The sequence below is a fragment of the Gobio gobio genome (genome assembly GCF_949357685.1).
Source record: "Gobio gobio genome assembly, chromosome: 3".
NCBI lineage: Eukaryota > Metazoa > Chordata > Actinopteri > Cypriniformes > Gobionidae > Gobio > Gobio gobio.
In genome coordinates this window covers 52,675,861-52,789,158 of record NC_137099.1, presented here as the reverse complement: position 1 = coordinate 52,789,158, position 113,298 = coordinate 52,675,861, and the positions used below count along the sequence as shown (strand labels likewise).

Genomic DNA, 113,298 nt, shown 5'->3' with positions numbered 1-113,298 from the left:
GAATTTGAGTCTGAAACTGCTCCGTTGGGCTGTGATTATGGGGCGTGTTTCAACCGAACCAGGAAAGACCTCAATTGGATAGACCTACAACCAATCAGAGCAACGGAGCGACGCATAACGTTAGTTGTCAAATGTCAACAGAACTCAACTGCACAGTGTTGCCAAGTCCGCGGGTTGAAGCGAACCCAATTATGTGATTATACAGACCCAGGAATGCGATTTTAGCAGGCATCCCTGCCAAAATAACATATTTTACCCCCCAAATGCCTTTTTTTCCCGGAGAACCCCCCTGGAAAGCTATTGGGCTTGTTTTTGGCTAGTTTTGAGGAACGTTAGCAATTGGGCGGGTTTTGTTGTAAAAACTTGGCAACCCTGTACCTGCACGCACGCTGGAAAAAGATGAGTGTAAACGATCTTTGCCGGTGTTGTAAAAAAAGAATTTAAGGATACACAGAGTACTTACCAACACGATCATCATTTCTGAGAGAAATAGTAAAGGTGAATGCATATACGAACAAGTTCTCCGTTTAGGATTAGAACAAATTCAACCCAAGCGCCTTTAATGACGTGGATGATTACGTTACTGTTGATCATCTGTCCATCATCGTCTAAAGCCCGCCCTGATGATTTCATTGGTCCGAACAGTTTCTGTTCGGGCATAATTACTTTTCTACCGATCAAGTCCAGACCGAACTGCCCGAGTAAAAATGTTGTGGGCGGGGCTAAGTTCGGCTGGCAGAATGTCATCTAAAATGAATGCCATCAGAATGCCAGGCTAAAAAATGCCATCAAATCATCTCAAAATACAAAATTAAAAAGAAAAAATACTATTGAAGAAAAATAAATTGCATTGGTTTTACTGGGGTGGAGGAAGTTTAATTTTAAGGTGTCCGGTCACTTATGACCGGGAAGACAACCAATGCAACCCCTAAAGGAAGTGCATCAGAGGGTTAAGGCAAGTCATTTCACTCGGTGGCCATCTTTGAGACATCAAATTCTCGAAAGCTGTTCACCAAGCTTACGATTAAATTTCATATTTGAAACAACTGTCTCATAAATTTTGTTTCTAAACTCATATCAAACTGCAATGTGCATGTGCAGTCATAAGCATGCAACTGGAGCGTCTAAAGGGAGCTGCAGTGAAGCAATGACTTCACCAATTGGTGATTGGCTCTTGTATTTTGAAGGCAGGACTATATGGAGTGCAATTGTTGGGTTCCAGAAGGAAAAACTCTTTCTCCATAGGGAAATTGATTTTGAACTGTAACTTCTAAACCTTTAAAGACAGACCTTGAGCTACGGGGTTGTTTATCAATGGTATTTGCTTCTGCTGAAGCCGTCAGGCCACATTTTTTTTTATAACAGTGTTTAACAGCAGAATTTCTGGTGGAAAACTACATGATGCTGTACAGAAAATGACACCAATCAGAGTCGGAAGAAGCGCCAAAAGATCTTGTTTGCTCCACCCACTCCCATGAAGCACAGTGAATGATGTCATCCGAGTCGATCTCCCTACGGTCCCTGCGCAAGTACTGAAATGTGTGTATATATGCATATTTTGCAATAAACTTCAAATATATTGCTTTTATACATATAATCAACATTCGTAAATTAGTAGTTTTATATTTCTCCATTGTTTTTTTTTTCCATTTGACTATGCGGTTCTTTCCCCTCACTAAAATCTTACCTCATTTTTTGTAAAAGTCGTATAGGGTCACTAATGACCCGAGGTGTGTAACAGTGTAAGCAGGGTTGCCAACTCTCACGCATTTGGCATGATACACCATGCTTCCAGGCTCTGAAAACCTATTGAATTTGAAAATCAAGGTAAATTGTACTTAATTTGTCTTACGGGAAACATGCAAGTATCTTCTGTTGCTTCTGAAGGGCAGTACTAAATGTAAAAAAATATATATTTAAACAAAATAAGAAAAATTTGGACATCTTCATCCTGTTCAAAAGTTTTCACCCCCCGGCCCTTAATGCATTGTGTTTCCTTCTGGAGCATCAGGGAATGTTTGAACAGGGTTTTTCGTGCAATTTTTGTCCCGACAAAGCCTAATTTGATGAGTTATTGTGATTTATGAGTGATGTAGAATAGATGCTGCGCTTGTGACTGAGTGACAGAGAGAACGATCAGAGCTCCAGCCCCGCGCACACTCTCTGGGTCTTCAAAATAATCACTGTGTTAGCGGTTAGCTCTCTCATATTTCACATATTAATCCACATCAAAAGGTCGGAAGACCGAAGCCATGTTTCACGTGGCACATTCGGACAATTTTTTCCTAGAATTACCGCTGGGTGTGAACATAGATATCCATAATAAAGGCTAGATGTCTTACGGCGGAGTCTCTAACGTCATCACCGGCGGCCATCTTGTCACAGGCAGGGCTCTTTGGTACCTAATGATCTGCATGAACACAAATACTCTTATCTCACTGAAATCTGGATGGATTTACAAATCATTTGGTTTCTTACAAACGTTTTTAACGTGGCTATAATTATGGATGCTTGAACAAATTATGAATAATTTTTCATTAGTATGCATTGTCATAACTACATCTGACGTTTATAACAAACCAAACAGTTTGAAAATCGGTACAAAAATTGAGCAAGTTATGGTTATTTAAAAAGCGCAAGCACCCATGAAAACAATGTTACAAGTGAGCGAGCTGACTGTGACAAGATGGCCGCCAGGTGCGGACGAGACATCTAGCCTTTATTATGGATATCTATGGGTGTGAATTGGGCTCAAAAAACGTCGACTCTTCTCTGACCAGCTGACATAAACCATACTTTCAATAAACGGGAAAAAAAAAAATATACAGTTATGAAGTGTTTTCTGTGTGTTGACATCCTTCGCGATGTTCTAACAGACGGGATTCGCACACAACACGTCTGCTAATGTCCGATTCGCGACCTAATGACTCTTTTGAACCGAATCATTTTAACGACTGGTTAGAACAACTGAACTGTCCAACACTGCACTCACGAATCAGTTTATTCATTTACTCAGAACGCATCTGAAATGAGAACACAAGTGTGCTTACCCAATTTAGCAAGAGTGGGTAGTAAGAATTATTTTTAATTATCAACAGTATTTCAGCTTATTTCTGTTGTGTAGTAAAATAAATAGCCTACAATCATTTAGACTGGAGTGAGGTGAAACCAGAACAAAGTTGTTATTAGCTAGCTGATAATTTTTATTAAATTGCATATGGCAGAAAATTAGGCTATTTGTTCATTTTTAATATTGATATGATTATATACCAAAACAATTATCTGTAATAGTGTAAAAAATGAGGAACAAAAGAAACAAACATCGATGTAGGAGATCATACATAATATGAGATATCAAAATAAGATGATCAAAATTACTAGCATTTTTTAAATGTATTGTCAGTATTGCGCTCGCAGTTCACGTGGGTTAGGGTGTGTGTCAACCACCACCGAAGACCATTTTTTACCCTGGAAAAACCCTGTTGAACCTTTTTTAGTAGTTGTGTTTGAGTCCCTCAATTGTCCTCAGTGTGAAAAGATGGATCTTAAAATCATACAGTAACTGCCGGAGAGGGTTCAAATGTGCAAAAGATGCTGGACAACTGAAGAACGTGCAGGACCTGGAGGATTTTTCTGAAGAACATTGGTCAGTTTAACTGCTCAGGACAAACAAGAGACTCAAGAACAACCATCACAAAACACACACACAGCCGTGGATCATCCAGAGAACGACACACAGCACAGAATCAATGGTTAATAAACTTTTTATCAGTGTTATTTTAATAAATTCAGCAATTTTTTTTGTCTTGTGGACTATATGTAAAAAAAAATTATGTCAAATATCTTACTCAGGACAGTACTAAATAAAAAATAACATGCATTTTGTATGATCCCTCTTATTCAGTTAAAATTATTCCCATTTTCACAGATTCAGCAAGCGGTTCACATACTTTTTCATGCCACTGTATATAAAACTGACATTTAATTATTTGACTCAACAGTGACAAAATGTTTTCTGCACACATAGGCATACTGAGTGTCAGGATCCCAAAATGTACCCATTCTTCCTGCTGATGCTTCACGTCTTATTGCTTGTATCCACTTTTGTCTCCTTAAACGCTTCGACAGCTTATAAAAACTTATTTCTGTGTTTTGTTTAGCTTGTTTGCTGTTCACCCTGTCACATTGCAGCTTTCAGACATTGCTCTGTTTTTTGTTATAAGTCAGAAATGACAAGGAGGCCGCTTCACTCAATACAGAGTCAATGTAGAGCGATGGATTGTGGCCTAAATGTGCTCTTTCTCCAATTCATAGTATTATGAGTGCACCGTCTTTCTATATCTAAAGCCTCATATTCATAAACAGAGAGACGCTTGAATACAGAGACCAACACATCTGAACTATTCACCACGAATGTTTTAATTACAGTAGCTTCCTATAATCACAATGATTTCATCTTTGACACAAACACAATACATCTTACAACGGTTATACTGTTAATTTTACCTAATGAGAAAATGCGTACAAAAACAAGAAAAAGTACAGATTATTTCCTGTATCAGAAGGCGCACAGCACTCTCTTTACAGTAAAACATGAACAATGCTCTCAGGGTTTATCAAATGACAAGAACTTCATGTTTTCGGTCTTTTTATCCCACAGATTTCACAGTTGTTTTGTGCAGTTTTATACGGACTACGCCACAAACGTAAATGCAGTAAACACAGATGAAGAATTGGAAAGTACACAAATGTAGTGTAGCGATCTAGGTCTTGGTGAATTATAATTTTGCCGTATTTTGGAGAATAAGCAGTATGGACTATGAAAGTTTAGAGATACATTGTAAGGTTGAGATGATTTATGCGGCTACATGTTCACATTGCATAGCAGAGCAAGTGCAAAAGCACTTCCTACCACAGTGATGTCAGAATATTTGCATACAGTGTGGCTGATATGCTTCAAAGAAATGAATATGGCTGCTACTTAAAGTATGAATCCATTTGATGATAACAAAGCTCATAAAAAGTGAAATTCAAATATATTTATATCCTGTAATTCATACAGGAAATAACCAAGAAATGACGAATTAACATTAGTCCTGAAAAATGTATTTCTCTCTCAATTTCATTATTGTAAAAATGTTCTGCTTGGAGGAATCAATGGCTTCATTCGGACTGATTTTGATATTTAAATCATTCGCTTGGTTCTCATAACCACTGACATCAAGCATCGACTCTTTATTCAAGCAAATTAGCCTGAAGATGAACAGTCATTTCATGTTTGCAAATATAATCCTAAAAATACCACAGTAAACCACACGATTAATACACTGAGACCAAAAAAAGAGGTCAAATTATGACATTTTTTTGAATAATGAAAGAAAAGAAAAAAAGATGACTTTAGTGGCATGTATAATTAAATCACATTATCTTTCATAAACCATCATTGAAATGTTTAGGGAACCCACACTGAAAAACCACATGTAAAGCTTAAATAAAAATGGAAAAAGAATAAAATCAAAGCAATAGCTTACTGGAAAAATGCAGCCCTCCGTTCTGACTGACACCAGCGATCAGAGGGAAGAAGGCAGCAGAGGTTCAGTCACATAGCAGTTCAGTGCACCTGCGTGCTTTAAAACCCAGTGGAGTGGACGCTCGGGACGGGGTAGAACTTTGAGATTCGGCTCTGGGTGGAGGGGTTAAGGCATGCAGACTCCCCGGTCATTTTGAAGAACACTTCCTGCTCCTGTAGCTTACGGGCGAACTCTTCCTCAAGGGCCTGTACAGAGGGATTTCATGTTCTTAGTAAACGCACTCATCAAACGTGATGAAGTGTTCAATCTTAAAGGTGCATTCAGTAATGTTTTGCTGGACTTATACTGACACCTAGTGGTGTGGATGAAGCATCATCACAAAAGCTTTTCATAGCCATGATTAATTAGCCTGACGTCGTCCTACTCAGATTCTAGTCAGAATATGAGTCTGATGCTGCTCCATTGGGCTGTGGTTATGAGGCGTGTTTCAACCGAACCAGGAAAGAAAATGCATCTGCACTCAATTGGATAGACCTACAACCAATCAGAGCAATGGAGCGACGCATAGTTGTCAACAGAACTCAACTGCACGCACGCTGGAAGAAGTAGAAGAAGAAGAAGAGTGTAATTTTACAATTACGATTACACAGAGTACTTACCAACACGATCATCATTTTTGAGAGAAATAGAAAAGGTGAAGTGATGATTAGGTTACTGTTGATCATCAGTCCATCATCGTATAAACCCGCCCTGACAATTTGATTGCTCCCGAACAGCTCTGGTTTGAGCATAGTTGCTCCACAACGGATCAAGTCCAGAACGAATTTCCTGACCTCAAATGTTCTGGCTAAGTTCGGCTGGCATCTAGGTTAATGATCAATTAATTCTGTGTGAGAAAGTCCTGTAATATGGGGTTTGCCCAAGCGGCAACCACCCCCAGTTTCTCTTGAAGTCAATACGGAAGTGACTTAAACTGCAATTCATCGACTGGCCACTAGAGACAGGCTCCAGAAGGGAGCAGAGCTCGATGTTAAAATGCCCAACTTTACAGCAGAAAAAAAACATGTTTACAGTCTGGTACAAATTGTGGTTTTGGTCTATACGGCTAATTTTGCCCTTCATAACAACTGTGAGGGGGGGTGATTTTTTTTATAACTCATTCATTTACATTATATAATGACTGAAAGTTCTGCATAATCTAGGGCGTGGCCACTTTGAGTGACAGGTGGATTGTCGTTTGTCTGCTGTCTGTTAGTCATCGCATCACCTCAGCTCCGCCCACGTCCCGCCTCTTTGTCCATTTTCTGTTATCTGGGAGTGACGCGCTGACAAGATGGCAACGCCCGACCTTGAGGCTTCAAAACTGCTCTTCAGAACCCTATGGGTGACGTCACGGACACTACGTCCATTTTTTTTTTACAGTCCATGGGTTTGCCAGTGTAAATTTGCCTGGTTATGTGATCTCAACAAAGCATCTTTAATAAGGGAAAAAATAATGAGTGCAGCTTTGTTTAGTGTGATGTTTTCGATGTGATTGCGCAAATCACTGGCGAGCCGCAGAGCACCGCAAGAGCAATTTAGGTTAAAAAGTGTATTCATTTCTCTGAAGCCCTTCGAAAGGCATTCATTTGGACCTTCAACATTTTGGTTGTCATGGAAGTCTATGACGGGGAGAACAATCCTGGAATGTTTTCCTCAAAAAAACGTATATTCTTTTCGACTGAAGAAAGAAAGACATGAACGTGAACGGGAGTGTGTAAAATATCAAGAAATGTTCATTTTGAAGTGAACGAATCCTTTAAGTAAGGTAACAAAGTATTTGTACTTCATTACTCGACACCTCTGTGTGCATGTGATTGGGTCCTTTAGAACTATGGTTCAGTGTCGTACCTTCTTGCGGGGTCTGAGTTTCTCTCTCCAGTCCTTGAGCTCTGCGCTGTGCTCCTCATCCAGCTCCTTCAGCTTCTGAGTCTCATGCTCGATCAACAGATGGCACTTCTCATTCTACAATACACACAAGGCACGTTAACACTTTGTTTCTATGACTCAGTTACCTTTTCATAGAAAAATAAAACACATGCTGTATTGTTCCTGTGGTACTGAATGCTTCAGTGTACCTGCAGCTGCTGGAGTTCTCTGGCGTTGGCATCGCACTGCGTCTGCAGGTCTCTCATCTGATTCTCATGTTTCTGGAGTTGATGGAGACGCTCGTTCTTTTGTCTCTTCTCCTCCTGTGCTGCAAACTGTGCATCGGCCACACAAATATACAAGAATTACTACACAAACACTTAACTACAAGAAGCAAATTTTCTGTGCAATAAGTTTAAATATTTAGGGATGCAGAATATATCTGTACCGTATTGGTTTTCAGCTAATATTGAGAGATTTTAATCAGTATCTGGCGGTATCGGATATACACTCACCTAAAGGATTATTAGGAACACCATACTAATACTGTGTTTGACCCCCTTTCGCCTTCAGAACTGCCTTAATTCTACGTGGCATTGATTCAACAAGGTGCTGAAAGCATTCTTTAGAAATGTTGGCCCATATTGATAGGATAGCATCTTGCAGTTGATGGAGATTTGTGGGATGCACATCCAGGGAACGAAGCTCCAGTTCCACCACATCCCAAAGATGCTCTATTGGGTTGAGATCTGGTGACTGTGGGGGCCATTTTAGTACAGTGAACTCATTGTCATGTTCAAGAAACCAATTTGAAATGATTCGAGCTTTGTGACATGGTGCATTATCCTGCTGGAAGTAGCCATCAGAGGATGGGTACATGGTGGTCATAAAGGGATAGACATGGTCAGAAACAATGCTCAGGTAGGCCGTGGCATTTAAACAATGCCCAATTGACACTAAGGGGCCTAAAGTGTGCCAAGAAAACAACCCCCACACCATTACACCACCACCACCAGCCTGCACAGTGATAACAAGGCATGATGGATCCATGTTCTCATTCTGTTTACGCCAAATTCTGACTCTACCATCAGAATATCTCAACAGAAATCGAGACTCATCAGACCAGGCAACATTTTTCCAGTCTTCAACTGTCCAATTTTGGTGAGCTCGTGCAAATTGTAGCCTCTTTTTCCTATTTGTAGTGGAGATGAGTGGTACCCGGTGGGGTCTTCTGCTGTTGTAGCCCATCCGCCTCAAGGTTGTGCGTGTTGTGGCTTCACAAATGCTTTGCTGCATACCTCGGTTGTAACGAGTGGTTATTTCAGTCAAAGTTGCTCTTCTATCAGCTTGAATCAGTCGGCCCATTCTCCTCTGACCTCTAGCATCAACAAGGCATTTTCGCCCACAGGACTGCCGCATACTGGATGATTTTCCCTTTTCACACCATTCTTAGTAAACCCTAGAAATGGTTGTGCATGAAAATCCCAGTAACTGAGCAGATTGTGAAATACTCAGACTGGCACGTCTGGCACCAACAACCATGCCACACTCAAAATTGCTTAAATCACCTTTCTTTCCCATTCTGACATTCAGTTTGGAGTTCAGGAGATTGTCTTGACCAGGACCACACCCCTAAATGCATTGAAGCAACTGCCATGTGATTGGTTGATAAGATAATTGCATTAATGAGAAATTGAACAGGTGTTCCTAATAATCCTTTAGGTGAGTGTATAGATCTTTCAATGTTGGCTTATATGCGTCTAATACAGATACCAATTAATTAAAATATCTAATATCAGTCAATAACCAATATGACATGGATAAAGTGCATGTATGAGATTTTCATTCATTGGTATCCATCGATATTAGATATGATATTTGGGTTTTTAATTGAGTATGTTAATTTCCCCTATTTTTTATATAGATTATATAGAATTTAATAACACTGAGATTTGCTAAAATAATAATTTAACAATTTAAATATATCATTATACATAAACTATATTGCCAAAAGTTTTGGGACACCTGCCTTTACACAGACATGAACTTTAAATGACATCCCATTCTTAATCCGTAGGGTTTAATATGGGGTTGGCCCACCCTTTGCAGCTATAACAGCTTCAACTCTTCTGCGAAGGCTTTCCACAAGGTTTAGGAGTGTGTTTATGGGAATTTCTGACCATTCTTCTAGAAGCGCATTTGTGAGGTCAGGCACTAATGTTGGACGAGAAGGGCTGGCTCACAGTCTCCGCTCTAATTCATCTCAAAGGTGTTCTATCGGGTTGAGGTCAGGATTCTGTGCAGGCCAGCCAAGTTCCTCCACACCAAACTTGCTCATCCATGTCTTTATAGACCTTGCACTGGTCATCCCCGAACTGTTCCCACAAAGTTGGGACCATGAAATTGTCCAAAATGTCTTGGTATGCTGAAGCATTTAGAGTTCCTTTCACTGGAACTAAGGGGCCAAGACCTACCCCTGAAAAACAACCCCCACACCATAATCCCCCCCTCCACCAAACTTTACACTTGACACAATGCAGTCAGGCAAGAACCGTTGTCCAGGCAACCGCCAAACCCAGACTCGTCCATCAGATTGCCAGACAGAAAAGTGTGATTGGTCACTCCAGAGAACACGTCTCCACTGCTCTAGAGTCCAGTGGCGCCGTGCTTTACACTTTGCATTGCACTTGGTGATGTTAGGCTTTGATGAGCTGCTGGGCCACGGAAACCCATTCCATGAAGCTCTACACACTGTTCTTGAGCTAATCTGAAGGCCAAACAAAGTTTGGAGTCTGTAGTTATTGACTCTGTTTGTGACTTCTGCACACTGTGATCTTCAGCATGCGCTGACCCCGCTCTGAGATTTTATGTGGCCTACCACTTCATGGCTGAGTTGCTGTTGTTCCCAATTGCTTCCATTTTGTTATAATACCACTAACAGTTGAGCGTGGAATATTTAGTAGTGAGGAAAATTCACGAATGGACTTATTGCACAGATGGCAACCTATCAGGGCACCACGCTTGAGTTCGCTGAGCTCCTCAGAGCGACCCATTCTTTCACTAATGTTTGTAGAAGCGTCTGCATGCCCAGTGCTTGATTTTATACACCTGTGGCCATAGAAGTGATTGGAAAACTGAATTCAATGATGATGTGTGTCCCGATACTTTTGGCAATATAGTGTATATTCACACACACATAAACATATACACACAGACGCACATTATATAATAAATAAATATACATCATATAATAAATATAAAATAAATCAGTTCAGTTTTTTAAAAGTGTTTTAGACAAAATATTGTAGTTTTAAGTTTGCCAAAACATGGAAGTAATTAGAGGCAAGAAATGTAACATTGCTGCATAATTCTGCAGAAACAGTTAACTAACTTTGTAAATTCATGTAGACTAGAACAAATTATTTAATTAAAGGTGCAGTAAGGGATTTCTGAGAAACATTGTTGATATTTGAAATCAAGCCTTAATTTCTCCCCCCTGAAATGCACGAACACACAATGCAAGAGTGGATGTCTCTTTATCATAGTAGAAGCAAAGCAAAATAATGCTTCCAATTATTGCTTGCATATGGAGCAGAAACAAAGCAACATCATGTTTTCAGGCCTTCACGCTTCGGCCTCTCCAACGCTGGAATGCTTTTCTGATATTAACAAGCGTCCTAAAGCTCTAGCCTGATCATAACGCTTCTTTTTCCTGTGATATTCCTCTAAACTTTTCTCTTGTAAAGTTCTCTCTTTCAACAGTCTTTCTTCAAATCTCACCGGACATGCTCCCTACAACTATGCTGTGGTGCTCGGTCCAATCCACTTTCAACAACCTTAATCAGAAATCGTTTACTGCACCTTTAAGCCTGAACCTGATATGACCTCTGACCTGTTTGATCCTCTCACGTTCCAGTTCCGGCGTGACCCCTGTGGTTGTGATGCGCAGACTCTTTTTGAACATGGCCATGCGGGTCTTAGCATCACTGCGCTGGATCTTAGGCAGTCTGGTTCTCTCTTGCGTCTGTTTGCTCTTCATCTCCTCCATCAGACGCTGGTTATACCTGTGCATCTGCTCCATTTCCTGTAGAAAAACACACTCCGAGTTAAAAATCCCAAAAACAGCAAGCAGAAGAGCACATATTAGACTGATGTGGGAACTGAAGTAACCTTCTCGTGTCTTTTGAGCAGCTGGTGCCTTTGCATGAAGTACTGATCTTTCAGCTGCTGCTTGTACAGCTGGTGTTTTTCCTGTAGGTGGCGCTCTTCCAGCTCCCACATGGCGGCTTCTCGGGCTGCGAGAATCAGGAAGAACCAAGTTAAATCAACTTTGTTTCCTAATTTCAAAGGGCACCCTGTGGGACAAAAGCTAGCACAGTACCAGAGCACATGGTAAGGTAACTATAGCTATGTTTCTATCCGAAGAAGTGGAATATCGCATAAAACATTTGCGTTCCATGTGTTCAAGAGAACAAAATAATTCCTGGGAAATTGTTGCAAAATATCTGTAATAAAAATGGAAGGGAGAAAATGTGGCTCTTTTTTGCAGATGTTATCTTGTGTTCGGATGCTGGTGTTTGGGAATGCAATCATGTGTGAGGCTTCTGGGAGGGAGGGAATTATATCGAAATCATTCTGATTGGCTCAGGCATTTAAGAATGACCTACACGACATCTAAGATGCTGTGGGATGAAATCGGTCCGCTGGTTGGTCCAATCACATCCTCTTTTAAGGAAAAGTCACGTGTTGTTGTATGTAGTTTATGCTTGTCTTCTTATCAAATAAAAATATATATCTCCCTCAACTGGATGGAAATATACATCTCCTACAATAAGTGGATGGAAATGTAGCTTTTGCCAAGTTGGCATGTGTCAATATTAAAACTATTTTCAACGAGAACTGCAAGCAGTTGTACGGGGCCAAGCCCCAGAAGGGGCTGTAGCGCAATGCAGAGCCAATTTTATAAAGTTGTCCCCCACTTGACTCGAACCCCCTGTCTCTGGTTCAGGTGCCGGTCTCTCATCTTGTTGCGCCACTGGGCACGCATGTGTTCGAACGTCTGCCGAAATTCCATAGTTCTAGAGAGAATCGACTCAAAATGAAGATTTTTTTTAAATGAATGCACAGCATTTAATATTCAAAAAGTTCAGTTTATATCAATCTCAGAATGACTCAATATCTGAAACAGAAGCACATTTTGCAATCAACCAATTGGCATGCTAAGCTTACTAGCATAAAGACACAAACACAGGCAAGGTCAACTTCAGAGACACATTTCTCAGGAACGGTAGCGGATATCACAAATCCGTTCAGTCATTTCTGTGTGGCTCAGTCCAAAGATCATCTGAGCCAATTTTGGACAAAATTGGACAATATTTTAATTTTATTTTTATTTTTATTTTAATTGTGTAATGTTGCTGTTAGGGCATATATAATACCTGTAAAATTATAAAGCTCAAAGTTCAATGCCAAGCGAGATATTTTATTTAACAGAAGTTCCCTTTCAAATCCTACAGCGAACGGCCGGTTGGGACTACATCCTGGTATTTCCTGCTTTAATGACGTCAGTAGAACAGTTTGTCGACTAACCTCCGCCCACAAGAATACGCGAAAAAGGGGGCGTGGTCTTATTGCTCCCGCGTGGATAAGAGGAAGTGTTGCGTTCGGTTGCGTTTGTATAGTTTGTTTGTCGCCATTTCGTCGAGACGCTGTTATTTTCATCCCGGAGTCAAATCACCTTTGTTTGGCTTTCCCAGGGACGCTGTACTTAGAGATCATTGAGCGCATGCATCCCCGTTATGGTGAGAGGCGTGACCTTTCCGGTAACGTGCGCTCTGCGTGCGCTAAGCTGCTGTCGAATCACAACACGGGAACCGCTGGCACAATCAGAACTCGTTACGTGTTTCTGAAGGAGGGACTTTATAGAACGAGGAAATCTTTCAAGCCGTTTTGAGGACAGTGAAAACAGCAGTATACAGATAAGTAAATTGTGTGAAAAATACTGTGTTTTTTTACACGCGAAACATGAACACAAGTTATATTGCACACTGTAAACACAATCAAAGCTTCAAAAAAACACGAAAAACAGGACCTTTAAGGAAGAGTAGCAAAAAAACAATGTTTCACTTGTTTCAATATGGCGGACAGTCACATGTTTGGAAAATGACAAATGAGATATCATCGGAATCGGCATAAGCCAGGGAACAAAATGACACAACATTTGGACAATGTTTTCAAAAGTTATAAACGTTTTGGCCAAAAAAACGATATCTCTAGAAAACTAGCTGGCGCTGTTTTGAAACTTCTCAGGTACGTTCAGGCGATGCTGTCAATCATGCATACCAAATTATGTGCAGATGTGTCAAATATTTTAAAAAATATAGCAATTTATGACAAAATTCAAAATGGTGGTTTGTCCGATTCTGGCGAAATTGATAAATATTACATTTAAAAGTGTTATTAAATAAACTTTAATATTAACATGAAGTGATATGATGGCAAAAGTTAAAAAACATGGGAATGCACCATTAAATATGCCCAATATCAGATGATATCTATAAATTACAAGAGAAATCTCTAATACTGTCTGATAACCAATATTGAGACATTCACTAAAAGTTTGGGGTTGGTGAGATATTTTAATGTTTTTGAAAGAAGTCTCTTTTGCTCTCTTTGTTAGCGTCATTATTTCAGTCTTCAGTGTCACATGATCCTTCAGAAATCTTTCTAATATGATGATTTGCTGCTCAACAAACATTTATGATTATTATCAATGTTGAAAACACTTGTGCTGCTTAACATTCTTGTTGAAACCGTAATAAAAAAATTTTCTCTGAATATGTCTATGAATAGAAAGTTCAAAAGAACGGCATTTACTAGAAAAAGAAATCTTTTGTAACATCATAAATGTCTTTACTGTCGCTTTTGATCAATTTAATTCCTTGCTGAATAAAAGTGTTCATTTCTTTCTAAATGAATTAAAAAGAAAACTCTGACCCCAAACTTTTAAACAGTAGTGTGCAGTGTATTATGTCTCTAATAATGTGGGATGTTGCTGCTGACCACACAAACAGCTGACTAGAGCCCGTCTGAACTGCTAACACAGCAAAAGCTGTGAACGCTCCATTGGGGAGGATGAGAATGACACTTCTAAAGCTAATATTGAGCGGGAATGTCAGTCTGACCTCTCAGGAGCTGCTGCTTGCTGTTGAGACAGTCTCTCTCGATCGTGGCCAGCTCATGCTTGTGCTGCTGAATGATCTTCTTCAGAGCGCTGTCCAGATCCTGCTGCTGCTTCTGAAGAAACTCCTGCTCCTTTAAACACACACAAACACAGCATTAACAACTATCATTGAAACAGTATACATTCATTTTCACTTTCGACAGTGTGTCCCAAACAGAAAAACTCAAGGCTCAAGTTCATTTGGATGAATGAAAGACTCCTGACCTCAACTGTTAATCACTAATCATTCCTCTAAATGGGCCTATATTTAAAGTCAACGTGAATAGAGCTCAGTCGGTCATTACATCAATTCATAGACCATCCCTGAGGGCTAATTCTGCATAGGAATTTGTAATGGGTTTTTAGAATAGCATTTTATTATTATTTATTAGGGGGAAAACGTGTGGTAAACGCTACATTAATCACATTCATTAAAAATCACCATGGAATCTAAATAAATTGATCTTTCTTATTTTTTATGGAATATTGCAGTATTTATTATACATGAATTATCCCTGCACAATTTTTTTTTAAATTCATGTGCCCTCATAATCTTTAATCAAAACAATTGCCCTCCCTTTTGCAGCTCATCTCTTCTCTGATGATGTGTTTACTGGCGTGAGGGCGGAGCAACCTGTCACTCACATGAGATCCACCAATAGCAAACCACAACCATCCAATCAAATCCCCATGGACAAAATCAAGTCCCGCCCTACATTTCTTCTTGTTCGAGAAGCCGTTTCACTTTGATGAACGTCAAAATAGGACTGAAAAGACTATCGTAACTTCCATTCCATGTTGACATTACTGAAATGACAGTTCTGTTGAAAAGAACTGCTTGAACCATGCGTATGGTTTAATACTGGCCAAACTCCTGCAGTTGAGACTAGGGATGTCACAAGTACCGGTACTTTGGTACCAAGTCGGTACTGAAATTATAAAAATGTGACGATACCAGCATTTCTGTAGCACCGGTAGTACCGACTCCCGAGTATATTCGGTACCCACAGCTGCATTCAGGCGCTTTTGTGTTGCGCAGGGCTCCAGACTGTGAATATTAAACTGCAAAATACTATTTAAATATTACTCCTGCATGTTCTGCGTCTCTGTACACGGGCGGGCGCGCTGTAGTCTCTGCCGTGTGTCGCTTTATGAGGACACGAACGCATGAACCGTCACTTTATGAGAATTTACTGTTTCATTTGAGAAAACTGTCATATGTAGAACACAGACACTCAAAGGTCTTCACGGCAACCCGTCAAAATAAAAGTTCTGTTTGTATGTTCAAATGTAATTGACAGAATATATTAGGCTACTGTTGTACAGTAGGTTTAGCTAAGTCTCTATGTAATAATAATATGTCTCTACTAATAATAATAATTATGCCTAGATGGTTGATTATTTTTCACGTGATCTTTTACTTTTAAACAGCATAGAGCCTGTAAATGTTTATGTATTATTTACTTATAATGATTATCATCATAAATAATAAACTTAATACATTTAATACATTTTTTAAAAATAGTTAAATAAATAAAAAAATTATAACAAACATTCAGTGTTGGACCCAAAATTGGTACAGAGTACAGTAAAATTTGTATGGTATCGGTACCGACTACTATAATTTTGGTACCTTGACATCCCTAGTTGAGACCAAACACTGGCAGTAAAAAGGAAAGAAAGTAAAGGAAAGCAGATTTCATGTTTCACAGCACACAGTCAACAGACATGCCGCTTACGTCCTGCAGGGCGGCGCTGGTGAGACTGTCATCACATGAGCAACATCCTGTAACAGTCAGTTAGATCACAAAACCCAGATGGCCAAAATCTCCAGAAATCAAATCACGTTATTTTTCCCAGATATTGATATACATGTATATACACACACACACTGCCCAACCCAAAAAAGTCGCTGTTTGGATTTAAATTCCAAAGTCTATGATTGGATCATTATTGCAGTGATTATTATGTACCCAAAAATGATGCACCTATTGATGGAAATAAATATTGTGATGTTATTTCCATCAAGAGGTGCATCAGTTTTTGGTCAAGATCTTGTATTGCAAGAGTCCAGCTCTCTGTAAAGTCTCCTCCAGCACATCCCAAAGACTTTCAATGAATTTAAGGTCTGGACAGGAGCCAGTTCATGTGTGAAGATGATCCTTCATGCTCCCTCCCAACCATTCTTTCACACTTTGAGCTGATGAATCTTGACATTGTCATCCTGGAATATGGCCATGATGTGTCTTCCATGGATGTTTAAGTAATTAAAAGCTACACACTCCATCAAATAGGGTTAGAAGAACTGATGCCAAACATGTAACATACTAGAAACATAATAATCACTGCAATAATGATCCAATCATAGACTCTTAAGCATTTGCTTATTTAAATTCAAACCTTTTTTTGGCATCATATTCTCGTCCATACCTCTTTCTTGCGGTTCTTGAGCATGTTCTGAAACTTGGAGAGCTCTTTGTCCTGCTCAGCTTTAATGCGTTTGGCTTCGTCTCGGAGACGATCGGTGTGTTCCTGCTCCAGACGCTCGATGGTCTGTTTCTGCTGCCGTTCCATATTCTCCACCTCCGTATCATAATGACGCTTCTTACTCTAGTGAGACAAGAAAACACGGAAATTATAAAGCAGATCTACAAGAATCGCCATTAAAAACACTGAATATATAGAAATAGACATGCAAAACAAATATATATTACTCCAAAATGTTGCATTAGAAAAGACAAATATTTGAGAACATGAGAATCTAGAGATCTTTGCCTGAAGACAACCAAAATTTAGTAAAAAGTTAATTTAGTTTAAAAAAAATGAACAGGAAAATGAATGTTGACCAGGTCATCTGGCACAGGTGGCTTAAAATACTGACCTCCCCTTAATAGTCAGGCACAGATTACACACTCCAAAAATAATGAAGCTGTTAAGCATGTGATGTAATTCAGTGATTCCTGCCAGTGTTTCTGGGACTGGTATCACCACTTGTCTCAGGAGAGCAATCAACTAACTAACTATCTAAGGCTATTAATGTAAAAACAAAAACCTTTAAAATCATAAATCACATCAGAAGAGTTTCTTGGCAGGCTTTGGTTGACTGTGGTTTCAAGGTGCCATTTTAAAGTGAAGAGTTGTCTTGTATTATTTTTGTCCTGGAAATCAGGAAGTATTTCAGTATAGAAGGAGGCACTTTTCTTCTGTATCCTTGATTTGATTGCTATTGGATCCTTGATATGATCCAGTTTCATCAATGAAACATCGATTCCTATCCTATTGTCTTTGTTTGTTCTGGCTCACCGTGACTTCCTGTTCGAAGCGTCTGTAGATCTGCTCTCTCTGCTGCTGGAGTTTGTTGCTGAGCTGAGTTTGTGCTCTATGCTCCTCTTTCTGCAGAAATCTCAGTTCCCTCAGCTCCTGACGCCTGAAACACACACGTTTAACAACCATTTTACACTGATCCAACAACAGACCCACCTATGGTGTTTAACCTGTTCACTGTTTAACCCCTTCTGTCACCATTTGCTCAACCTCAAGTTGTTTCAAACCTGTAGGAATGTCTTTCTTCTGCTGAACACAAAAGAAAATATTTTTTAAGCATGTCCAAATAGTTGATGGGCACCATTGACTTCAATAGTATTTCAATGGGGCCCATCAACTGTTTGGTTTCCCATAATCTTCTAAATATCTTCTTCTAACAGGATCATTTGTGTTCCAAAGATGAACAAAAGTTATGGGTTTGGATATGAGGGTGAGTATTTAACGACAGATTTTTTTTGGTTTTTGTGGATGAACTAACCCTTTAAATCCATAAATTCAACAGCAAAAGCCAATTTAGAAACATCACTGAGTAAAAAGGCATTTTATTACTTATTCCAGTCAACATTAAACCGCATTCACAACCCATTTTACTTCTGAAATGTGACAAGTATAAACTGGAACCATTGCAGAGGATCATGCATTAAAGGGATAGTTCACCCAAAAATGAAAATTAGCCCATGATTTACTCACCCAAGCCATCCTAGGTGTGTATGACATTCTTCTTTCAGACGAATAAAATCTGTGTTATATTAAAAAATGTCCTGGCTAATCCAAGCTTCATAATAGCAGTGAATGGGAGCTCAAAATTTGAAGCCCAAAAAAGTGCATCCATCCATTATAAAAGTAATTCAACCTACAAAGAAAGTGTAACGCCTCTCATAGTTCAAAACGCCCGCGCTATGTCTGACGTTATACGTCACGCCAGTTACGTTTTTTACGTAAATATATGGAATATGGAAGGCCGTTCACCGGAAGCTAGGTATTCTATTTTATAACGTGTTAAATATGGATATTTTCTTACAAAAACCCATCAATTCCCTTCAGAAGGCCTTTATAAGCCCCCCAGAGCCGTGTGGAGCACTTTTATAATGGATGGATGCACTTTTTTGGGCTTCAAATTTTGGGCTGCCATTCACTGCCATTATAAAGCTTGGATTAGCCTGGACATTTTTAATATAACTCAAGATTGTATTCGTCTGAAAGAAGAATGTCATATACACCTAGGATGGCTTGAGGGTGAGTAAATAATGGGCTAATTTTCATTTTTGGGTGAACTATCCCTTTAAGTAGGTAAAGATTGTATTTATATCACGACTTTAAAGACTATGACTGTATTTTTATTGTTTTCTTAGTCCCATACTTTTCTTATAATGACAATAATTTTAGGATAACCAAATAATAATAGTAATTATAATCTATAAATTGTTTAAGATTGATTCTAGACGTAAAAAAATAGTGGACAAACTATTCTGGAAATGACACTATCCAGTCTAACAGGAAGCGCTCCCAGGCAGGAACAGGATGTATCACTCAGCTTGTTTTATGTAAAACATACTAATAAACACTGCACAGGAAACTTTTTGTCACTTTGCGGTATGAAAACAGCCCAACACCTCTTTTATATCACCCAGCCGTGAAAGATGAGTGGACACTTAAACCCACTACCAGACTGTGTGCATTTACCAACACAGGAGAATGAGAAGAGAGGCAGAAATTTCTGTTACAACATGAAATAAGCAAACCCAAAGTTTTATCAATGAATGCAAATATGACGCAAACAGAGCCGTTAAACAGCTGATGGCTCACCGGAGGAATCTCATCTCCTCGCTTTTGGTGTCATTGTCTGTGATGATCTTTGATGTCGTCACGCTGACTTCCACACCATCCACGATGAACTTGCGAGTCTTTTTCAGAGTTTTTTTCTGCCTCTTGTTGTCCTAGAACAACAACAAAACATACTGTTTAATACTGTTTGGAAATACTGAATAAAAAAACAATTCCTGATGTTTTTCAGCCTTTTGAATATACGATACTTTGTGGATTAAATAGCCTTAATTTATTTGTTCTTCAGTAAAAATCAAGTAAAACAACATATTGTTTTGACCAAACAGCCTTGTAGCCTAAAGATTCAAAATGTTTAAATGTTAAAACTTAAACCCAGTAAAATAAATAAATAAAATGCATGTCATTTTGTTACACAGACTTTTGTTAAATAAATAATTCACAATATATATATATTTTTTAATAATTTAATTAATTTTTATTTTAGCCTATAGATGTATGAATCCATGATGAAACTTAAACTCAGTATAAATTAATTAATTAATAAATCCAAAATAATGAAGACATGGCTTTTTGCACTAAATTTCCACTAATAATTTCACAAAATATATATTTTTTACACTATATTTAAATGTTTTGGCTATGGAAATGTTCACTGAATTAATAATTCACACCTTTTTAATCTATTTCATTTAAAATATTTAAACATATTAATCGCTTAATCAGTAAATCAATCAGTCTCTTTCCCTCATGCTTCCTCTCTCTCTAATAACAGCATAAGTCAACATAAGTCAGCATATCTAAAATGACGTTTCGGAATAAGCAACGCTCTGTGGATGAGAGGCGTAAGAAATTAGTCCTACACACAAGAGTGTTTTAGGCCGCGTTCACAATTGTAGTTCAGTTCGCTTGGTCCAAAACCAAAAAAAGTACTGGTCCACTTAGCGCTCAGCCACTCGCATTGGCATTTTAACACTGAACCTAATGGCATAGGGATACATGTTCACAACCTGATTGGTCATCGTTTATTACATATATTTCTCGATGAAACTTGTCGAACATCCAAAACAATGCGGTGTTCTGGGATAAATGTGCTCGTTGTATGTGCGTAGCGTAGTACTTTGACCAGCTGAGAACTCGTGAAGAGCTTATCAAATGTGTAAAGGAGTCAAAACAGCGTCAGGAATCCCTCCGTCACACACACAAACCAAGATCTGCTGGGATGGGCAACATCACAACTATGATCAGGGACAAAAACCTGACGAATGTCTTGAAAAACAACATTTCTTGAGGCGTGGTAATCGCGGAATAATTGACTGAGGGTCACTGAAATATTAGAAAAATGCACTTCACGTCGTGGCCGCATTACCACCTCGGTTATGCATTATTATTTGAATAATTCTAAAGGCACGTTGTTGATTATTCCTTACTTTAACACCTGAAATTTAAATCAGAGAGTATACTGACTACACTAATCTTGCGATGTTTCCTTGTCTGATGACTAGCGAGTATAAAGTAATGACAGAATTCAGAAGGTCACCTGTTGAGAGATGGATCCTGGCTCCTTGGACTTGCTAATAAAGCTGGAGATGGATAAGTTCAGGTCTATGCTGCTGTTGTCAGCTGTCGAACTTATTCCCGAGTCGGAGTCCTGCTTCTTCACATATCTGGGCTTCACTGGGCTTTGATTCTCCACCAGTGCAGGTTTCTCCATTTCCTCAACCTTCTCTACTTCTTTCACTGGAGATGTTGGGCTGGGCTCATCAGGCTCAGCTTGTTTAGTGGGCTCTGTTGGAGTCTCCAGTGAAGCAATGTCTGAAGCAGGCACTTCCTTTATGAGCTCACCGTTGCCCACCACCTCCTTATTCTCTTCCAGTTTCTCTAAATCAGGTTTGGCTGGTTGCTCTGTGTCAGCAGGAGACTCTGGAAGAACAACCTCTGCTTCTACAGCCTTTTCTTCAGCTTTAGGTTCTTGAGACACTTCCAGAGCTTGTTCCTTGGATCCAGGTACCGTTACATCCTGGATGTGGTTCTCGTCCACCTTCAGAGGTTCTTCTTCCTTCTTTACTCCAGCTATAAGATTATCATCTGGTAGCTTGGGTGTAGCGACTTCCTCTATCTTTTCAGGAACAGGCTCCAAGGTGGATGGCGACTGCGGGAGCTTCTCGTCTTCAGAGCTTCCGATGCTAGCGTCAGATGGTGCGCGCTTGTGTCCGCGAACCTGAGGGAAAGGTCGTTTTGAACAAGTCAGTGGATGTGCAGCAAAGATGTACAACTAAGACAAGCATCACTGCTACTGTTGCTCATACATTTTGTAAGGAATCAAAACAAAGCCCAAACATTAAACTTTATCACGCAACTCTTTCCTGCTTATAACGAAGCAATCAGGCTTACAGATTTAATTTAAATATTCAAATGTGCAATATTGAAGAAGGAAAAAAAATAAACATGCAGCTGTGAAATGAATTCCAACTCTACCTCAGGACATTCAACTGACCAACATTCATCCAGACTTTGTTTAATCTTGCTATGAAAAGTGTTTTAAATGTGTTGGCAGTCTTTATAATCTCTTACCAGGTTTCCTTCATGATCTTCTTCCTCCTCTTCCTCCTTCAGCTCCTCTAACTCCTCTGTGACCTCCGCCTTGGCCTCAGCGATGAGCTCGCGCAGGGGTCTGTTGTCAGTTACACTAGTCACAAACGGGTGCTGCACAGATGAAGGGAACTACTATTACTACAACACACATATAATATTTTCATGTGTAATTTTTAATAAGATACTATTAATTTTAACATTTAAAAAAAGCAGTCAGATTACTCTGTTCCAGACAAATTCTTGAAAATTGTGGAATTTTATCATTTCTCTGATGTTATTTGCAATTTTAAGAAAATAATACATTTATTTAAAAATGTATTATATTAATACAAAAAATTATTAGTTTTTTTTTTAAGTGTCTGCTTTATGTTAATGTCCCTCCCCCTAATATATTTTGAATGAGGAATATAAAAAATCTGGCCAAAACCAATAAGACAATAATTATTTCGATGTTATGGCCAATAATCCAAATATGTTTGCTATTAAAATTGTACTAAAATTGCACTATATTAACTAAATATAAATGTAATATGAAACATAAATTATATCAAACACTGTAAATGTCAGAAGTAAAATAACATTGTACAATGTGAAAAAAAAGCATAAAAATTTGAGATTTGCTTGTAAGATTAAATTTAACAGTATTATAAGTTTTCAAAGATATTGAGAAAAAAAATTAGTCAAGTGTGTAGAATAAAACAAAACAATGAGAAATATATAAATACATTTTTGAAGGAATTAAGAAAACAGTCTAAAAAGTAAATATATAATGTAATATAGTATAATATAATATAATACCATATTTACACAAATTTATTTGACATAAATCATTAAATTTTGAAGCCTGTTAGAAAACAGATGGCTAAGTAAAATTAAAATAAATTAAAATAAATTAAAATAAATAACAGTGCCATTCAATTATTAGTTTTCAATTATTAACTTTAAGTGAGCATTAAATGAAGGTAAAATCGAAATGTAAAAATAAGTAGAAATGAGCCTTCAAAATTAGATTTCCAATAAAATAATACAAAAATTAAAACTCTAATATTGACTGATTATCTGATATAATGTGCATCACTATTTGGCTTAGAAAAAATGAAGCCTAATTTAGTGCCTTTAAGATTTATTGCATTGTAAACAAGAATTGCTGCAACCCAACTACCCGACAGACAAGAGGAAATCGTCCCATGAGGATCCCAGTCTCCAGCTCTTACCTTTCTTAGCTTTGACACCTCCTGCAGACAGTCAATAGCTGGTAAGAGAATGTGCAGCTTCTTTGATACAATCAACTTAATTGGAGGAAAACCTGAGTTCTGTATTTTCAAGCCCATGTTGCCTCTTCAGAGAGCAGAATCTCCCCTGAAGTGTTGAGCACTTGTGAATGTGCGTGTGCGCAGTCAGTGCTAGGCTGACCTACTTAAAGCTTCAGAAACAAAATCTCCTTTGCTGACGTCAACTCTAAAGGATGAAGGCTGGTGCAGAAAGTGCCTGACACAGACAAATAAATGAACAGCTGCTGATTCATGTGGCGAGAAAGGCACCTGGGCCAGCAGGTGGCCGAGCAGCAGGGTGACGACGGCGAACGAGGGGCTGCTGCAATACTGGCTCAGGTTAGGGCAAGCTCGAGTGGATATGGCCTTAGATTATAAGTGTTGAAATAAAGGTGGGAAAAGTCAATTCACCTGAAGAAGTTGTGCTGTGTTCCACCTGTTGTCCACGTTCTTATCCAGCGCGTGTTTCAGGAAGTCACTGAACTGAGGAGACCTGCAGATGGATGAAGAGAAAGCCATTAAAAGTAAACCTAATGGAAGTGTGGGTGTAATATTGTGACAAAAAGGCTATAAGTAAGCAAGTAAGTAAGTAAGTAAATAAATAAAAATTACATAATTATATTTGTCTACAAATCTAATTTCAGGGTTTTAAGATCATGAGAAAACACACACACACACACACACACACACACACACACACACACACACACACTAATGAATTAATTAATTATATACGATTTTAAAATTAATATTAAAATTAATCTGTACCATCTCAGTTAAAAAAAAAATTTGAATATTTTTTTTTATTCATTGTATATTTAATTGTGAATCTTTCCCCTATTTTTACATTTAGATTATTTTTGCCACCATTTAACGCTCTCTTAAAGTTATTCTTTGAAAACACTAATAATTTAATATTACATTTTAATATCATTTTAAAGGAGATTTTCTTTAGGATTGGTTATGGGTCAATATTAGAGTTTTTTTTATTTATATTTATTGTATACTTAATTGTGGAGGCTCGTTTCCCCTATTTTTACATATAGATTATATTTTATGTTTTGCTGCTCAAGAAACATGTATTATTATTATTATTATTATTAATGTTGAAATAAAAATAAATCATCATATCAGAATGATTTCTGAAGGATCATGTGACACTGAAGACTGGAGTAATGATGCTGAAAATTCAGCTTTGATCACAGGAATAAATTACATTTTAAAATATATTAAAATAGTTATAAAATCCTTATTAATAGCTGTAAAATCAGTTATTTTACATTATAAAACATTTCACAATATCACTGTTTTTACTGTATTTGTAATCAAATAAATGCAGCCTTGGTGAGCAGAAGAGACTTCTTTTAAAAACATGAAAAAAATCCTACCGGTCAAAACCTTTTGAACGGTAGTGTATACACATACACAACAAATCACATGGTTTTGTACCATTTTGAAGGCTGCTGGAGAGTAGGAGGGTCAGCTTTGGCGATCTTGAGCAGAACTCTCATTGGGTTCATCTCGTGGTTGGGCGGTTCGACCTGGGCCAGCTCGATCAGAGTGACTCCCAGAGACCAAATGTCAGCCTTATAGTCATACGGCCTGTCCTTAGACGTCTCGCACATCACAACCTCTGGAGCCATCCTGAATGAAAGAGAGTGATATCAAAGTGCCAGCAATGCCAATGTGCGCAAGTACAAGTGGTTTCATTTTATGAAACTCTAACTTGCCAGTAAGGGGTTCCAATGAAAGAGTCTCTACGCTGGATCGTCTTTGTGTTCTTGGCTGACACTCCAAAGTCCGCTGAAAGGTACAGAAAATATGCTTTTTGGGAAACGTTCTGCGTAAAATTTCTTCATAATAAATGCTGCTTTCTTTGATAGTTTGTGATCTAATGCCATGACATTCAGTGGTTTAAGTGTCCATTTAGGTAGGTTTTGTACACCAACATCACAGAATAATTTACATCTGGTCAATGACGTAATGTTTACACAAGCTGCGGTTTAGCCTGACATGTAAATGACCCTCTTCAGTTCCTCTCTGTATCTTTTTGTGTCTCTTTGTCATGTTATTACGTAAATGTGAAGCTGCTCATTTTCGGATTCTATACAACTGCGACAAAAACTAAAAACACTCCACCATTACTCTAATAAAGTTCAAGATCACACCTAACCTGTACTCAGCAGGGTCCCCACAGTTCCATTTAAGGCCATAAAAAGTCTTGTTATGAGAAATGTGTTAAACGTGTTGCTGTTGCGTGTTCTACGTGCTCGCAGTTTCAAAGCAGTTCACGCTGAAGTAATAGCGCACATTTATACCATTTATATTAAATATATATATATATATATTTTTTTTTTTTTGTAAAACGACATAGCTACAAATGCTGTTGAATGAGTTTAACTTCAAGTTATTATCTTTAAAAATATATATATATATGTAACGATGTTTGTTCGTGTGGGAAGAAGGAGGCGGGAACCGGCGAACAATAAACAATAAACTTTAATCAAATAAACAAACAAAGTGAAAGTAAAAGCGGCAGCCCCTCACGGACGACTGCCGCACACATACATAAACAAAACCATAAATAAAAATACAAATCATAGTCCAGGCCTGGTCCTCTCTCGTCCTTCACTGTCGTCGCTCCTCCTTTATACTCCCGTCACTCCTCCGCGTCATCATAATAATGAGCGCGGCCTCGTCCCGCTCTCACGGTCCCTCAGCCTCGCTGCCCGCCACAATATACATTTTGTTTCAATACTACATCCATATTCTTGCACAACAGCGTTTCACTTTTTCCACATTTTATGTTACAGCCTTATCCCAAAATGGATTAAATTCATTATTTTCCTCAAAATTCTACAAACAATACCCCATAATGACAATGTGAAAGAAGTTTGTTTGAAATCTTTGCAAATTTATTAAAAATAAAAAACGAACAAAAATCACGTGTACATAAGTATTCACAGCCTTTGCCACGACACTCAAAATTCAGCTCCGGTGTATCGTATCCGGTTTCCACTGACCATCCTTGAGATGTTTCAAAAACTTGATTGGAGTCACCTGTGGTGAATTCAGTTGATTGGACGTGATTTGGAAAGGCACACACCTGTCTATATGAGGTCCCACAGTTAACAGTGCATGTCAGAGCACAAACCAAGCCAGGAAGTCCAAGGAATTGTCTGTAGACCTCAGAGACAGGATTGTATCGAGTCACAGATCTGGGGAAGGGTAGAGAAAAATTTCTGCAGCTTTGAAGGTCCCAATGAGCCTCCATCATCCGTAAATGGAAGCAGTTTGGAACCACCAGGACTCTTCCTAGAGCTGGCCGCCCGGCCAAACTGAGCCATCGGGGGAGAAGGGCCTTAGTCAGGGAGGTGACCAAGAACCCGATGGTCACTCTGACAGAGCTCCAGCATTTCTCTGTGGAGAGAGGAGAACCTTCCAGAAGAACAACCATCTCTGCAGCACTCCACCAATCAGGCCTGTATGGTCGAGTGGCCAGATGGAAGCCACTCCTCAGTAAAAGGCACGTGACAGCCCGCCTGGAGTTTGCCAAAAGGCACCTGAAGAAACAAAATCCTCTGGTCTGATGAAACAAAGATTGAACTCTTTGGCCTGAATGGCAAGCATCATGTCTGGAGGAAACCAGGCACTGCTCATCACCTGGCCAATACCATCCCTACAGTGAAGCATGGTGGTGGCAGCATCATGCTGTGGGGTGTTTTTTAGCGGTAGGAGCTGGGAAAATAGTCAAGATTGAGGGAAAGATAAATGCAGCAATGCACAGAGACATCCTTGATGAAAACCTGCTCCAGAGCGCTCCGGACCTCAGACTGGGGCGAAAGTTCATCTTCCAACAGGACAACAACCCTAAGCATACAGCCAAGATAAAGGAGTGGCTACAGAATTTTGAGGAAAATAATTAATTTAATCATGAATCATGTTTTTTATTGCAGAAGGCAATGATAACATCAGCATAGAAAAAAAACAAAGGGCAAATATGATAAAAGAAAGATGCAAATGAAATAGACTTTCCAGGTACAGTGGGTATACATAAAAACAGCATTCAAGTAAGAAATGGAATAATCAAATACAAAAATAAAACTGCATATATTCTTCACTGTATGAATAAAACTTACACTGATTCTTTTATCAGGCTGCTGTCACTTTAAGAACTACAGTAATGCACAGATCCAATAAACTGATACACATACATGATTTCTTCCAGACGTTTACATTTACTTAAGACAAAAACTGTTTATGTGAACCTTGTGTGTTTTTGACACTTTAAACGCAATAAGACGGTACAGAGACTTTAGTTTAGAACACACGCTGTGACAGCTGTTTCTGTGCATGCGCTTTAGGTATGTGTGCTAAACATTTTTAAACTAGCAAAGCGTGCAGCACACACACATCATACATACATGTATATATACACACATATTAACACAACATTTAATTAATGTATATTTCATGTATAAATCTGACTCATTGTTTTTCTTTAAAAATGGTTTCAACACTAAAATGTGTGGTTTATCTTTTTTTTTTTTACTTTGTTTTTGTCAAAAGCTGTATTATTTGAACTGCAAAGTTGTCTAAATCAATGTTTTTATAGTCATTCTACAATTTAGGATGTTACCATAAACATTGCTCTAGACACGCTTTACTTGGGGAAGCACAACTTGACCATGTTTTTGGTAATTACGAGCAAATATGCCTGCAAACTTAGTCTATCCTCTCCATATGGTATTCATTTTATTTGAGCAGGTCTTAAAAAAAAAGGTCATAAAAAGCCTCTAAACTAGGGATGGGCATTTCAAGCAAAAATTATATTCGAAGATCGCTGGGAATTATTCGATTTTTATTCGAAAATCGCAACTCCTCCCCCGCATGCATGCATGTATAGGCTACACACATAAACAGAGAGAGAGAGAGAGAGAGAGGGAGAGAGACCATTCACACTCTCAATCTGTATGATAACAAACTGTTTAATTCATTAGGGAATAGGCTATATCAACTCAAGCCATATTACTGTAACATGCTGAAACATATGACTGTAATGTGACATCGCCCCAAGTTACCTGATAAATGCCACAAGTCTACAGCGTGCGTGTGAGACGATGTGTTATTCTTCTGTTGTCTCAGGGCGTTTTTACTCTGGCATTTTAGTTCGGAATGGGGCACGGTTAGCATGGAAAATTGCTAATGTGAAAGCTTACCTACAGAGCTTGGTGTGCACTGAGGTACCGACCCCGAGAACACACAACCGGAGTTCGGTTGCTCTCGGAGCTGAGCCGTGATTCACGTGAATGTGCAAACAACACTCGGGTGCGCACTTGTTCTGGAAGAAAGTAACCAGCGCATGCGTTTTAGCCGATTACAATGTCATTAGTTCAATAACATACACGTAAGAGATGATAGTGTTGATGATTTAGCGGAGATACGATCGCGAGAGCGAGCCTGCAGTGTATTCGCGCATAGAGTGCAATCAGGGCAGCAAATTAATGGCAATTCAGTCTCCTCAAAAGAGTCTGTTTGCAAGCAGCAAAGCCGCCTTCAAGCGACACACATACGGTAAACCCAAGTGTCATTTACTCAGCTGCACATAATAGCACCAAATTAATTGAAAAAAGCCCAATATATTGACCCGCGTTCTGTTTTCTATCACGCCCGTGCAAGTTTGTGATGACGCAAGATGAACGCAAATGCACCAGGGTTCAAGTTGAGTGTGAAACCAGACCAACACTGATGAGGCGGAGGGAACAATCAGACTCGGACCGCAGCAAACGTGTCCAGTATAAAACACCCTGAGAGCTGACTGGCAGCTTTTAGGTGTGTTATTGGCAGCGCCTCTGATTACATGAATGCGTCAGCACCACATCAGCACCGACAACATGGGGATTTTTTTTGGACGATAATCGCACATACTATTCGATATTCTATAATTAAATAACTAATCGAATATTCGAAAATCGCGACCCATCCCTACTCTAAACCCTCTTGCACATCCACTCACCCAGTTTGACGTCTCCATCTAGTGTGAGCAGGATGTTTCCAGCCTTCAGGTCTCTGTGGATGACCTTGTTGTCATGCAGATAAACCAGCGCATCCAGAGTCTGTTTACAAACCACCCTGATCTGCGGCTCCGTCAGAGGCCTTTCCAACTCTACACACATATGGACATACACAAACACACTCATGTCATTTATAGATAACCAGCTAATATTACCCATTACAATAACCTCTCCTGTTTTCTAACATCTTAGTTTTGAGTTGTGTAAAATTAGTGGTTGATTCTCAAACTAATTTCTCACATGAGCAGGTTCTTGCAACAAATTTAAAAGTTACCATTTAAAATGATGTGTCCTACACTGAATGAACTCACCGAATCAGTCAGAGTGGTTAGTGAATCAACATATGACTCAATTACTGAACTACAACTTCTTTTCAAGTTGGTTTCAGTCAAAATGAAGCAAATTTTCTGTGCTGGAGGTTCGTGAAAGTTACATAATTATCATTTTTGACTGGTTTTGTGATCCTCCGCTAAGCCCTGCTGTCATATTTTCCTACCTGTGCTAAACATGGAGCAAGAAGCAATCACATTGAGTGAACTGCCACAGGAATTACTATATAATATCTGGATTAAACGTGCATTTATATTGAGTAATTTTATATAGTGGCCAAAAAGGTTTTTTGTTTAACTTTCTTGAAATGCAACTAAAATGAGAAAAACTTCATTGTTTTGTACTGAAAATATCTGCTGGTGAGAAAATATAATGTTTATAGCTGTAAAAAAATATATATATTTCAATGTGATATGGTCTACTACTTAAACTTGACATATTAAGGGCCATTATATTTTTTGTAGTTTTTAAATGGCGTTTCAATAAAATGTGCATATTGTGATATACTGTACAAGCATTATCAACAAACACTTGAAAGATTATTGACGTTAATTTCGGCTTACATTACTATTCAGCAGTTTGGTGTAAGGTTTAAACAGTTAAAAAGAAGTCTCACCAATGCTGCATTTATTTGATCACAAATACAGTAAAAAACAGTACTATTGTGAAATATCTTTACAGTTTTAAAGGGGTGGTAAAACACGATTTCACTTTTCTAACTTTAGCTAGTGTGTAATGTTGCTGTTTGAGCATAAACAACATTTGCAAAGTTGCAACGTTCAAAGTTTAAAGCAAAGGGAGTTGCTTTTAAAGAAATCAATTTCTAAGGACTACAGCAAACGGCCGGTAGGGACTACTAGACATTCCTCCAGGGTCTCTGACATCACCAGCCCCAATATTTACATAAACCCCTCCTCCGAGAATATGAAATAAGGGGGGCGAGGCCATTTTTTATTGCTGTGGGGAAGAGTTGTTGCGGTATATTTAGTAGGCTGGAATGTTGTTGCCGCAATGCCGACGAAACGCTGTTATTTTCATCCGGATAGCCGGTCCACTTTGTTCAGCCTTCCTAGGGACGGGGGGGTTAGGGATCAATGGTTAAAATTTATTTTTAACTCGGTTCCTCATAATTATTACCCAAATCTCGCTCTCTGTGCTGCACATTTCACGGAGGAAAGCTTCCACAATCTTCGCGAGTTCAATGCAGGATTCGCACAACGGCTTGTCCTGAAAGATGGATTTAAAAACAGAAGCTTTTTACGGGCCACAACCTGTAAGTACGATTTATTTCTCGTCGACGTGTTTTCCTGTAATAGTTCGTATTGTGCGTTGTAGCAAGGAAGTAAACAGATGACAACGCTGTTTGGCTCAGCAAACCAGTTTGTTAAATGCTCATTCATACTTAACGTTATACGATAAACACCTAATGTTACAAACTTTTTTTAAATCTCAACAGCGAACTTGGCATTAGTGTAAATGATTCTTTGATTAGAGCTTTTATGTATTGTTTATCTACAGGCATGCTAAACATGGTTCTGTGTGTGATTTGGCTACTAGTAAAGCCAATTTTTAGTGTTCGTTTTGGGTTAATAGTTCTTGCGACAGATATTTGGCTATAATAGTTCTAAAAATACAAAAGTAACAGTGCCATTCAGTAGCGATCACTATAGATCCGCAGTCTTTACTCTTGAGGACTGAACAGGTTCTGCTCGATCATCTTCACTAAAATTGTCTGGGTCCGATTCGGGCTCAGATTGGTATGGTTTTATTGACGCCATAGTTTCTAATACTACCAAAGCACAGTCTGCCGGTAAAGGGAAGGGGCGTGACGTTTCCGACAAACGTGCACTAGGCGGTTAGCGAATCACAACACACTGGGCCAGCTAAACAATCTGAGCCCATTGCGTATTTTTGAGGGACTGGCTTCATACAACCCGGAAACCATCAGATTGTTTTTACAAGGAGGGACAGAGCAGTGTAGAATAAAGGTAAAATATATGAAAAATAATGCAATTTTTAAAAAACTAAGCATGATCACATGTTCCAGTGCACCCCACAAACACAATCAAGCCTTCGAAAGAATGTGTTTTACCACCCCTTTAAATAACTCTTTTCTATTTGAATATATTTTCAAATATAATTTATTCCCGTGATCAAAGCTGAATTTTCAGCATCATTACTCCAGTCTTTAGAATCACATGATCCTTCAGAAATTACTCTAATATGATGATTTGATGCTCAAGAAATATTTTTCTTATTATTGAGTTGAAAACAGTTGTGCTGCTTAAAATTTTTATGTAAACTGATATTTTTTTTTCCAGGATTCTTCGATTAATCGAAAGTTCAAAACAACATTTACATATTACATTTATTCATTTAGCAGACGCTTTTATCCAAACTGACTTACAACTGAGAAATACAGGAAGCGATCCTACATAAAGAAAAATCACAAAACGTGCTTGAAATACTAAGCTTTGGACATTGCTTAGAGTAGCATAAGCTGGTAGAGTTTAGACTCTCTGCCCAAGCCCAAAATAATATATATATTTTAGCAAAGTAAGAACTAATACTACATCTAAGAAACAAATGTGTACTAAGTTGCACAAGTCAGGATTAGTCTAAAAATGCATGTTAAACTCACAGCACATGCAGTGATGAAGCGCAGCATTCTGAACAGAACCGCTCTGAGACGCCAGTCATGAGCGGCTCGCGTGAACAGTGCGCTTTGCTAAACTATTTCTTTTTGTTTCGAAGCTAGACATTTCAAGCTTTCTATACACATATTTCTCATGTCTGTGAGGCGAGTAGCTGCTGAGTTTGGGTGTATTTATGAAATATGTTCAAGAGCAATCGTGATCGCTCCGGCGCCTCCATGTCACGATTATTGTCTGCTATCGCCTATTTGCTTCTTATTTATTAAATTCAGGCAATTGGCTGATGAAACATTTATTCAAATTAAGATACAATTTATACAAAAACGAAATTCACTTTAAAGAAAGGCTTTCTACAAAACAAAACTTAATGAAGTGGTCAAAATAATTTCTGACCCACTCGCATCTTTGCACTTTTCATAATCAGATGAAATTTAAAAATAACACTATAATATTTAAACATAAATATGAAACAAAATACATTGTTTAATGGCTACAACAAGTATAGTAGGCTACAGTAGCCTACAGATAAAAGCCATGCCTGCTCTGGCATAGAGCGGGTTATTGAGCTGAGCGTCACACCGGTCCGCTTCCCTGATTACAGGCTCGTTCTCGTCAGAACACCCACGTATTAAAAAATGGTCCGGTTTAAACCGGGCTCGGTTAATGTGTCGGGCCGGATCGGGCTCGGTCACAACGTGCATGGTCTAATCTAAGCTATATAAACTAAATAGGAAGGGAATAGAGGAAAATGTAGTTTTTTTTTTTTTTAAGATGAGATTAAGTGCTCATAGAAGAGATGAGTTTTCAGCTGTCATTTGAAATAAAAATATTTTGTAGCATAAGTGTCTTTACTGTCAATTTCGATCAATTTAATGCATCTTTGCTGAAAAAAAAAGTTAATTTCTTAAAAAATTAAGAAAAAAAACATTTCCCACTCATACGGTCTCACACACACACACACACACACACACACACACGTATATATGTATATATTAATATATATAATATATTAATAGATTTATAATATACACGTTTTCCTGTGTAAATTCTGCTGCATATTATGTCTGATTTATTTGTTTTGTATAATTTTTTTGTCATTCACCCTTCTGTGTAACTGACCAGTCTACCGTACTTATTATTTTTATATATTTATTTATTTTGTTTGTTGCTGTTGATTTGATGTCCACTTACTGTTGCATGGCTGATTGATTGTCTACGTCATTTTGTATGTCAAAAAGAAGAGAAATTAACCAAAAATTTGATTACTGGCCCTAAACTTTTGAACACCAACACTGTGTAAATAAAGACTCAACAGATATAATGCTACAAAACACCTTGTTTAAAAGACACTGAATAATCGATATATTGTCGCTCATAATTTGAACAGAATTGATTCCCTGTGGGAATAATCAAAGCACAGTTAAAGTTCATCTTCCCCCTTAAAAAAAAATGAAATGTGTTGTTGAGTAATGGAAAGCAACTGGCCGACGAAAGTGACCTTTTTCCTAATGCAGCCTTGCATGTCAAATGCTTTGTGTGAACTCACCGAGCATGACCGCATCGACGGCCCCACCGGCGCAGAACTCTATCAGGATCTGTACACAGAAACATGGTGGACATGAAACTGGAGACTTTACACAAACACAATCACACTGTTTTACAAAAGCAACCATATTGTGTTTCATCAGGCAGACAGAGATTGGCATTCTGCATTTATTTTTCAATGTTCAGCCGGGCACAATGGCAGCATTATGCTTTTGTAGACGAATCTGTTTATCCTATTGTCGTGAACACACCTACATGAACCTGCAGGCGCTGGTTTAAAAAACAGACTAAGTGCACTCATTCATAAAACCATTGTTCATTCAACTCACTCGAAAATCTAGAACACACTTCAGTTTTAGTGCAGAACTCCACAAACAGCAGAATATGCTGCACATCGGTGGATAAAACCAGAATTACAGTATCCAACGTCCAACAACAGGACATACTGCCCACATTATTAGCCTTACAAAACAATTCACGCAGGGCCGTGATTAGTCAATAGTGGTGCATTGCAGGGCCATGATTGGCCAAATAAGCTACTGAGTCTTGAAGGCTTTTCTTGCTCCTCCTCAATATGGTGAATGACATAAGAGGATCGAGCAAGAGAGGCCTGCGTGAGCACGAGGAAGGATGAAGGCTTTCTACACATTAGCACAGTGCCGGAAATTGAGTCATTTCTGTCCTAATAGGATTAGAGTTTCTGTTAACACCACGGCTGGGGCTAGTCATCTGGAGAGGGTGGACAGGTATTGGAAGAGACCGTTTACATAGTCAATACTGAACGACAACAGTGTTTCCTGTATCGCAAGTCTGGAGTGGTACTACAAATACTATATTATATTCTAGGCGAGAGAACTTGAGAGACAAAAGAGGTGCTGAAATACACTGTTTGGCCAAAAAAAGTCGCTGTTTGGATTTAAAAAGGCAAATGATTGGAGTCTATGATTGGATCATTATTGCAGTGATTATTATGTCTCAAGCATGTTATATGTTTGGCAGCAGTTCTTCTAACCCTAAATGATGGAGTGTGTAGGTTTTAATTTCTTAAACAACTATGTAGGAAAACACATCATGGCCATATTCCAGGATGAAAATCGCTGGAACGTCCCAATTCGCATACTATCCATCCAAAATAGTATTCGAAAATAGAATTAGTACATCCCAAATCGTAGTAAGTTGAAAAGAGTATTCCAAAGATTCCCGGATGGTCTACTATTTCCGGTCAGAATTCGAAGTGCAGATTGACGCACACTCTAACGGCTGATATTGCCCACAACCCATTGCGAGTTAAACGATGATTCGATTAGAACTACAAAAAACAACAAACCTGACGGATGTGCGAGTCCGACGGTTAAGTAGAGGTTTAGATAAAGGGGCTTGAGTGATCAATTATCAGTATTTAACCTGTCTAAAATATATTTATTCAATGTTATCCACATTATATTTCACCTGCAGCAGCATTGTGAACTTTTCTAATGATACGTTTGGCCATTAACTTTTAAATGCATCATTATATTCAAATTGAAAACACATGAGGAGAATCTCTGCATTAAAGACTTGCGAATGGCAGATCAACGTGCAACTGCATTTCTCTCCGATACAGTAGGAAATTAAATTGAATGTGGAGGATTTGAACTGTGACAAGATTGACAGGGCAGTTTAAACGGTGACGGGATGCACGTAACTAAGTCCATTTAAGATGAACAAGTAGTATGTCCCAAAGCTTGCTTACTCTTCTGCTACACACTCAAAAGTATGTACTTTTTCTTCACAAAAAGAGTACATACTTTAGGTCATAGTATAAGTAGGCTAATTAGGACGCAGCAAATCAAGATTCATCATGCTCTTGTCTTGACCAAACAACAAGATAAAAAAATGTATGCGCCTCTTGATAACAAAATATTTCCATCAAGAGGTGCATACATTTTTGGTCAAGATCTTTTATTGTCAATGCAAGAGTCCCTCACTCTGTAAAGTCTCCTCCAGCATATGCCAAAGACTTTCAGTGAATTTAAGGTCTGGACTTTTTGAGCTGATGAATCTTGACATTGTCATCCTGGAATATGGCCATAATGCGTCTTCACAGCAGTAATGATCCAATCATAAACTCTTAAGCATTTGCCAATTTATATCCAAACAGTGACTTTTTTTGGCTGAGCAGTGTATAATACACGACTGTTCAAAGGTTACATATTGTGGCTTTAAATGCTCAAGATCTTAAAGCAGGATTGATTAAAATCTAATGATTTTTAGAACTACATCTTTATCATTATCGTCCTTGTGTGAACAGGCCTATGCTACTGTGTACATACAGATTCAGCGCTGAGAACAGTCACTGTTATTCATGCTCTTGAACGCCGTTCTACTGTGGGTGAGATGTTGGTTTTGACCGGTGGCTATGATAACACAATAGCCCACACAGTGCTGTCATTCAGTCCGAGAACTACAATGGTCATACTCGACACACAAGATGAGGCTTCCTTTCCAACTCTAAAGTGTAGGATTCGGTTTATTTGATCCCATTGATCCCACTGTCTGGATAACTAACTGGACTAACTAACTAAGTGGCATCTGAAATTGATGTTATATTTTCTACTAATGCATATGAAGAGGAAACTTCTTCACACGGACTACTGAATGGTATTACTGATACCAATGTGTTATTTATCCTGTTCGAGCAGCAAATGGCTGATGAATAATCCAGTTCAAACATTCCGTGAATCACAGCCAAATCAAGGCACTCCTACATCTACATAAGGAAATGGGTGAGGCCAATATCAGTCCTGTGCGGCAGGATCCGAGTAAAATATGCACATCTCTTCCACAATGTTCAGTACCCAATGAGGCTGAAGGAAATAACAGGAGAGGTAAAATAACACTGTTCTTTCTGTGAGAAAACACAACATTATTCTGACATGTGAATCTAAGTCTTCCTTTTCTGGAAAATCTCACAAAATCTTTCAAGAACATGTTGCTAACTCCCCAACTTCTTAACTTCTTAACTCCCCAACTCCTCAACTCCTCAACTTCTTAACTCCCCAACTCCTCAACTCCTCAACTCCCCAACTCCCCAACTCCCCAACTCCCCAACTCCTCAACTCCTCAACTCCTCAACTCCCCAACTCCCCAACTCCCCAACTCCCCAACTCCCCAACTCCCCAACTCCCCAACTCCCCAACTCCCCAACTCCTCAACTCCCCAACTCCTCAACTCCCCAACTCCTCAACTCCTCAACTCCCCAACTCCCCAACTCCCCAACTCCTCAACTCCTCAACTCCCCAACTCCTCAACTCCTCAACTCCCCAACTCCCCAACTCCTCAACTCCTCAACTCCTCAACTCCCCAACTCCCCAACTCCCCAACTCCCCAACTCCCCAACTCCCCAACTCCCCAACTCCTCAACTCCCCAACCACTCCCCAACTTCTTAACTCCCCAACTCCCCAACTCCTCAACTCCCCAACTCCTCAACTCCCCAACTCCTCAACTCCTCAACTCCCCAACTCCTCAACTCCCCAACTCCTCAACTCCCCAACTCCCCAACTCCCCAACTCCCCAACTCCCCAACTCCCCAACTCCCCAACTCCTCAACTCCCCAACTCCTCAACTCCCCAACTCCCCAACTCCCCAACTCCCCAACTCCCCAACTCCCCAACTCCTCAACTCCTCAACTCCCCAACTCCTCAACTCCCCAACCACTCCCCAACTTCTTAACTCCCCAACTCCCCAACTTCTTAACTCCCCAACTCCTCAACTCCCCAACTCCCCAACTCCCCAACTCCTCAACTCCCCAACTCCCCAACTCCCCAACTCCCCAACTCCTCAACTCCTCAACTAAACTCCTAACTCACTTTCAGCACCACAATGTGGAACCAACTGTACAGGAAGAATAAATAAAATAATAAATATTAACTGTATGTCCAGGTCATATTCACTCCAAAATCAAGGGAATAATGAACCATATTTTGCTTAAAATATATTTTGCTTTGCAGAATGACACTGACATTTAAGTGCTAGAAAAATAATTTGATAGTTTAAGTACACTATTGAGATTTGAGGTCAGTAAAAAAAAACGTTAAAATTTAAAAAAATTAAGCAGGGATGTATTAAATTGATCAAGTGACAGTAAAGACATTTATATTGCTATAAAAATATGTTTTTTTATATATATATATATAAATACTGTTATTTTGAACTTTCAATTACTGTATTTTTGATGAAAAAAAAATAGCATAAGAGACAATAAAAAAATAATACATTTAAAAAAATCTTACCAACCCCAAACTTTTGAATGGAAGTGTACATCAAGGTTGTATTTTTGCTTAAATTTTAAATAAAACCATTGTACTAAAGCATTTATAATAATACAATAAAAAATATAGTAAGGAGAACCACCATTAAAAATAAGTAGGAATGAATCCCCTTTCTAATGTCCATACTGAAGTACAGCTGGACTGAAGTGACCTGGAAGCCGAGTCCACTTCCACTGCACAGGAAGGAAATGGTCAACGCAATGAAAAATACATTGTGGAGCAAAGAGGGCACTGACAAAACGGCAACAGACAAAGCAAAGCAGGCTACTTTTGGTATGAAACAAAGTCTCAGCTTTCAAATGTTGTCATTTAAAAAAAAATTAAATAAACAATAAACATTTTGTGACTCTTTAATGTGTCATGACAGATTGCTGTGGTGCGGCACGTGAACCAATCATCTCTTCCTATTAGTTATAGCATGAAATAAACAAGAATGAACATCAGAAAGTATGTTTCAACAGCGGAAATACGTCAATACACACCATTTAACAATTCCACCGCCGTTAATCTACTAACTCTCCTGTCTGGTTTGTATGTCGGACAAAATGGCGGATTCGGTGTTATGATTAGTCAGATCGCCTGTCAATCAAACTCCTGAGGCATATTAACATAATTAAACAAGATGGATCAAAATAATTCAACAAAATGGAGTCAGATTCCAAACGTATGCAGTGGAAAAGAGAATAGGAATAAATAAAAGCACGAAAAATAAACAAAATCCACTCACCCACAGTTTGCTCTCATAGTAAAATGCGTCAAGCAGCTTGACGATATTGGGATGATCACATGATGCCAAGATGTCGATCTCCACCATGTAGTCCTCCAGCTCATCTTCAGTTTTGGTGTCAATCACTTTTGCAGCAGCACAAATGCCTGTCTGCTTGTTCTGAGCCTGAATAAATATGAAATTAATGTTAAAAAATGGCATTTACACATAATAAAATCACCAATTTTAGTGCGCGTATGCTATAACTTTAAACAAAAGCAAAATTGGTTGGCAGACACTTTGGCTAACATTTTGTTAGCGATAGAAAGAATGAAAAGTGATTAAAAAATAAGGTTATTCTTTACTATACACATTCTGATGTTAAACTACTACGACTCAGACTATGTGCACATTTGCAGACTACGTATGATTCAACACATAATCTTTTAACAACCAGTAAATAGAGGTAAAAAGTATTAATTAGACTCATGCAGCCAGCGTGATCCAGTCCGGCATTCAACAGAGATCACATTCAGTGTCATTCATACTGAGGCTTTCTGCAGTGCAGAGCTTTGAAGGTCACAGAACAAGTCTACCCAACAGACGGCTTTTGTAAACGGGTGTAATTACGGCATTTAGAATGCAGCGTTTTTCAGTAGTGAAAAATTAACCAGGTCAAAGACTGCTGGTTTATTGCAGGACGATTTGAAAAGATAAAATCTGCAGTGGTTTTATTGTATCTGGTCACGAAGTATGATGCATTTGACATTATATGTTAGAATTCAAACTTTTGGCAACAAAAAAAAAACTTAGATTTAACCCCTTAACTATCACCTCGCTTTTTGAGCATAGGCATGAAAATACACTTTCCAAACCTAAATGGTTGTAACTTAAAAAAAATGCTTTGGTCTTGTTTTAAAGACACTCAGCAGACTATGCTTTAAAAAAAAAAAACGAAAGTATGAAAAAGTAATGAGAGTTTACATTCATGTAAACCAAATGTACTGTACTAAACATTTTTACTTTATATAAAATATATACTTTGGCAAATATTTTTTTAACTCTAAATTACTATAAAATCAAAGCAATGTCTAAAGTAGTGTTCCAAATTTGCAACTCTCCGTTGGCGTGCAAGCTGGAAAAACCAAACTCTGGTCAGGCCAACCACATCGTGTATAGAGTCGGTGGGCGGGCTTAACATAATGACGGCAGAGTTGTTATTAAAGAAAAATTTAAATTAAAGAAGCTGGCGAACAGCGGTCTTTCGAATCGACTCTGGAAGACTTGGAGTTAAAGGGTTAGTTCACCCAAAAATGAAAATTCTGTCATTAATTACTTACCCTCATGTCGTTCGACACCCGTAAGACCTCCGTTCATCTTCGGAACACAAATGAAGATATTTTAGTTGAAATCTGATGGCTCTGAAAGGCCTCCATTGGCTCAATGGTACTCTACACTGTCAAGACCCTTAAAAGGTACTAAAGACGTTGTTACAAAGTCCATCTCACTACAGTGGTTCTAAAATAACTTTATGAATAGGCGACAATAGTTTTTGTGCGCAAAAAAACCCTAAATAACGACTTACATAGTGATGACGATTTCAAAACAAAGCATCATGAAGCTTCGAAGCGTTTGGACATTGTAACGACGTCTTTAGTACCTTTTAAGGGTCTTGAGAGTGTAAAGTACCATTGTGCCAATGGAGGACTTTCAGAGCAATCAGATTTCAATTAAAATATCTTAATTTCTGTTCTGAAGATGAACGGAGGTCTGACGGGTGTCGAACGACATGAGGGTAAGTAATTAATGACAGAATTTTCATTTTTGGGTGAACTAACCCTTTAAGCTTTTCTTTGAGAAAAGAACAAAGAACGGCACTGAAGTCATTCTTTAGAAAGGAAGATGTGTTCAGAGTTTTGCTGACCGGATATGGCGAAAGTTTAATCTATCATCTAGCTCCACTTCACCTTCTTCATTGCTCTGGTTGGTTGTAGCGCTATCCTATTGCGTGCAGAGGCAATTTGAAAGGCAACCGTTAATCCCGCCCCTCGGATTGAGCCCTGCCAATGGTGTGTTCCCAGACCCAACATGGTAAATGGTAAATGGAATGCATTTATATAGAGCTTTTAACAGACCTACAGCCATCCAAAGCGCTTTACATTTTGCCTCACAATCACCCATTCACACACTCATTCATACACCGACATCAACATCTTGATGTGGGTCTGGATTGTCAGGCAAAAAAATAGCCATTCCATTTTTAAAATTTTGATGCACTCTTCTGTAACAAATTTATAAATTTCTATCCAAATTTCACTTCTATCACAAAACATATGGAACCGTGAGACCCTTTCCGACAATATGTTGTTTTTTTGTGTCAATATTAGAAAAGGTTTTGATTATAAAGTAGTTAAAACTATTTTCACAACATGAAACATGACAGGGGGAGGAGCCCGCAAAAAGGTTTTAGAGTACAGTTTCCATGGTAACGCAATGTTTAAACAGGATGATTTTTGAGTTAAGCTTTCGAATGATACCTCATCTAAGACGATTACTAAAATGTGTGTCATGAAAAAAGACCTGATATATATTTTGCGTCCTGCTAGTGGGACGGTGACAGTTAACGAGGAAATAAAATGATTACAAATAAAACATTTGAATACAATTTGAATTAATTCAACAACACAAAAATAGCATTAAAAAAGTATTATGACAAAAAAAAAAAAGTCAGAGAGCCTAGTTTTTAAGAGTCCTAAAACGATTTCACCCACAGGAAACATGCTTGAAAACAGTCATTATTTGTGTTAATCTGTTCACAGTAGCTCCCAAAAGAACAACAGCCACACTGAGAAGAAAAGCAACAAACACCAATGTCCAGAAAACCCTCAATCCAGCAGATCATTAGACCCTTTACAAACCATCAAACTTGATGAAACCATGGGGAAGTATGTCATTGTTTTGACTGTATACACTAGAGGAAATGGCCTTAAAAATAATATCCAAATCACCCCCATCCCACTAACAAACTAAGCAACAATCAAGCAGACTGGACACTACAGGCTGAGGTCATGTGAATGACAATGACAGGGCAATGAATGTGCATACTAACCCTATATTCTATTCACAAGAAAAGTACTAGGGTCCAAAATAACAAACTTTTGCAGCAAGAAAAAATGAAACAATTCAATGTGTGTTTGTTTTACCTTGAACACCTTTCCAAAGGCTCCATCCCCCAGTTCCCCCACAATCTCCCATATTTCCTCCGGATTTGTGTCCCTGTGCACGTGATCATATTGTTTTTTCTTCTTCTCTGCGCCCAATTTAAAGATCTTTCTGAAATTAAAGAAGGACATAGCCAGATCTCCCACAGGTTGGATGACAAAGAAGGGTTTCTTTCAACAAACGTCTTAATAGGCGTAAAGCAATGCAATTGTTATTGCATCCCCATTGTTCAATCTCTTGTCTAATCAGGAAATAGTCTTGAGTGTTGACATGTTTGTCTTTGCACGGTGCAATTGGAGAACTTGATGTGTTAAACGAGCAGTCATATAGGGATAACAATCATGTCACTGCAATAATGCTCAGACAAAGGAAAACTGATTGATTCTTCTAGCTATTCTTGACTCTGAAATCAGAGGTCAAGTGAATCATATTTTCAAAATAAAAAATAAAGCAATAGTGAGAAGGCGATCTTGAGTGATAAATCCGGCGTCTAGCTCTTTCAGGATCAATCATGAGGTTGTTGTTCTTCGGAGTTTCATCTAATCCGTAAAAAACGTCCAGTTTTTCCTCTTTCTCTTTAAACAAAGTCTGTCAGGAGGCTGACGAAATGTTTATATATCCGCTACTATAGGTCGTACATCCTCCGGTCCTGGATTAAAAGCGAAACTGCGCCAAACGCATGATAAAAAAGGCACAATAGTTTTTGTTTGGAGAAACTATGCACCTCCTGCGTGTGCGTGATACGCGCGGCTCCTCTAATCAAGCGGATTTGTTGTCGCTGTGCGCGTTCACGAGGAGAGGCGGGTTCTTCGCTGGGGTTCGGTCACACGCGCCTGCGCTTTGCTGTCGCCTGCCGTCGTGGATGTTATCACTAGATTGCAAATACATGTTATTATCTTCTCCACAAAATATACCCTGCTAAACATTATTAAATTAAATAAAAAAAAGATATAGATGTAAGCGGTAGCTTTTGCAAGCAGAGGCCGGAGACAGCTGTTCATTTATTTTGGCACTGCCCTTATGTGTCTTTTTTTTTGGCCAAATGGGTAACACTTTACAATAAGGTTATTAGTTAACATTAGTTAATGCTTTAGTTAACATGAACTAACCATGAACTAATAAATCCTCTGTTCAGCATTAGTTAATCTTTGTTTACGTTGGTTCATAAAAATACAGATGTTCATGGTTTGTTCATGTTAGTTCACAGTGCATTTACTAATGTTAACAATATTTTAATAATGTATTAGTAAATGTTGAAATTACCATTAACAAAATAAATAAATGCTTTATAAGTGCAGTTCATTATTAGTTCATGTTAACTAATGTAGTTAATGAACCTTATTGTAAAGTGTTACCACTAAATGTACTTGACTTTATTGATGAAATGTAGATGGACATTTTATTTTACAGTGGAAAGATGTTCTTTTAGGCATTATTGTAAACTCCAAAGATAAACAGACTTGCACTTATTTGATTAATTTTTTATTTTAATGGCCAAATTTCATATCCACAAATGTACATTTTCAGGTAAAAAAAAAAACGTTTTATAGCATTTAAAAATGAAGTGAAATATTATATTGAATCTATATTACCCTCGAAGAAACAAAAAGCTATTCGAATTTTGCAAGCATGTCGGCTATTCCTATAACTGTGTTTATTTTCCCTCTAGCATTTCAAATGTCTGTATTGTTATTGAAACTTCTGGATTGTGTTTCTCTGTTATTGTTTCTCTGTTCAATAATAATGGGAAAAAAATCCATGTAAGTTAATAATAATATTCACGTTATATGCCGAGTTTATCATTTTTGAACACAATTCACAGAATACTAATGCAATATATATATATATATATACATATAATTATTTAGTATACGTTTTGTATACGTTTTTGTTCCTGAACCATTTGAAACATCATATTTATATTTTCCCTCAATATATTTCTGTTTTATTTAATATTATATCCATTTTGCCTGGTTCCGCTTCATTGCTTCCTCCGAACTTCAAAACTACTAAACGTTAGCGTTCACAACTTGTAGTCAAGGCAACGGACGCAAACGGAGGCAGATCTAGTGTTCTGATTGGTTGTCGCTTCTCTGTTATCTTGACTGACAGTTTAATGCGGCGTCGTGATTGGTCAGTGTGGCTATTTATCCTCTCGGGGTAAAGAGCTTTAACGTGTTGAGATTTATTTTAACTCACTCGTTTTCATTTGCCCAGAACCACTACAAGAGGTAACACAAGCTAACTTACACAACCGATACGCTGTCTTCTGCTTTGTCTGTATTGAAAGCAGAATCTATTTGAAGGTTTTATCGTGCGAGTTTCATATGTACGGTAACTTTTACGTGTGAATGATTTATGTGCCAGTCGGTGTCAATGCAAAACATACTACTTTTGGTGCATGTTGTGGTTTGCAACTATTATCACTAAATATTAAAATGCTACAATTCACCATTTGTTACACCGTTCATGTTTTATTGTTGCACGAGACACATTTTCAGTGACGTTCAGACGTAGTATCTCAGTTGCCATGCCAACCTCGTTGTGGTTTCATTTTATCAATTTTGCTTGAGAAAACTTTAGTAAGTCAGAATAAGATGATTTGGTATAATTAAACAAGTCGATTTAGAGATGCTCTATAGCTCTCAATATCCACCGAGAGGTTTGTTTTTCGTATTAAGTAAATAAAATGTCGAATGACTGGTATAAACATAAACGAATGACTGGTAAAAACATTCAATTTACTCAAAAATCATTAGTGAGATAAAGAGGGCTATTTTAATTTGTTGTATTGGAATTTGAATGTATTTATTTATAGGTTGTAGTAACATGGTAGTTCCAGCAGGTGGCGTCAAAACTGTATCAGAGAGACTGAACTAAGAACATGAGGTTGAGATGTTGCTTTATGCCAGAAATGCAAGACTAATGTTTTAAATGAATGATCTCCAAATGTACCTCTCCTGTTCCTCACATTTACTTGAACGGCTGGAAGATTATTTCTTTATTCCTCAACATATTCTGATCCAGATAAGGAGGCCGAGGCACTGAGAAGGATGCTGAGGGCCCGCCGTCGCTCTACCAGCCCCGCCAAAGGGGCATCTACCCATCGCAGCCCCACCAGACACTCACCTGTTAAAGTACTAATAAGCCATCATTGCAGTAATATTAGTGAGATCAGTTTTGTTTAATGCTAAAAGAAACTCTCTCTCTCTCTCTCTCTAGGGTGGCACTTATGATTCAGAGCTAATGAGGGTGTTACGGGAAAGAGATGAACTGCAAAACATGTTGGAGAAACACGAGCGGCATCTCTCAGAGATCCAGGCCAATGTTAAAGTGCTCACGGCCGAACGGGACAAGACCAGAATGCACTACCAGCAGGTAGACAGTACCGATTTTTGAATCAGGTTGGATGTGTTCAAACTGGACATGTCACACAGAGTATAAAACACAAAAACCACATAGTTCATTCTTAGTGGCTGGTGTTTAACTTGCAGTTTTATGTCGGGGAGGTATAGACAATAAAGGATTTTACAGAATGGATTTTTTAATTATTCAAATATTATGATGTCATCACATTTGTTTTTGTCAAATTATGATATATATTCATATATTTATTTATTATATATTTATTAGTCTATATTTATTATTAGTATTATAACATTTTAATAATGTTTTGGCTCCTCTACAATGACAATATACAGCTAAAACAATTATTTAAATTTATATTGATTAAAATATTACATTAAGTAATAAATCAATATTCATATTTTAGTGCAATACTTTGTGTATATATATATATATATATATATATATATATATATATATATAGTTTGACTACAGTGACAATTTACAGTAAAACAATTATTTAATCTTATATTGATTAAAATATTAAATTAATTAAACAATATTATTATAATTAACATTATATACTTTTTAGTACATGCATCAAATGTGTTATTTTATTAGATTTAAAATTATATATATATATATATATATATATATATATATATATATATATATATATATATATATATATATATATATATATATATATATATATATATATATATATATTTGCGAGATACTATTTTGATAATTTATTTTGGCTTCACTACAATGCCAATATACTGTACAATCAATAATTACAATTTATATTATTATTGTATTAAACTAATAAAACAATATTAATTTAATATTTTAGAGCAAATATTTTTAGCACATACATCACATTTAGTTTGATTAAATCATTATCTAAATGTTTATATTTTATATAAATATATAATATAAATACACATCATATACAGTAGTTGTAATATTGGTGTATATATATATATATATATATATATATATATATATATATATATATATATATATATATATATATATATATATATATATATATATATATATATATATATATATAATATTTTAATAATTTGTTTTGACTTTACCACAATGACAATATACAGCAAAAACTAATATTTCATTTTGGGAACAACATATTTACACTCATAATTTTTTTTTCAAACACAGAAAGACAGCATTCCCCAATTATATATAGTATTTCAATAAACAGTGTGCCCTAACTCCCTCTGCAGGCTCAGGAGGAGATAGCAGATCTACGGCGGGAGGTGATGAGGTCAAAGGCAGCGCGAGGGCCCAAGAGCAGTGTGACCGCTCAGAGCATCCTGAAGCGAGTGGAGGGCGAACGGGACGAGGCCACAGCAGACCTCAACCGCATGACCACAGAGAGAGACAGCCTGAGAGAGAGACTCAAGGTACGATCTCCAGCAGCCTGACTGGCATATGTGCTGTATCACATTCATGTTCGCTTGTACATCCCTCTTATGAAGATGTTATTTAGGAGCACTAAAGGAAAATCACTTACGTACTAGAGTACAGTAATAAATTGAGTCATCTCACTGGGGATAATACCAGGAGAGAGGTGTGCTTTTTTTAGCCCGCTGAGTGTATGTGTGTTCCCTTTGAACTGCACGTCGCCTCAGATCTCTCAGGAGACAGCCATCAGCGAGAGAGCTCACCTGGAGCAGAGGGTGGAGGACCTGCAGGCTGCTGTACTCACAGTAAGAGCTCTGCATTAATGGACCAGTGACGACAGCTGTACATTGAACACAATACACTTACTAGAGTTCAGAGGAAAGCGAAATCACCAATGAGATCTCAATTGTTTCTTTTAGACAACAATAAGATTAAATTGAGAACAAATGGAGTCCTATTTAAGTCTAGTGAGACCTGTTTTCCAACTGAACTCAGATGTGAACTCATCATTTTCATCAAATTCTTCCAAAACCAAACTATATGTCTGAACTGCTATCCACATTTGTTTATGGCTCTTTATTCGTTCTGTTGTAACATTTGCAATACAATTCCATTTGTTTATATTAGATAACTGCATTAATTAACATGAACTAACAATGACAAATACTTCTAATCTTAGTTCATGATCATTTCTACATTTATTAATACATAATTAAAGTATCTGTTACTAATGGTAACACTTTACAATAAGGTCTCATTGGGTGATGTTAATAATGCATAAACTAACAATGAACAATTCATTCATACAACTTTTGATTTTACTAAAGTATTAGTAAATTAAAAATAAATTGAAACATAAAAATAAATGCTTTAGAAGTGTTTTCATTGTTAGTTCATGTTAACTAGTGCAGTTAGCTAATGTTGACAGATTGAACCTTATTGTAAAGTGTTACCATATTATTTAATGGACCTGAGCTAACATGAATTAACAATGAACAGTTGTATTTTTATTAACTTTTATCAAAGATAAATTCTGTAACAAATGTATCCACAAATTACCCTTTCTGTAAGTCAACAATTGTCTCATTTGTTTGTTTTTATTTCTTTATTTCTAAGACATTTTAGGAGTAATACAGAGTCAAAATGGATATTTGAATTGAAACCTAAGTGTATTATGTGCATTATGAAAGCTCTTAAGCAATATAATTTCCCTATTGGCTATATTATACTATACCATACTATACTTTACTATACTATTCCATACCATACCATACCATGCTATATTATACTATACCATACCATGCTATACACACCATACTATACATACCATGCTATATTATACTATACCATACTATACTTTACTATACTATACCATGCTATACATACCATACCATACTATACATACCATACTATGCTATATTATACGGTATGCTGGGGTATGTCAGCAGAGACATACCATACCTCACCATACCATGCTATATTATACTATACCATACCATACATACCATGCTATACTATACCATACTATACATAGCATACCATACCATGCTATATTATACTATACCATACTTTACTATACATACCATGCTATACTATACTATACTATACTATACCATACTATGCATACCATGCTAAATTATACGGTGTGCTATGGTATGTCAGCAGAGACATACCATACCACAACATACCATGCTATATTATACTAAACCATACCATACATACCATGCTATACTATACATCCCACACCATACCATGCTATATTATACTATACCATACTATACATACCATGCTATACTATTCTATACTATACTATTCCATACCATGCTATACCATACCATACTATACATACCATACCATGCTAAATTATACGGTATGCTATGGTATGTCAGCAGAGACATACCATACCACAACATACCATGCTATATTATACTATACTATACTATACATACCATACCATGCTATATTATACTATACTATACATACCATACCATACTATGCTATATTATACTATACTAGGGGTGCTCCGATTGATCGGCAACCGATCTCTATCGGTCGATAATCGCTTTGGGATGATTGATCGGCGGTCTCCAAAAAGGCCGATCTCATGAACCGATCGCATGCTGACGACACATAAAACCCGCGCCTGCCGTGAGAGCTAGGGCATGATATGCAGCGACACCGTCTCATTCTCTTTCCAGCGCGGGTAAAATAATTATAATGCTGAAGGTGAGGTACAATTCATATTTCTATATTAAATAACTTACGCAGTGAAAACTTTCGGTGGGACGTAAATTCACAAACAGCGCGCGTGAATCACCGCGTGCGCGCTCTCTCTCTCTCCCTTTTGAAAATGCTCAAATGGCTTCACATCAGCGCATCGCATGTGCACTAAAATCGAGCTGCACAGTTGACACAGGATTTGCCACTTTGCACAATCGAGGCAGTGTCGCATCGTCACTAAAGTTTATCATTTGCATTTATTTTTGAGTCTTGCCTGTGTTCAAACCGCTCAGCACTCGCGCGCACGGTCTGGAGAGACGAGTGAACGTTTGTGCAACTACATGTATCCGTGTTCGCTCTTAAAGTGACAGCTGTCGAATAAACTGCTGCTTGATGAACCTTTATGACACTCACTGCTCTTGAATGACTAACGTTTGCAACCTTAAGTGTAAGGATTAATCTAATTTAATTTATTCAGGGAAGACCAATATTAATTTACATTTGATTTCTTATTAAATGTCTTAAGTATTTCTTACCTCAATACTGTTAGACCTACCTGAAAAATTGTTAAAACAAAAATGCACTGCATGATCAAATATTTAGGTGAGATAATTATATACATTTATTATATACATGTATTTGGGTAAGATGGCCTACAGTCGCCATAAGTTATCTCATTTTCTAAAATTAACACTTTGTGGTTCTTCAAGATCTTGACTCTGTTAATTTAGAGTTAGTTTCATTTCTACAAATGGTGCAAACTCTGCAAGATTATAGATAAAAGATTGCCATTCTGTGATCGGCAGTGATCGGCAATCGGCAGATCATGATCTTGGTGATCGGCCCCAAAAATGCTGATCGGAGCATCTCTATACTATACCATACTATACTATACATACCATCCATCCATCCATCCATCCATCCATCCATCCATCCATCCATCCATCCATCCATCCATCCATCATCTTCCGCTTATCCGGGGCCGGGTCGCGGGGGCAACAGTCTAAGTAGAGACGCCCAGACTTCCCTCTCCCTAGCCACTTCCTCCAGCTCTTCCAGGGGAAACCCGTGGCGTTCCCAGGCCAGCCGGGAGACATAATTCCTCCAGCGTGTCCTAGGTCTTCCCCGGGGCCTCCTCTCGGTGGGACGTGCCTGGAACACCTCCCTGGGAAGGCGTCCAGGAGGCATCCAAAATAGATGCCCGAGCCACCACAGCTGGCTCCTCTCGTGTGGAGGAGCAACAGCTCTACTCTGAGCTCCTCCCGAGTGACCGAGCTTCTCACCCTATCTCTAAGGGAGCGCCCAGCCACCCTATGGAGAAAGCTCATTTCGGCCGCCTGTATCCGGGATCTTGTCCTTTCTGTCATGACCCACAGCTCATGACCATAGGTGAGAGTAGGAACGTAGATCGACCGGTAAATCGAGAGCTTTGCCTTACAGCTCAGCTCCTTCTTTACCACGACAGACCGGTATATCGACTGCATTACTGCAGAAGCTGCACCGATCCGTCTGTCAATGTCCCGTTCCATCCTTGAACAAGACCCCAAGATACCTGAACTCCTCCACTTGAGGCAGGAACTCTCCACCAACCTGAAGTGGGCAATCCACCCTTTTCCGACTGAAAACCATGGACTCGGACTTGGAGGTGCTGATTCTCATCCCAGCTGCTTCACACTCGGCTGCAAACCGCCCCAATGTACGCTGAAGGTCCTGGTCTGAGGAGGCCAACACGACAACATCATCCGCAAAAATCAGCGACGAAATCGTATGGTTTCTTGGCTGTGCCTAGAAATTCTGTCCATAAAAATTATGAACAGAACCGGTGACAAAGGGCAGCCCTGCCGGAGTCCAACATGCACCGGGAACAGGTCTGACTTACTGCCGGCAATGCAAACCAAGCTCTTGCTCCGGTCGTACAGGGACCAAACAGCCCTAAGCAGGGGGCCGCCGACCCCATACTCCCAGAGCACCCTCCACAGGATGCCACGAGGAACACGGTCGAATGCCTTCTCCAAATCCACAAAACACATGTGGACTGGTTGGGCAAACTCCCATGAACCCTCCAGCACCCTGAAAAGGGTATAGAGCTGGTCCAGTGTTCCACGACCGGGACAAAAAACACACTGTTCCTCCTGAATCCGAGGTTCCACTATCGGCCGAATTCTCCTCTCCAGTACCCTGGCATAGACTTTCCCGGGGAGGCTGAGAAGTGTGATCCCCCTATAGTTGGAACACACTCTCCGGTCCCCCTTCTTGAAAAGAGGGACCACCACCCCGGTCTGCCAGTCCAGAGGTACTGTCTCCAACCGCCATGCGATGTTGCAGAGGCGTGTCAGCCAAGACAGCCCCACAACATCCAGAGACTTGAGGTATTCAGAGCGGATCTCATCCACCCCCGGTGCCTTGCCACAGAGGAGCTTTTTAACCACCTCGATGACTTCAGCCCGGGTGATGGACGAGTCCACCTCCAAGTCCCCAGCCACTGCTTCCTCAATGGATGACATGTCGGTGGGATTGAGGAGATCCTCAAAGTATTCCTTCCACCGCTCGATGATATCCCCAGTTGAGGTCAACAGGTGCCCATCTCCACTGTAAACAGTGTTGGTAGGGCATTGCTTCCCCCTCCTGAGGTGTCGAACAGTTCACCGAACTCCTCCCAGGCCCGATTTTTTGCCTCCTCGACTACCCGGGCTGCAGTCCGCTTGGCCTGCCGGTACCTGTCAGATGCCTCCGGAGTCCCACAAGCCAGCCAGGCCCGATAGGACTCCTTCTTCAGCTTGACGGCATCCCTTACTTCCGGTGTCCACCACCGGGTTCGGGGATTGCCGCCTCGACAGGCACCGGAGACCTTACGGCCACAGCTCCGATCGGCCGCATCGACAATGGAGGTGGAGAACATGGTCCACTCGGACTCCCTCGGGATCCGGTCGAAGCTCCGCCGGAGGTGGGAGTTGAAGATCTCTCTGACAGGGGGCTCGGCCAAACGTTCCCAACAGACCCTCACAGTACGTTTGGGTCTGCCGAGTCTGTCCAGCTTCCTCCCCCGCCATCGGATCCAACTTACCACCAGGTGGTGATCAGTTGACAGCTCTGCCCCCCTCTCTTCACCCGAGTGTCCAAGACATATGGCCGAAGGTCTGATGACACGACCACAAAGTCGATCATCGACCTCCGGTCTAGGGTGTCCTGGTGCCACGTGCACTGATGGACACCCTTATGCTTGAACAATGTGTCAGTTATGGACAGAAATCCAATAACAGAACGACCCTCTCGTTCACCGGGGTGAACTCCAACACATGACGGTTGAGCTGGGGGGCTATAAGCAAACCCACTCCAGCTCTCCGCCTCTCACCATGGGCAACTCCAGAGTGGTAGAGAGTCTAGCCTCTCTCAAGAAGTGTGGTTCCAGAGCCCAAGCTGAGCGTGGAGGTGAGGCCGACTATCTCTAGTCGGTACCTCTCGACCTCCCGCACAAGCTCCGGCTCCTTCCCCGCCAACGAGGTGACATTCCACGTCCCTAAAGCCAGAATCCGTGTCCAGAGATCGGGTCATCGGGGGCCTCGCCTTCGACTGTCGCCCGATCCACTATGCACCGGCCCCTTACGCTCCCTCCTGCAGGTGGTGAGCCCACAGGAGGGCGGCCCCACGTCACTCCTTCGGGCTGAGCCCGGCCGGGCCCCATGGAGGGAGGCCCGGCCACCAGGCGCTCGCATATGAGCTCCAACCCCAGGCCTGGCTCCAGGGTGGGGTCCCGGCTGCGCCATGCCGGGCGACGTCTCGGTCCTTGATGTCATTGTAGTCATAAAGGGTTTGTGAACCGTTCTTAGACTGGCCCGTCACCAAGGACCTGTTTGTCTTGGGAGACCCCACCAGGGGCATATAGCCCCAGACAACATAGCTCCCAGGATCATTCGGGTACTCAAACCTCTCCACCACGATAAGGTGACAGTTCAAGGAGAGGGTATGGACAAACCATACCATACCATACCATACTATATTATACTATACCATACTATACTACAGTATACATACCATACCATACTATACTATACTATACTATACTATACTATACTATACTATACTATACTACACCATACTACACTATACCATACTATACATACCATACCATGCTATATTATACTATACCATACTATACTATACATACCATACCATGCTATATTATACTATACTATACATACCATACCATGCTATATTATACTATACCATACTATACTATACATAACATGCTACATTATACTATGCTATATATACCATACCATGCTATATTATATTATACTATACCATACTATACCATGCTATATTATTCTATACCATACCATGCCATACTATACTATACCATACCATACATGCTATACTGTACTATACTATACTATAAACTACAGTTATTGTTAAGGACAAGTGTCATTGTTTTGTGTGTGTCCCAGCTGGAGCAGGAGCGGGGGGAACAGAGAAGCAGGCAAGCTCAGATGAGGGACAACATGATGGGTCTGGAGGAGGAAGTTCACACACTTGGTCGCAAACTCAATGACAGTGAGGAAGAACTCAGTCACTTCAGAAATGAGTGCAGCAGCCTCAGGTACAATCAAAAACAACTACTGTAGATGTGTCCATATTTTAGTGCTGAAAGTATGTTTAGAGGTTTTGTTAGCTTAGTACTTTGAATATTAATTCTGTGTGTGTGTGTGTGTGTGTGTGTGTGTGTGTGTGTGTGTGTGTGTACCAGACTGGAAAATACTCAGATGGAAAGTTCTCTGAGCGAGAATCAGCGGAGACTGACCAGCAGGATTGGAGATCTTCAAAACACTCAGGAGAGAAATAAAATACTGGACGAGAAGAACAGTGAGAAAACCAGAAAATACATTTAATCTGTGCTGTTCCTCACAACTATTTTCCTTTTTAGAAAGAAATGGTATCTGCAAGGATTTCCAGTCAGGATTTAGACCGTATCATAGTACTGAGAATGCTCTCATTAGAGTCACAAATGATTTGCCCTCATTATCCGACCATGGTTGCATCTCTCTATTAGTGTTACTCGATCTTAGCACTGCATTTGATATTATCGACCACAATTATCGACTCGAAAATTATGTTGGCATTAGTGGAATTGCATTGGCATGGTTCCAATCATACTTATCTGACCATTATCAGTTTGTAACAGTAAACAAAGAGGTGTCATATCGATCACAAGTTCAGTATGGTGTACCTCAAGGCTCAGTACTAGGACCTTTGCTTTTCACCCTACACATGCTAACCATAAATATATACTGTATACTACTGTTCAAAAGTTTGGGGTCAGTACACATTTTTTTAAACAAAATTAATACTTTTATTCAGTAAGGTTGAAATAAATTTATCAAAAGTGACATTTATAATGTTACAAAATATTTCTGTTTCAAATAAATGCTGTTAGATTGAACTTTCTATTCATCAGAGAATCCTGAAAAGAAATGATTATCAATTTGTAAAAAAAAATTATGCAGCAAAACTTTTTTAACATTGATACAGTTATAATAAATGTTTATTGAGCATCAAATCATCATATTAGAATGATTTTTGAAGGATCATGTGACACTGAAGACTGGAGTAATGATGCTGAAAATACTGCTTTGATCACAGGAATAAGTTACATTTTCAAATATATTCACATAGAAAACAGTTATTTTAAGCGGTAATAATATTTCACAATATTACAGTTGTTGCTGTATTTTTAATGAAAGAAATGCAGCATTGGTGAGCAGAAGAGACTTCTTTCAAAAACATTAAGAAATCTTACTGACTCCAAACCTTTGAATCGTAGTGTATCAGGTTTTTGGATGAATGTTTTGAATGTATCCATTGGATAGTTGCAATAATGTTAGTGTTTAAAGAGTGTATGTGTGTCACTGCATCTTTTTCCTTTTCCTGTGTGTTTCAGACTCTCTCCTGAGGCAGGTGACGGTTCTGCGAGAGGAGGTGAGCACAATGAGAGGTACAATCTCAGAGCTGGACCAGCACAGAGACACGCTGCAGGAACAGCTGGAGAGAAAGACAGATCTGCTCAGCACAGCAAATGACCAGCTAGATGAGAAGGTAGGTACCAACCTACAGTACGTACACATAATTAAACGGATAAACTCATATTTTTGATTGTGTTTTAGGTTACTTGCTTTCCAGTTAGTTAGTACATTTGTTGATATCGTTATTTATTTGCAGGAGAAAACCATTAGGAGTTTGAAGCTGAGAACCGAGGATCTTGAGACAACTCTAATGTAAGATCATTTTCACTGATTAGTAGACAGTCATGTGCATTGTAATTGAAACCGTAATTATTAAAATTATATCAGGTCTGTATAACGAATAGCTTACTGTATTATTTTCTTTTCATTGCACAGTGTGTTATGTTCACCATCCAGGTATAAGCTTAATGCTAATGTTGATGTATCATAATTAGACATAATTAGTATCATACTTAGTCTATAGCCATAGTTGTTCTTGACTGTTGCTCATGCTTGTTAGCTCTCTGGAATACTTGAGTGGGTACTGGTGCTAAATATTTGACATACCATTGTCTATGGCAACATACCAATGCTACTTTAATGTCATTAAATCTCATTAAATTCTTTAATGTCATTAAAGGATTAGTTCACCCAAAAATGAAAATTAGCCCATGATTTATTCACCCTTAAGCCATCCTAGGTGTGTATGACATTCTTCTTTCAGACGAATACAATCAGAGTTATATTAAAAAGTCCTGGCTCTTCCAAGCTTTATAATGGCAGTGAATTGTTGTTTCGTTTTTTTCAAATCCATAAAAGTGCATCTATCCATCATATAACTGCTCCACACGGTTCCGGTGGGTTAATAAAGGCCTTCTGAAGCGAAGTGCCGCATTTGTGTAAGAGAAATATTCATATTTAAAACTTTAAATATAACTCCAGATCGGAAAAAAAACGTAACTGGTGTGCAATGTCGTCAGACGTATGGTAAGGCCCTACACTTTTTCCGTAAGTTGAATATGGAAGGCGATCTGGTGGAAGTTAGATATTTTACTTTATAAAGTTTTAAATATGGATATTTTTCTTACACAAACACGCCACTTTGCTTCAGAAGGCCTTTATTAACCCCCTGGAGCCGTGTGGAGCAGTTATATTATGGATAGATGCACTTTTATGGACTTATGGAAAAACAAAACAACAATTCACTGCCATCATAAAGCTTGGAAGAGCCAGGACTTTTTAAATATAAATCTGATTGTTTTTGTCTGAAAGAAGAATGTCATATACACCTAGGATGACTTGAGGGTGAGTAAATCATGGGCTAATAACCTAACTAACCCTTTACATTATAAAACCAGACCAGCTGGCTGTACATTATCCCTTACAGAGTCACAAAATTTATAATTTCCTAGAATGATTTTGTGTAGTTTCTCCTTTATATACACTATCATTCAAATGTTTGGGGTTGGTAAGATAAAAAAAAAAAGTTTTTTTGAAATAAATCTCTTATGCTCACCAAGCCTTTGTTTATTTGATGAAAAATACAGTAAAAACAGAAATATTGTGAAATATTATTACAATTAAAAAAACGGTTTGCCATTTTAATATATTTTCAAATGTAATGCGATTTAAAGTTGAATTCTCAGCATAATTACTCCAGTCTTCAGTGTCACATGATCCTATTTCCTTTCTTTTTATTATCAATGTTGAAAACAGTGCTGCTTAATATTTTCAGGATTCAACAGACTTTATTTAAAATATAAATATTTTGTAAAATTATAAATGTCTTTGTTGAAAATTGAATGCATACTATACAATGTCTTATACATTTCTTCCTTTAAAAAAAAAAATATATATTACAGACCCCAAACTTTTGAACAGTAGTGTTCAAGTAGTGATCCTCTGTGGATATAAAACTATAAACCAGAATTTGAACACATGAGTGTATGAATATGTAATATGTGAATATGAGGATTCATTAAGACTGATACACCCTAAAATGTAAATTGAATTTCCTCAAAAGATTTATGATTATGATGATATATGAATGACTATGAAAAATTAGGATAATGATGTGACTTCCTATCCGCAGAGCTTTAAAGGAGACTGTAGCTGGCAGAGAAAGAGAGATGGATGTTCTGAGGAGGAAGTTGTCAGACTCTGGAAAAGAAATGGGCGCAGTGATGAAAATCAAAGAAGCCACGTTGCAAGAGAACGGTCAGCTGAAGGATGACCTTGAAAAAACACGCCTGGAAAATCAGGTACCAAACTTTTATTTAAGGGCATTCCAATAGATAAGGGAACAAGGCGTCAAACTTTCTTTCTTTCTTTCTTTCTTTCTTTCTTTCTTTCTTTCTTTCTTTCTTTCTTTCTTTCTTTCAGACTCTACAGCTCAAGCTGGATGAAGCTAATGAGGAATTAGAAGACTTGCAGAGAAAAGTACAAGATCACGTTTCTGACATTTCACGCACTGAAGATCTTTTGTCGGCTAAGGTAAAGTCACTTAAACTAAAAAGCTAAATGGATCATGTTCCATGACTAAAGGTGAATTGGAGTATCTATAGATTTATAGTATTTATAGGTATTTTAACTATGCCAGTCGTCATTGTTTTCTGCCCTTTAGGAGCGTGAGTGCAGGGAACTCCAAGAGTCTCGGAGAAAAGCGTCTCTTCAGGTGGAAAGCTGGGAGGAACAGGCCAGGCATGCTGAAACCACTGTCATCGAACTCCGTCTTGAGCTTCACAACTCTAACTTAGAGATACTTCGACTCAAAGAAAGAGCAGACAGCCTGGAGTGCAGCCTGCAACAGGTCACTTCTTCCCGTCATTCATCACTTCAACCTGTCGTCATAACTCACCCTCAAGTTGTTCCAAACCTGTATGAGTTTCTTTCTTCTGCTGAACAGAAATGAAGATATTTTGAAGAATGTCGGTAACAAATGTCTTTACGGTTGGGTTGACAGCCCAACAACTGTTTGGAGACAGACATTCTTCAAAATATCTTCTTCAGCAGAAGAAAGAAATTCATACAGGAACAACTTGCGGGTGAGTAAATGATGACAGAATTTTCATTTTAGGGTGAACTGTTCCTTTTAATATGCAGGAGATTGCCAATTCAACCCAAATGCTCACTTCAAGACTGAAGTCTCAGATCATAGCGAACCTGTCTGTCGCTAATGCTCTTCAGTCTGGTAGTGTGCACTTGCCCTCAGTTAACTCACTCTCTCATAAATAATGTTTTATAAACATAGTTCGGGAGGAGCACGTTCAGATAATTGACACAGGTGGAGAGCACTCAGCTAATCAACAGTAAGAGGTATATATACACGCAGCAGTCTTACCTCCATTCATTGACAGTTTTCTAGCATCCCTCCACCACCCCTTCTCCACACTTTTATTTTATCAGCCACTTACATATACGGGGGGTACTCTGGGTTCGGGCCAAATTCCGAGCTCGAAGCCCTCCCCCCGGACAGCACGCCAAATACGCAGTTAAATTACTCTCCATAAATGATATGTAAGTGTGAACTCGTGAAACTGTGGTTTGTTGCTGTGTCCAGGCATTGAGTGCAGAGCGAAGCTGTAACAATCAGCTGTCTCAGCTGAACCGAAAGGTGATTCACATGGAGGAAGATCTGCGTCAGGCCCAGACCGAGCGCACACAGTTGCAGACTGACCTGGAAAAAACACGAGAGCTCTGCGTCAAACTGGATGCAGGCAAAGAGGCTGTGAGTGCTCAGATTGGTTTATATCAGTCTGCCAGTAAAACAACACTACCTACTTGATGTCAGGCCAACAACTGTAACACAAGCAGGATTAGAACAAACGTTATTCAGCATCTTAAGCCGCTTTTCCATCGTCGTGCCGAGCGGTTCTAAGAACGGTAAGGAAAGGTTACAGTTATATTTCAGCTTGAGCTTGGTTCGGCACTGCACGATTACAAACCGTTCTCGGCCTGGTAGAATGCAAAGAGCTCTGTTATCAGCCCCACAGTGGAAAATGAAACCATTTCGGGACCGACTGGAACAGTTCTGCACGGAATGGAACTGTTAAGCAACGAGAACGGCTTGGCCTGACGGTGGAAAAATGGCTGTAGACTGAGGTTTCTATCCAGTTGAACTATCCACAGATCTATTAACGCCCCATTTTTATATTAGCCCTTGCCTGAATTTCGTTTTACTGAAATACAGAGTGTTATGGCAAAAATGTATTCATTGACATCACTAATAAGAGACAAACCTCAATCCAATTGTCTTTATAAAGATTTATTTTTCTTGCAAGAAAGAGCCCACAGTCAACACAGTCATACAAGCCTGTCTCGAGTGTGAACTGATAAAACAAAAGATTGCCCAAGCTCTTATACTCCTCAATGACCCCATAGTTTTCCACACAGGGTAAAAGTAAGAAACACAACACACAAATGGTCTCCCTCTGTCTTAGAACTTATTTAAATTAAAAGCAAGAAACACAATGGTCCTCTTTCTGTCTTAGAACTAATTTAAATTATCCGACACCTTTGGTACGGGAAAGTCCTCAATTTAGGTGTCCTGCCACTACCCCCCCTCTGGTTTTCAACACACACTGTGAGGTGTCAGCATGGCCGAAACAGATTCCTGTGTTGACTCCTGTGTGAACTCAAAACATAAATCTTCTTCTGTGATTCAATTTTTCCCCAACAAGAGTTATGTATTTTTTTTTTTTTACAGTCCCAACTTAAAGTTACCGCTTCAAATATGACCCAGGTGGGACTCGAACCCACAATCCCCAGCTCTGGAAGCTGATGCCTTATCTACTAGGCCACTGGGTATCTTGAAAGTGCTACAATATAATTATTTTGTTTTGTTAAGGCTACTTCCATGTTACGTTTCCGACTTGAATGCGTGACATTTTATACTAACGAATGCCCGAATCAGAGGTACAAGTGTCCCAGGTGCACTTATATTTGATGTTGTAAGGTCTTGCTTCAAACAAATTAACATTGAACCCACAATGGCCACCATCACAGACTGGAGCAGGTTTGGACACCCTTAGGCTTTTTGTAGAAACACTGAGCCCATTCTGAGATGGACTGAACAAATTACTTCAGAATCTTTGCAACACCACAAACACAACCCAGGTGGGACTCGAACCAACAATCCCCAACTCCAGAGGTTGATGCCTTACCCATTAGGCCACTGGGTGCGCCTCATGCACGTGCCACTTGGGTGCATTGTTAACAATATAATTATTTCGTTTCACTTGACGTTGTAATAACGAATGCCCGAATCAGAGTTACAATTTCCCAGGTGCACTTGAAGCTGTATTTGGTGTTTTAAGGTCTTGCTTCGAACAAATTAACCTTGAACCCACTACAGAATCTTTGCAGCACAACAAACATGACACTCATTCCCACAATCCCCAGCTCCGGAGGTTAATGCCTTATCTATTAAGTCACTAGGTCTCTTGCACATGACAGCTTGGGTAATCTCAACCTTAGATTTCCCATACAGTTTAGACCAGGGGTGTCCAATCCTGCTCCTGGAGTGCCACTGACCCGCAGAGTTCAGCTCCAACCCCAATGAAACACACCTGAACCAGCTAATCAAGGTCTTACTAGGCATACTAGAGACTTCCAGGCAGGTGAGTTGAGATTGCAGGACATTGTCCCTTCAGGACCGAGTTGGAACATCCCTGATTTAGACGGTCATCCCACAGATGCTTCTATACCTAGACTATTGATTGTGATGTTCCTGATGTTTGTTTGCGTTGACTAAAAACATCTGCTAGATTACATCTGCTAGTCTTAAATTCTGAGCGATTTCTGTGCGGAACTTAACTTACCGTAAACTAGATATTTAATTTTTTTTTAAATGTTTTCTGGGTTTATGTATTTATGTATTGTGTAAATGGTGACAACCAAATTGCCTTGGGAAAAAACAGGGACAAACTGAAATTGAACTGAAACGTAAATGTGCTCATACATACAGGTGCAGCGTGAGCTGGAATCATGCCGCTCTGAGGTGGAGCTGTTGCAGAAGCAGCTGACCAGTGAACGTCTGTCTGTTCAGACTTTGGAGAGCCTGCTGGTGTCCTCACGTGAAAAGGAACTACAGAGACAGCTCACCTCTCACGAAAGACAGACAGAAGTACAAATTCTCAAGGACAAACTCTGCATGGCTGACAGCAAAGTGTGAGTGCACGTACACATACGACATCTCATAGAGCTGTTTCTTGTCTTTCTCTCTGTCTTAATCTTCCACTTACTGTCTGTTTTGCCGTCTCTAGGAGTTCTCAGAGTAGGGAAATGGCTCAGCTGAGGACACGATCAACCAAGCTTGAGGCAGATCTAGAGATGACTAAGAGACACCTGTCTACTGAACGCTTTGAAAGGTGGGACACAAACCTTAAAGAGGACCTATTATGCTCTTTTACAGAGTCTTGATTTTGTTTTTGGGCTCTACTTGCTTAGGTTTTCATGCTTATCCCTCTAGTGCTCTTCGGTCATTTCTGACCGGAACATTTTCTGTTTTGAAATTTTAAAAATCACTGCTTCATCGGAGTGATATGAAACTTGGTGACTTTTTTAGCATTAGGTATGTAAACACACAAAAAAATTACCGACCATAGGAAATTAATAGGAAATCGACAAAAACACAAAAATTCTGTGTGTGTGTGTGTACAATCTACAAATCGGCCACAATGCTGAAAAAAAAGTACACAGCAGTAAAGGGGTGACACTCTAAAACATCAAGAGTGTGATATTGACACATCCACTCACACACACTTATACTTATACTCGCACACTTATACACACACACACACACACCTATGAAAAACTGAACCTATGAACCACATTTAGAATTTTTAAAAATCACAGCTTCATCAGAATGATATGACACTTGGTGACATTTCTAGCATTAGGTATGTAAACACACAAAAAAATTGAGGGCATAATTCGAGCATGCTAAGTGGTCGTAAAAAACACTATTGTGCTCTTCGGTCAAAAATGACCGACCATAGGAAATGAATGGGAAATCTGCAAAAACACAAATTCACAGAACAAATCTATATTTCTAACAAAAAAAATATCTAAAACTTTATAATAAATAGTCTTTGAGATTTTTTAAATATATATTAAAATCCAACAACAACAACAAAAAAAAAATCATTAAATGTGTTCAAAAGAGAAATAGGGAATTCTCAAGGCTCTCCATAGAGACCTCTAGTGATTACACCATAGACTGTAAAAGGATTACACCCATGGTTGCATGATTTCAAATAATTCCAAAAGAGGGCGCTAATCTGCCTAGTCTCTATTTTAACCTGAAATACTGCAACAACAAAAATTTTAATTAATTATAATTATACTTTTTAATGGCAAATATAGACCATAATTAATGCATAAATATAAAAAATACCATCAAATCATCTCAAAATACAAAATTAAAAATATTATTGAAGAAAAATAAATTGCATTGGTTTTACTGGGGTGGAGGAAGTTTAATTTTAAGGTGTCCGGTCACTTCTAATCGGGAAGACAACCAGTGCAACCCCTAAACGAAGAGCACCAGAGGGTTAAATGTTCAAAAACACATTAATTTTCTCATATATGACATTGTTGCAGCTCCTCTCTTCCCAGTCTGTCAGTAACGCTCCATTTAGTTCCTGTCTCTATGAAGCCCCTCCTTCTGAAAAGCACAATGTGCTCTGATTGGTTGGCTTGACCAGTGTGTTGAGATTGGTCAACCACTTTGGCTTACATAACCGTTTCAACACACTACTATCACAACTCAACCAGGCCTCAACCCTTTAATGGCGCATGCCTTGGGTGGGAATTATTTAAAGAGGATTGACATGTTCGTTCCTGGAAGAAAACTCAAGACTACAATGGATGCGTTTCAGGGAATTCAGAAACAATGCGCACTGATATAGAGCAACTTTGTGCTTTGTAACTTTGCAGACCTTTTTCATGCTCAAACAGCAACATCACACACTAAAGCATAATAGGCCCCTTTAAAGGGATTGTGAAATGATTTACTCACCATCATGTTTTTCCAGTTCCAGTTTTAAATATATATTTATTTCTTTGGGGTTTGAACAATGTCTAGTCTATGTTTATCTCTCTCACTCTCTTTCCATCAGGGATCGGGCCGTACAGGAGCTGCGCAGGCAGGGTCTCTCGGCTGTTTCTCCCGTCCTCTCCTCCACTATGCGCTCCTCATCCCCTTCCCGCCATCGCTCTCTGAGTCCTCACAGATCATGGTCTCCAGAACGCTCTCATCACAGCACACCTGACCCACTGCTTATGTCCCAGTACCCTGACAGGTGCGCTCCAGTGGCAGATTTGCCATTCTAGGCTTACATAAGTGGACAGTGGACGCGCTGGTTGTTTATTTAGTTAATTATGTTATGTTTATGCTTTAACAGGAGTCTGACTTTCAGGGACCTTTATGACTGAGAAGATCTGACCTGAATACTCCAATCATCCATATTTCCGCTGGCATCATTAATTAATTTCATCTGCTTGGATTCTCTCTGAAGACAATCAATAGACTCTGGTCTTATAAGATTTACTGTGACGTCATGTTTTTAATAAATCAGACTTTTCTTACTACGATTTTTACTGTTTTGCTGTAACTGACATTGATGCACACAGTATTAAAGGGATAGTTCACCCAAAAAATTGTCATTCATTACTCACCCTCATGTCGTTCCAAACCCGTAAGACCTTCAGAACACAAGTTAAGATATTTTTGATGAAATCCGAAAGCTCTCTGACCCCTCCATAGACTTCAGTGTTATTACCCCTTTCAAGACCCAGACAGATAGTAAAGACACGGTTAAAATAGTCCATGTGACTCCAGTGGTTCAACCTTAATGTTATGAAGCGACAAGAATACATTTTGCGTGCAAAAAAACGAACAAAAATAACGACTTTATTCAACAATTTCTTCTAGTCTTAGTCAGAATCTTGCGCTGTTGACGCAGTGTAAACAGAGCAGCGCTTCCTAGTTCTACGGCAGAACGACTCGTGCATATGCGTCGTGGTGCTCACATGACAGCGTCGGCCAATGGTAAGCTGGCGTTCTGGAAGCGCTGCACTGTCTACATTAGGTCAACAGCGTGATGCTGCATTCACACCAAACTCGAATAGAGCGTCAGGAGCGAGTGATTTCAATGTTAAGTCACCGGAAAGGTGCGTTGACGCGCGGAGGTCTGGAGGTCCTGCGCCGCGATGGACGTAATTACGCCTCATTCGCACGAACCGCAAATCGAGCGTCTTGCGCGATACACGCGAATGGTGCTTTTTGTGCATTCACACGTTTAAAGCGAATTCCCCCAAGTTGAAAAATTTTAACTTTGGCGTCAATTCGCGCCGCGTTAACCAATCAGGAGCCTGCCTGCTGCTGTCACGTGGTAAAGTGACGTGATGAGAAACCCTGCATAATTTAAAAATACTACTATTGCTACAAAATGTAGTTGTAAGACTTTTTCAGGTGAGAATGTAGTTGTTTAAAGCTCCAATCTGTGGTTTATTTATAAAGAGAGCGCCTATTTAAAAAAAATAATCTTGTGGTTTTGGAGTTGTGAGATCCAGGTGATCACCGGGCGCTCAGCGCTCATTTACCCCGGCGAGAGCAGCCTTTCCTCTGCTAGTCCTTCTGACGTCTGCCGCTGGCTCTGATGTCCTGTAGTGGTTCGTCTTGTGTGGATCTAACGGGCGATCTTTGGTGTCATGAATCTATCATTTGTTGTCTGCCAAATCGTTTTGACTGAGGGCAAAGAGAAGTTTCATAACTTTATTTTTATAGGATATTTAAATATACATAGAGTGAAGATAATGTAGGAGTTGCCTGGACCACATTTGTGTGGCTATTAATGTTTCATATATAGTTTTAATGAAAATGAAAAGAGGCAGAGTGGTGTTTTATGACATATTTCTCCTGGAGCGCCTTGAATACGAGTTCGCTGTGGACGCGCGAATGGATTCAAAATATTCAAGCGTCCAACTAGACGCGGTAGATGTGATTTTGACGCTCTATTCGCGTTTGGTGTGAACGCAGCATTACGCTGTTTTCACAGTGTAAACAGTGCAGCGCTTCCTAGTTCTACGGCAGAACGACTCGTGCATATGAAGTCGTGGTGCTCACATGAACAGCATCGGCCAATGGTAAGCTGGCGTTCTGGAAGCGCTGCATCGTTTACACTTGGTCAACAGCGTAAGAGTCTGACACAGACTAGAAGAAATTGTTGAATAAAGTTGTTATTTTTGTTTGTAAAAAAAAAAAAAAAAAAAAGTACTCTCGTCGCTTCATAACATTAAATGGATAGTTCACCCAAAAATGAAAATTAGCTCATAATTTACTCACCCCCAAGTCATCCGAGGTGTATATGACATTCTTCTTTCGGACGAATAAAATCTGAGTTATATTACAAAAGTCCAGGCTAATCCAAGCATTAGAACAATGATTCATAGTTGCTCTGATTTTGAAGTCCATAAAAAATGCATCTGTCCGTCAAATAACGTGCTCCACGCGGCTCCGGGGTGTTAATAAAGGCCTTCTGAAGCGAATCGATGCGTTTGTGTAAGAAAAATATTCATATTTTTAACTTTATCAAGTAAACTTTCGGCCGACCGCCTCCCGTGGAAAAGTGTTGAATGTTGAAGTGAAACTCAAGATGCGTACGTGACGTCATGACGAGCGGACCTGGTCGCGTTAGTCTTTCGATCGGCAGAGGAACTTTCAACAATTTTTCCATAAATTGAACAGGGAAGGCGGTCGGCCGAAAGTTTACTTGATGAAGTTTTAAATATGGATATTTTTCTAACACAAACACGTCGATTCGCTTCAGAAGGCCTTTATTAACACCCCAGAGCCGCGTGGAGCAGTTATTTGACGGACAGATGCACTTTTTATGGACTTCAAAAACAGAGCAACTATGAATCCAATTCAAATGCTTGGATTAGCCTGGAGTTTTGTAATATAACTCATGTCATATAGAAGAATGTCATATACACCTAGGATGACTTGGGGGTGGGTAAATGATGGGCTAATTTTCATTTTTGGGTGAACTATCTCTTTAAGGTTGAACCACTGTAGTCACATGGACGATTTTAACCTTGTCTTTCCTACCTTTCTGGCCCTTGAAAGTGTTAATTACATTGCTGTCTATGGAGGGGGTCAGAGAGCTCTCTTCATTTGTGTTTAGAAGATGAACGAAGGTCTTACGGGTTTGGAAAGACATTAATTAATGAGTAATTAACGACACAATTTCATTTTTGGGCGAACAGACTAACCCTCTAATAACGTAAATAGTTTTGGAGTGGTTTGATGATGATAGATTTTCCATATGTTTAAGCATATTTCTACAAAAATGTGATTCTGCTTGATTGATTTTTATTTATTTATTCAGTGTAGCTTTTTGTATGACACAAGTTGCCAGACGACCTCTAGAAGAAGAAGAAAAAAACATCTAAAAAAACTCTATTGTCTCTATTTTTGTATGTTATAGTGGTAATGCTAGTCTTCGTCGTCATAATCCCTGCAGTGAAAACATAAATATATGACAAGCGGGAAAGAAAAGCTCATTAGAAGAAGCGCACCTGTACGCTTCAGCGCGTCACGTGTCGTCATCGCGTGGGTGTGGCCAATCAAGTGAGCTCACTAGTTTCGTTCAGTCTCGTGAGCTGCGCGAGGGCTTTTGATGACCATAGGGCAGGTGCGCGCTTCTGCATCTTCATTCCGCTGAGGTAAGACAAACTCTTATGAGGCTGCTATGGTTATTTTTTCTGTTCATATTCATACTCCTCAAGGGTAATATAGGCGTGATAGTTTGGTGCGTTGTTTAAGAAAAAAAAAGCGACGCAGTCTTGAAAGAAACCATTTCTTTGTGACAATTTCCAACCAAGAGATGCTGAATCTATCTATCTATCTATCTATCTATCTATCTATCTATCTATCTATCTATCTATCTATCTATCTATCTATCTATCTATCTATCTATCTATCTATCTATCTATCTATCTATCTATCTATCTATCTATCTATCTATCTATCTATCTATCTATCTATCTATCTATCTATCTATCTATCTATCTATCTCTGTACATTAGCAACTTTCTAAGTGTTTCAATGTTTCTCTCAATGTCTTTCTCTAAGCTAAAGGATAGGATAAAACATTTTAGAGAAAGTAAAGTCTATCATCAGAGGTTAAAAATAATATTTAGCTGCATATTTGCAATGAAATGAGGCTATCAGAGATGTCAAAAGACTCTCATGTTCACTGTTACTATAAGATGCCATGCACTTGTTATTAGAGTAGTGTGTTCAGTTGAGCGTGGGTACATTAGATAGTAGATCATTATACTGTAAGACATATGGTTACTGTACATGGCTTGTGAAGTGCACTTCAACCTTAGTGACTGTATTTTCTAATCTAAATGAATACAATAAATAAATGGTCCCTACAGTATTATATATCTCACATAACAATACATAAGTGTCCTACAGAGGTATTGAAATATCATTTCAGATGCTTTGTACATAATTGCCCCCGTACTGCTGTTTATCAAGGGATCGTGTTGTGATCGACCTCCTGTTGAAACAGGTGTGTGATGTTTAAAAGGAAGGCTGTGTCTAGCTGACATTAAAGTAATTATGATCCAAAGGTCAGTTCGTTTAGGATGAAAGCATGCGTTTAGGAGGGGTCAGGTATATCTTCAAAACACAGTTAATGTTCAAGCAGATTAGTCACTCTCTCTCTCTCTGTTGAGAAGTTAATGTTTGCAGAACAAGCACCAAACTGTCCTGAAAGGAAAACAGATTAATGCAGAGCTTCAAGGATAAAAGCGAGGGAATAAATCGTACAGGTATTCATTATTTCATAAGAGTTATAAAAGTGCTCACTAAAAGCAGTTCGTCCCGCCTGTCTGTGTTCACGCCATTCCAGACTCAAAACGTGCTATTGTACTATAATATGTGCCTAACTTGTCACTTTTTTAACTTCTACAGACTAGCCAGCTAATATTCTCAGAACTTTGGCTGATGTTCTGGCAAGGTGATATGAACAAATTTGCAAAGAACGGATAGTCTCTAAAGCGATAGTGTTTTTTCCCCTTAAAGTGTGACGTTTATCCGACGTAAGAGAAAATGTACACTGTAAAATATAATTAGTTAGACTTACTTAAAAAAAACCATACAAACCGATTGTCTTGAAAAAACGAAGTGAAATATGAATAGTATGTTGTGCTGACAAATGATTAGTTCACTTACACAAGAGTTCTAGTAACTAAAAAAGAACTGTAGAGAGAACTTGATCTTTTACTTTAGATTTACTCTGGTATAGCTACCATTGTTGTTACCGTTGTTGTGTTTTGATGCTGAGTGTTGAAGTGTGTGTGTGTGTGTGTGTGTGTGTGTGTGTGTGTGTGTGTGTGTGTGTGTGTGTGTGTGTGTGTGTGTGTGTGTGTGTGTGTGTGTGTGTGTGTGTGTGTGTGTGTGTGTGTGTGTGTGTGTGTGTGTGTGTGTGTGTGTGTGTGTGTGTGTGTGTGTGTGTGTCAAGCATGGTCAACTGCAAGATATTATCACAGATATAGAGGGGTTATATCAATCCAATTAAAAGTTTCACATGTGTTTATGGCATAAGTGTTAGCAATACAATTGTAAACAATCATTATACGACAAAGGGAAATATTACAAGTTAATTTTAAAAGGTTTTAAAACTATAGTTAATTATTCAGTCAGAAGCTAGATCAACTTTTAAAAGCAACCTATTTATTACTTCTCTTCCTCTGAAACCAAATAACTGATTTCTTGTCGCATCATTGCATCAATAGAAAAGAGAGATATAATAATATGAATGTTTCAAGTGCCCAACCAAAGGGAACACTGATCACCATAATGGTGAGTTTTGACTATACTAGAGACTATAGTAAACAAGGAATAGTACAGATTACTAGATTTATTTACAATTAGGTTACGATATTAAGTAAAGTTAGCTTAAAAAGTGTTAGTTAGAATCACTGTTAGGGCTGGGCAAAACATTTTTTTTTTTTTTTTGATTAATCGTTTTTTTTTAATGTGGTCGAATCAAAATCGATTCTCAAAGGCAGGAAAAGCTTGTTGTGTACTTAAAATTGCTAAAAATCGTCCAATATACTTTTTATGTTTTAGAATAAATATAACAAAATTGTATAAAATACTTCTCCAGATATTTTTTTTTAGAATAAAGTTAGATCAAAATTGTATTGTATTTAACATAATTGTATGCATTTGAAATATAGAGTTGGGTTCTGTTTTAATGTACCCAAGTGTACCTAAAATAACTGTTTAATATACAGTTTTGTGGCTCTTAATTTCTTTTTAATTACCCACTTGTAAACTTATGTTCACTGTTCTTTTTTATAAATATAAATATAGTATTTGTATTAAATCTATATTCATTGAGTTGAATCAAGAATCGAAATCTAATCTAATCGATTTGAGAGCTTGCGAATCGGAATCGAATCGATTTGGAACATCTGAATCTGTTGGATTTTACAGTGTAGGGCTTGATTTTGTCCATGGGGATTTGATTGGATGGTTGTGGTTTGCTATTGGTGGATCTCATGTGCCCCGCCCTCGTGCCAGTAAACACATCATCAGAGAAGGGGAAGTTGTTTTGATTAAGGATTATGAGCGAACATGAACTTAAAATGAATGATGTGCACTCAGGGTGACTTTAAACATCATTACTTGTTCAGAGAACATTCAAAAGTAATCCATAATGTTTGCAAAAACATCAATTTGAACATTCCCTTAATGTTTTCTTTTCTGGTAACGTTTGCACAACTTTTTTATATATAAAAACTGGAAGTTTTGAATGTTCAGAGAATGTTTGCAGAAAATTGCTAGAACATGTTATTTACTGGGTATATCCTATTATATTTCTCATAGCCAACCGGAAAAAAAAGCATAACAAAAGTTTGTCATGGGATTTTAGTGAATGAGCTGAATGTACTGTACAACATGCTGTACAATGTACAAAGATGGGCTTGACTGCGCAGATTGCATTTCACCTGGGAAATGCAGTACTTGAAGTGATGCATTCATACCCGAAGAAAAGGGAAGGTCGAATCTGAAAAAACAAACCCAGAGAAAGTGCGCCAGAGTGAGAGAGATGACATTTCTGGTGGAGTCTCAGGGTGTTGGGTTACATTGGGTCAAAACAACCGGTTGCCAGCTACATAATGTCGTCTCCTTCTTTGGTTGCTCTTAAAGGATTCATTTAGCATCTTTATGAGCAGGCTGAAAGGTCTATTAAAACTTGTTGACATTCATAAATTGTGTAAGCTGTTGATTCAGAGCGTATTTTTGGAAAGGTCTTCTGGGAAACCCCTCCGGTGTCACCTGCACTGTTTGAACGTAAGCTAACCACTGGGAGACAAACAAGATGGAAAGGAAATGATGTCACACAAAGCTATTTCTCTATGTAAGCAATAAAGACGCGAGAGGCTGTGCTGTGGTGAATAAGTCACGGCTGAAAGGCATTGTTAAGCATGATTCATTGAAATGAGGAGGATAAAGTTAATCTCTGTGAAAAAGAAAGTCTGATATTTAAAGAAAAAACATTTGTTTGTGTAGGCTACATGAACGCGTGTGTGTGTGTGTGTGTGTGTTCGATAGCGTGAGTGTGCATGTATCCACGCATGCACAGGTCTGAGGCCTTTATCTTTGCAAGCACACTGTCATATGTGAATATGAACATGATGAACATGCACTAAATGTTTCTCTTATATTCAATCGCCCCCATTCATTTTCAATGGGTGGCTATTTTTTACCAATATAAACTCAGATTAAGGGGGTCCACAAAAACAAAAAACAAGCTAACAAAAAGATCGAATACAATATTTGACCATAATACAGCATAACGAGAGGCTTATAAGCTATTTTTTGTTTTTTTTGCTAACATTTTCTTTTTTTATTGAGAAAGTGAGAGGTGAGATTACATAACAGAAAGCAAAACATAGAAAAATAAGGACATTGAGACATACACACATTTACACCGATCAGGCACAACATGGTCCCTGACCCGTCGAGGCAAGGACTCCACTAGACCCCTGAGGGTGTGCTGTGGTATCTGGCACCAAGATGTTAGCAGCAGATCCTTTAAGTCCTGTAAGTTGCGTGGTGGGGCCTCCATGGATCGGACTTGTTTGTTCAGCACATCCCACAGATGATCGATTGGATTGAGATCTGGGGAATTTGGAGGCCAAGTCAACACCTCAAACTCGTTGTTGTGCTCCTCAAACCATTCCTAAACCATTTTTGCTTTGTGGCAGTGCACATTATCCTGCTGAAAGAGCCACAGCCACCAGGAAACACCGTTTCCATGAAAGGGTGTACATGGTCTGCAACAATGCTTAGGTAGGTGGTACGTGTCAAAGCTACTTCTTCCATTGCTCCATGGTCCAGTTCTGATGCTCACGTGCCCACTGTTGGTGCTTTCGGCGGTGGACAGGGGTCAGCATGGGCACCCTGACTAGTCTGCAGCTATGCAGCTCCATACGCAACAATTCTGACACCTTTCTATCAGAACCAGCATTAACTTTTTGAGCAATTTGAGCTCCAGTAGCTCGTCTGTTTGATTGGACCACACAGGCCAGTCTTCGCTCCCCACGTGCATCAATGAGCCTTGGCCGTCCATGACCCTGACGCCGGTTGCTACATCCCACTTCTGAAGTTTCCTAGGGAAATCTTATTAAAGCCAAAATGTATCGAACATATTTATTAAACATCCAACAGATTTTTAATAAAATGTAGCGCCCTATTTGTTGGCAACCATTTAAACATTATGCTAGATCTAGATAGGATGCTGACAATTCTAGCGTTTCAGTCAAATAAATGCTATTTTTCGATGTGTATAGGCTAACACATCGAATGGTTATGACCCTGGACCACAAAACCAGTCATAGGGGTCAAATTTTCTAAATTGAGATTCAAAAGCTGAATAAATTATCTTTCCATTGATGTTTGGTTTGTTAGGATAGGACAATATTTGGCCGAGATACAACTATTTGAAAATCTGGAATTTGAGGGTGCTTCGCAAGGCATATTACTAATAATAATTAAAAAATATATATATTTACGGTAGGAGATTTACAAAATATCTTCATGGAACATGATCTTTACTTAATATCCTAATGATTTTTGGCATAAAAGAAAAATGTATAATTTTGACATATAGCTACAATGTATCGTTGGCTATTGCCACAAATATACCCGTGCAACTTATGATTGGTTTTGTGGTCCATCTGGGTCACATATACATAAATATACATGACTAACAGATAAAATGTATATATTGTGGGAAAACCAATACAACTAAACTCTTCCTCCACCATATTTTAAAGTATGACCCGACCCAACGCTGAAACTCGGGTAGCAAAATTATCTTTCCCAATCATAATTACGACTTGAGAGGCCGTTCATTTTCCAATTTCCAACTTGTATTTACATTAATTCCAATTGCATGTGAAGGTAGCATTAGACCTGATATGTGTTGAATGCACTTTGTGGGACTTTATACTCAAAACATTACAATAAGGTTTCATTAGCTAACATGAACTAAGAACACTTCTACAGCATTTATTAATTTTAATGTTAATTTCAACACTTACTAATACATTCTGGAAATGAAACGTATTTTTTAACATTAGTTAATGCACTGTGAACTAACATGAACAAAAATGTATATTTTTATTAACAAACATTAACAAAGATTAATAAGAAGTATTGCTCGTTATTAGTTCATGTTAGTTAATACATTAACTAATGTTTACAAATGAGACCTTAGTGTAAAGTGTAACCTCTCAGCCTTATGCTTAGTTTTAAATCAGCTGTAGTGCACAAAACATAGTTCAAAGGGCCACAGAGATATGCAAATACAGAAAAACACACCTGGCATGCTTAAACCAGCAGTTTTCAATGTCAATGTCAGAGCCAAATATGACAGGAAGCACGGCTAATGCACCAAATCACATTTTTAATCAAATGTATGCTGGCCAAGTCGGTGGTAAGAACGAGTAACTACAAGGGATTGGGGTGTTTATTTGCATGCATCTGAACTAAAAAAAAACATTGATGCCATTTGCTTTTAATGACTGAGAGTCTACGACTTCATCCCATTCACAGCTAATGGATCTGTAGCTAGAAGTGAACAATGGAAGAGTTTTCAAATCCATCCGTTTATTGTCAAAACATTATATGCATGAGTGAAAGTGTGTCAAAATACAGTCACGTATATAACAAGATTCTTAAATATATATTCACTGCAAAAAGTGTAATACAGAATACCAATATTATAGAATAATAACACAATATAAGTATATATAGACAATATAAAGCACTTCAGAATAGCCTATATGTAAATGCCCATACATTTTTCATTCAGTAGAACAAATAAACAGTTTATCATGTGGTTACCAGTGGTTAAAAATTCAGGTTTTTGTCTCCAGGAGACATTTGTTGCTGGGTAAAAAGCAATGGCCTTTAATTTAACCTATTCAAATTCTAAACCACTATGAATGCTCCACCTGTATGGTGTTCAGATCATTACTCATTTCAGAAAATAAACTGGAATTTCATTTATTCCCGGCAATTATTAAAGCCAATGTTCACTTTAATATTTTAGCCTACTGTAATTATTAACTTCTCCTACAGAGGAAAAAGATGCTTTAGTAAGGGCTTTTACTAAAGATCGTTGAGGGACTTTCCTTGAGTTCATTACAATGCAAGAGATGAGCAGGTCAGGAAGGTGTATGCAAATATAGAAGGAAATAATTCATGAAATGAATCAATTACTCACCCTCAAAGGAGAAATTTAGCAGTACATTGAAGAAACTGAATGGGGATGGATGTCGTCGTCAGGCTCCAAAAATGAGAAAAAAAGCACCAAGAAGATCCCAGGCAGTTTTACAACACATCTAATTTACTGCCCTCACATCCTGTTACTACCAAACTCTTTGTTCTCTCTCTCGCTCTCTGTCACTTACACCTTTTCTGCCTCTCTTTCCCTAACCTGGTCTTTCTGCCACGCTATAATCGCCTCATCATCTTCATTTGCAGATGTCAGTGATCTAAAACTAAGGACCGGAGCCACAGAAGAAAACAAAGGAAGATCTCAGACGAGGGAGAACATTCTGCCGCAACTTAAATCTGCTGGTAAGTTTACAAGAAGTTTATATTTAATGTTTTTGATTGTTTTCATTTTACAACCAATTCAGGAAGGTTCTTCACTATAAAAAAGTTAAATAAGTCATGACAACTTTTCACTCTAATTGTTATTTTGGTGATCTAATTTGTAATAAATTGTACAGAAATAAAAATCTTAATAATAATTTAATTAAAAACAAACAATCAATACAACACAACATTTAAATATATTGGAACAATGCAAAAATACAGTGAAAACAGTAACATTGTGAAATATTATTACAATTTAAAACAACTTTTATATTAAATATATTTTCAAAATATAATGTATTCCTGTGATGGCAAAGCTGAACTTTAAGCAGCCAATATACAGCCATATTTTGGCTCTTAATATGCAAAACACATTGATATTTATGAATAATACCTGCGGGAAGATGACTTAGAAAGCCAACCCTTGATGTTCTAGCCTTCCTCTATTATTACATAATAATGATTTTTGATCTTTTGGTTAAACAAGAGTCTATTATCTGCCATTGTGTTGATCCTAATCCTGACTACTATATTGCATGACGTGAATGTACAGCACTTTTGTCATCCTCTGCACGCTCGGAAGCATAGCATAATGATTCTATATTAAACAGTGAGGACAACAGGACTTATTGGTATTTCTGCCATTACTAGATTGTTTGGTTAAGGCCTGAGGACAGTCGTAGCAGGTGTGTGTGCATATGCTAACACAGCCATTTACATAAATTGATTGCTTAAGTTTTTTATAGAACCATCTCATGCTACGTTTTAGACACACACACACACACACACACACACACACACACACACACACACACACACACACACACACACACACACACACACACACACACAGAGCACAACAGGAGAAAGTTACAGCCATGATAACAAACTGATGTTTGTTTTTATTGGCATTGCTAACGTCACTATTATTATTCTTCATACTTAGGATTAGGGATTTATTTCAACAAAGCATAAATATGTATATTTAATAAATAAATATATTTAAATATGCCGCCACCTCGGATTGGAATTTTCTCCAGACTGAGATGAAGCTAAAACAATTGGTGACTTAAAATTGTACTACGCAACTTTGAGAGTAAATGAATGGTGTGTAAATGTTTTTAACTGGTTGTATGTTTTATATGTTTAATGTAACTTTGATGTATAACTGTATATGCAAACTCAGCTGCCTATCTTGGCCAGGACACTCCTGCAAAAGTGATTTTAATCTCAGTGAGTCTTTTCTCCTGGTTAAATAAAGGTCATATCATTTGTGCTTGCCGTTTAATTATCATTTGAAACGTAGCAAACTGGCAGCTCCAGCAGTAATGAAAATGTGGAAACGATGTATAAACCTTACAGCTGCTGTCCGTAACTTTGCACTTGTGTTCAAGATTTACAAAAATTATATAATGAGAATGTACAACATGAATCCATTTTCCAAACCGTGTTTTTGTCTTACCCTGGATCATTATGGTACACTTATAATAAGTGTTTATATTGGGACTATTTCAATGCCGGACTGGTAGGAACCGCTGTGGAGGAGGAGCACAGTCCCTGCGTGACTCGCCATAGACATAAACAGAGAGAAGTAGCTCCGGCTGCAGTGTTCTTCCGCGAGACGCACGCAGTTCTGTTTATTAACCGATAGAGCGCAAAAAGTTACGGGCTGCAGCTTTAATTATACAATTTAATATTCACTTAAAAAGGAATTTATTCCTGTATGATATGCTGTAGCCACATTGGAGCAGCGGTTTGGAAAATGGATGGAGGTGCCATCTTCTGGCGAGACGTGGGAATTAATTTGGCGTGACCCTCACAGTGCATTATGGGTATTCTCTAGCTGTTAAAGTGGTGGTTGATTATGATTTAACTTTTTAAACTTTAGTTAGAGTGTAATGTTGCTGTTTGAGCACAAAAAAACATCTGCAAAGTTACAACGCTCAAAGTTCAAAGCAAAGGGAGATATTTTCTTTTAAAGAAATTGCTTTTTAAGGACTACAACAAACGGCTGGTAGGGACTACACGAGCTTCCTCCCGGGTTAGTAGCATCACTAATTATTTTTATTAAATATATATATATATATTTGAACATGAAATTTACATAAACCCTACCCCCGGGAACATGCAACAAAGGGGGTGAGATTATCGTGACAGAATATGCTAATCAATGACTTGAAGATAGTTAACTCCACATACATAAATTCATCAACTAACCATTCAGAAACGCCCTGTTTCAAAGGCTGAACAGTATCATTGCCTGTCTGCATGCGGTTATCAGAGCTCATTTGCATTTAAAGGGACACACAAAAACGGCACGTTTTTGCTCACCCTCTAAAAGGGACAATTTTAACATGCTATAAAAAATTATCTGTGAGCTAAAACTTCACATACACACTCTGGGGACATCAGACTTATTTTACATCTTGTAAAAAGGGGCAATCAACCAGCCCTTTAAATTGTACATCGGCTGTACACTAATTATTGCGCTTCATTATGGGATTTAATGCCTGCACTCGATAACGTCCACTATGGACACCACTACAAATGGCTGTCCCCTCAAATAGTGCACTATTTAAGAGCATAGTGGGGAATTTCAAACACAGCCTCAGAATAGCGACACACCCTAGCAAACCACACAGCACATCTTAGCAACGGCACAACAATGCACTAAAGAACTACTTTGCCTGCAAATACTGTATCAACACCTGTTGAGTTTATTGATCTAATCTGTAAATGAAATACTTTAAGTGTAATGAACAGTGAATGTTAATGTTCTGCTGTTCTACAGACACTCCAAAGAATAAATCTGAGGACTGATGGCATGTGTGTGAGAGGGTGTGTGGTTAATGAATTGTAAGAGCTTGGACAAGGGCATGGTTTCCCAGGCTGCAGGCAGACACAATCTAGCATTCACTAATAATCCCTTGTACATCACTAAGCAACTGTGACCTGGCCAAAGTGAACAATCTATTCTCTCCCCATAGAAGTCACTGTATTGCAAGTGGCCACTGATTATACCACAACACAAAGCCAATAAAAAGACACAGGAGATGTTTGCACAAGCTGTGGTTTGCTAGTAAGACAAGCCAAAGAGGATGAAAGCAAATGCTGTGCGTCATTATGTTTGCCAATATAAAAGCGAGGAGACCAGCACGTGACTGTCTCTCTTTACATCTACGTCATCAAACTTGTGAGCAATAATCTGAGTAATATGACATAGCAGAGCACAATTGCATTAACCTTTTCTTTTAAAAGTGGTGCTATTTTGAGTTCAGCTGTTGTCTCAAAGAACCTTTAAACTGAAAACAGGAGCTTAAGGGCATTGAGGATTATAACAAATGCATGCAATTTCTTCACCTTTGAACACAGGGCATGATACTCTAAAGTGCAAACAGAGTGCATCAGTTAACTGTGATCCGCTGATCTTTACTGCTATAAACACAAGACATGCAGCAGACACTCTTCCACAGTTCCTATATAAAGTCTGGTTCGTAATTCCATTACTCTAGTCTGAGATGTATTTAAGCTTGTTCTTTTTTAAGGTGTCATTAAATTAATTTATCTTCTACTGTGGATCAGCAGATAAAAACATGGAATCCAGCTCTGGAGAAATGGACAAAAATGGAGAGGAACTCACAGGTTTGTGATTGTTCGAATTCCTGATTTGAATACATTCACATGTTTTCTTTTTAAGGATTTCTTAATGAGAAATACTAATGCAATAAGCCACAACATTAAGCAAGAGTGTTTAAAACTCCCTTAAAGGGATAGTTCACCCAAAAAACAAATTTTTATGTTTATCTGCTTACCCCCAGGGCATCTAAGTGTCTTTGTTTCTTCAGTAGAGCACAAATGAAGATTTTTAGCTCCAACCGTTGCTGTGTGATAGTCGTATAATGCATGTCAATGGGGATATTTTAGAGTATGAGAGCAATTAGAGTGAAAACACATAGACATACGAATCCTTATTTAACCATGCGGCTCGTGGCGTCACATTGATGTCTTAAGACACGAAACGATCGGTTTCTGCGAGAAACCGAACAGTATTAATGAATTTTTTTTACCTCTTATCAGACGAATGTCATCTAGTATTCCCAGCGCCATAACTTTGGGCGAATAAGGTCAAAATACTGGCGTGATCAAAGATATAAATACGTAGATGCTTCATTCGACCGATCCGCGCAGGCACTAATGAGGAATCTATGTATATATCTATGATCGCGCCGGTATTTTGCATGTATTTTGACCTTATTCACCGGAAGTGATGGCGCGGGGACGGCTGATGCAGAGCCATAGAAAAAAATGAAATCCATTTTTAAATATGGATATTTTTCTTACACAAACGCATCGATTCGCTTCAGAAGGCCTTTATTAACACCCCGGAGCCGCTTGGAGCACGTTATTTGACGGACAGATGCATTTATTATGGATTTCAAAAACAGAGCAACTATTACTGCTATTATAATGCTTGGATTAGCCAGAACATTTTCAATATAACTCAGATTTTATACGTCTGAAAGAAGAATGTCATATACACCTCAGATGACTTGATGGTGAGTTAATCATGGACTAATTTTCATTTTTGGGTGAACTATCCCCTTTAACCATCGTTAAATCACTAACATAGTAGCCTTATGATATAAGACCAATATTGAATAAATAATTAATAATACAAATAAACACAACTCTGGTAAATAAAATAAGATCAAATCCATTAAAAGCAATCTTTTGTATTCCTGGTCTCTTCAACAGGAAGAAAGAAGTCACGTTTTAAGCAGCTGAAGACACGCCTCTTTGGGAAACTGAAGAAAAAGGAAAGCGAAGGGCTGATTAAGCAAAGCCAGTCCGCTAGTGACATCACTGCTCCAGAGGGCAAAAGGCAGGGCTACGACTCTGAAGACGACCTTTCGTAAGTCGCTGATATGTCAATAAATTAAAGTGTCCCTATTATGTGTATTCTTTCTGATGTGTGTAATATAACCGTTTGTAAAAGTAAAAGATCTGCAAAGTTTACGATAATGTTAATGTGTAAGTTGTCTCCCCCCCAAAAAAGAACCGATTCTGAACTGCCTGAAACGAGTCATCTTCCTGCACAAAACTACATAGGTTCGTAACAAATCTGTGTAATGCTAGCCCAGCCTATGCTCTTCATTGGCTGCCCATGAACAATGTCTACTTTCACCCGCCCTCAAACACTGAGACTGGACAAATTTGGTACAGTTGTCTACATGTAGAGAATACTATTTTTTCTATGCTGCCAAAGCAAATCCACTTTGCATGCACTTCCAAAGGATGAGAACTCTGGCAGTAAAACCGACGCCATCGATACTGTTCATGTCACTGTGTACCAAGTGCTGAGGAAGATCTGGAGCTGAAATTCAGATATGGCAATGGATGTTTCATTTCTGACACGCTGTAAGCAGTAGACCAATCACAACAGACTGGGCCATCGGACCAATCAGCGCAGAGTAGACCAATCACAGCAGACTGGGCCATCGGACCAATCAGAGCAAAGTGGACCAATCAGAGCAAAGTAGACCAATCACAGCAGACTGGGCCATCTGAACAATCAGCGCAGAGTAGACCAATCACAGCAGACTGGGCCATCGGACCAATCAGAGCAAAGTAGACCAATCACAGCAGACTGGGCCATCTGACCAATCAGCGCAGAGTAGACCAATCACAGCAGACTGGGCCATCGGACCAATCAGAGCAAAGTAGACCAATCACAGCAGACTGGGCCATCTGAACAATCAGCGCAGAGTAGACCAATCACAGCAGACTGGGCCATCTGACCAATCAGAGCAGAGTAGACCAATCACAGCAGACTGGGCCATCGGACCAATCAGCGCAGAGTAGACCAATCACAGCAGACTGGGCCATCTGAACAATCAGCGCAGAGTAGACCAATCACAACAGACTGGGCCATCTGACCAATCAGAGCAGAGTAGACCAATCACAGCAGACTGGGCCATCGGACCAATCAGCGCAGAGTAGACCAATCACAGCAGACTGGGCCATCTGAACAATCAGCGCAGAGTAGACCAATCACAGCAGACTGGGCCATCTGACCAATCAGAGCAGAGTAGACCAATCACAGCAGACTGGGCCATCTGACCAATCAGAGCAGAGTAGACCAATCACAACAGACTGGGCCATCTGACCAATCAGCGCAGAGTAGACCAATCACAGCAGACTGGGCCATCGGACCAATCAGCGCAGAGTAGACCAATCACAGCAGACTGGGCCATCTGAACAATCAGCGCAGAGTAGACCAATCACAGCAGACTGGGCCATCTGACCAATCAGAGCAGAGTAGACCAATCACAGCAGACTGGGCCATCGGACCAATCAGAGCAGAGTAGACCAATCACAACAGACTGGGCCATCTGACCAATCAGCGCAGAGTAGACCAATCACAGCAGACTGGGCCATCTGACCAATCAGAGCAGAGTAGACCAATCACAGCAGACTGGGCCATCGGACCAATCAGCGCAGAGTAGACCAATCACAACAGACTGGGCCATCTGACCAATCAGAGCAGAGTAGACCAATCACAGCAGACTGGGCCATCTGACCAATCAGCGCAGAGTAGACCAATCACAGCAGACTGGGCCATCTGACCAATCAGAGCAGAGTAGACCAATCACAGCAGACTGGGCCATCGGACCAATCAGCGCAGAGTAGACCAATCACAGCAGACTGGGCCATCTGACCAATCAGAGCAGAGTAGACCAATCACAGCAGACTGGGCCATCGGACCAATCAGCGCAGAGTAGACCAATCACAGCAGACTGGGCCATCTGACCAATCAGAGCAGAGTAGACCAATCACAGCAGACTGGGCCATCGGACCAATCAGCGCAGAGTAGACCAATCACAGCAGACTGGGCCATCTGACCAATCAGCGCAGAGTAGACCAATCACAGCAGACTGGGCCATCTGACCAATCAGAGCAGAGTAGACCAAACACAGCAGACTGGGCCATCTGACCAATCAGAGCAGAGTAGACCAAACACAGCAGACTGGGCCATCTGACCAATCAGAGCAGGGTAGACCAAACACAGCAGACTGGGCCATCTGACCAATCAGAGCAGGGTAGACCAAACACAGCAGACTGGGCCATCTGACCAATCAGAGCAGAGTAGACCAATCACAGCAGACTGGGCCATCTGACCAATCAGAGCAGAGTAGACCAAACACAGCAGACTGGGCCATCTGACCAATCAGAGCAGAGTAGACCAATCACAAAAGACTGGGCCATCTGACCAATCAGAGCAGAGTAGACCAATCACAGCAGACTGGGCCATCTGACCAATCAGAGCAGAGTAGACCAAACATAGCAGACTGGGCCATCTGACCAATCAGAGCAGAGTAGACCAATCACAGCAGACTGGGCCATCGGACCAATCAGAGCAGAGTAGACCAATCACAGCAGACTGGGCCATCTGACCAATCAGAGCAGAGTAGACCAATCACAGCAGACTGGGCCATCTGACCAATCAGCGCAGAGTAGACCAATCACAGCAGACTGGGCCATCGGACCAATCAGAGCAGAGTAGACCAATCACAGTCTACTACAGAGTATGCTCTCGAAAAGGAGGGGTTTAGAAAGACTGAATCTTTTATCACACAAAATAGATGTTGTAATGTGTATTATGAGAAAAATCTAAGTGTTTTTTTATTGTTATTTTGCCGGTAAATCTATTGATGTAGACCTCCAAAACAAAAATAGGAACTTTCAAAATAGCATAATAGGGGCACTTTAACATCAATGAGCTGTTTACTAATTTGATGTCAAATTAAATTGGTTATTCGTACACTATCTTGCATTGTAGTGTGTGTGTGTATATATATATATATATATATATATATATATATATATATATATATATATATATATATATATATATATATATATATATATATATATATATATATATATATATATATATATATATATAGTGTGTGTGTGTGCATGTACGTATGTATAAAACCTAAAATATACTATAACTATTTCATATAGCTATATAAAAATATTTAGTTCAATATCTGTGTTATTATACAGATTTTGTACTGTTGTTTTAGTAGAGATATTATACTGAAACAAAATAAAATGAACGTACTGAATCTGATCCGCAGGTATCCGCAGGGTCTGAGCTCCAGGGCGCTGTCCCACGATAGCATCTTCTTTACCGATCAGACCCAGTCCACAGAACCCACACGAGTTCTTTCACAAGAGAACGTTCATGGCAAAATTAAGGCCTTACAAGTAAGGGACTGTTCTTTGTGGACAAACCAACAGCTTGCAAATGTTTTGGTACAAAAGACCGCAGAGTATTTGAGCTACTCTTATAATGCTGTTCAACTTTACTTTGAGTAAGGGGTTCATTAAATAGCAAGCGGTTTATATTTTGTTTTTCGGCAGTTGAAACTACAGCAACAGAACTTACATCTAGGTCCTCCTCCAATGTTGATACCTGGCAAACGCACAGAGGACTCAGGAACCACTTCAGAGGACGATGGTTTACCGTGCAGTCCACCTGAGACGTCCTTCCACGAGCGAGTGATGCATGGAGCCGTTTACCAGGTAACAGAACAGGTACACTAAAACATAGCGGAGACATTTGCTACTACTTTAACGTTGACCTTATTAATGGAATCCAAATGCCCATTTTTTCTTACATATTTTCTGAATATCAGAAACATCTGAGCTCTCTGAGTTTAGCAGGAACGGGAAGTGAAGAAGAGGAACAGGTAACGTTCACGTATAATAATAATACGTAGTATTGACACACCGTATTATTCAAAACAAAAAAAACTTGCCTTATATAAAATGATGTGACCGTAAATATTGTCTCACTCAGGGTGATCCATTCCAGCCATCATCGAGGCCTCTATCCCCAGTCTACAAACTGACCCCTCAGCCAATCACCTCCCTCGCTTCAGCCTCGACCACACCCACTTCAGGAGTTGACTTCAGTAGCCCTGCATCATGTTACATGACCAGGTTGGATAACTCGGCTGCCCGTCATCGCATGTCAGTCAAACCAAGGAACCAACGAGCCAGCACAAGGGGAAACAGAGTGCCAACGGTAAGACCGTAAAGGTGATCAGATGCATATTGCCTCAGCTACTTCACATCAAGCTGTATGTATAATTAGATTTTTAATGGGACCTGCCTGTATTATGCAAAATTCCCTTTTATAAGCTGTTTGAACACAGATGCGTGTCCACTTTTTGGGACTTTAGCTTATTCACCGTATCCCCCAGAGTTAGATAAGTTCATACATAGCATTCTCATCTCCGTGCACCCACAGCTAGCCTAGCTTAGCACAAAGACTGGAGGTAAATGGCTCCAGCTAGCCTACTGCTCAATAAGTGACGAAATAACGACACCATTTTCCTATTTACATGTTGTGATGTGTGTAGTTACATCGTGTACTAAGACCGATGGAATATGAAAAGTTGCGATTTTCTAGACCGATATGGCTAGGAACTATTCTCTCATTCCTGCGTAATAATCAAGGAACGTTGATGATATTACGCAGTGCCTGAAAAAAGTTCCCAGCACGCTCCCTGTGCAAGCAGGTTGTCATGTTGGTTATGTTGACTGAAGTTCGTCTATTTTCAGGCGCTGCGTAATATCATTGCGCCGCTGCACCCAATTAAATTTAATTAAAGGGGCTATATGCGTTTTTCAGAAATTTAAACTCGCGACTGACACCTGTGGCCAAAAAACAGAACTGCTCTTATTTTCTGCTCGCTCTCGCAGGGGTGGTAACGTCACATCCGCAGACAGCGCGGGAAAAAAACGACCCGACATAAAATAGGAAAAATAGGATACAGGCTTATAGGTGCACCCACTGTGAGCGGACAAGGTGTCAGTATGCTCATCAGGAGATGTTTGAGTCATAAATGGTAAAATAAAAAGGCTATTGTTACGTTTATTTTGGGGAAAAAGTTGCATATAGCCCCTTTAATTATAAATAAAATATAAAAATTTTATGAAAATCACTGATAACATCTGCAAAAAGTACTTAATCATTACTAATTTTAAGCTGTTGGTTTAAACCAAAATAATTACGCATTTTGATCTCCCTTTCCCAGGTATCTCTTTCTCCCAGGTTTCGTTCAGAAAGCATCAGTGATTTGGACAACGTTCTGTCTGAGGAGGAGGATGATGATGAAACCATGACGTTCACAGAGACAGTGCACCATCTTTCGTCTTCCTCTCTGACTTTGTACCTAAAAGAGAAATCCCCTTCTCCAGAACCTATAGCGACATCTCCTGTAAAGTCAGCGCTGAATCAGGAGGAGAACCCCAACAGAACCGAAACTCATTTCCCATCTCTGGGTGTTGAAATCCTAAAGTCGGAAGAATCTCCTGAATCTGAGGATAAAGTCACCACAAACCCTCTTTATTTGCAGCCGATGTCCTTTGGCTGGACCTCAAGCTCCTCAGGTCCACCATCACCGTCAGGACTTCCAGAATATACACCACTATCAAGAGAAATAGAGTCATTAAGAGCCCATTCACCTTTCCAGAGACATTATATTAACAACATCCAGATTCAGACAAGTGAGAATCTTGCGTGTGGAACAAATACAAAGGAAAGCCCCCAAGAGGAAGCATCATTTAGACTATTTCCTGTACCTATACCTCGCATCCAAAAGCCGAAAATGGAAATAAGAAGCCCTCCGTCTCCAAAAGGAGCCACAGAGGCCTCAACAAAACCTTGGGAAGCTGGAGTGGAAAGTGCTCCCGAACTGGTTTGCAGGACGATTAACCCGGGATCATTCCAGTTTTTCATTGCATCTGCAAAGCATCACTCCAAAACAACAAGCGAGACTGTGACAAAGCAGAATGAGGGACATTTGAAAGGAATTCCAGGAATCAAGTCCCAATCCAACAAACCCAACCTAGAGCCGCAGAAAGAGGAAGCAAGAGAAACGAAACCAACCGAGTTTCAGAATCTCCTCCAACAAACGCAAGATACAAAGAGTTTTCGTAGAGAAGTAACACCTCCTGTTATGTCCAAACCAACAACAGGAACCAATCTTAAGAAGACTGATACTGCTACAGAACACGTGGAAACAGAGAAACTAGAGGAACCTGAAGACAAGAGGAATACTTTTGGGGTGCAGCTCCGCACAACCTCTCTGTCGCTGAGGTACCGCTCTGAGGTCTCCAAAATTAAGGATGAAACCAAACGGTACAGTTTAGAGTCTAATACAGTGCAGGCGGCCTCAGAGGAGCATGCCGGGAAAGCAGAAACCTTTAGAACTGTGTATGATGGCAATTCCAGGAGTAAACACATGGTTCCCAAAAAGGAAACAGATTCACAGAGCCTGGAGTTTCAGCTTGCGGCCCAAGACAGTGAGTGTGAATGTCTTTCTTCTTTCTGTTGAACTATATAATATATGGTATCGTATCTGTTTTTTGAATTGGTTCAATCAACATTTTTTGTTCAAGACAATTACCATAAAATTAAACTAAAATGTTTAAGGAACTAGATATTTGAACCAGGGTTATTATAGTTAAAGTGCTTTTTTCGAATATTAGCATTCATGTAGTGTGTACATGTTTGTGAATGTAAAATGTCTGTAAAGTTTTAAAGATCAAAGTACACGCAAATAAAGTTATTGTCTCCAGAGTCTGACCAATCAGAGCAGAGTAGATCAATCACAACAGACTGGGCCATCTGACCAATCAGAGCAGAGTAGACCAATCACAACAGACTGGGCCATTTGACCAATCAGAGCAGAGTAGACCAATCACAGCAGACTGGGCCATCCCAGTATAGTATTCCCAGATAAATACCATTCTTACTTCTTGTTTGCTATTTGTAATCTAACAGTAACATAAAACCATACATAAGCGCACCTTTTGCTGAGCTATTTTTCATATCTTTGAGAATAAAAGTTGCTTTATTATTATTACTGATTATTGCTGTATTCCATAACACAGAAAACAAAGTTAAATGTACAATTCTTTCCAGTCTGCCTTGGTAACATTGAGTATTTTTCATTTTTTTAATGTACAGATGGAAGACCATCAATTCAAAATACAACAGGAGCAACTAAAGAGACTGTGCCTGAGCCAGGCTGGATGAATCCAGCCAGAGGGAGGACCAGGGCTTACCAGCCATTCTTGAGCAGATTGGCCACAAATCACTCACCAGTCCACCCTTCACCTCCAGCAGCACCTCCTGCACAGCCTCCCAAACCAGCCTTACAGCCTAAAACACCACAGCCCCTGACCACCACGCTTCATCCTCTGAAAACTCAGCACACACTGAACATCCCAATTCAGCCGGCCTCACAGAGAGCTCCCACTAAACCAGCGCCCAGTGGAACAAAGGACAAGCAGGTAACATGGCCAGAGAGCACAGAGCACACTTCATATTTAAAGGGGTGGTAAAACACATTATTTTGAAGGCTTGACTGTGTTTGTGGGGTGCACTGTAACATGTGTTCATGCTTCGTTTAAAAAAAAATTGCCTTATTTTTCATATATTTGACCTTTATTCTACACTGCTCTGTCCCTCCTTGTAAAACGGTCTGATGGTTTCCGGGTTGTATGAAGCCAGTCCCTCAAAAATACGCAGTGGGCTCTGATTGGTTAGCTGGCCCAGTGTGTTGTGATTCGCTAACCGCCTAGTGTACGTTTGTTGGAAACGTCACGCCCCTTACCTTTACCGGAGGCTGTGCTTGCGTCAATAAAACCATATGAGCCCGAATCAGACCCAGAACATTTGAGTGAAGATGATCGAGCAGAACCTGTTCAGTCCTCAAGAGTAAAGACTGCGGATCTATAGTGATCGCTACTGAATGGCACTTTAACTTTTGTATTTTTAGAACGATTATAGCCAAATATCTGTCGCAAGAACTAACCCAAAACGAACACTAAGCACTGGCTTTAACTAGTAAGTTAGCCAAATCACACACAGAACCATGTTTAGCATGCCTGTAGATAAACAATACATAAAAGCTCTAATCAAAGAATCATTTACACTAATGTCAGGTTCGCTGTTGAGATTTTAACGTTAGTGTTTGTAACGTTAGGTGTTCGTCAGATAACGTTAAGTATGAATGAGCATTTAACAGACTGGTTTGCAGAACAGCGCTGTCATCTGTTTACTTCCTTGCTACAACCTATTACAGGAAAACACATCGATGAAAAATAAATCAGACTTACAGGTTGTGGCCCGTAAACAGCTTCTGTTTGTAAATCCAGCTTTCAGGACAAGCAGTTGTGCATATCCTGTATTGAACTCGCGAAGTTTGTGGAAGTTTGTGTTGTCCTCCGTGAAATGTGCAGCGCGCGCGTCGTGCATCCACGCACCGGCAGTGTTTTTTTCACGCAGCTGACGTTGTGCAAATCTGGCATTGAAATCGCGAAGACGGTGGATGTTTTCCTCTGTTAGATGTGCTGCAGGGAGCCCTGCACGCGCCTGATTCCCCGCCGACTCAAACACGCGTGCATATAACATGCTGTGTGTTAAACGCTCTGCAACGCACCCCCGTCCCAAGGAAGGCTGAACAGAGCAAGTACCCCAGACCTGCAATCCGGATGAAAATAACAGCATTTCCTCGGCATCGCGGCAACAACACTCCAGCCTAACTATACCACAACAGCGCCGCGATACAAAATGGCCTCACCCCCCCCCCCCCTTATTTAATCTTCTCGGAGGAGGGGTTTATGTAAATATTGAGCCTGTTGATGTCACCAACCCTGGAGGAATGTGTGTAGTCGCCTACTGGCCGTTTGCTGTAGTTCTTAGAAACGGATTTCTTTAAAAGCAAATATCTCCCTTTGCTTTAAACTTTGAACGTTGTAACTTTGCAGATGTTGTTTATGCTCAAGCAGCAACATTACACACTAGCTAAAGTTAGAATAGTGAAATCGTGGTTTACCACCCCTTTAATACTAAAACAATTTATATTAAAAATGATTTCTTTACTCTTTGCAGGACAATAGTAGGAGCTGTACACCAGAAGATGACTCAACAAAGAGAGCAGCAGCTTACTACAAGATGGACTGGAACGCAAAACCCGTCCCACCAAACACAGAAAGTAAAGCACTGCTTTGACAGTCATTTCTAAATGTTTTTTTGCTTCTTCAAAGCTTTATCATTTGATATAGACATTGATGTGTATGTTCGTGTTTCTCTGCAATAGCTCTTACCGTCCCATCTGAGCTTCCAGCAACACCATCATTATCACTATCACCACCAGACGTCTCTCAGCAGCCACGGTCAGACGGAGATGAGCCGTCCTGGATGGAGCTGGCCAAGAGAAAGTCTTTAGCTTGGAGTGACAAAACATTAGAATGAAGACGAGACAATAAACCAGAGACATTCAGTGATGGACTCGTGGTGCAATACCTAATGTTACAGCGAATGAATGTATGAATACTGTGTGTGTGTGTGGGAGATTGAGTGATAAATTGTTATCTCTTGTATTGCTAATATATTGTTGTGGCAAGCAGTGGAGGCCTTGCCCTGTTCTCTCACAGTCCTCAGCCTCGATAGCTTGCCACAATTGTATAATCATAATTCATTTACATTAGTGGCCTAAAGACTTACACAAATGTTTGTAAGTGATCAAGCATTGCTATTTACATAACTATGAATGAAGAACATGTTTATTAGTCTTTCTAGTATGTTACATTAAAACAGCTGATTTCCGAGACAGTGATAATAAACTTAAACAGTGACTACGTGTGCTTAGTAGATACAGTGAGTCAATGTTATTGCATTACATAACAATATTTAACACTTTTCAGTCGACACAAACTTGCAAGTAGTGCTCGCAGCAGAGTATACTGGAGCTCAAGGGTGAAGCCGAACCTGTTTAATGGGTGGAGAGATAGGCTTATGGGTAGGGTTAGGTTGTGGTTAGGCTGGAGGTAACGGCTCTGCCTCTCCAAGCTTGCCTTACTCCATGAGAACGTGATGGTTACTCTGCCCTCTGGTGGATACATCATACCTTGACTAGAGAATCAAATACAGTATAATAAATCCACGGTGTTTTTATTGCATTCAAATTAGGATGACACGTGGCAATTAGTTATGGTGATTATAGATAATTTCTTTAATTTCCACCATTCTCACCAATTTTTATTCTGACCTTTTTTTATAAGCAAACTATACGCAAGGCAAGCATGCCACAAATAAGTTTTTAAAAGGGGTAAAAGCTGGAATTGCACCTATGCTGCATTCGAAATCACATACTTCCCCACTATATAGTAGTGACAAAGGTAGTATGTCCGATTTCACAGTACTTACAAAAATAGAGAAGCAAAGAGTACCTATTATGACCATAGATTATGACAGACAGGTCCTCCTCGAAATGGGGTCTCCATTAGGACACCAAATTAATTTTAATAGGCACTCTCTTTAGCGCCTGTTTACAATTCCTACAAATGCTGTATTAGTTAGGTTCGGTTAGGTTATGTACTAGCATAGATAGATACCACTATAGACTGATAGCAGTTTATACACATATTTTCACTTACGTTACATGTATTTTATTCACAATCATCTTTAATGTAATTATGTGTTAAATTAAGTGTTAATTGTCTAAATATTTCCGTTATAAAAAGAATGTAATAATGTATATTCAGTTAATAGGCTATTACTTATTATTATTTATTCATTAAGTACCGTTTATCAAGTGAAAGAAATGTTTGATTTGTTTTATTATCCACTAAATAGTAAGCTATACATATTTTAAATTAGCATTCCACGCAGAAAGTATAACGCCTCTCAAAACGCTTACGCTACGCCGACGTCATACGACGCCGCCAGTTACACATTTTTGTAAAAAAGGGAATTTTTTAAATATAACTCCGGCTGTATTTGTCTGAAAGAAGAATGTCATATACATCTAGAATGGCTTGAGGGTGAGTAAATCATGGGCTTATTTTTATTTTTGGGTGAACTAATCCTTTAAAGGTGAACTATGTAGGATTTTTGCAGTAAAATATCCAGAAACCACTAGGCCAGTGTTATATATTTTGTTCAGTTGAGTACTTAGAATATCCCAAATGTTTCCAACTATTTGTAAATCGTGAGAAATTGCTATTTTAACCGAGGAACCGGGACGTGTGAGCTATGCGTGTGAGGGAGTCGCCTGTCGATTGCGTCATATCTGCGTCACCCTCGGTTTCCGGTTTTATTCAGTGAAACACTTTACTCTCACTGCAGTGTGAACAAGTTTCATAGCAGCCGCCGAGCGAACGTCATAACTTCCTTTTCAACACACTTAGATATATCTAATACGATAAACAGAGTTTCGTTACCTCACTCATGACTGGAAAAGAGGAAGTGGCGCCGGCAACCATGTCATAATAAAAGTCCCGCCGGCGACTATGCCATAATAACAGTCCCGCTCTTCAATCGCTCCAGCGGCCTTGCTCAGCTCCACAACACTCGGTCCTGCTCTGCTTCAGACTACAGTAATGTTAATAATCGCATCCATGAGCATGATTTCTGCCCGAGTCCTATCCTGACTGTCACCGGCTGTGAGGTGAAGACCACATGTCCCAAGATTCTGCGCTCAAACGTGGCGTCATCAAACTACGCCTTTGTTTTGAACAGGCGACCTCTAGTGGACGGAAAAGTTACATAGTGTAGCTTTAACTGATGGAGACCCGATTTCGAGGGAGCACGAGCACCCGAGTCACTCAACAGAACACATCGCGGAGCAAGGAGGACGCTGACAAACGCACGGACAGACAACACAGCAGGTTACTTTTGATATAAAACAAAAATTCAAATTCTGCCAGTTTTATTGCGACATTCAAACGATAAATACAGTTTTGGCGCTCTTTTATGGCGTTTTGTGTCGTGACGGATTACAAAGCGGGAGTGCACGTGCACTTATCATCTCTTCCTCTTTACTACTAGTTACAGCACGAAATAAACACGAAAGAAAGAAACAGTACAACTTACTGAAGTATCAGGTCTCATGATGTAGCTAATGGCTCAACCTGAATAAAACTGCTTTTAAAGTCATGTAATGTTACGCCTACCTCAGAAAAGCCATTCTTGTGTCCATACACTAGTTAGTGAGAAAAAATACTCTAGAGAGAAGCATTTAGCACAAAAAACACTATATTATTATTCTTATATAATTAAAAAGTTATTATTATAAAAAACGGTCTTATATGCAACTGTATGCAAATCAGTTTTAACATTTAATAACAGGGTCCCCTGAATAGTTTATAACATTATAGTAGGGAATGATCCTTGAGAAAAAATAACGTAGCCTATATTCATCTATATATCCAAATTAATCATATTAAATCGCAAGCTTATAAATCATTACTCCCCCACAGGATTAATTCTCACTCCTGAATGCTGAACTCAAAAGTTGGCAGCCCTGAAGTAGGCCTACAGTTTATTAATCATGCAAATGTCTAATAATAATGCTAATGATCTAGCACCAGGTGTGCCAGATCTACTATACATACACCTGTGTAAACAACGCAAAACTGAAGAACGCCATAGATTTCTACTGTTATAGATACGGTTTACATTATCATTAACATCCATACTTTTATTCCAGTGGGATTCAAGCACTTCCTTCGAATTTTGACAGAAACGTGTAATCGAACACCAAAGAAAGCTCTCCAACAGGGAGCCGACCTGGAAAAGAGAAACACCCTTGGCGTAAAGACAGCAAAAATTATGAATATACAAAAGGGAAGCAAAAGAAGGTGAGTTTAAAAAGGAGGAGTGTATCCGTCAGACTGTTTGAAGTCGGGCATTGTATTGAGGCGTTATTGTGTCTGACGGTGAGCGATATAATGAAGATGAAGAAAGTGAGAGATAGGGCAGATGTTAATAATGCGTCGACCCCCCGTTGCTCCGACTCACCCTCTTCATCGCCTAATTGACCGGGCAGGGTCCCCGGAGTCCTCTGTTATTATTTATTAACAATTCACAGATAAATAATTCACAACTTGGAAAAGAAGCTAGCGGACAGAAGCTCTTAATTGAGCTTTGGAGAGGAATGGCGAGCACCCTGTCCTGATTTTTTACACCTTCCTTTATAATTTTTTCTTTCTTATTGTCTTAACTTTATATCACAACAAATGCACATCAGACAATAGGTCTACACATATACTACTTAAGGTGCAGTCACATTTAATGCTGTTTGGCGACCAACAGAAAGTTGCTTGGTTTGAACGTGACTTCTGTGTGAGCTGTACTTCATAAATCTCTACATTTTAGAGGTGACGCACATTCACATGATGCAATCAGTTGCATATAAATGTCAGGAAACCTGATTCCTGGCCACGTCGTTGTCCATGGACCACTGGTTCTTCTCAATAGGGTGGTGTGGTGCAGGTATGAGATCAATTTGTAGGCTAAAACGTGGAAGCGAGTTAGCATTTCAGCAATTCCGTTTCCATCGTCCCGAAGGGGGTTTTGGTTAAATGGCTGAAATTAGGTCTGGGGTGAACACAAGCTCAAGACACTTTCACGCTTTATTCTATAGCATAAAATACATCAGTATTGAAAAAGGCTGTAGCTAACAAGTGGCTAAATGTGACTACAGAGGCTGTCGAGGAGATTAAACGTCATCACGCCGAACAGGTACACACTTTTACAGCCTCATTATGCTTATAATTGTGCTTTTATAAACGAGTCTAACTCAAAGATTCTGGGAAAATGTTTTTAGATTAAAAACTGAAAGAGTTGTGACAATTCAAATTTTTTGGAATATTGCAGTTTATTATAAATGACTTATGGGTACATCATTTTTTTTAAATTAATGTGCCTTCATAGTAATCTTCCCCTCCATCTTTCCCACTTCTCTGATGATGTGTCTACTGGCGCGAGGGCGGGGCAACCTGTCACTCACATGAGATCCACCAATAGCAAACCACAACCATCCAACCAACCAATACATTTCTGATGGACAAAATCAAGTCTCACCCTACATTTTTTTTTACATGGTTATACACTCATCTAAAGGATTATTAGGATCACCATACTAATACTGTGTTTGACCCCCTTTCGCCTTCAGAACTGCCTTAATTCTACGTGGCATTGATTCAAGAAGGTGCTGAAAGCATTCTTTAGAAATGTTGGCCCATATTGATAGGATAGCATCTTGCAGTTGATGGAGATTTGTGGGATGCACATCCAGGGCACGAAGCTCCCGTTCCACCACATCCCAAAGATGCTCTATTGAGTTGAGATCTGGTGACTGTGGGGGCCATTTTAGTACAGTGAACTCATTGTCATGTTCAAGAAACCAATTTGAAATGATTCGAGCTTTGTGACCTGGTGCATTATCCTGCTGGAAGTAGCCATCAGAGGATGGGTACATGGTGGTCATAAAGGGATGGACATGGTCAGAAACAATGCTCAGGTAGGCCGTGGCATTTAAATGATGCCCAATTGGCACTAAAGGGGCCTAAAGTGTGCCAAGAAAACATCCCCCACACCATTACACCACCACCACCAGCCTGCACAGTGATAACAAGGCATGATGGATCCATGTTCTCATTCTTTTTACGCCAAATTCTGACTCTACCATGGTAAATGGTAAATGGACTGCATTTATATAGCACTTTTTTAACAGACCTACGGCCATCCAAAGCGCTTTACATTTTTGCCTCACATTCACCCATTCACACACCGACGACGGTGTCAGCCATGCAAGGCGCCATCCAGCTCGTCGGGAGCAGCTGGGGTAAGGTGTCTTGCTCATGGACACCTCGACACTTGGTCAGGTGGAACCGGGGATCGAACCACCAACCTTCCGGTTTGTAGACAACCTACATGAACCACTGAGCCACTGCCGCCCACCATCTGAATGTCTCAACAGAAATCGAGACTCATCAGACCAGGCAACATTTTTCCAGTCTTCAACTGTCCAATTTTGGTGAGCTCGTGCAAATTGTAGCCTCTTTTTCCTATTTGTAGTGGAGATGAGTGGTACCCGGTGGGGTCTTCTGCTGTTGTAGCCCATCCGCCTCAAGGTTGTGTGTGTTGTGGCTTCACAAATGCTTTGCTGCATACCTCGGTTGTAACGAGTGGTTATTTCAGTCAAAGTTGCTCTTCTATCAGCTTGAATCAGTCGGCCCATTCTCCTCTGACCTCTAGCATCAACAAGGCATTTTGGCCCACAGGACTGCCGCATACTGGATGATTTTCCTTTTTCACACCATTCTTTGTAAACCCTAGAAATGGTTGTGCGTGAAAATCCCAGAAACTGAGCAGACTGTGAAATACTCAGACCGGCCCGTCTGACACCAACAACCATGCCACGCTCAAAATTGCTTAAATCACCTTTCTTTCCCATTCTGACATTCAGTTTGGAGTTCAGGAGATTGTCTTGACCAGGACCACACCCCTAAATGCATTGAAGCAACTGCCATGTGATTGGTTGATTAGATAATTGCATTAATGAAAATTGAACAGGTGTTCCTAATAATCCTTTAAGTGAGTGTATGTCACAATAGGTAAGAAAAGACCTTATTTGAATTGTTGAACTTAATTTACAACAACAACAAAAAAGACAAATAAACCGTAATAAAATATAAGACTAAATAAACTAATTGCAAATGATGGCACAAATAAATACAATAGAATAAAGAGTCAAATTAAATAAACATGGCTTTAAGTGGGTCCAACAGTATATTCATGTAAGAAATACTACAGAAAGGAAAGTAATCAAATGTAAAAACAAAAATTACTTTTTCATTGTAAAAATAATGAAATACAGATTAATTCTTACAATTAAAGTAACAAAAGTTATTCAATCGAGCAACAAGTGATTTTCTCTTTGTCTTTTGTTCTTTGATTAACATGACAGAAAGAAGGTTTTTTAGGCTGCTGTCACTTTAAGAGCTTATGGTAAATGGACTGCATTTATATAGCGCTTTTAACAGACCTACAGCCATCCAAAGCGCTTTACATTTTGCCTCACATTCACCCATTCATAGACCGACGGCGGTGTCAGCCATGCAAGGCGCCATCCAGCTATGGGGTTAGGTGTCTTAGGACACCTCGGCACTTGGTCAGGTAGAACCGGGGATCAAACCACCAACCTTCCGGTTTGTAGACAACCTACATGAACCACTGAGCCACTGCCGCCCCCGCTTACGCACGGATCCAATATACTGTTACACAACATGCTAACTTTTTACATTCCAACCAAAACTGACTGTATTTACCTGAATACTCTTCATTTTTACATAATTTTGTATGTATTTGACCGTTTAAGCGCAATAAAAAACATAAATAAGTACATTTTGCACTGGCAAGCTGTTTGACAGGCGGCTTTATGAGAGTGCCACTTTTATAAATCAGTGGTGCGCGCACTTTTGGTGTGCGTGCGAAACCTGCGAGAATGACTAAAATCATGCGCAATATAAGTAATATTCAACCAGAGCCAATGAGATGAGTGAGTGAGAGGAGGCGTGCGTTTGTCAATTCACCATCCGAGAGAAGAGAAAATGCGTAGCTGGTATCGTTACTGCAGAAACGTAGTATTGGAACTGTTTCAGATTTTTCAGTATCAATACATATCGAAATATCAATATTTTTACACCTACAAGTAAGATAATAACATATTATAAACTTTCTCATAATTGACCGATTTTAAAATATAACATAGCAATGCACTAAACCCACTTTGAACACCTTAGCATATACTCAAAAACATTAGCATTGTGGCACCACTAACGTTGTTCCAGAATATTCTATCAACTTTTAAAACATTTTGCACTTTACTTTTTTTTTTTTATAAATCCAACATAGTCAGTATAGACTTTGAAAACTGTAAATTGGGTGTTTTAAATTATTAATGGCGTAATGTAATTAACAGTAAATAGGCATCTGGCGGGATTAGCCCTCGTCTTGTATTGACAGAACAAGAAAAGCTTAAATTCTGCCACAGGATTTTGAAATAATCGTATTATTTTTTATTTTTTAAATGTCTCATGCTTATACAGCATGCTAAGTTTGATCAACACGGTTCTTCGGGGCTTTAGATCATTAATAAACCAATCTTGATTCAAAGCAGCTAATGCTTAAAGTTTGCTTTTCACTGAAGAACAGTTTCTGCTGGGATATAATAAGTCAGAGAAATATCCCTCTGAAGGTCTTCTTTAGCTTGCTTCTCATCGGGGAACGGTTCATCAGAAGTTTTCAACAAGGTCCATACAAATCTCCAGTTGCCACAGTACTACATACAGAGCCTTTAATGATCGCTGCTTTGGGGGAGTGTGCAGATGGGAAGATAGTTTAACTTTACTCCCTTTATATTTGTATTTTTGAAGACATCACTGTAGACTTCGCTTAATCTAAAAGTACATCAAAGCTTCTAATGCAGCTTGTGCTAAACATTTGTCTGGTCTTTATTACCAATGTATGCAATGCCCGTGGGACACCGAACAGTCTAAAAGGAAAAACAAACATACGCCTTTAGCTCACAAATAACTGTTTATGCTGGTACAAATGAGCATTCTGGGTAAACAAATACTCTTGAATGCTAAAATTAAAATGTTTGGTGCCTTGTGACTGTGTAAATGATCAATAACAATGGTTTATCTCAGATCAAAAGATTTGAGTCAGGTGTAACATTGAACTTTACATCAATAAACGAATGGCACCAGTTTCCAACGTATTAATGGCGCTCTGCTTTTATGAACACAGAACTGCACAGCTTCGCAAGTGGGTCCCGGTCCAAGGTGGAAACACCTCTCCGGAGACGCTGCATTTTGCTTGCTTGATCTATCCCAGTATATTCTGATCCATCTCTCGCATGCTGTAAAAGCAGATCTCCAAACCCGCTGAGAACCGGGTGAGTTCTGAAGCCCGGGCTGGTGAATAATAGAACAAAGAGAGAATGAGCCTTCTGAGGTTCCACTGCTCTTCAGTACCCCTCTGTTGAGCGCAGGGGGAAGAGGGTGGAAAGAGATCTGCCTTATCATAATAGAATGCGCTGATGGGTGGAAAACAAATGCGAAAAAGACATATTATTGTATTATGTTCGGGTTAGATAACGGATGCCCACACATACACCGCGGGGATGGTGGGAAAAACTTCATCTGAGAGGATCTTGCACGTTTTCTTGAGTATAGAAACAAAAGCCGTCTAGGGTTGGTTGAGATGTTCAGTGTATATTCGTGAACTTTTTGCTGTCGAGATTGTGCTTTTTATTTGGCCAGGTATCCAAAAGATTTGTCATTAGTTTGGTGACTTAGGGCCCTATCATACACCCGGCGCAGCGCAAGTGTTTTTTACTAGTTTCAGCCTGACGCAGTTATCATTTTCACGTCCAGCGCCACGTTGTTTAAATAGCAAATGCACTCGCACCCATCTGTTTACCCATGGACGCACTGGTCTGAAACCGTGGTGTGTTCAGGCGCATTGTTGATGCGCTGCTATTTTGAGGGAAATGAAAACGACTGCGCCTGGTCTAAAGTCAATAGCATAGTATCTTTTGTGTTATTTAAAGGGATAGTTCACCCAAAAATGAAAATTCTGTCATCATTTACTCACCCTCAAGTTGTTCCAAACCTGTATGATTTTCTTTGTTCTGCTGAACACTAAAGAAGATATTTTGAAGAATGTTTGTAACCAAGCAGATAGAGCAACCATTGACTACCATAGAAGGGAAAAAAATACTATGATAGTCAATGGTTGCTTTATCTGCTTGGTTAGAAACGTTTTTCAAAATATCTTCTGTGTTCAATAGAACAAAGAAACTCATACAGGTTTGGAACAAGTTGAGGGTGAGTAAATGATGACAGAATTGAGATTTTTGGGTGAACTATCCCTTTAAAGGACGTGTTTGTAATATGACAATATGTGCCTATAGGCAGGTGCACAACGCATGTACACTTTGCTTAATACACACACAGGGACGTGCAGCAGCACACAAACATTTTTAAATATATCTCTGGAGAAGCGTTCAGTGTTTCTGCCATGTAAATAGTGAATCCGCCATGGCGCGAGCACAGCTGGCTTTTAAAGGGAATGGGAGATGAGACTTTGACTGGTTTATTGCACGTTATGGCCAAAACACACTCATGACTTTTGGACCATGTGGACTGATTTTTCCTTCAAACTAGCAAAAGTGGATTCGGACATGTCCTAAGTGCACCTGCTATTCGCGCGTAGTTGGACGCATGAACATTTTAAGTTTACTCGCGTCATTCGCGCGTGACATTCACTTCACAACAGACACAAATTCGCGTCATGGGAGGGGCTTCTGCCAGCCCGGCTCGTCTCGTTGTGAAATGGCTGACATGGATTGTTTTCAAATACAGCGAATAAGCTCAATTTGCTGCCTTGAGCTAGCTTGTTGTCTCAAATGTGTATATGTATAATTATATTGCTCAAATTGAGTAAAGAGAGCTTTTTTCAACTTACCAGACTGTCCGACCTCCTCACTCACTTTCTTCCAAGCAAGATCCTTTTTATTCCTGTTTCTATAAAGTACGAAGATGTATCATACAGCTCCAGGTATCCACATATGATTTTGTCCTCATTGTTGTCACTACTAGAGCAAGCTCCTGATTGGTTAACGCGGTGCGAATATCCACCAAAGTTCAGATTTTTCAACTTGCGACGATTTTCGCAAATCATACATTGCTTGCGTCAAATGCCCGAAATGCTAAATTTGCGCCACAGAATCCACTCATGTGTATGTGGGGTAACGCAGCGCTGTTTGATCATATTAGCAATTGCACACTGCAGTGAGCTAGATTGATATTAGGCATGGTAACACATGGTACTTGCTGTAAATCAAGAAAACCAGATTGAACAATAAGACTAACTGTGTTGAGCTATATAACAATGATTAGTTTTCTGTCCATGAATGTATCCAAACAGTTGCTCACATGTCTAATAAAACACATAATATATTAAAGCATCTTTGGTGTTTGGTTTCTACAAAATAAAACCGAGGGTAACACCGGTATAACGTCACTGATAGGCCACGCACAGACGGTGCGTGTCCTGGTGCGTGTCCACAGACTGTAACGGTGCGTGTCCTGGTTAAAAGTGCTTATTTCTCTGGATTTAAACATTCTTGGAAAATGTAATGGAATAATGTAAGTACACAAATCAACAAAATATAAAACATTGTTCTTGTGGTTTTTGGATATTTTAATCCAAAATCTTACATACTGTGCCTTTAAGATGTAGATGCTTTCATAGCATCTCTAATTTCAACCTCAAAATGCTGTTAGTTTAATTAGTTTCCGTGCATCGGTTCAAACTTTTTATACATCACAATTAATTGATTCAAAACACTGATTTGTTTGTTTTTGAATGTTACGGTTCAGTCATAAGTCTCTTCTGCTCACCAAGGCAAAAATACAGTAAAATTTTGAAATATTATTACATTTTAAAATAACTGGTTTATATTTTAGCATCATTTAAAACGTAATTTATTCCTGTGATCAAAGCTGTATTTTCAGCATCATTACTCCAGTCTGTAGTGTCACATGATCCTTCAGAAATCATTCTAATATGAGGATTTGATGCTCAAGAAACATTTCGTATCATTATCAATGTTAAAAACTGGCATTTTTGTTGAAATCACAACACATTGTGGTAAATATTGCAAACTATATAAAAGAAAATGTATTTAGTTTTTTATTTTTAACTCTTTTTACTGCATTCTACTTCTTGCTTTAAACATTTTGAATCTGATTGGCAAAAATGGTTGTTTGGTTGAAACGATCGTTCCTCACAATTTCAGACAAATGCATAAATATCGAGATGTTTTTGTGACCTTTTGTGACAAGGTTGAAAAAAATATAGAGATATAATTTTTTTTAAACTATATCACCCTGCCGTCTGATCACAGGGTTTACACCAAACGGCCGCATGAATAATGTTCCAAGATGGGACAGAGTCGTGTGGTCCCGCGGGGCGCCCACTTACTTTTGAGCAGAAGAGCGAACAGACTCTTTGGTCATCACATCGAGCGATTGAAGTCTTGGCAGCTTTGACGCTTCTGCCCCGATGATTATACACTTCATTAGAGCTGTCAGTCATTTGGCTCCTGTGACGGAGCAGCACTACAGGGCCCCCTCAGGGCCTAATCAATGTAGCGTCCCAAGGAACATGCCATTGAACAGATAACAGGGAGAGACACACGCTGTCCGCCCTTCCCAAATGTGCCCAGATGGCTGTCATTGATCACAACACTTCTCTATCTTTGAGTATTTTATAGCAAGCTATTGCTTAGTTTGATTTAATTCAAAAACAACAGTTCAACTCTAGGGCAGTTTGCCCAAACATTAAAAATCTGTCATTTACTCACCCACAGTTTAGCTACTGTGGAACTGTTTTTGTCCACACAAAGTCATTGACTTTCATTTTATGAACAAAAAATTGTTACAAAATATCAACTTTTGTGTTTAATTTTCACGGAAGATAAAGTCCAACAGATCTCTTTGAAAAAGATGAACAAACCTTTAGCAAAGGTTGGAAACCTCAAATGTAAATATGCGGTAAGAAGTAACAAATGCTTTGTTTTATGTTATTATTCACAGTTAGTTTAATCTAATCTTCTCCTTTTTTGTCTCAGCATGTACAAATCACGAGAAGCATGAAGAAAAGAAAAAAAAAAACGGACAGATGGCCCCAAATCTCCAACCTGAGTCCCTGGAACAATGAGATATCCTTCATATTGTGTTTCGCAATGCAAATACATCAGGAGAAAATAAAAGCTAAATATAACAAAACAAAATAGACTTTGAAGAAAAGTTCTGCAGACAGAGTTCCTTTCAACAATATACAGACTGAGTGTTTCTCAGTACTTTGTGTTATTCAGAGCATTCCTCTAAATATTTTGAGAGAGTGAGTCGAGATGAAAAGGGCAGAAAACAATGAGGCCGAACCGTTGTTGTGGCGTCGGTAAGCCCTGGCTCGTCTTGCCTTTGTGTCTGCTCCAGGGGTCCCGAAGACACCCGCACTGGATCCAGTAAAGACCATACACGTGTTCCTCCGGGTGGGTCCTAGTCAAATGTTTTGGTGCAACCTCAGGTGGCATTTTTCATCAAATGTTTAAGTAAGACTACACTAAAATTGTGGGTCTCTTATGTTCACCAAGGCTGCATTTATTTGAAAAACGGTAATGTTGTGAAATATTAATACAATTTATAAAAGAACTGTTTTCTATTTGAATATATTGTAAAGTGTAATTTATTCCTGTGATCAAAGCTGAATTTTCAGCATCATTACTCCAGTCTTCAGTGTCACATGATCCTTCAGAAATCACTCTGATATGATGATTTGCACATTTTTGATTTTCAATGTTGAAAACAGTTGTGCAGCTTAATAAACCTTTTTTCATGATTCTTTGATGAATAGAAAGTTCAAATTAACAGCATTTATTTGATATAGAAATCTTTTGCGACTTTATAAATATTTACTGTCACTTCTGATCTGGGGCCGGATTCAGGAAAATCTTCTTAAGAAAGAAGATAATAAAATTCTTAAGAAAAATATTTTGCAGATAATTGGCAAATAATTGGCAGTTAAGAATCATTTCATTCTTAAGAATGTTTTATGAATCCGGCCCCTGATTATTGCATCCATTCTTAATAAAATATTAAATAATTTCCAATAATTTAAAAATAAAACAAATCAATAAAAACTGACCCCAAACTTTTGACAATAGTGTAAATATTGCTGCTTTTTTATATAAACAATAGGTTACTCGAGGCTGTGCTGTATTGTGAATAAGTCACGGCTGAAGGACGTTGTGCAACCCCTTCAGCCGTGACTTATTCACGATACAGCACTAGCCTCGAGTACCTTATTACTTTTACTTAAAATGGTTACCACACAGTACAAATATTAAAGTCAAAAAATATGCATCAATGCAACTTTCATGAAGTAAAATCACTAAAAGCCTTCCTTCTGCTGGAAAAAATAGTCCCTGACCGTTAACAGCAACAGAAGTTACATTATTACGCCATTAGATGGTGGTAAAGACTGTCTTTATGAGTGATTCAGTCAGTCGCAAACACTTTTATATTGAAAGAACTGAAACTTGTGAACATGGAACAACCGCAAACGAGAAATGCTTTGACTAGCGCTGTCAGTGACAGGCAGTGTTGGGAGTAACGCTTTACTGTAATTCCACTACTTTTTCCCATGTAACTAAATATTCGTTACTCACGTTAGTCTCAAATCTAGGCTGTGTCCGACAGCTTATCAAAATTCTAGGCCTGAGTCGGACTGGAGCCTGTGTTTAAAAAAAGTATCCCTATTACACATTGTTGCAGCCATTGAAATAGTTCAGTTTTGTTTTTAATGTCAAACTTATATTTATATTTTGTTTCTTTATTAAGTTAATTTAGAAATTAAAATCTCTGCAAAATGAATATAAATCCGATCTTCAATTCCCGCGCTTATGCACATTTAACGGAGTTCACGTCAACTAAAGCAACAGATATGAGCTGCATTTTATACATCAGCTCATTTCAAAATCAAAGACCGCAATTTATGAGAGAGTGACCTAAGCACTGGTGAGATCATTTAGTCTCATTAGTTTTAATGAAGATGATTGTGTTTTTGAGCATCTGAGACTTACTTCACTTGCGGCAGTTTGCGTTTTGACTCATTTGCGGTGATGCGTGTTGCAGTAGCGCAGTCATATCTGGGTTCAACATGTCATATATAGCCTATAACATGCTCTCACACGTTTATTTTTTAACAATTTGCCAGGAGTGAAATTTACATATGTGATTTGATCTCTCTCACAATAATACAAGCGTCAATGAAAGCATATGTTGCTAAGAGTGGTTGCTAAGGGTGTTGTGCAGTGATACACCAAACCGTTGGGTGAAGCGGTCATAGCCTTTATCGTGAATAAAACATAGCTATCGAGCAATCAGAATCAAGGACTGGAACGTTTTAATGCAATATTATATCGGTGCGTATAAATGAAAATCAGTAAACATCATTGTGTTTATTTAGTGTTAAAAAAACATGACGTGATTATTTTTAACTATAAGTTATTGCTCTTTTACTTTTTGCACCAAAACATTTGAATGTAATTGCCCAATGACTTTTTTGTTGAAATGATGGTTATTCTAATTGGGGAAAAAGACACCATTTGAAGCTATTTTAAAAGCAAATCCATAAATATAAGTTGTTTACAAGATCACAACAGTGTTTCCTAGTATTTCAAACATTTTGACTAGGTTGTTATGACCCAACCCAGTTTTTTTTCCCACATAACGCTTCTTATAATATTGTTCCAAAGCAGTTTAACAATAAATAGAACCCACCAGTAAGCATGTGACCCGGGCACAGGAACAACTCCTTAAGATGTTTGAACCTTTGACCCGATATCTATATTCACAGATACAGGTTGAAAGTAATGCATCATCCCCTGCTCAGTTATGTTTGAAGCTGATGCCGCAGTAGCTTCAGATAGGGAGGTGGGGATCTGATAAGAGTTCACGGCTTTACCTGTGGGATGGGATTCCATCTCTTATTTATAGATGATAGATCATATAGGCATCATTGAGATTGAGCTCAGGTGATTTGGTCAACCATGCGAGGAAAGAAATATAACTTAACTTTCACAAGTCGTTTGGCCAAATATTGATATTTGATTATGCTGAAAACCATTCGGTGTTATCGACTGGCTAAAGTGTTGGGGTGAATATCAGATCAAAGCCTGAAGAATATCAGGCCTATTGATAACATGAACTTGTAGCTATGTTATAGGGAGAGTTAACCCAAAAATGAAAATCCTTTAATCAGTTACTCGTCCTCATGTCATTCCAACCCTTTATGGTTTTCTTTCTTATGTGGAACACAAAAGCAGATATTTTGAAGAATGTTGTTAGCAAAACAGTTCTGGTTCCCATTCACGCTAAAAACAAATCTTGTTTTATTTTTTCCACCCAAATCCTGGGTTGAGCCTTTTGGAGTTTATCTTTTCAGTATTTGGGTAGCCAGGATACCCTATAACATAGCCTTTGTGCTACCCCAGCTCCTGGGTCAGACGTAACAACACAGTGTTTGGGTAGTTTTTGTGTTATCAAGATGCTGGGGCGGACGTAACAAACAACCCAGGGGTTGAGTTATTTATCGCGGGCTCTTTGCGACTTCTTCAGGAGGGAGCAGTGCAGCTCCGTCAATGTCTTCGGTAGAATATAAGTTTGTGTACACTTTATTTTACCTATAAATTCGTTATAATGCTGTAATGTAATTTTATGCAAAGCAACAGAGGCGCGATGTCACCTAGACCTAGACGATCGCCTCGGTCTTTTCGCGTGATGCAAACCTTTGATAATTGCATAAAATTTTATGATTTTATTTTATAAATGCGTATGATGTTAAAATATGTTCTCAGAACTGTACACTGATTGTTTATGGACAGGTTATATGGAGCCAGTCACCGTATATCTCGGCTACGAGAGAAACGTAGAGCGGCGGTCTAAAGTTAGAAGTTCTCCCGCTGAGTATGATACAAGCTCCGGTACGAGATCCGTTACGGTGGAAACGGGACAACAGAGACTGGTCGATTATGCTTGAATTACTTCGAAATGTTTAATTTTTACTTCTAATATTCGTTAAACAAGCTTAAATGTTGGCAATATGTATTAAAAGCAATATTAAATATGGAAATAATGGAATGATCAAGTCAGTTTGTGTCGAGTATTTTAACAACTTTTTTTGGGTTGTTTTTAACCCAATGTTTTTGTTTTTTGTTTTGTTTTTTTGATTCCATTGATTCCAAAACACATTTGGAATCAATGGGGACCAAAAGTGTTTAGCAACATGCTTTCTTTTGTGTTTCACAGAAGAGAGAGAGAGATGAGGTTTGGAACAAACCTAAGGGTGAGTAAATGATGACAGAATGTTCATTTTTGGGTGGACTATCCCTTTAAAGCAATAAAACATTAAAATACCTTAAATATGTTGTGAGGTCAACAAATAATTTTATTTAATTCATTCAACTAAAACCTCTCAGAGCTTGTAATGAATTTAAGCTTGGTGGAGCCTGAAAACATGACATATGTTCGTTTAAAATACAGTTCAAGTAGTTTATTTGTCATGTTACACAGGTAAATATGGCGTTGAAACGCTTAAGTCAAGTGCAGGACAATTAAGCATATTAGAGACTCAAAAGATCCGATTATAAGATTCATTATAACATGACTAATTGTATCCGTTTTAGGGCTACTCCACTGTCTTCCACTTGAGGGAGCTGTGCATTAAAATGGAACAGGGAACAAAGGATGGTAAATCAGACGCCTCTTGATTTTTATTGTATATCAGGTCATGTTTCCCTCAGAGAATCGTTTATTATGAAGCTCTATAGATAATAAAAGATCTTATTTAACAATAAATAAATTACAATGTCAACTTTAGATGACAAAAAGCCTAAAAAAACAGAATATGACTTCCCAAATATCACATGCTCATCTCCAGGCCTGGATTAGGAGGTAAAGACCTTAGTGAATGTTCACTGTGTGGCCGAGATTATACTCCCTCATAATGGACTTAAATACTGCAGTCAGCAGATGACACCGCGTAGGGCTCAGTATGTTGTACACAGTGGCTTTGGAGCGGCAAGTGTGAATAGAGGGACAGATTTAATGCCCCAGCTCGGGGTGGATTAGCCCGCTAAACTGCAGCCTTCGTCCTGTAGTCTCAGCAAACTCTTGGGGGGCGATAACCACGGACGGCGCAGACGGTGAAAAAGGGTCTCACGTACATCCCATACAAAATAGGATTATCTCCCTTCTTCCACCACCAACCCTTCGCTCGCTCTCTTTCTATATTCCACGTGCCCCTTGCCTTTCTTTTGTCCTGTAGTTTGATCCAAGGGAGGAAGCATCTCCGTTTGCCTTTTAAAAACCGCATACGTGTGCAGGATAGATGGAAACGTCGGCCTGGTTCATGGTCAGTGTCGGAGGCTTGATGTGGCGAAGGTAATCCAGGGTGATCAGGTCTAATCTGTCACAGATACACAGCTAAATGACGGTGACCACCGAGCTGGAGTCTGAAAAAGGAAGAGGAGCTGAAAACTGGATTATGGCGGTACATTGGCGTAAATCGACTGGGCTTATCTCTTAAATGCTCCAAAAAGCCCAGTTTGGATTCTGTGCAGGCAGGACCGTCTGAAGGAAAAGGCACTGGGGAGCGAAATGGAAAGTTTCGGGCATCCAAGATAATCTTTGAGGCCGATGAGACAACATTGCACTTCAATTTGTGACTAATTATGGTATCATTCAGGGAGGGATAATTCTCCACGGATAGTTTCCACTCGAGCAGTGAGTGACTACTAGAGTGTGGCTAGTAATGCGCTTCCACTAGCCTGGCGTGGCCATACTCAATTCTAGTCAGAATTTGAGTCTGGTACCGCTCCATTGAGCTTTGATTATGGGGCGTGTTTCAACCGAGCCAGGAAAGACCTCAATTGGATAGACCTACAACCAACCAGAGCAACGGAGCGACGCGTAACGTTAGTTGTCAAATGTCAACAGAACTCAACTGCACTGTGTTACCAAGTCCGTGTTTTTCTCCATGTCCGCGGGTTGAAGCGACCCCAATTATGTGATTATATAAACCCAGGAATGCGAATTTTAGCAGGCAACCTTGCCAAAATAACATATTTTGCCAACCAAACGCCATTTTTTTCTGGAGAACCCCCCGGAAAGTTATTGTTTTGGGCTATAGTTTTGAGTAGCAATTGTGCGCGACATTGCAAAAACACTTGGAAACCCTGTCTGCACGCACGCTGGATTAAGTAACGTTACAAGAAAAAGATGAGTGTAAACGATCTTTGCCAGTAATAAAATAATTTAAGGATACACAGAGTACTTACCAACACGATCATCGTTTCTGAGAGAAATAGTGAAGGTGATGGCATATACGAACAAGTTCTCCGTTTAGGATTAGAGCAAATTCAACCCAAGAGCCTTCGATGACGTGGATGATTACGTTAATGTTGATCATCTGTCCATCATCGTCTAAAGCCCGCCCTGATGATTTCATTGGTCCGAACAGTTTCTGTTCGGGCATAATTTCTCCTCTATGGAGCGAGTCCAGACCGAATTGCCCGAGCAAAAAAAATTGTGGGCGGGGCTAAATTCGGCTGGCATCCAGGCTACGCTTCCACCGCACTTGCAGCCTAAACCCAATTATGGTGATTTTATACTTGATTAGCGAATAGTGAGCTAGACATGAAAATATGACTAATTGACGGTTATTTCGAGAATATGAATGTCTGTCTCTGGCTAATCCGAGCACAGTCATAAACCTGTAGCCACAGGCCTTCACGTCTGCACGCATGTACACACAGTGAACTGCTTGAACGCTGTAAAAATATTTTTGTCTATTTGTCAAGTTAAAATATCTAAGAATATCCCTCATGTCATTCCAAACCTTCATGGTTTTCTTTTGTGGAGCATAAAACAGATATTTAGAAGAATGTTGGTTAAAAAAATAAAATAAAATAAAAACCCGTTTTGGTTCCCATTGACTTCCGTTATAGACCAAAATACAATTGGAATCAATGGGAACCAAAACTGTCGGGTTACAAACATGCGTGTTTTGTGTTCAACAGAAGAAAGAAAGAGATACAGGTTTGGTACAACATGAAGGTGAGTAAATGATGACAGAGTTTTAATTTGTTGTGTCGACTATCCCTTTAAATGCAATAAAACACATTAAAATACCTTCAATATGTTGTGAGGTCAACAAGTCATTAGGGAGATGCTTGTATATTATAAAGTTAAAATATCTAAAAATCCATTCAGAAGTTTGGAGTAAGATTTCTTGTTTTTGAAAGAAGTCACTTCTGCTGCATTTATTTAATAGATTCATTATTTATACAAAACAAAAGAGCCATTTTCTGTTTGAATATATTTTAAAATGTAATTTATTCCTGTGATCAAAGCTGTATTTTCAGCATCATTCCTCCTCCACTCTTCAGTGTCACATGATCCTTCAGAAATCATTCTGATATGATGATTTGCTGCTCTAGACACATTTATGATTATTATAAATGTTGAAAACAGTTGTGCTGCTTCATATTTTTGTGGAAACCGTGATCATTTTTTTGGTTATAAAATTAATGTTATAAAAGTCTTTACTGTTTAATACATTTTCTGAATAAAATGATTTATGTCTTTGAAGAAAAAATGTACAGACCCCAAACTTTTGAATAATATTGTATAATCAATATGCAATATGTATATTCAAATCTCGCGTTGATTTCTTCTTGTTTTAAATAATTTAATAAATTGCAAAATAATACCATTTTTAGATCTTTTTTTTTTCTTCTGGAAAACAAGCCAGAAAGTTCACATTTAAAACCACACATGGGCAGATACACATACAAACCCTTAGAAAAGAAGAATCACCAACAAGATCTGCTTAATGTCTCAATAGTTTCTCCTAGACAACAGTTCGATTTGTTGAAACCTCATGTTTCACCTGAGAAAAAGTTCCCAATAATCTCATGTTCCCCTAGTGTTTCAAATCTCAATACTCACTCAAACTGTGCTCAAATTTGCCAAGATATCAAAGTCTGTGACCAAAAGAGAGTTCAATGTGAATTTAGTAAAATTCATATTGAAATCACAATTGTCTCATGTCTCCTAAAGGATACAAAAATTCATACTATTAGTGTGAGTTTGGGGGCGTGGCTATCTGTTTATCTGACCAATGGCAGATGAGGGAGCACTAAAAATAGGGCCCTAGTGTATACTGGTAATATGAATTTTCCATATTGTTTTTTTTTTTTTTTTTTACAGATGTCCGCAAACTTCAGAGGCATTTAAATTAGTCTACAAGTCTTTCAATAATGATAATCATTCTTAAAGGGTTACTTCACCGATTAGCATTAAGCTTTGTTTCAGTAGAAACCCGGTAGTATATTCAAATAACCGTGCTTCCCTCCCTCATGTCCACCTGAGACGATAGATTTTTGTATTTTTTGTCTAAAAACCTCAGATGACGGAAATATCGTCATCGGAGGCTTTTTTGGCCAGAGGCTACAGACTACAGCTAGTAGTAGGAGCTAGTTCTGCATGTTTTCAACCCGCCAATAGGGATTGGATCTCACTCACAGAATGTAAATGCGCACGGCCTCTCAGGCATTGATAACGGAGCGGTGCGGAGCAACCCGAGTGTTTTCAATGAATTCCTAAAAGTTAAGCTTCCATAGGCGTGAACTGAAAGCACACCAGACTGGACACGCACTGTGAATGACTGTGTGGCTGTGAATGAAAGTCTGTGCGGTCGTAAATGTGTGCGCACTGTGTGGCTGTGAATTAATGACAATGCGGCCGTGCTCATTTTAGTTTCGGTTTAGAATTAGCGCATATTCAAGGTGGGTTGCTTGAATTGTGGGTTCATTAGCCTAATAATCTTAATGAAAAACACAACAACAAAACAGTAAAATGAAAAACTCTATCAAAAACGCATTTCGCTTTGAAACCAAATCTTCCGCGATCATCTTGTCTGTCAGCTCCTCACTCTCGTGATGAATGAAATCTGACTCCTGCTGCGTTTGTGCTGCGACTCTCGTTCGGTTCACACTGTATTGAGCAGACATGTTCAGTTTTTAATTGTAGTGTCTGTTCTCTAACAAAATGAACTAAATTATTTTATTACTATAAAAATGAGCACGACGGTGGGGCGGTGGGCATGTGATGTAACCGGTAGCCGTGGCTTGGGAGTGGCCTCGTTGGGCAGCGAAGCAAGTGCATTCTGGGAGTTGTTGTCTTTCATCCACATGAACCAAAAATAAATTTTCTGGCATTTTTGTCTAGAAGACACCAACTTCTAAAATAATTTCACATTTCTACTACATAAATGACCCAATTTAGTTTGGTGAAGTATACCTTTAAGAACTGAGATTTAACCAGCCTAATCCTTTTGTGTTCTACTGATTTTTTTTCTCTCTCACAGTGACGGAAATTATTTAAATGCAGTTTTGCTATTTGGTGCCACCAATGGCACATCATTGAATCACTTAAGAACTTGATTATTTCACCCGATTGAATTCTGAGCAATGAAATGTTCTTCTGAGAACACAAACACAAAGAACCACATTTAGGAACATTCAGTGACAACCAGCGACTCCCAAACTCCTGACAATTGCTCGCGTCTCCTCCAATTTGGCCTCGAGACCTTGCGGATTTCGATCTGTGCACTTACATTGACTCTGGCAAGCATAAACAAACAGTCGGATCTACTCACGCACACTTACAAGCACGGGCTCCCACATCCCTAACCGCAATCCACAGGGTGGAGGACCCGAAACACACAGAGAAAGATTCACAGACTGTGTGGATGCTCTAATGTTTATGTTTTGCAGATTAGCAATGATGAAAGAATTCCTTTTCATGTCTGGACTCGAAGAACCCTCGTACACACACCCCGCCCGAGCGCCACACACACACTCCCGACTCCCTTCGCCGAGCGAGACCTCCCCGATGAACGCGGAATCGCGGACCTCCTCTCCTGCTATGATGGACATGGTCTTTGATATGTCACCCTCATCCTTTGTGACATCTTCTCATCAACGCTTATACGAGTTCATGTGAAAGGCTTCTATTGTTCCCCATCAGCGTGACTGTGGTCTCTTGCTCTCTTTCTCTCTCTTTGAGCCATATGTTTGGCCTGATTTTCCCTTTCCCCATTTTTTTTTCTTTGTGGTGACTGGGATTATGATTTGATTTATTCATGTTGAGGTTCCCATGCCAGGAGCCACCGCTATCTCCCCCACTTCCCTTATGAAAAAAAACCAGCACCTGCATATGTTGTGTTTCGGATGCTGGTGTGCCCACCAAGCTTTTCAACTTGCTTAACCAGCAAAACTTCCTCGGTCAACCAACTTCACCATGCTGGTCAACCATCTGAAAGTCTCTCGAGTGAATAGCATGGCTATGACCGGCTAATCCAGCACTAAGTCGTAGGTCTGCACAATTATTCAGAATTGTTAATGGTGTTGACAGTGGCAAGTCAGAGGCATTTCAAATAGACTATAAGTCTATCAATAATGATAAGCATTCTTAAGAACTGAGATTTAACCAGCCTAATCCACAGATGTGCGTTTTGTTTCATGCTGGGAATTGAAAAGTTCACCTTAAAATGAACATTCTGTCATTATTTACTCACCCTCTTGTTTTTCCGAAGCTGTATGCATTTCTTTCTTCTGTGGAACACAAAGGAAGATATTTTGAAGAAGGTTTTTATCCATATAATGAAAGTCAATGGGTCCAGAAGAACTAGAATTAGTGTTATTTATCTACTATTATAGTATTTATTAATAATAATTGCATTTTATTTTTATATTTTCATTTACATTTTAGTGTAAGTAAATTTGTGATATGCTTTGTTATTTAAAATATTTCTATTTAGCTTTTATTAGGAATTTTTGTACTTCAAGTGACTTCAAGTGTAGTTAAAGGGTTAGTTCACCCAAAAATGAAAATTATGTCATTAATTACTTACCCTCATGTCGTTCGACACCCGTAAGACCTCCGTTCATCTTCGATTGGTGATTCGTGAGTTCACGTCAAAGGCCCAGGCGGAAGACAAGAACTTGTTGAATAAAGTCATAATTTTGATTTTTTTTCTTCACACAAAAACTTATCGTTGCTTCATTTAATTATTGTAGGACCACTGTAGTGAGATGGACTTTGTAACGACGTCTTTAGTGCCTTGTATGGGTCTTGAGAGAGGAAATGTCATTACTGCCAACGGAGGCCTTTCTGAGACATCGGATTTCAACAAAAATATCTTCATTTGTGTTCCGAAGATGAACAAAGGTCTTACGGGTGAGGCTATGTATAATGACAGAATTTTCATTTTTGGGTGAACTAACCCTTTAAAGTGGTTTATTTCAGCAGTTTCCAAGGCAAAAGTTCAAATTCTTTGTTTAGGTTTAAGTCTTCATGTAATTTTTATATTTTAAATTATTTCAGCTTTATTTCAATTGCCGATTCACGAGTTCACACTTACATCAAATTAAATAGAGTAAAGATTATGCGTATTTGGCGTGCTGTCCGGGGGAGGGCTCCGGGGGAGGAATTTTGCCCGAACCCAGAGTATCCCCTCCCGTGATGGAAATAGTCTAGGACTAGATTGCATGTATTTTATGATTGTGCTGATGTCTTATTGGAGTTTAAAGGGGGGGTGAAATGCTGTTTCATGCATACTGATCTTTTTGCACTGTTAAAGACTTGGATTCCCATGCTAAACATGGACACAGTTTCAAAAGCTAAGGTGGACGTTTGATGGGAGTATTTCTTTGCCAAAATTAGTACTTCCTGTTAGTCATACGTTTCGGAAAGTTTTTTTCGATCATGGGTCCGCTTGACGTCAACAGGGCGGAATTTCCTTGTATGGGCCGTACCGGAAGAGCGCGCGCGAGAGAGAGAGAGCGCGTGAAAGCAATAGGCTACGCCCATCAAAGCGCTGGCTTTTGCCGCGTTAAGGCAAAAGTGGATGGAATTTGCTTTTCCGGATTTTCAAATCGCCTAATACTGAAGGATGGAGCGGTCCCAACGATAAAGGTCCCAACGTTGGAACCGCAGGCAGTGAGTAAGACTGCTTCAAATGTCTGTTTTTGCCTATGCCCATCAAGTAG

General features: G+C 39.1%; 3 protein-coding genes across 4 annotated transcripts; 2 read left to right on the top strand and 1 right to left on the bottom strand.

The window, feature by feature from the left end:
* Positions 1-4,401: 4,401 nt before the first annotated feature.
* Positions 4,402-43,258, bottom strand: slkb (STE20-like kinase b). Of its 2 annotated transcripts, XM_079812432.1 has the most exons (18): positions 42,457-43,258; positions 39,275-39,439; positions 34,238-34,286; positions 29,650-29,799; positions 25,364-25,436; positions 25,083-25,277; positions 24,045-24,126; positions 22,342-22,473; positions 21,308-21,988; positions 19,792-19,922; positions 17,965-18,088; positions 17,092-17,271; positions 14,624-14,753; positions 11,610-11,734; positions 11,332-11,523; positions 7,649-7,774; positions 7,422-7,535; positions 4,402-5,776 (listed from the first exon to the last, which is right to left on the bottom strand). In XM_079812432.1, exons 1-18 carry the CDS (start codon positions 42,604-42,606, stop codon positions 5,630-5,632), a joined length of 2,946 nt encoding a protein of 981 aa, XP_079668558.1. In that variant the 5' UTR covers positions 42,607-43,258; the 3' UTR covers positions 4,402-5,629. The 2 variants fall into 2 exon arrangements, with proteins under 2 accessions (XP_079668558.1, XP_079668559.1); XM_079812433.1 differs by lacking the exon at positions 34,238-34,286 and having other exon boundaries at positions 42,457-43,242.
* A 2,270-nt stretch (positions 43,259-45,528) lies between these two features.
* tsga10 (testis specific, 10) lies at positions 45,529-64,125 on the top strand (the record flags this gene model as incomplete). Its single annotated transcript, XM_079812442.1, has 16 exons — positions 45,529-45,612; positions 45,698-45,853; positions 47,074-47,253; positions 47,482-47,559; positions 53,920-54,071; positions 54,219-54,334; positions 55,410-55,564; positions 55,688-55,743; positions 57,563-57,731; positions 57,853-57,963; positions 58,094-58,279; positions 59,030-59,197; positions 61,436-61,638; positions 61,734-61,838; positions 63,591-63,773; positions 63,876-64,125. The coding sequence occupies 16 exons, from the start codon at positions 45,529-45,531 to the stop codon at positions 63,904-63,906; spliced, it is 2,133 nt and encodes a 710-aa protein (XP_079668568.1). The 3' UTR covers positions 63,907-64,125.
* Positions 64,126-78,259: 14,134 nt separating this feature from the next.
* cracdlb (cracd like b) lies at positions 78,260-89,412 on the top strand. The gene is made up of 10 exons (XM_079812434.1): positions 78,260-78,313; positions 79,427-79,583; positions 82,816-82,945; positions 83,102-83,263; positions 83,377-83,430; positions 83,541-83,768; positions 84,784-86,053; positions 86,721-87,046; positions 88,650-88,752; positions 88,858-89,412. Exons 1-10 carry the CDS (start codon positions 78,265-78,267, stop codon positions 89,010-89,012), a joined length of 2,634 nt encoding a protein of 877 aa, XP_079668560.1. The 5' UTR covers positions 78,260-78,264; the 3' UTR covers positions 89,013-89,412.
* Positions 89,413-113,298: the final 23,886 nt, after the last annotated feature.

What these genes read in the sequence shown, in the direction of transcription:
- slkb (XM_079812432.1), bottom strand. Translation starts at nt 42,606, where the DNA reads ATGTCCTTCTTTAATTTCAGAAAGATCTTTAAATTGGGCGCAGAGAAG. An exon ending in CAAGCAGCAGCTCCTGAGAG is followed by an intron (nt 11,735 to 14,623) that starts GTCAGACTGACA and finishes TGATTCTCGCAG; the next exon opens with CCCGAGAAGCCGCCATGTGG. An exon ending in AACTCAGACCCCGCAAGAAG is followed by an intron (nt 5,777 to 7,421) that starts GTACGACACTGA and finishes CCCTCTGTACAG; the next exon opens with GCCCTTGAGGAAGAGTTCGC.
- cracdlb (XM_079812434.1), top strand. Translation starts at nt 78,265, where the DNA reads ATGGAATCCAGCTCTGGAGAAATGGACAAAAATGGAGAGGAACTCACA. An exon ending in GAAGTGAAGAAGAGGAACAG is followed by an intron (nt 83,431 to 83,540) that starts GTAACGTTCACG and finishes TGTCTCACTCAG; the next exon opens with GGTGATCCATTCCAGCCATC. An exon ending in GTGGAACAAAGGACAAGCAG is followed by an intron (nt 87,047 to 88,649) that starts GTAACATGGCCA and finishes TACTCTTTGCAG; the next exon opens with GACAATAGTAGGAGCTGTAC.